The following is a 123,228-nucleotide window of genomic DNA, read 5'->3' on the forward strand; positions in this document are numbered from 1 at the left end:
ACAGTGGAAAAGCACGCTCGTTTGCATAAAGCACACATCCTTCTGAGATGGCGTAAATCCACTCAAGGGACCAGAAGGTTTCCTTGTAAAAAGAATGAAACCAGAGGGTACTAGTCAACTTCACGGGGCATCACCTATTGCTCCATCACAATTGCATGGTGATTGCCTCCCACACCCTTCTCATCCAGTCTCCTTCTCTCTGGGTGTCTGGGAACCCTGAGTCCTCATTTGGGTGGGAACAGTCACTCTCCTTTTTCTGTCCTCCATGACCCATTCTGCAAGAAAACACACAGCAAGGTAGAGCGCAGTTCACCTGGTGGTGTTCCCACATTGGACACCGGGTCTCCTTACTAAGATTTACTGTGAGCCAAACCTCCAAGAACTACCCCACCCTGTCCCCAGGCTTCCAGCCCCAGGGAACAGCAGTTCAGATATAGATATAGATATAGATATAGATATAGATATAGATATAGATATAGATATAGATATAGATATAAATATAGATATAGATATACCAGTAGATAGATATAGATATAGATATAGATATAGATATAGATATAATTAGTGATTTCAGTGAGGAAGGGAGAGGATAAGAGAGATAGAAACATCAATGATGAGAGAGGATCACTAATCGGCTGCCCGCCCCCACTGGGGATCAAGCCCATAACCTGGGCATGTGCCCTGACCTGAATCAAACCGTGACCTCCTGGTTCATAGGTCGACACTCAACCACTGAGCCATGCCAGCCGGGTCCTTTCTGTGATTGGCCACGCTGTGGTCACTGTCCCAAGGACCAACTCTATCCTTCAGGGGAGATTCCATTCTCCCAAACAAAGGAACTTACCAGCGAACAGTTTCTTAGGCTCTGGTTCTCTGATTTGAACACTCACAGCCCACCCACAGAGTCAGTCAAGCTTTTCTACTGCCTGTGGTCTGATGAAAACAAAAAAAGCTAGATTCTTATTATTATTTTCATTTTAAACTATATTCGGATATTGGATGTATTTTCAAACTCAGTTCTACCCAATCCACCTGCTGACACCCTACTTCCTCCCAAAAGAATGTTCCCTTCCATTCCCACTTGGCCGTGAATCACTGTTTGAGGGTCATCTCTTCAAATGGACCTTCTCACGTGCACTACAGTGAATCAACTGCCTCAAGCACTGGGGTTGCCAGTCTCGGTGCTAATACTGCCCACCTTTTTAAAGGTGCAGGAGGGTAGGGAGAAGCACAAAACTCAATAGTGACAGGTGTTTTTTTTCTTATTCTGTTTTCAAATTCTGAGGGTGGGTCTGGGGTGAGGGGTGGCACCTCACTGAATATAGGAAGATCTATTCTGCTACGGAAGGAGAGGTAAGGACCCTCCACAGGGAGCTGAGGGGTTCCTGGGGAAGGGGCTGGTGTGCCCTGGCTAGACCACCAGGTGCCTCCTCGAGAGAGATAGGGAAGCGAGGGCTGGGGGCCTCTCCCGAGCTGCACCTTTACCGTCTGCACAGAGAGCCCAGCCCCTTCGCTGCATTTCCCCGCACAAGGCAGGTGAGAGCCTGGAGTCTCACACTAACGGTGTCCCTCTCCTGCGGCGTTGGGAGGACTGGTGGGGCATTTGAGGGAGATTTCTCATTATTAATTATCCTGTGATGCTCCCAAGGTTTTGGCCCCAATCAACCCAGCTGCGGTGGCAGAGCGACTGCCAGCCCAAACCCAAACCCACACTCCCTCCCCTCAGAGTGAGACCGACCCACCGAGCTGGGCTTTGTCACTCTTCAGCTCTTAGCCAGAGAGGACTCGCCTACAAGCAAGTATCATTCAAAACATTCCAGCTTACTCTTTTCCTTAAGACCCGCCCATCGGCTGTTGCCATGACAACCACTGCTGACCCCGCCTTCAGGAAGCGGCTGGAGCCTAGGGAAAATGTGGTCCTGCGGTGTTGCTGCTCCTCAGCATTGCTCACCCCTGAGAAGCAGAGAGGGAGCCACAGCCCACTGGCAGGGGGTTGCATGTGCATGCGTTTCTCTCTCTCTCTCTCTCTCTCCTGCCTCCATCCTCTGCACATATTCTTCCCACCTTCCTCTATACTTATAGATTGCCTGGGCAATTATAGATCTCCCCGCCCACAGCAGTGATTCAGCCAAGTGGTGGGCATATAACCTGAGCTGCAGGACCAATTTATTCCCTGTGATGAATACAGGGAATGTCAAGAAAGAAGCTCTCTCCTTGGCCAGCATGCTCAGTGGTTAGAGCGCTGGCCCATGCACCAAAGGGCCTTGGGTTGGATTCCCTGTCAAAGACACATACCTGGGTTGCAGGTTTCATCCCTGGCCCAGGTTAGGGTGCATATGGGAAGCAACCAATCCATGTGTCTCTCTCACATCAATGTTTCTCTCTTCTGTCTCTCTCCTCCTCCCTCCCTTCCTTCCACTCTCTCTGAAAAGCAATAGAAAAAATATCCTTGGGTGAGGATTAACAAAACAAAAAAAAGACAAAGAAAGGAGCTCTCTCCCCTCTGGGGTGCCAAGCTGGAGCTGCCTGTGGTCATAGCCTCTCCTTATCCTCTGCAGAGGGAGAGAGCAAGGCCAACACACAAGGAGAAGTGAGGAGAAGCAGAGAGGGAGCCACGGCCCCCTGGCAGAGTGCCCAGTCCGAGGCCCCGAGGTGCTGGTTCCTGTGGCTATAACACTTGGATTCAGAGTCCTTCTCAGCCTCGTAAGCCTTGTGTTCTGCCATCACAGCTGGACGTGTCCAGATGGGTCCTTCTTTCCAAGTGACTTCAATGCAGTTACCACCATCCCCTCTTTGGCTGAAGAAAGCCCGTCCCCTCTCTGTGCCATGCTTTGCACAGCTCTCACATAGTTGGGGGGGGGGGGGGGGTGTGCATCTGGTTCCCAGTCTCTCTTCACTCTAGTAGCTGTTAAAGGAGCCAGAGGAGACAGGAAGGCTTAAAAGACCTAGAACTCAGGAATATGTCACAGGATTCAGGGAACGACAGAAATGGTTCATGTGAAGAGAGGAGGAGGGACAGAATGGAACCAACCCACAAAGCTGAGGAGGGGAGACAACGCTGTGTGCCGTGGCACTTGGCATGGGGACTCCCCCTGCCACTGCCAGCCACTGCCAGCCACTGCCAGCCACTGCTAACAGAAAATGCATTCTCTGATCACACAGGGTGAGAGGGCAGCCACAGCCCCCAGCTCTCCTCCCTTTCCCGAGATTTCCCCACTAATAATAGGCCTCAGCCTCGACTTATAGGCTTTGCCCTGAACACCAAATGGAGCAAGCTGCAGTGCGTGCGTGTGTGTGTGCATGGGGGGGGGGGGGGGGGGAGGCTTTCAAACAAGTGCTTAGAAATGATAACTGAGATGTAGTGAGCATGAGCATAAGCAAGACCACCGTGATTCACTTAGGAGGGTTAATGTGGCCCGTCCTAAGGGCAGACGCTATGTTCTCGTCAGCAGCACAAGATAGTGTTAGTATAAAGCTTTACAATCCACAAAGGTCTCCCCTAGCTTCAGCTCTCTGGATCCTCTCAACCACCTGTGAGGTAGGGAGGGCAGGTATTATGGCTGCATTTACTTTTGAGCAATGTACTTTTACAACTGAGGAATCCAAAGGCCAGAAACCTTAAGCAATTTACCCAGGTCACACAGCTGTAGTTGGTGAAACCTGAACTCCTCCCCAGGATGTCTGACTGCCTCTGTGCGGCCACCTGGTCTGTATCCTGGTGGCTGGAGCCCCACATTCCCAGCCTGGCACACACACTACTGAGCAAGCAAACTGTCCCCTCCAGCCCCCAGCGCAGGCGGAGTGGCGGAATCGGCGGTGCTAAGTGCTGGGCCTTACAGGCACTCCTGAAAAATCTCTTCTGCCCTAAAATATCTCAAGTAGAGATTCCTGGTTTAGGATAAGCACCACAGGTTCCATGAACTGTTCTAGAACCTGGTTACCCACGGGGTTAATATTCTGTCATAAACATCTTCCTATTCAACAATGTGTCTGACATTTGGGACAGCTTCCCCAGAGACAGTGGAATGGCTCCAGACTGCTGGGACTCCCCCCACCTCCACAGTGTTGCCTACACTGTGTGGCACAGACTGCTGCAGCCCATCAGCACCAATATTTACCTTTTTTCCTGGGCACTCAGCCAGACTACATTTCCCAGAATCCCCTGCAGGGGAATGTGGCCATGTGACTGAGTTTCAGCCAATTAAATGAGAACAGAGGTGCTCTGGGCCATTTCCAGGCACAATGAAGAGGAGAAAGAAATCCTTATGGGTGGCTGAAGACTGACCCCAGGGCTAAGCCTCGGCTGATAACAGAAAAGTAGCTGCCAGGTAGGCCCCCGAATGACGTGTAAAGGGCTTTCTCCACAGCCAACCCTGGCACAACCAGGGTTTTGACTCTTGTTCACTGTCGTATCCCTGGCACCAGAACAGTGCTTGGCATACACTACGTATCACCCAAATGAAGACATCACTGAGTAGAAGGCACACCATTACTTTATGTAGCACTAAGAAACCAAAAATGCTGCCAATTAAACCATGACACGATGCTTTCGCTCAGCATTTTTATTTTGCAGTTACTGAAGGAGCCTTTGTAGACGTGGTTAGTACAGATTTTCATCATAAATCACTCTCGTGCATAATACAATGGGAAACAGAAGTGAAGTAACTGGGCTAAGGTATTTCTAGACGTTCTCATTCCAAATCTGAGTCCTGTCTCTATGAGAGCGGCCAGGACCATCTGTTCTCACACGCTGCTGTCCGCAGGCCTCAGAGTGATGCAGCATTTCTCAAAAGAATCCGTAGAAGAGGGAAGTGTCCTATGTGCTGGGCTCTGAAGCCAGCCTTACAACGCTGTGGGTCTGGCTATAGCACAAGTGCTGCCAAACATATCGGATTCCCCACCTTCCCCACAACCATCGGTTCTGATTTATTGTGCGCATGCTCTGTGAGCATTGGGGGATTTATTATTTTATTTTTGCTAAACTATTGACATGCACTCTGCATGTTTTGATGCTGGAACTTTTTTGATGTCTGCAAAGGCAATGACAGTCTCACCAAGAGAGTCGCATGGCCAGCAGCAACCACAAGATGCCATCAAGTAAAGATACATCTCAATTTCAGGCATTTTGAGTTATGGGAAGGAGATGTGTCAAATAATTTTTAAAAACATGATTGGAGGTTCCCCATAAATATTTGTTGAATGAATGAATAGATTAAGTCTAGTGAGTGAAAAATGCTTTGACCTCCTTTAAAAAAAGGCCTTAAACCCTGGGGATCACAACAATTCTGAAAAAGCTAAAGTGACTACCAATTAGGCAGCTCTTATTTGGAAATAACAGAAAACGAATCAAAGGGGCCTAAACAATAAGGAAAGATAAGTTAGCTCACATAACAAGAAGTCCTGAAATAGGGCAGATCGAGTGTTGGTTGACTCACTGACAACTCAGAAAGAAGGGCCAATGCCTCTCACCATCTTTCTGCTCGGTTACCCTTGGCACTCCGGCTTGGTCCTCAGACCAGCTGCCCTCATGGTTTCAAGTTGGCTTAGTTCTAGGTGTCATATCCGGACATGAAATGTCCAGTGGAAGTAAAGGGATTGTATCTTCCCTATGACCTTTTAAACATGAGAAAACCTGTCCCAAGAACCCCCAGCAGACTTCTCATCTCATTGGCTAGCCTGGGTCCCATGCCCACACCTAAAGCAATGTCCAGCGGAGAGGAGCAACCCAGAATTGGAGAAGAGCTGTGAGAGCATCTCTCCTCACAACATCCTTTTACAAAGGGAGGTTAGATAGCTTGCTCCTCTCTCAGTTTAATCACTGGCACTACAGGACCACCAGGACTCTAGATTCCCAGCCCAGGACATTCCCATTGGCTGCTCTCTCCTCACTCCCCCAGAGGATTCCTCTGTTCCAGAGGACACTGGCCTGAGAACGCCCGCTGGGCAGGGCAAAGGATTATGAAGGTCAAGAGGCTGCAGCCTAAATGTGGTTGGAGGCAGCAAGAAAATGCCTGGTTGTTCTGCAAAGTCCTTAGGACGGGAGGCTCCGATCTTCAGGCCCTGCTATGTTGGACTAACCAGACCTCCAGACAGGAAGAATTCTCTGGAAACTGTCAGTTACCAAGCAGCTGAGTCATCCCTCCTTCCCTTGCTCCCTTCCTTTCTTCCACAAGAATATTGAGTTCCTCTATGTTATAGTCTCCACCGAGATCTTTTCTGTTATGAGTTCTTAAGTTTTACTGTAGCTTTGGCCTGGCAGCTCCCTAATTCCCTGTTTCTGGGAATTTCTCCTGGGCTCCATGCTGTGTAGCCCCAGGCAAGATAAACCATATGTGCACATCTCTCGGGTAGGGGTGTGTGTGTGTGGAGAGAGAGAGAGAGAGAGAGAGAGAGAGAGAAAGGAGGAAGAGGAGGAGGAGGAGGAGAAGAGAGGAAGGAAAGAGAGGAGAGAAGAGTACATTGGTCTTGAATTCAAATACCTGAACCTCCACTTAGAAGCTGTGTGACATTAGGCAAACCCCTTAACCTCTGTGGGTTTCATTTATCTATAAATCATGGAGAGGGATGTTGTGAGAACAAAAAAGATAAGTCAATGTGAAAGTGCTGGTATACAAGACTCTTCATAAATGATGGTTGAAGTGAAGGTTTTTGTTTCACATCTTAAAGGAGAAAATAACTGGGAGATTCAACACAGATAATGCAGAGCCTCAGCAGCGTCACAATGCCCTCCCCCTCCCCCCTTTCTCCAGCAGCTACAGCTCTTTCCCACTGGAATTTGCTGGCCCAGCTCAGAGCATGCTGCCATCTGCTGGGAGGAAGGGAGAGTGACACCAAAGCATTAACACCGGCCATGGTGAGGAACAACCTGGGAAAGGGGAAGCAGGGGACCCAACTCCCCCGCGCTGTGATTCTTACCCTTTAAGACAGGTGCCCCTCTCACCCTGGCCAGCAGTTCCTCAGAAAAATAAGATTTCAATCAATTTTTCTTTTGAAAAGTGACAAGATATGATTTAGCCTTAAAAAGGAAGGAAATTTGCCCGCTTTCTCCAGCTGCCGGTAAGGTGCTGGGTTCTTCCGAGGAAGCTGCGGCCGCGTTGGGGTGAGGCCCTCCGGAGACTAGCACCGCTCCCAGCAGCGCTCGCCCAGCACTCACCCTCACCATGGCCTGTCTGGAAGCTCGCCTGCATCTACTCGGCCCTGATCCTGCAGGACGATGAAGGGACTGTGACGGAGGATAAGATCAACGCCCTCATTAAAGCCGCTGGTGTAAATGCTGAACCTTTCTGGCCAGGCTTGTTTGCAAAGGCTCTGGCCAATGTCAACATTGGGAGCTTCATCTGCAATGAGGGCTGGGGGACCCTGGTCCTGCCCCCTCCACCGCTGCTGCCCCAGCTGAGGAGAAGAAAGTGGAAGCAAAGAAAGAATTTGAGGAGTCTGATGATGACATGGACTTTGGTCTTTTTGACTAAACTAGCTCTTTTGTAACACATTCAATAAAAGCTGATCTCTGTTGCAAAAATAAAACAAACAAACAACAAAAACCAAAAAAAAAAAGGAAGGAAATTCTACCGTGGCCCAAGCGGCTCAGTTAGTTGAGCATCGTCCCATGCACTGAAAGGCTGCCGGTTGGATTCCAAGTCAGGGCACATGCCAGGGTTGCTGGGCTCAATTCCAGGGAGGGGGCATGCAGGAGGCAGCTGACAGCTGCTCAGCTCTCCCATCAATGTTTCTTTCTCGCTCTCCCTCTCCCATTCTCTCTAAAAACCAATAAAATTTTTGTAATAAAAGTAAATTACAACATGAATGAACCTCAAGGACATTGTGTTAAGTGAAATAAGCAGCTAGTCACACACACACACACACACACACACACACACACACACAACACAAATAATGACAATTCCACTTTCATGAGGCAACTGAAGTAGTCAAAGTCACAGAAACAGAAAGTAGAATGGAGGTGGCAAGGGGGTGGGGGTAGGGAGAAACAGGGAGTAGTTTAATGGATGTAGAATTCCAGGTTAGCAAGATGAGACGTTCTGGAGTTGGTTGCACAATAATGTAAATATGCCTTACATTGTTAAACTGTACGGTTAAAATGGTAACTTTTATATTATGTATATTTCACCACAATAAAAAAAACACATCAATAAGCAATAGGGATGAGCACATGGTCGGTGCTTGACTTCATGACAGAATCCTGGTAAATATTTACTGAATGAAGAAGAAAGGAAGTGATGCTGACAGATGGCCACAGACAACAGGGTGAACATGAGAATGGACACCTTTCCTTTCCCAGGAAAGCCTTCCAAGCAAAAGCCATTAGTCACAACGACCTTGTGGTGATAAACCAGCCTCTTTCCTATTCTCACCTTGAAACTAAAAAAAAATTATTTTTTTAATTTCATCTGATAACAGCATGGCACCAAATCCAGCCTGAGCCAGATTGTTCTATTGATTCCAGGGTTGCAAGTTCCCAGATCACAGAACTTCAGAACTGTAGGGGCTCTGAGCAACTGGTGAGATCTGAGGTGTATATCCTACTTAATAAGAATTTTATGAATATGTAAGACATTTAATTTTTTAAATATATATTTTTATTGATTTCAGAGAAGAAGGGAGAGGGAGAGATAGAAACATCAATGATGAGAGAATCATTGATCGGCTGCCTCCTGCACGCCCCCCAGAGGATCAAGCCTGCAACTGGTTCATAGGTCAATGCTCAACCACTAAGCCATGCCAGGTGGGCTGTATATATAAGACATTTTAAATAATCACCGCAAAAGCCACAGCTGGAAAGAGGTGAATCCAAGGCCTGAACTTTTACCTTCAGAACCCTCCCCCCCCCCACCCCCCACCCCCCACCCCCGCCCCGCGCCACACACACCTCCCATTCTTCCACTCCCACAGCAGCAGGCAGAGCGTGGCAGCTTCCTCCCCTCAGCTGCTAGTGGACAAGGTCACTGCTCTGCAAGAGGAGTTTCTCCTTGTGGTCAGTGACCCTTGAAGCCCAGCAGCCATAAGATAAGAGGGCAGTTGAGTCTGTTCACAGTAGGGCTCAGCCCTGAGGCAGGTGTCAGATCCTCCAGGGGAAGTAAGGCGGAGTACAAAGAGAGGAGCCCCAAAGGCACCCCAGCTGGCTCTGCTACTGCCTGGGTATCTCCTGGAGGCCCTGAGGGGGCCCTGAATTCCAGCCTTTGAGCAGCCCTGTCTCCCTCCAACTTCCCCACCTGATTGCCTGACTGTCCAGTCCCACCCAGAGGTGGAGCCAGAGGGACACAGGATGCCAGACTGTAGCAGACACGTAGTGACAGTGCAGGGAGAATTCACCACAAGGGGATCTAGTTTATTGACCCACAACCCCTAGGATTCCTGGGCTTGGAGTGCTTCCTGATCTGCCCCTGAGCACGTCTAACCCAGCAGGATGGAGAGGGGAGCTCATGAGTGGAAGCCCAAGTCTAGGGGAGGGAAGGGGAGAAGGGATGTGCAGAGCCAGGAACTGAATCTGAAACATTACATCACACCTATCCACACCTGCTAGGCAGTTTGAATAACCAGTTGCTTTAGATGTCTGGGAGTGGGTCTGTTTCCACGTGTCAAGAACACCATATCCTCTCCCAACGCCTCACAAAGGACATTCCTTCCCCCTCATCCCCAGGGGTGGGGCGAGATAAGAGAAGTCAGCAGCTTCCCCCACTCACCCTGCCAAACCTGCAGGGTTTCTCACTTTGGGGAACCCTTGCAGTGGCTCAGGGGTCTGAACAGCACCATCCTGGCTCATCACAGAAGCATAAGGTTCCCCAGGGGCCGCTGGCCTTTATCTGAGGGCTCCAGAGCAGCCCCCTCATCTGGTGGGTTTGAAGAACTACTTTCTAGTTACACCAAATCCGACACACCCAGAGACTTGAGCAAGCTTCTGTTCCTCCTCTTTGAGGAGGGGCTCCAAATTTCATGGGGATGGTATCTGAGCACCCACAGGCTGCCCAGGTCCTGTGGAGGTGGGTGGGATAGGATGGTGGGGGGCAAGAATTACATCCTCCAGAGACAAGTACAGACAGTGGACCCTTCCCAGGGGCAGAACCCCGTATTTTACAGGTCTCATGCTTCACCCACTAACATATCATCGGGGGAAAGCGGATGACCACGGAACTCTCATCCAAACTGGAACACTTAGGATAGCAAACGGGGGAGCCGTTCTTAATTTTCTGAGACACAGCACAAACCAAGACAGTCCCGGCACGATGACAGATCATCTATTGCATCCGGAAATAAACCACACAGGAGAAACCAGTCATTACTATTTCTTGCTCTTCCTTACATGATTACAACACCAAAGCGTGGTCTGTGCTCAAATCAGAACACCCAGCTGATAGCCCTTGTTACATGGGGACATCCAGGACCTCAGGCGGAAACATATTTTTCAGTTAATTAGTTAGAAGCCACTCCTAGGAGGTGCAGCAGCAGGGAGTACTTCCTCATATGCCCAGAAACTTGGGTGCATGTCCGAGTACAAGCCAGCATTTCTGTAATTCAACACTTGGCCTGCAGGTGGCAACATCTCTTCAGCAATGACCAACCACAAGGAATACTGCAGGAAACATTTAATAGGCCAAGGAATAAAGGGTTTTGTTTAAAAAAAAAAAAAATCAAATCAATATATTTCCAGTAAGCAATTTCCACCTTTGCATATTTTCATATAGTATTTTGCTCTTTTTCTATTTACAGTGCTAGGTACATAGTGACTTTTTAACAAATACATACTTATGAATTGACCAGTTGGTTGAAGAGAACCAAGATTTGCCTGAGGCACGGTTAAGTACAGGATGAAACAGAAGGAAAGAAACTAGGGATTGCTGAATGTGCATGGAAAAACATTTTCCTTTCTGGTTAATAATTTGCCTGGAAGGACAGGGGGAATGCATTTGAAAGTTTCCAAAAGATCTTTCTCCAAGAGCAAATCATTATTAATCTAATTCTTTAAAAACAAAGAAACAAAAAAATAAAACAGTAATCTTGCTTTTATCAACCTTCCCCCTCATTTCAAAGTCCATCCTACATACATATTAGATAAGTTATTTGCAGGTTTATGCAGCTTTCTACATGTTTAAAGATTTTACATTTAGACTCCGATTTATTTAGATGCATTGATTCTGAAGCCTCCCCCTCCGTCCCCCTCTAAACTCCGAAGAGACTGGCTGAAGCCATCAAAGTCCACCCGCCCCTGAGGCAGGACCACCGAGGTTAGTTTCACCAGGCAGGTCTGAGCACAGAGCAGTGGACACGAGCCAGCAACACTCCTCTTCCCCAGGGACCTGCGCCTCACGGGACTTCCCCTGCAGCCTCCTGACTCTCTCTCAGACTGGGCTCCTCACTTGGTTTTCCAAGCAGCAGAGAATCAGCACCTTTCATACCACCAGTGTCCCTGAGCACCCCGATCCTACAGACACCCCTTTCTGGGGAGACCAACAGACTCAGGAAGCTTTGGAGGGTGTTCTAGAGGGAGAAGAGCTGGGTAGACTGTCCATGGGTGAGACACACACAGCCCCAGCCTCATGGAGGGTGGTGGTTTTCCACAAAAAAGCGATGGATGTTTCAGCTTCACCCCTGATGACTCGGGGCCAACCAATGGCTACTGGCCATGTCACAGGCCCAGGCCCCCATCTTGCAGGGTTCATGGTCACACTGCTTCACCGGGTAAAGCCTCTGCAGGGAGAGGTGGAGTAAGGCCACCAAAGCAGGGTCAGCTGGAGAGAGTGGTCTGTGACCCCACGGACCAGCAGGGCCGCCGTAGCCAGAGGGAGCTGCCTCCCTGTTCAATCAAGAGAAGATAGTGAAGGAGCCAGGGCCGCCTTCATCCACTCCCTGACTTGCCCTGCATCCTCTGGGAGAGCTCTCCGTGTCCCTGCTGCCCCAGCTCCCAGCCAGGGCCCAGAGCCCTACTACCTAAGCAGGCAGGATGCAGGGGGAAGGTGAGGGTTGCATCACCCTCATAGGTCTGAGGCTGTAGATGGGTGAGCTCGCCTGAGGAGGGGAGTGAGCGGGTGATCCCACAGCCAGCGCCCAACCTCAGGGAAGGTGATACTGTGGGGTGGAGTGTGTCATGTACCCAGAGCTTCTGCCCTAGGTCTTTCTTCCTGCCTCACAATGTGGTCAACGCGAGGGCCCTCGATTGAGGGATGTCTGTGGGTCGCTGAAGCAAAGAGAGGGTGAGGAAGCCCCCCGGAAGCAAGGGTCAAGGTGGGGAGGAGAGGCCTTCACACACCAGGACCGGCAGGTGGCGAGTCACAGAGAGGTAGAGTGGGCACGACAGAGAGCTGTGGGCCTGCCCACCTCACTCCCTAACCGAGAAAACAAGCCTCCACATGCAACCAGGCCTCTTCCTGGCCTCATCCTGACAACCGGGCAGCACCCAGCTGGGGCCTGCACGGGCCTGGCATAGACCCAAGGGCAGGGTCTGGGGTAGGGGTGGTAAGGGAGGTGGCATCCCTGTCCTCTGAGGGTGAGGCGCAGGCCCCGAGGAGAGCTGAGAGAAGCCAGGTAGTCAGCCTCCCCCTGCAGGTCTTCCCAGCCCCGCCCAGGAAAGACCCGGGAGGCCGGGAGGACAGCCATCACTTTCCTCCCCGAGGAAGAGGAAGCGCTGAGGATGGTCCGGGCTGGGTCACCATGATGTGGTAGATGGATTCCCGGAAGCGCTGGTCTCGGCTCAGCCGCTTGGCCACCTCCTTCAGCTCCTCTATGTTGTTGGCTTCCAGCTGGGAGGTCATGAAGGACTGGGACGGCTTCACTGGGGAGACGATGGCCCCACCGCTGGTGAAGTCCTTCCTCCACAAGGCGTGGCTCTGCCCCCAATCCCAGCCCACAGCCCCTTCCCACCCACGGGCTCCCCTAACGCTGGGAAAAGCCCAAGGCTGGTGGGGCAGGGTCAAGGCCACACTGTCCGGCCTCAGAGCTGGGCCAGGCCTCCCACCCTGCCCTCTTCCCTTGTGTCACTGCGGCCTGTGACCATCCCCACCCCACGGGGCACACAGACGCCCACACTCACTGTCGTTCCAGGAGGTGGTGGACCGGCGCCGGTGGAAACGGCAGCTCTTGATGCGGCGCGTGGCCGCCTTGTGGATGTACACGGAGTTCTTCATGATGACCGGCATCTTGGCCTCCAGCTCGGCATTCCGGATGCACTCCTCGAAGAACCCTGCGCCCAAGTTCACTGCGTTTCCCCTCCCGCCGGCCTGCCCCGCCCCGCCCCGCCCCGCCCCGCCCAGGATCCAGGTGCCAGGAATAGAGAAACACTTAGAGCCCATCCTTTGGGAGACCAGAGCCACCTACTGGAGGGGGCAGAACTGCAGGCTTTCTCCCCTGCCCCCTCCCCAGGTCCTACAGCTGAAAGGAAGCAGCATCAAGAAGATGCTGGCAGGCAGGAACCTGGAGACACTCCATGAATATCTAGACCCGTGGTCGGCAAACTGCGGCTCTCGAGCCACATGCGGCTCTTTGGCCCCTTGAGTGTGGCTCTTCCTAAGCCTTAGGAGTACCGTAATTAAGTTAATAACAATGTACCTACCTGTATAGTTTAAGTTTAAAAAATTTGGCTCTCAAATGAAATTTCAATCGTCGTACTGTTGATATTTGGCTCTGTTGACTAATGAGTTTGCCGACCACTGATAGACCATCTAATGCACACCAGGCCCTGTGTGGGGGCACTAGCCCTTGTCCAGGCTCCACAGGCTGAGGGGCCGGGCACCGAGGGCAGAGCTTACTTTTCAGATGGCTCACGTCAGCCCGCATCCTCTCCTCCTTCTCCTTGTTCCGCACCTTGGAGTTGAGGCCTTGTTCCAGGCTCCTCAAGGCCGCCTCGGCCTCCCGCAGACGTCTCTCCAGGTCCATACGGACCTTCACCTCGGCCTGAAGGGAGAGAGAAGGAGAGATGTGGGGTTCTGGGGGGCAGTTGCCATCTCCCCTGGAAGCCTTGCCTGATCCCCCCTGACTCGAGTGGGCTTTCTCGCCTTTGGACGTGGGTGGAAGTTACTACCTCCTGCCTCCTGTCTTACACCCTTGCCCAGATGGCCTGGACTTGACCCCACACATAGCAATGGTGCCCCACAGAAGTGGCAGGCCCACTGCTTCCCCTCGTGGCTCCATCGCCTGCCCCTGGCTGGTCAGGTGGGCAGAGATGATTCAGGTGGTTGCTGGTGAAGTGCAGGGACGTGAGGGGAGTCCCCAGGTGAGGGGAGGCACCTTGAGCTCCTGCTCGGCCTGCTGCTTCTGTGCTGTCAGCTCCTGCAGCGAGTTCTGCAGCGCCTGGGACTGGCTGGAGTAGAACTCACGCTCCTCCTCCAGGGCCCGTGAGCGCTCCTCGTTCTCCTTCATCCTGCCCGGGAAAGGCACTCAGTCAGGGCTCACTCACCAAAGGGGGTTTCCACTGGGAGGACAGCCCCTCAGAGAGAACTGGCTGAAGAAATCTGAGGCCCAGGCTGCAGGAGCCCCCAAACATTCTGGGTGCTGTCACCCAGGTGATGAGGGGAGCAGTGTGGTCAGGTGAGGGGAGCCCGTCTTACAGTCAGAAAACCTGAGTCCTGGGTCCAGGTCTTGCTGGTTCTGTGACCTCAGGAAAGTCCTAGAACTCTCAAGGCTCAGTGTCCTCGTCTGTAAAAGGGATCTAAGAGGACCTTCGCAGCAGGCCACAAAGCACTGTTATACGGACCTAGTGAGTGTCTGTATAGCTCACACCTTTGGAAGAGATAATGATCCAGTCAGTTCTGGGTAGTGAAGGTTCTCTTCCCATTTGCCTGGTGGGAAAACTGAGTCCTGGGCAGAAGGGAGTGAGTGACCTATCTGGGCAATGGCAACTAGAACCCGAAAGTCCAGGTGTCCAGTTCAAGGAAATTACCGATCCCCAAAGCCCATCATGGACCCATGGGTCCAGGGCTCCTCACCGCTTCTCTGCCAGGAGCTTCTCTTCCAAGAGCTGCTGCATCTTCCCCTCGATCTGCCTCAGGTTGCTATGGAGACCCCCACTGGGAGAGGGCTGCTCGCTCTGATTGGCCAGTGTCTCCAGTTGGTTCTCATTCTCCTCCAGCATTTCCAGGGTTTTCTTCTTCTCTATGGAGAGCTCCTGGCATGGAGGGATGGGAAGAAGGGAGAGACGGAAGAGAAAGAGCCTAATTTAGGTTCCCCACCATGGTTTCCCTCACCTGCCTTCCAATTCCAGGGAGTGGTGCCCTCCACTCTCAGTCCTGTATGAGGGACACCTGGAATGTCTCCGTTCTTCCCTTGAGGTAAAAGGCCAACCAAGATCTTCCTCACAATAAGGCAAGGTTACCCCTCCATCGAGGGAGTCAGAGAGGAGCCCAATGAGGCTTCCAGGGGAAGTGACCCAACTATAACCAGGGGGCACCAAGACCCAAGGGCACCATGACCCTCTGGGGTTCTTGTTCCTCTAGCAGCAAGTGAAGGAATGTGTTGGGGACACGTGAAAAACACCCAACAGGACCAGACTAAGAGCTGGTTTATGTTCTCCCCATATATCAGACTGGGATCTTGCCCATCCCGGAAATTCTGGAGTTGAAACCATTCAAGGGAACCACCTCCTATGATATGAAATGGAGAAAGATAAACAAATAAAGGCACCACAAACAAAGCCCCAGTCAGCGGAGAGAGACGAGAAACCCTTGCAGTCTGCCAGGCAGTTCATTAATTCAGTAAACGTTGAGATCCCCCTGACATGCCAAGCTCACTTTAAAGTGCTGGGCTTGCAAAGACCTTAAGACACTGCCTAGTGAAGCTCACAGTTTAGAAAACACAGCCTCCCGTGTTCAGTGCCATAACAAAGTGCTGTGGGAGCCCAGAGCTCAGAGCAAATTCCTGCTACGCAGAGGCAGGGAAGCTTGACCAGCATGATGTCCACGCCTGTCTGCACCTGAGAAGGATGAAAGAGTTCTCCAGGCAAAAAAGAGGTGAAAGGACATTGTGTAGAAGGGACCGTATGGGCAAAGGTGTGGAGGATGAGAGCACTTGGTTTCCGGGGGGCATGTGGAATAGGGGGCGGTGTCTCCTCTGGGTGTGGAAGGGCAGCAGAGGGCAACAGTGGAGGAGAGGCTGGGGCCAGAGTCTGCACTTGCATGCCATCCTGGAGAGTTGGCTCTTTGTCCTTGACACATGCCACCTTCCCCCCGAGTTTCTGTGGGTATCAAATGGAGGTGACCTGGCAGCCGATTTCCCTTCCTGCTCAATTTCACCCGGATCAGCTCAATGAATGAGCCACAAGAAGGAAGTGGTGGGCGGCCCGCCTCCCATCCTGATCAATCCTCCATCTGTAAAAGAACGTAAGCACTGAAGAAGGTGGATTTCCTGAGGCCATGGTCATAGCAAGGGCAAACTTGAGTCGGCTAGAGTTCCCAAACGTCCACAGAGAAGAGTCCCTTAGGTCAGTGACCTTTGGCGCCCTGTTACCCTTGCAGATGGCTCAGTAACTAGGCAAGCAGTTAGAAAAAAAACAGTATCCCGCAGCCTCACCAACCAGCCCGCCAGCGGCCCCTCACCTCCAGCGTCTGCTGCAAGGACTCCGTGAAGTGCCTCAGCTCCTTTTTCTCTTGCTCCACACCCTTGAGGCATCTTGCAGTCAGTTCTAGCTCCCTGTGGGGACACAGGGTATGAGTATGGCGGCGCTCACCCCTCCTAGTCCCCTCTGTACCTAGAATAGCTTGTTTCACCTCCCAATAAGGCTCAGTGGGGTCCTGGGAAGGCCAGCCCCTCCGCATGGCTGGGTCCTGCCAGCAGATGTAGGGACCCCGGGCTGAAAGGAGATCCCCGCCAAGTGGGGTTGAAGTCACTTGCTCTCGATACTCATGCATTTGTCAGTGGGGTAAACCCAGGGGCACCCACAGGCAGAGAAGCACTGGGGTTCTAGCACCCTGTCGTCCCTGCTAGAACCCACATACTGACGTGGTACGTGGCAGAGGCCTTTCTCTGGGGTGACAAACTCTTGCTGCTTTCTTAAGGAACCTAGGCCACCTCAGGCCTTTACACCTGGTCTCCCCTCCTCCTGCTTGGAATGTCTTTCCCTTTCTCCTGCCCAATTTTCCAAATCCATCTTCAAGGCCCAGCTCAGTCCAATCTCCGTTCAAGCCCATAAGGATTATGCATATATCTTAGTTCCTGGAACACAGGGCTGCCCCGTGCCTCCGAGCACTTGGTTATATATTATTGTGCTGATGTTTCCCGGGTATCAGTCTGGTTTTCCCCACCACATCTTCAGGGAGAGGACTAGTCTTCTACTCCAGGGTCTGGCACGATTCTGAAAGTGAGCAGGTGTTTGGCTATTGACTTGGTAAGATTCTCTGAGCTTCTCCCTCTCTCAGTTTTATGTCAAATGACTTCCTTTGTAAGACTGTTGCAAGGAAAGTCTGTCTGGGCTATCACTAATGATTGATAATGATGAGGATAATCATACCACCATCACCGTCCAAGAGCAGAGGTCCCCACATTCCTGAATAGGCTGCATCAGAATGACCTGGGGGCTTCTTAAAAATATAGATACCTGGGCTCTACCTTTAACTCTAATTCTGTTAAATGATCATAATGTGCAACTGGTTTGTACACCATGCACAGGACTAAAGATCCCAAGGGATATCACTAGCCAGAAGGTGAAGGGGTTGCGCAAGAGAGACAGGGAATGTTGGGGATCTTGGCTAATGGCACCTCCAGACCAGCTTGTCCTGTCTGCCCCGGGAAAGGAAGGGTTGACAGCGGCAGGAGGGCTTGTTGCTTGGGGGAGGCCTGTCTGCACCTGCCCAGGCCTCATGCCTCAGTGGGCAGAAGTGGCCCATTTGTGTGGGAACTACAGCTTTTTCTGGGCACACCCCGAGGCCTGGAGCATTGGGGAGATAGACCAAACCAAGTCATCAAGTAGAGAGGACCTCCTGGGCGGGGGCCTCCCCAGGGCTGACTAGGAGCGCGGTTCCTGATGCCATACTAGCCCAGATGCACCGCCCTCCCGCGGCACCACCACCACCTCTTGATCTGCTCCTGCTCCATTCTCAGCTCCTGCACCACCTCCTCAAACTGCTGCTTCTCAGCCTCCAGCACCTGGTTAAGGCGCTCGAGCTCCTGAAGAGAATAGAGAGAAGCAAGAGTCACGGGCAGCAAAGGGAACCCCCACTCTAACCCAGGGGACCCTCTGGGATTCAGCACAGCCTGGGGCATGCGCTGGACCAAACGTGAAATTGAGTCCTGCTGAGCCCTGGTCCCCTCAATGACACAGTCTCCAAACCAAAACCTGTGATGACCTGGGCTCACTCAGCAAGCTGAAGGCAGGGTTTAGAAATGATCCCAGCATTATTTCCTGTGACTGGACGCGATGATAATTCTAGATGGCACTCACACCCTAAGGCACATGGTCTGGCCCTCAAGTCCCGGAGGATAGAGTGGGGAGTATGCATTTCCTTTAAAGATCTTTGAAGTGACATCTATTAGAAGTGGCAAAGAGAAGCCATTCCCACCCCAAAAGTCATTATTTTTTTCTCACAGCATCTTCGAAGCAATGAGCACAGGTGGCTGCAGCCTCCCCTCTACTCAGCTCCAAGGGAACAGAAGAGCCAGAAGCCCAGGACACTCTGGCCCCAGGGGCCCAACCAGTCCCTCCAGGAATGCTGGCGCAAGGGTGTTCCCATCAAGCATGTGGCCTCAGGGCTCCTGTTTTCTGACTTCCGATGGCAGGGGGTGTTGGGGGTACACTTCAAGTGAAGCTTGACTAGAAAGAAGCCTATTTGTGATGACTGCTTTGCTCCTCCACACTTCACACTGTGGAAGGATATTACTTCCAGATCCACTTCCTTTCTCATCTTCTAGCTCCAAATGATACTCTCATTTTTCGCCCAGGGGCTTTGTTCTCAAGGATCATGGAAACCCCACCTAGGAGTGGGGCTAGCTGGTGGGAGAAGTTGCCATTGGCTTTGAGAGATACAGAGAAAGAATAAAACCTAAAGGAAAGGGAAGATCTGATTCCAAACCCCAAGCCCTCCTTTCCTAAGCTTCTTACCCAAAGAAGTTTTTCTTTCTGATCATTGTCTCTCTTGATGTGGCTCACTGATGGTCACCATGAGGGCTGCTCACTGGCATTCTGATGCCCCTCTGGGCACACCGCACAGCCACAGTGTACCTGCAAAAGCTGGGCGGGCCCATGGGACTGGCTAAGGCCAATGGAATGTGAGCAGAAGTATGTCCCTTCCAGGCAGATGCCTTTAAGAGACGGGGCCTGACACGCTATGTTCCCTTTCCCCTTCCATGGTAGTCACTGTTGCTGCAAACGATGGAGGCTTGATTAGCCTGGATCCCTGAGAGGAGATGTGGAGCAGAGTCCCCAGCTGACCCAGGTAGCTGAGTGAGAAATAGATGGTCACTGTTCAAAGCCACTAATATTTTGGAGATTTGTGTCATTGCAGTAGACATAGCCATATATAGACATAATATAAATATAATTAAATTTTTATGCTTGTAAATGCCCCCCCTTTTTAAAAATATATTTTATTTATTTTTTACAGAGAGGAAGGGAGAGGGATAGAGAGTTAGAAACATCGATGAGAAAGAAACATCGATCAGCTGCCTCCTGCACACCCCCTACTGGGGATGTGCCCGCAACCAAGGTACATGCCCTTGACCAGAATCTAACCTGGGACCCTTCAGTCCGCAGGCCGACGCTCTATCCACTGAGCCAAACAGGTTAGGGCACCCCCTTTTTAATGAAAGAAAAGTTCAGAGTTTCAGAGTTTGAAAAACCTCTATTTTTGATACATTCTCAGTAGCTGACACTTGGTATTACTAGTGATGATAAACCTGTATGTGGCCTCTGCCTGCTGTGGGAGGGCTGTTCAGGGGGCCAGGGAAGTTATAGGCTGCAAGCATCCCTGATTTTAGACCTGAAAAAACACCAGGGAAGCTAGCTGGCCTTTATAGGCACCCGGCTCTTGTAGGTACCTGGTTTTTGATGGTACAGAAGAGGTCACCCAGGACCCAGCTGGAGGATGCCACCCACACCCTTGGTTTCTTCTCCCTGGAGAGCCCCTTTTCCCTGTACTTACCATGACACTGGGATATCTTTTTATATATAGATATATTTTTATTGATTTCAGAGAGGACAGGAGAATGATAGAGATATGAGAGAGAATCATTGGCCAGCTGCTCCTGCACGGCCCCTACTAGAGATCAAGACCAAAACCCGGGCATGTGCCCTTGACAGGAATTAAACCTGGGATGCTTCAGTCCACAGGCCAATGCCCTATCTACTGAGCCAAATCAGCCAGGGCGGGGATATCTTTTGTAATTAAAAATGGGAGAAAGTAAATTATTACAATGCCATGAAAATGTCCATACACTGCTAATAAGAGTGTACTGGTAAATAGGTACAAAGTTTCTGAAAAGCAATTTGGCAATAGGCATCAGGAGTCTTTTTTCCCCTAAGGAAATGTGTTTCCAGGAAACTAGCTCATCTAATCAGGAGTCTTAAAGGTTTTTGCCCTTTGCATCAGTAATTCTACCTACAGGAGTCTATGCTAAAGATATTAGCCCAGCCTGTGTGGCTCAGTGGTTGAGCACTGACATATGAACTAGGAGGTCACGGTTCGATTCCTGGTCAGGGCACATGCCCGGGTTGCAGGCTCAATCCCCAGAGTGGGGCATGCAGGAGGCAGCTGATCAATGATAATCGCTTATCATAGATGTTTCTACTTCTCTCTCCCTCTCCTTTCCTCTCTGAAGTCAATAAAAATATATATATTTTTTAAAAAGAAATAATTAGAGGCCCTGGCTGGGTAGCTCAGTTGGTGAGAGAGTTGTCCCAATACAACAAGGTTGCAGGTTTGATCCTCAGTCAGGGCACATGCAAAAATCAACCAATGGAGACAGGCGAAGATGGCGGCATAGGTAAACACCAGAGACTGCTGCCGCAAACAACCACTTCAAAAATACAACTAAAAGACGGAACGGACATCACCCAGAACCACAGGAAGGCTGGCTGAGGAGAGACTCTTCAACTAGAAGGAAAGACAGCAGCGTGCCGAGGCTCAGAAGAGGCGCAGTGTGGAAAATTTAAAGGTGCGGAGGTGCGCGCGCAGGGCGGGCTGGTGGCTGAGGACGCCGTTGTCGTTTTCGGTCGGGAGTGAGTCTCAGACTCTGGGCTCCAGATCCGGGCGAGTCTCTAGGGACTCAGACTCAGACGGGAGAAGCAGGATTGTCCGGCATCAGTTGGAACGTGAGGGCAGCTTTCTCTCCGAGGTTTGCAGCGGTTGCCGGGGTTCTGAGAAGCAGAGCCTCTGGGAACGGGACTGAGAGCAGCCATAACTGCTCCCTCCGCCCACCCTGTTGAGCCCGCCCTGCCCAAGCCCTGCGCAGAGCCATTTGCTGGATCGCCTCAGGCAAAGGCTAGATTAGCACCTCCCCAGAGGACAGAAGTTTTCCCACAGCTGATTCTCACAGCCAGTCAGCCTGGTGGTCAAATCCCTCTAGTATTAACTACAACAATCAAGGCTTAACTAGAACAAGACTGCGCACAAAGACCACAAGGGGGTGCACCAAGAAAGCATAAAAAATGCGGAGACAAAAAAACATGACAGAAATGGAGGATATAGAGCTAAAAAACGCAATTTTGAGGGCTTGCAATAATGTGCTAGAAGCTGCCAATAAACTTGATGAGAGCCTCACGAAAACTAATGAGACCCTCGATGCTATGATAAAGAAACAACTAGAAATTAAGCATACACTGACTGAAATAAAGACTATTATACCCAATAGCAGACCAGAGGAGCGCAAGAATCAAGCCAAAGATTTGAAATGTGAAGAAGCTAAAAACACCCAACCGGAAAAGCAAAATGAAAAAAGAATCCGAAAATATGAAGATAGTGTAAGGAGCCTCTGGGACAGCTTCAAGCGCACTAATATCAGAATTATTGGGGTGCCAAAAGATGAGAGACAGCAAGATATTGAAAACCTATTTGAAGAAATAATGGCAGAAAACTTCCCCCACCTGGTGAAAGAAATGGACTTACAGGTCCAAGAAGTGAAGAGAACCCCAAACAAAAGGAATCCAAAGAGGACCACACCAAGACACATCATAATTAAAATGCCAAGAGCAAAAGACAAAGAGAGAATCTTAAAAGCAGCAAGAGAAAGAGACTCAATTACCTACAAGGGAATACCCATACGACTGTCAGCTGATTTCTCAACAGAAACTTTGCAGGCCAGAAGGGAATGGCAAGAAATATTCAAAGTACTGAATACCAAGAACCTACAACCAAGAGTACTTTATCCAGCAAAGCTATCATTCAGAATTGAAGGTCAGATAAAGAGCTTCACAGATAAGGAAAAGCCTAAGGAGTTCATCACCACTAAACCAGTATTATATGAAATGCTGAAAGGTATCCTTTAAGAAGAGGAAGAAGAAAAAGGTAAAGTTACAAATTGTGAACAACAAACATGCATCTATCAACAAGTGAATCTAAGAATCAAGTGAATAAATAACCTGATGTACAGAATGAACTGGTGATTATAAGGAATCAGGGACATAGAAAGGGAATGGACTGACTATTCTTCGGGGGGAAAGGGGAATGGGAGATGCGGGAAGAGACTGGACAAAAATCGTGCACCTATGGATGAGGACAGTGGGTGGGGAGTGAGGGTGGAGGGTGGGGCGGGAACGGGGAGGAGGGGAGTTATGGGGGGGGAAAAAAAAGAGGAACAAATGTAATCTGAACAATAAAGATTTAATAAAAAAAAATCAACCAATGAATTTATAAATAAGTGAAACACCAAATCACTATTTCTTTCTCTCTCTCATCAATAAATAAAAATAATTTTAAAAGAAATAATTATAAAAGTAGATCAGGATTGATGTATAAGGATGTTCACTGTGGTGTGATTTATAATAGTGACAACAGCTGAGATATCCAAAATTAGAAGATTAATTAAATGAAACATTACATATTAACGAATCAGTACATGGTCACTACAACAGATGTTTTCAAAGAATGCTGAACGACATGAAAAATTGCTGGATGTACAATGTCAATAAAGGTATAATGAAAAAGCAGGCCATAAAACGAAATATCTGATATGATCCTATTAAGCTTAAGATAGAGATATATATTTTATTAGTGTAGATATATATATCTCTACACTAATAAAAGACAAAGATGCTAATTGACCGTACCTTCGCTACACCCAAGCCACGTCCACCAGCCGATCAGAGCGACTATATGCAAATTAACCCAACCAAGATGGCAGCCGGCAGCCACAGAGCTGGAGCAAGCAGGAGGCTTCATTGCCCCGGCGATGGAGGAAGCCAAGCTTCCCGCCTGCTCTGGCCAGCTGTGGCCTCCACAAAAGGCAACAAAGTTTCAATTATAGAAGCTAAATAAATCTCAGATACCTGCTTCCAGCCAGTCTCCACTGGGAGCTTGGGTGGCCGGGGGCCGTGGCCAGCCTGCAAACAGCCATCAACCCCTCACCCAGGCTGGCCAGGCACCTCAGTGGGGACCCCTACCCTGAAGGGGTCCCCTACCCTGGCCACACCCCCTTCAGGGTGGAGGTCCCCCCTGGGGGCCGTGGCCAGCCTGCAAACAGTCATCAACCCCTCACCCAGGATGGCCACACTCTCATGGGGTAAGGGTCCCCGCTGGGGGGCTTGGCCAGCCTGCAAACAGCCCTCAGCCCCTCACCCAGGCTGGCCAGGCACCCCAGCGGGGACCTCCACCCTGAAGGGGGTGTGGCCAGTCTGAAAATGGCCCTCAGCCCCTCACCCAGGCTGGCCAGGTACCCCAGCAGGACCCCCACCCTGATCCAGGACACCCTTCAGGGCAAACCAGCTGGCCCCCACCCATGCACCAGGTCTCTATCCTATATAATAAAAGGGTAATATGCAAATTGACCCTAACAGCAGAGCAACTGGGAATCACTGGTTACTATGACACACACTGACCACCAGGGGGCAGACACTCAATGCAGGAGCTGTCCCCTGGTGGTCAGTGTGCTCCCACAGGGGGAGCTCTGCTCAGCCACAAGCCAGGCTGACGACTGCCAGTACAGCGGTGGTGGTGGGAGCCTGCTCCCCGCTGACAAGTGGACATCCCCCAAGGGCTCCCAGGCTGCCAGAGGGATGTCTGACTGCCAGCTTAGGCCTAATCCCCTGGGGACCGGGCCTAAGCCAGCAGGTGGTCATTCCCCGAGGGGTCCCAGACTGCGAGAGGGCACAGGCCGGGCTGAGGGACCCTCCCAAGTGCACAAATTTTTGTGCACCGGGCCTCTAGTGTATATGTATGTACAGAGAAGTTGACAGTAGCTGTCTGTCAATGGTGAGATTAAGGATAAGTTTGTTTTCCACAAAGAGCATGATTTCTACCATTAGTAAAAGGTTATGTATTAAAGAGGAAAAAGAACGACACTCTCCGTCCCGGCTGCTCACTTCTTTTCCACCTTTCATCTCACCTGTATGGCTCCTAAATGAAGCTGATGCCCAGGTGCAGCCCGAGAATGCTGATTAGAGTGAAACCCCCAACCTATAAACTCGGAGTATCCAGAACCTTCTGTTCCTGCAGCCCAGGATGGCATGAGTGTTTGTAGCAACCTTGCCACAGCTGAGGTCAGCCAAGACCTGCTTCAGCGAAAACCTTTCTCCATCATACAGTGTTTGTTCTGACTCTTGGGCCTGACTTAAGTTGCAGGAGTATAAGGTTAGAAAGAAGTCACTGGATGGCAAATCCCAGCTCAATGAAAGAAAGAACTTTCAAATAATGGAGCCATAATGCAAAGGTAACGGTCACAGGATCAGGATCAATATCCATCAGGAAGGTCAGCAAAGAGCCTCTCCTTGAAGTGGGAGGTATTTTCCGACTCCCAGAGACTGTGTTCTGACTGGAGCACCCCAGGTAGTGAGAACCGTGCCTGTTTGCCCCTCGGCACTTCTGATTTCCCATGAGCCTGCTCATGTGCAAGGCTGAGCACTCACAGTTCGGCCAAAAAAGAAAAAATAGGCAGGCTGCCCTCCTCTGGGGAGTGAGAGAGATAAGGACACAGGGAGCCAGTGACACCAGAGGGACCTGGGACTCAGAAAGAACATGGTCTTCTGGCCCCGGGCAGATGAGCCCAGGTTGGCTGCCCCTGCACTCTCTGCTCATGCCCTTTCTGCTACATGGAAGGTGTCAGGGCTGCACCATCTCACAGTACACATCTGCATGGGCCTTGCCAGTTCACCAAGCACTCCCTGCTTTCTATTTCATTGAGCCTCACGGCGACCCAGGAACTAGGTAGGCACAGCCATTACTGTTATCAGAGCATCACAGATGGAGACACTGAAGGTCCGAGAGACTAACTTGTCCCAGGCCATACAGTCAGTGGTAGAGTTGAAACTCGATGTCCGACTGGCATGGCTCAGTGGTTGAGTGTTGACCTATGAACCAGGAGGTCATGGTTCGATTCCTGGTCAGGGCACATGCCCGGGTTGCGGGCTCGATTCCCAATGGGGGGCGTGCAGGAGGCAGCCGATTAATGAATCTCTCTCATCATCGATGTTTCTATCTCTCTATTCCTCTCCCTTCCTCTCTGAAATCAATAAAAATATATTTTAAAAAAACACAAAACAGCCCTAACCGGTTTGGCTCAGTGGATTGAGCATCAGCCTGCGGACTCAAGGGTCCCAGGTTCAATTCTGGCCAAGAGCATGTACCTTGGATGTGGGCACATACCCAGTAGGGAGTATGCAGGAAGCAGCTGATCGATGTTTCTCTCTCATCGATGTTTCTAACTCTCTATCCCTCTCCCTTCCTCTCTGTAAAAAATCAATAAAATATATTTTAAAAAAACACAAAACAAACAAACAAACAAACAAAAACACCTCGAATCTGGGTCTCCTGATCCCACACCTTTAGACCAACCAGCCTCTCAGAGCCCAGAGAATCTCCATCTCATCACTGGGCCATTGTCCCAAATGCCTTTCTAAGTGGCACAAGGCACACCCAGACAATCTCCGTGACCTGGAGTGGACAGGGGACAGGCAGATCCATTATATGGATGATTAAGTGAAGGAAGGAAAAACCTTGACAGAAGGACTCAGTGAGTTCTGTTCCTGATCTGGAGCAGGCAGCTGACCCGGACTACGAGCCGGGGCACAGTGCTCTCCCTCCGGCCTGCCCAGAGCAGCCTTCACCTCGGGAACCAGCTGGGCCCCGAGTGAGGCTCACTCACATTCTGTACCCAAAACCCAGGGAGTTCACAGCTGATAGGCTTATAGGCTTCCCTCCTTCAGCTGCTATGGCTTTAAGTGAGGCCTGTGTGCAGTGGGTCCCCACTGTCCTCATTTCCTGGCTAAAGACCTAGATAGAGTGTCTAAATTTTCCTGCGGCTGACTGCTGCCCCAGATTTAGCCTCTCTGATGGATAAGTCTGTCTCTCTCCCTGCCAGTGGCTGTGCCTGTCACTCCATCCCATCCCCTGGCTTCCTGAGTTACCTGTCTTTAAATCGCTGATAATCCACCAGAAGGCTCACTTCTCAAAATGTACAGAATGGCATGGAAAAACTCTGCGGCGGAACCTAGAATGAGAACCTGGAGACACGGAGGCCCGACCGCTGCTGTCACCATGCCAGTCCTCAAACCCATGCGATCCAAACACAAAGCCTCAACAGGTTTTGATTTGGGAGTTTTGTTTGTTTGGATTTGGATTTTTTTTAAATCCTTACCCGAGGATATTTTTCCATTGATTTTTTAGAGAGAGTGGAAGGGAGGGATGGGGAGAGAGAGAGAGAAAGAGAGAAAGAAATCTCAGTGGAAGAGAGGCACATTAATTTGGTTGCCTCCTGCACCTGCCCCGAGCAGGGCAGGGGATCGAACCTGCAACCCAGGTATGCACCCTTGACTGGGAATCGAACCTGTGACCCTTCAGAGCACAGGCTATGCTCTACCACTGAGCCACATTGGCCAGGGTGAATTTAGATTTTTTTACTGTTGTTAATTGACAACATGATTCTGAAGTCCAGCTGAAAGAATAAATGGGCAAGAATAGCGGATAAAATTTTGGAAGAAAAATGAGGGTGAATTGTCCTACTGGATTAGTCAAGATGGAATGTAAAATAAAAAAAATTAAAAATGCTCATTCATTGTTAAAGGGTATTCTTTAGGAAGAAAAAGGCCCTAACCAGTTTGGCTAGGTGGATAGAGTGTCAGCCTACAGACTGAAGGGTCCCAGGTTCGATTCCGGTCAAGGGCATGTACCTTGGTTGTGGGCACATCCCCAGTAGGGGGTGTGCTGGAGGCAACTGATCCATGTTTCTGACTCTCTATCCCTTTCCCTTCCTCTCTGTAAAAAATCAATAAAATATATTAAAAAAATAAAAAGAAAAAAGATAAAAAGATGAATAATAAAATGGCAATAAATACATATCTATCAACAATTACTCTAAATGCAAATGGATTAAATGTTCCAACCAAAAGATGTACACTAGTAGAGGCTGAATGGATAATAAAACAAGGCCCTTACATATGCTGTCTACAAGAGACTCACTTAAGATTGAAAAATATACACAGACTGAAAGTAAAGGGATGGAAAAGTATATTACATGAAAATAGAAACAAACAAACAAACAGCTGGGGTAGCAATACTTCCACCAGACAAAATAGACTTTAAGACAAAGAGACAAAGGAGGACCCAGCAATTCCACTTCTGAGTATTTATCCAAAGAAACCCAAAACACTAAATCAAAAAGATATACATCCATATGTTCATTGCAGCATTACTTACAATAGCCAAGCTATGGAAGCAACCTAAGTGTCCATCAATAGATGACTGGGTAAAGAGGAAGTAGTGTACATATACAGTGGAATATGATTCAGCCATAAAAAAAGAATAAACCCTTGCCATCTGCAACAACATGGATGGACCTAGAGGTTACTGTGCTGAAATAAGTCAGACAGAGGAAGACAAATGCCATATAATTTCACTTATATGTAGAATCTAAAAAAAAAATAAATCAATAAATGAAAAAGCAGAATAGAAACAAACTCATAGAGGCAGAGAACATTTTGTCAGTTGCCAGATGGGAGCATGTTGTGGGGATGGGTAAGAAGGTGAAGGGATTAAGAAGTACAAATTGGTAGTTACAGAATGGTCACAGGGATGTAAAGTACAGCACAGAGAATATAGTTAATAATATTGTAATAAGTATGTACGGTGTCAGACGAGTACTAGATTGATTGGGGTGAGCACTTCGTTATATAATGTCTAATCACTGGGTTGTACACCTGAAACTAGTATAATATTGTATGTCAACTATAATTGAAAAATAAAAAATTATTTAAAGTTAAAAACATGTTCATTCACTGAGTCACTCCACAAACATTTATGAAGCACTCAGCCTGGGCCAGGGACTGGGAATGTCTGGGTTATTATGGGGACATGACTGTACGACCTGTTTCAGAGACCAGTAAGGGGAGGCTGGGAAGGTTGAGGAGTAAGCAAGATAAAAATATGAATAATAAAATGGCAATAAATACATATCTATCAACAATTACTGTCTGTCTGGGGTATTATGGGGACTTGGCTGTTTCAGAGACCAGTAAGGGGAGGCTGGGAAGGGTGAGGAGTAAGCAAGAGTCAGGTTGAGAGACAGGCACTGAGCCAAGGCTGATGGCCCAGCCCTGTGACTGGCCTGGGAGAGGACAAGGAGAAGCAACTGGGCAAAGAGCAGTGGCCTCCCTCTGTGGGGTTCTCTGGGCAAGCCACCCTGCAGCTTTGGGCCTCAGGCAATTCACATGCAAGGTGGGCCCATAATTAATAACAACTGATTGTAACACTAACAAACACAGATATTCATTAAGCACACATTATGTGCCAAACATTTTATTTTATTACTTATTTATTATTATTGTTTTTAAATCCTCACCGAGGACATGCTTAGAGAGAGGAAGGGAAAGAGAGAGAGAGAGAGAGGAGGAGAGAGAGGAAAATTGATGTGAGAAACATTGATTGGTTGCCTTTGTACATGTCCTGCCTGGGACCTGAACAACCTTTCAGTGCACAGGATGATGCTCAATCAGCTGAGCTGCTCTGGCCAGGCAATGTACCAAGCATTTTATATTTAACATCTCACTTAATCCTCACAACATCCCTAATAAGATCAGTTCTATTATTATCCCCATTGTTTTGCTTTGTTTTTTAATATATTTTTATTGATTTCAGAGAGGAAGGGAGAGGAAGAGAGAGATAGAAACATTAATGATGAGAGAGAATCATTGATCGGCTGCCTCCTGTACGCCCTACACTGGGGATCAAGCTCAAAACCTGGGCATGTTTCCTGACCGGGAATCGAACTGTGACCTCCTGGTTCATAGGTTGATGCTCAACCACAGAGCCACGCCAGCCGGGCTATTATCCCCATTGTTCGTGAGAGAATATTGATGTTCAGAGAGGTTAGGTAACTTGCCCAAGGTCACACAGCTAGAGGTGGTGAAGGTCCAATACACAGCCAACCTGGCTCCAGAGCCCCCACTGCTAACCACCACCCTACTCTGCCTTCTGGGGGGAAGTAATAATTCCTCAGAACAAGCAAGACCCAATGATGCACAGAGATCCCAAATGAAGTGGACTTTTACCGGCTCCCCACCCTGAAATGAAGCAAGGGCCTCCTTCACCCCATAAGGCTGCCTCAAGCCAATGCTTGGTCCCCTCAGGACTTGCATTATCGACACTTTGAGAATGAAGGAATCCCTGAGATCATCCAACCCAATCACTCTTAAGGTGCCAGAACCCCCCCATGACTCATAGAGGCCACCCAGCCTCCTGTGACTATCATCAACGGCAAGCAGCTCATTACCTACCGACGCAGCTAATAACATTCGGGGTGGCTCTTTCTCTAGCAGGTGGTCACCTCCCCCTTTACTTTCCTCTCCAGGACGTCACCAGAAGACATACACTCCCTGCCAAGAAGCTACGGCCAGTTTCAAGCACTGTCATCTCACTGGCCTCCCTGCTCTGCCGTCAGATTTTCCAGCCAGTTCTCTGGGTGCACAGCTCCCCCCATCACCCCCGAATGCCAGGAACATGAGCCAGGACACCTTGGCTGTGCAGGGATCCACGGACAGGGCAGGGGTGGAAAAGGGAAGCAATTCTGAGTGGCCTCCGTGGGCGCCTACCTCTCTCTGCTCCCTCTGCAGGCAGAGTTCCTCCGTCTCTTCCATCAGTTTGTCTGCCAAAGAGAACACACACACCCTCAGGAAAAGCCCACTCCAGACCCGGTCCTGAGGGGCGGATGGTTCGGTCACCTCTGTCACCCCCCGCATCTCCCACGGAAGAGGTCAGCACAGCCGAACCGGCCCAGCCGAAGGGTGGGGCCAGCTCCTGGGGTGGGAGCTGCATCCCTCCCTCCTGTCACTGTCCCTGCATTGCGCATTCACAAGTCAAGGACAGCCTTGTCCTTGGAAGCTCAAGGGAGTCTCTGCACTCGTGTCTGCCTCGTGGGGAAGGGCAGTCCTGGGGGTTGATAGGTTTGGAGCAGGCAAAGGGGAACCAGTGTTGGGGCCCCAAGTGTCTAAGGAGGAGGCAGGGAAGAGGGTCCCAGGACAAGGACCGAACCTCAGACTCAACTTCTTCTTTCCCAAACAGCATGCTAACCAGCCAGTCAGGGCACAAGGGCCTGGAACCTTGTGGTCAGGTTTAAAGTGCGCTGGGGTGTGAGAGCTGGAGGCAAGCCTGGGATCTGGGGTCCAGGGCAAGGCAACCACATCGACTCCGTTTATGGAGCCCTTACTGCGTGCCTGACAGTGCTTACAGGCATTTTTTCACGTAACCCATCCCCACACCAACTCCAACAGCCAGGGAACTGTTTCTGTCCCCATTTCAGGGAAGAGGAAATTGAGGCTTAGAGAGGCTGTGCTGCCTGAAGACATACACAGCTGGTCGATAAGTGACAAAGCTGGGCCCAGAGCCCAGGCCCCAAACCACCAGGCTCTCCTGCCTCCTGTCATGCTCGCCAAGAGGACATTGATTATCAAGCTCTCTAGGCTCCAAGCTGGTGTCTGGCTCCTCGGAGCCCGCCAAGCCCCACTCAAGACACCTCCCTGGGTCCTCCAACAGCCCCTGGCCCTGAAGTGCTACCATCAGGGAGCGTCAGCCCAGCCCGTCCCTCCAGCCAACCTAAATACTCCTGCTTCTCCTTGGCCAACTGCAGCCCCTGGGCCTCCAGGCTCTTGATCATGGCCTCTCCCAGCTGGGCGTTCTTCCAAGTCCTGGGGAGGGAGGGCAGATGGGACAGAGGAGAGAAGAGGAAGAAACACAAAATCGTGAAAACAGAAGGGTAGAGGAGAAAGAGAATGTGCATGTTCTGTATTTGCCCATCCCTTCTCTCCAGGGTCCCAGCTCTCATCCACCCTGGCACCCCTGGCTCTGGGCATGCCACCAGCAGGGATCAGTTTCAGTCCCCGGAGGCTGGCCCAGGCTGCAAAGTGGGCCACCGTGGGCTGGGCCAGCAGCACTTTTGGAGCAAAGAAGAGATTGCTTCCTGGCTGCCTTCTACAGCACTGAATGCCCACCATCCGGCGCAGGGCCTGGCCCGGGGCACGCACTCAGTGTTATTTGTTGAACTAAAAGCATGACCCAGCTTGAACAGGCAGGCGCCAGGACCGGGGTTTGCGTGTGAATGAACTGTGTTGGGCTGGAGGTTTCTGTGACGTGGACCCTGATAGCAAAGCTCTGGTGTGTGCTAGGATTCATGGTGGGCCCGGGGAGCTGAGATGGGGGTTGGGAGGCAGCCAAGTCCTACTGGTGATGCTGGATTCACTCTGAGAATGGGAGACAAATGGAGTCCACATCTGCCACCTGTGGCCCTAGGCAAGCAAAGCTCACTTTGCTCAAAGCTCACTTAGGAAACCCCTCACAGATGCTCTTGTCCACCCTACCCAACTCCCACAGCCCTGTCCTCAAGGAGGCCCAGACATTTTCCTCCCCACCCTGCCCTCTCCTGGGGCCCTCAATGCCCACCGGGACCCCAGCAGAGAGAGCGAGCGGGGTCAGTCTATCCCACACCCCTTCCCCTTCTGCACCTCAGGCTGCCCTCCTGCTGGGAGCACTTACACCTTCCCAGACTCCTGCAGCATCTCCAGCCACTGCGTCTGTTCAAACTCAGACTCTGCTGCCAGCAAGATGTTCCCCTGCCAGGAAGAGGGGCCACGGTGCACCTGAGAGAAGGCCGCTCTGAGGACACGGAGGCCGCCCCAGGCCTCTGCAAGCCCAGTGCTGCTCCCCCCATCCCGCAATCCTATGGCACTGACACCCCTTCCAGGCCAGGCCAATGGAGGGGTTGCCCCCAGGCACCCGGAGGATCCCAGAGAAGCTGCTCTGTCCCGGCTGAGCCCGGGCTGAGATGAGAGCTTTACTCACATGGAAGTCCTGGTGGGAGATTTTCATGGCATAGGGCATGCTGGGCTCTTCCTTGGCCTCCACCAGGCAGCCCCCCAGAGGGATGACGCCCTGAGAAAGAACCAGAACAGGCAGCTCTCACCCCGCCCAGCCCAGGTCACTCAAGGCCTGTGGGAGGCCTTAGCCAAAGCCAGGTCCTGCTGAGGGCCCCAGGCTGGGAGCCAGACGAGAACTCTCCCAGAAAGGAGAGGCAGGGCGGGGCAGGCTCCTGGGCACAGGAGGTTGGGGGCCCAGCCCAGGACGGGCAGGGGGTCTTGTGTCCCACGAAGGATTAGTCCTTCAGACTCTGTTAGACCACAGACTACAGTCCTCCACCCTAACACCCTCCCTCGGTGTCCCACTGGGCCCTTCCCACTGTGTCCCTGGGGAGAGGCCCCCTCACCTTAGGATGTATATTGAAGTGTTTATTGGTTTCAAAGCTCTTTTTTTCACTTTCAGAGTAGTAAAGAAGAAAGCTCTCTTTGATGATGAAAAACCTATATAGCAGGTGGTGAAGAAAGAGGGACAACCAGGAGAGAAGGGTGAGGATTCTTGGGACAACAAGAGCATCCTTGGGGGCCCTGCACTCACATGGGGAGTCCAGGGGGCTACCAAGGCTCAACCTCACCAACCCAGTTCCACATCTGGGCAAAGGCCTCAGCTGGCCAGCTGCCTGCTGCCCTAGGCAGCCCGATCCTCGCACTAGTGGGCAGCTGAAGTGGGAAGCCCTCAGGGCTGGCTCCTCCATCCCTCTTGAGCCACCACCCTCAGCACAGGAGGGCACTTGTGGTACTTCCTCGTGGGTACCCTCAGCCCCCAAGCCATTGTCTCAAGTCCCTTAGGGTCCATCCCAGGAGGGGCAGAAGGGGAGGTGGGGGGGGAGGCGGGGGGGGGGGGGGGAGTAGACACAAGATTCCATGCTGGGTCTTTTGACAAGTGATCATGAAGGCTGGCAATCAAATGACTGTGGGAACCAAGCTCTGGGGCCAGGCCTGCAGCCTGTACGTCACATCTGCACTCCTTTCTCTCCATAACCTCCTTCTGGGAACCAGGTCTAACTTAGGATCTCTGGGCCCCTGGTGCTTTCTGACTGTTGGGAAGACGACAGCCTTGATGCCCATATCTGGAGCACTTGGACCCACCTGGGGACCCTCGCAGGACTAATGACTGGAGTTGACTAAGCCCCGGGGCTCAGGGACACCCAGGGTGGCTGGCCCCTTCCCCCCAGGGTCCCTGCTAGTGCCACTGGTGAAGTGATGGGCCCGGGAGAGCTGGGAGCAGTGGTCAGCTGGAGCATGCTCAGATGGGCTCACAACAGCCAACAGTGTGACTCTCCTCTGCTCTGAGTTCAGTGACTTTGTGTTGGTAGCTTGATATCAGTCAGAGTGGGAGTATTTACACCAGGAAAACCACCAGGTGCTACAAAGCACTGTCCCACCCCACAGCACCCCACTCGAGCCCGCTGTTAACCACTGACCAGCACACCTCTTGTGAGGAGCTTGGAAAGTTGCCGGTGGGCATGATGAGGTCAGTGACTCTCTGAAGATTCCCCGGCCCTGTAATCTTTCCTGAGGCCACAGCTCCTGCGGGGAGGGTCCCGGGACTGCCAACAGCCGCCATCTCGCCTCCCCCAGGAAAGTGAAGCACACTTTGTCCTCTGGTGTGTCTCACGCCCACCCATGTTCTCTATCTGCATTCACCCACCTGGCCCAGCCAGATGCCAAATGGAGCTGCGGACCTCAGAGGTGACCTTTTTACCCCTAGTGGGGAAAGAGCACATGAATACCACCCTCTGCAGGATGGCGAGAACATTCAGGGCCCTCCAGTACCTGACCCTTGTCCATTCTCAGCTCCCCCCTCCCCCCCACTTATGCCTTTCAGCCTCTGCTCAGCCAGACACTGAGCTCACTGCTTCCCACCTCACTACGTCCTGCATGATCCTGCAAAGACCATGCACTTCTCCCTGGAATGCCCTCCCTCTCGCTCTTCATCTGGCTGAGCCCCTCACCCTTGGTGACCAGCCCAGCCCGCACTGCCGTCTGAGCTCCTTCTGCACTTGCTGATTGGGCTGCGCACTGGCACTTAGAGCCCCTGCCACACCCCGTGTGCCCATCTTGTCCCAAGGACCATGGTGGGCTCCTGGAGGGCAGGCTATGCCCCTCAGTCCTGTGAGCTGATAGACGTTTCTGGGGAACGTCACAGTCATTAAGAACACAGGTTTGGCATCACACAGACCTGCCATTTCCCAGCTGGGGGGCCCTGGGCAAGTAAGCTCACTCTCTGAGCTTCAGTTTATTTGCCTGTAGAATGGGGGCGACGATACCGACCTCATCTGATCATTGTGTGGATCAAATGAGATTGTGCTTATCATTCTACCAACTTGTAGAGGCTCTAGGACAGGACTGAGTGATGCATCCCTGTGGTCTGAACACATATCACCCACAGTGAAGTGTGAACCCAGCAGCACAAGTAGCCTCCTGGGGGTCCTTCTCCTCCCCTTCAATACTGTTATGGACTGAACTATATCCCCTCCCCCAATCCATATGTTGAAGCTCTAACTTCCAATGTATGTCTGGAGATGGAGTCTTTAGGAGGTACAGTAAGTCATCACTTACTGTCATTGATAGGTTTTGCAACTTTAAGCAAAATGACATGTAACAAGTCAATTTCACCTACTATAATAAGGTTAAATGAGGTCAAAAGAGTGGGGCCACAATCTGACAGAATCGTAGCCTTATAAGAAGAGGAAGCAGCCTTAGTCGATTTGGCTCAGTGGACAGAGCATAGGCCCGTGACTGAAGGGTCCCGGGTTTGATTCTGGTCAAGGGCACGTACCTGGGTTGTAGGCTCGATCCCCAGCCCTGGTCTGGGGCACATGCCAGAGGCAACCAATCAATGTTTCTCTCTCTCTGCCTCTCCCTCTTCCTTCCACTCTCTCTAAAAATCAATGGAAAAGTATCGGGTGAGGATTAACAACAAAAAAATTAAATAAAGAAGAGGAAGCATTCTGTCTTTCTCAGTCACAAGAAGACACAGTGAGAAGGCAGATGTCTGCAAGCCAGGAAGCAGATCCTTACCAGAGCCTGACTTTGCTGGCACCTGACCTTGGACTTCCAGCCTCCAGAAGAGCGAGGAAATGAATTTCTGTGGTTTCACTGAACAGTTTAACAGATGTTGACGTCTATGGTATTTTGCTATGGGAGCCTGAGCTGACGAAGACAAATACCTTCTTGCTTTCCCGACTTCTGGAAGCTCCTCCCCACTCAGGGCAAAGCACCGTGCCAGGGACTTGGGTTGGGGGTGGCAGGCAGATGATCACTAGACACATGTGCAGAGAGAGAACAAGGGCTCTGGAGTCCAGTGATCTCCCCCCCTCAGCCACAGCCTCAGGCAAGCTCCCAGGCTGGCTGAGTCATCCTTTCCAAGCTCCTCTATAAAATAGGGGTGCAAATCTCTCTCATGGGGCTGCTGGGAAGATTCATTCATTGATTTAACGAACGAGCCCTGCAGAGTTGGGCTGGCTGTGCAAGGGCTGGAGATAGTCACCGTTAGTTTAGGTGTTCTCCTGTACCGGCTGCCATGCTAAATGCTCTGTAAGTATCAGAGTATTTGATCTATGTAACTCTCTTGGAAGGGAGGGCTTCTTGTTCCCATTTTACAGAGGAGAAAACTGAGGCTTAGAGGTTAAGGAATGTGTGCAAGGTCACACAGCTAGGGCAGAGATGGAGCTGAGATTGGTACCCATGGCAAGAGTCCCTGCTCCTACTCCGCACATCACAGTCTGCTTCCTCCCTCATGTTGGCACCTGGGCAAGAAACAGATGGACCAGAGGCGGTAGGTATCAAAGCTGGGGTAGTCAGGGTCAGAGCTCTGCCACTTACCAGCAGTGTGACCGGGGCAAGTCACCTAATCTCCCTAGGCCTCAGGCCCCTCAGTGTAATTTGAGGATAATAATAGTACCTATTGCTCCTAGGATTGTCCAAATAATTAAATGAGCTTGTTCACATAAAGTCTCAGAACACTGCGTGACATATGGTAAATATCCAATACCTTTGACTTTTATTAGTACTATTATTATCCATTATTACTAGGTCCAGTGTCTGCTGCAGCCTCCCCTGACCTTTCTCATTTGTGCACACACAGTTCCTACCGGCGGGAGCTCCTGGCTCCAGCCCAGCTGGCCAGCTTCCTGTCCCCCAAACACACAGCACTTTCCCTGCCCAACGCCAGTCCTGAGCAAGGTTCTGTCTTAGAATTCTCTTTGTCTGATCCACGGGGCTGTGGTAAAGGCTGGAGAGTGTGTGTGAGGTAAGGGATCCGAGTCAACCTTGGCTGCCTCCTCTCTCTAGTCTTAAAAAATGGTATTTTCACCTCTAGATTAAGGAGCATTTACAGGTGCCAAGACACACACTTTGCTAATTGTTTTATTGACATTATCTTATGTAAATCTCTCACAATAACTCTAAAGATGGAGATATTTATTTTCAAGTTTTACTGATGAGGAAACTGAGAGGCACAGAGAGATTAAGCAACCAGTAAGCGGCAAGCTGGGAACTCGGTCTGCTGACAAGCCCACGTTCTCTGTGCTGTCCTCGGTGATGCCTGGTCCTCCTCGTCCCCTGGCCCTGCTGTGACTGCAAGCTTCTGGTCAGCTCTGGTCAGAGAGCATGAAGGAATCACATGGTACAGCCAGGTGCTCAGCTAGGCCCTAGGCTTGAGGATTCCCTGCCCTCAAGGAGCTCATAGTCAAATGAGGGAGAGAGAGAGAGTGAATAGAAATCAATAATCTAAAAAGTAACTAATGTTTACTGAGCTCTTTCTTTGTGCCAGGCCCTGTTCTGGTAGCATCATGATGCATGTTAACTCATTCATCCCTCACATGACCTGGGTGAGGTAATGAGCACACAGCTGGTAAGTGGGGAGCTGGGGCAATTATAAATGTTTACTGCAAGACTGTAAAGAGCCAGGATACCCACAGGCACCGTAAAGCACCAGGACACACTGTGACATTGTAAAACACCCAGTACCTGGTGACATTATAAAAGTACCCAGACAGGGGCACTCATACCCTGAGACACTGTAAGTTTGGATGAGATACAGGAAGAGTGCAGACCAGGAGGAATGAGTGGTTTAGGTGTCTGGCCAAGGGAATTCTGAGAGGAGGGTTTTGAAGAATGAATAGGAGTATCTTAGGAGTAAGTGGAAGGGGAAGATGCATTCCAGACAGAAGGAACAGATGGGGGTCTGGGGGCTCCATGGTTCCCCTGGCACTTAGGGGACACTGTGAATCAGCTCCCTGAGGCAGGGACCTACCAACGCCCCACAAGAGTGAGCAGTTGCTGGGCTGCACGCAGGACCCACGGGCCACCTTACACCGGGGGGAAGGAGGGACAGGAGTGCAGATGAGTTCACCTACGTGCTGGACCAGCCCTCCATGGGGCTGACACTGGCCGAGGCTGGGAGGCTCAGTCCTTTCCTCCTTGCCTCTGAGCTGCCCAGGTTTTTGCCAACAGCACCTGTGTCTCGGCTGCTCACAGAGTAAGCGGAGGTCAGCATCAACCTTACCCTCTAAACACCTCTCCCCGATTGTCTATCTCTGAAAAGCAATGTTTTTTATTCCTTTCTCCTCTGTTGCTCATGGGGAAAAAGCTGGCCCTTTAGCTCAAGGGCATCTTCCCAGCCCAGAAAGGGAAGAGCTGCTTCAGTGGCAAGGACTGGAAGCCCTGAGACAGACCTGAGCAGCGGAAGAGGTTTTATGAAACCCAGCTGGTCACAGCTGGCTCCATCCTGCCCATCCCTTATTTATGCAGCCCAGGAGCCTTTCCAGGCCCCCTCCCCTCAGCTGCCCAGCGAGGGCATCGATCGCCCTAATGGCCCAGCTCTGCGGTTAGGGCCTGAGCTGCCCCCTCCCCAAGCCTTCCTGTGGCCGCTAATTAGCGGAGGTCTAGAGACTCCATTTCACAAATGGGGAACTGGGGCCCAGGGGGCTCTGCTGGGAAGTGAGGGGTCTAAGTGTAGCACCATGCTTCTCCCGCCCCCAGACTCTCTCTGGTTGGCTCTGTTGCTGACCCAAGGCTACTAAACCGTGTGTGTCTGCATTTCCACAACTGGGAACATGGACAGAGGCCAGAGTGGGCAGAAGAGATGCTAGTTCTTTCCTGAGCCCCAGAGGAAGGGGAGTCTGCACAGTGGCAGCTCTAGAATTCTTAGACCAGATGGTTTTTGAGTGGCTGTTGGGATACCGAAGGAAATTCTTGGGGTGGGGGGTGCTACAGCTCTCCAAGCCCTCCCTGGCTTCACTGCTGTGCTTTTAGTCAGGAGCCTTGTCCCTGACACCGCCCAGCCCTGGAATCAACTCTGGGTGCAGGAGCCAGGTCCTCACACCATGGGTGAAGAGGGGTCAGGGACATACCCTGGAGGGTCTCAGGCTCCTAACATTCACTAAGGATGAAATCAGGTGAAAATGCCTGGCAGGAGAAGTCTTGGATGACAAGACCAAGAAGCAATACCAAGGACAACAGCCAGACCCAATGGAGGAGCGTTGGCCGCCTGGAGCAACAGAGGCTGAGGAGAGAGGGTAGGGAGCGTGCTGCTGATGGTATCTGAACCTACAAGCATCTTTCTGCCCCCACTGAAGTGCCCTGGTAGAGACAAGGCTGCTCCGGACCCGACCCCATGGGGCCTACAGCTCAATGCTGGAAGCCCCTCCCAAGATGCTCCCCAGGCTGCCCCAGGCCTCCATTTAGAGGATCAAAGAGAAGCTTAACTTTGCAGGAACTCAAGGAGCCTATATCCCACTAAATCCCAGAGAGAAGCCTGGCAGGGCTAATAAAAGTGTGTATATGAAAGCAGCCACGTAAACTGTGAAACACCACCCACAGCTCCATTTGTTCTGTGGTCTTGTAGAAATATTAAATTATTCATCAAAATAGGACATCAGAACCACCACGACCACATCCCCGTTATCTGCGGTCCTGGGGACATTAGCGGCCCCCGCGCAGGGGCTGACTCATGCTGTGGGATGGGAAAGAGCATTTGGCAGGGAGCTGGGTCAGGGTCGAGTTCTATAGGCCACTGCAGTATCAATCTCAGGTCTGAGATTGCCTTGAAGGGGGAAACTGTCCAGAAGATGGTCCATTGCTCCCAACCAACATACCTTTCAGGCCCATTCCTAAGTGGAAAGTGGCTACGTCTGGGGCATGGCCTCTGAGTTGGGGACCAGGAAGCTAGTGCCCAAAGACTAAGGCTGCTCTGACCCCCACCACACCTTCCAAGGGATCAGTCCTTCTGATGGGACCATCCATCGCTCCCTCACGCCCCTGCCTCGGCTTAGTCCCTCCTTCAGTTCCAGCTTCTCTCTCTCTCTCTCTCTCTCTCTCTCTCTCTCTCTCTCTTGTTAATCCTCATCCGAGGATATCCCCCCACTCCCCAATGATTTTTAGAGAGAGTGGAAGGGGGGAGGGGAGGCTACAAAAGAGAGAGAGAAACATGAACTGAGAGAGACGCATGGATTGGTTGCCTCCCACAGGGGCCCTAACCAGGCCGGGGGATGAACCTGCAACCCAGGTACCTGCCCTTGACTGGAATCAAACCCCCGACGCTCTAACCACCGAGAAACACCTGCCAGGGCTGGATCTCTTTTCCCACGGCCCAGGTTTTATATATAAAAAAAATTATTTCAATGTCTAGTTGTGGGGGTTGCCAACATCACCTCGTCCAGGCTGGGCACAGATCCTTCCTGGCCCTTCCGCCCTCCCTGAGTGTCAGAAGCGCCCTCAGTGTGCCCGGGTAGGGGGCAGGCAGAGGTGGGAGGTAGGGCACCCCGAGGCACCTCCGAGCCCGCTCTGCGGCCGGGGGGGAGGGGTGCTGTGAAGACGGCGGAATTGGCCGAGGGGCCCCAGGAGGCTACCCCTGGCTGGAGCCGGAGCTTCTCCTTCCGCAGCGGAGTCTGCTCGGCTCTTACCCCGGCCGCGAACTCTTTCCGCCCACACCAGCCTCCCCCGCAGACTGAATCCCTTCCACGGAGAACCCCCACCGCCCCAGGCCAGCGGTCCCCCCAGCTCCACCAGCCCCGGGGAACGGGACGGATCCAGCCTGGGACCCACAACTCCCAGGGCAGCCGGCTTAGAGGGAAATGGGGCGAGGCCAAGGTCACAAAGGGAGGCGAGGCAGCACGGTGATGAAGGGAGTGGTAGGGGGTCCCAAGGCCCTGAGTTCTGGGATCCCTCCCCGGCGGTCCTCGCGCGGCGCGGGAGGCGCACTCACCGCCGGGACCACTTGGCGGACGGCCGCCCGAAGGGCCGCTTCCACAGCACGCCGTACAGCTGCACTTTGGTGCTGATGTCCAGCGCGTCCGAGTCAGCCTGCTCCAGGGACGGCGAGGGCGACACCGAGTTGGACTTGGAAGTGAACATCCTGCCTCAGCGGGGCTGCCCCCGGCCCGGCCCGGCCCACACACTCCCCGGGCCGGCAGGGACGCTGGGCTCCAGACCAGGGCGGGCGCGCGCGCGGCGGACGGCTGGGGGAGGCGGCGTCGGCAGGCCGCTCCGGGCGCCGTCGGGGCGCGTCCCAGGCAGCGGACACGGGGAGCCGCCGGGTCGGAGCTGCATGAAAGCGCGCGGGCCGGGAGCGCAGCGCCGAGGGGGCCCGGGGTGCGGGGCGCGCAGCCGGCGACTTGCGCTCCGGTTGGGGCGGTCCCGACGGGAGCTCGGCGGGAAGAGCGCTCAGCCTCCCGCAGGCAGCATCAGCTCCCTCCCCGCACACACACCTCCCGAGGACAGCCCCGATTTCGGTGGCCCCGATTGGCTGGGCGGGGCAGGTGAGCGAGCGGAGGCCGGCCGCGAGCGCCAATCAGTGCGGGCGCCGGCTAGAAGGCCGAGCTCCGCGCGTCCGGAAGATCCCGGCGGGTCGCTCGGCCGGGAAGCGGTCACTGCGCTTCCCCACCCCCACCTCGCGCGCGGATCTCTCCCCCGGGGTCCTTCTGCCGTGCACCGCCTCCCTCGGAACTGGGGACACGTCTGCTTTGTGATGGGCGTGGAGTCACAGGTCCCCTCCTCGCCGCTGGGTGAGGGAGAGTAAGCAGCAAGGATTGGGGTCAGACAGCCGGGCTCAGTCCCAACTCAGTCCTTACGTAGCTCCGTGAAGCTGCGATGAGCCTGGGTTTTCTCACTGGAAAGCGTAGGTGCCTGCACCTCCTCGGGCAGAGCGGTGGCCAAGTGAGACTAAGGCAACTGTCCAAGCGCCCGCTCAAGAGCAGGCTCCGTCCCGGCCGGCGGCCGCTCCCTGCCCTCCCCGCCCCTTCAGGTGGGTTTCACTTTGCATCGCCGCGGCCTCGCCACGGTCAGATTTCTTTCCCCCGAGCTAGGTAGGCGTCGGCGTCTGGCACTAGGGCCAAGCCCGAAGTGCCAGCGCAGTGGGTGTCCGTGATTTAACTGCGCACCAGACCGGCGCTCCCTGGGGCCCCGCGCGGCACCCACTTCCGCTCCTCTCCGCGGCTTCAGGTGACCGTCTCACTTTCAGGCTGGGGCGGAGACCTCAGTCCCATCCCTGGGGACCGCCCGCCGGAAGGCTGTGCTCTCACCGCTGCCTGCGGGCACCGCTCCAAGGCAAAGGACTGAGCTTGCGCAGGAACAGGCTAGGCTGCAGGCTAGACCTCGCTGTAGTCATCCTGCTCAGGCTGACCGGCTGCAGGCCATCCCAGGGCCGCCAGGAGTCAGTCACCCGCGCCCTTGAGAAAGCCACTTTCCCCGCGGCTTGGCTCTGTGATTCCTCGTATTTTAAAGAAGTCCGAAGAGAAGAAAAGTAGTCCGAGAGCCAAGTCACTTTCTAGAATCTAGATAGACTTAAACTTGCCCAACTTTAAAAATGAGGTATAATTACTATATGATAAAATGCACAGATCTGAAGTATTTATTTGATGAAGTTTATCTGATGAATGTATGCACTGAGGAACAACCACCCAAAGCAAGATGCAAAACATTTCTATCACTCTAGAAAATTCCCTCATGCTGCCCCCGTCTAGTCAACTCCATTATCCCTCATTCCCTCCCAGGCAAGCACTTTCTGATTCTTAACATTTGCACACCTTTTTTTTCAATTAAAAATGTTAATGTCTAAAATGGCATCTTCTGCAGAGCCACCATCGGTTGCTCAGCCTGCTTCTCGCATTTATTGCCTGCCTGGCTCCTTGTAGGCATCTGACTGTGTAGCCTCACTAGATGCGTTCCCAGGCCTTCCCAGGTGTTACATTTTATGAGTCTAGTTAGGAAGGGGCCTCCCAAAGGGCTCTTCACCCTGACACCTCCCTTGGGCTTCCCAAGTCTAGGCAGCATCCCCTTGCTGCTCACTGTCCGAAGGGCCCCACCTGAACTCACTGTGTCCCTGCAGAAAATTACAGGCCAAGCCTTAACACAGGGCCCAGGGTCTGGGCTCAATGATCGGAGACAAGACTAGGAACATGGCCGAAACCGGTTTGGCTCAGTGGATAGAGCGTCGGCCTGCGGACTGGAAGGTCCCAGGTTCGATTCCGGTCAAGGGCATGTACCTGGGTTGCTGCGGGCACATCCCCACTGGGAGATGTGCAGGAGGCAGCTGATCGATGTTTCTCTCCCATCGATGTTTCTGACTATCTATCTCTCTCCCTTCCTCTCTGTGAAAAATCAATAAAATATATATATAAAAAAAAAAAAAAAAAAAAAAAAAAAGACTAGGAACATGATGAGAGCCTATGGGTAGAGCACAAAGTAGACGTTTCACATGTCTTTGGCTATTTTTGACATGTTCTAATGCTTGGAAAAGTTTCCACTCTAGGAGTCCTGCTTTTTCCAGATGGAAGCTAGAAAACTTGTGTGGAGATCAGGAGTTCCAGGACAGGATTCTGAACTCAAAGTTTAAAGTTGCAGGTGACAAACATGAGGAAAAACCATGCCCAGGCAACAGTTTTCTCAGGGGAAGGCGGTACTAAAGGCACCTGACTTGCTTTGGGGGCTAGCTGTGGCTGCAAGGTTGTGTTCCCAAAGCAGCAAGCAGCACTTGGATTGACTGCGGTAGCAGCCACCAGTAGTGGGCTCCTAGCTGTACACAAAAGGCAGTTCTAGTGCTCTGTGATGGCAGCACCATGGTTTTGGGTAGCGTTCCTGGAAGCTTCACCTCTAGTCAGGCGCCTGGTTCTCTAGCCCTGCCAGTATCCTGTTAATAAATTAATTCCTTTTCTGCTTAATCAGGTCAGTACCAGCTTTGGCTGCTTGGGATGTAGGACTAGGGATGAGCTCGTGAGCCACAGATGGGAGAAAGGCAGGATACCTGGAAAAATCATTCTTAAGGGAATCCTTTCCAAGCAGAAGGGCAAGGTGAGCCCAGATGGTTCCTGTGAGATTCAGTGTCTTCAATCGAAGAAATAGAGCACAAGTTTCTTCAGTGGCAAAGAGAAACCAACCTTGCCCATCCCCACTGCATACAGGACATCTGAACAGACCTTAACTAATGGCAGGTAAGGCTGGTGGGAAGACTGCTCTGAGGCAAACAGCATGGGTCTGAAGGAACACTAGATACTTAAGTGGCTTCTGCTTTGCTCAACTAATCAGCCCAGGTGATGCCAAGGCAGGCCTGGGAGAAGCTGCCTCTGCTTCCATTGTGCTCTCTGGCCCAGCTGGTGGGAGCGCCAATTGCCTGGCATAGTTCTGCAAAGACAAAACAAGCTGGGTGCCAATCCAGTGCCTCGGACCAAGTGTGGGTCAGGGCTGCCTTATCTTATCGGGAATTAGATGAGACCAGTCAGGGATGGAAACTCAGGGTCCTGAGAGCCCTAAAGGCTCAGACACAGAGCTGATGTTGTAAATTTATTATTTACATCTTACTTATTGAGGTACATATTACTTTACTTTTTCCAGATGAGAAAAATGCAGTGCAAAAAAGTTGTCAGGTCACTCAGCTCGTCATTTCCTGGAACATAACAGGCCCTCAAATGTGTTGAATGCGGGCAAGTGGCAGGATCAAGATACAGTTACTCAATTTGGTCTGAATCCTAAGCCCATGGCCATCAAGCTGCATCATAGTGCCATGTGAAGTGCAGTCTAGGAAAATACTAGACCTCTCTCTCAGTCTTTGCCTTTTTTTCTAGTAATTTCTCTCACCTAAGACTCAAAGTTTCTGCAGAACTGAAGATGCAATTCTATGTGCACTATGAAATTCCAGCCTCTCAGCTGTTTATGGATAGACGCCTAATAATGAACACACATTTTCTTTTTCTTATAGTCTTTATTTCCCCCAGCTTTACTAAGGTATGATTGAAAATAAAAATTGTATATATTTAGGTTGTACAACATGACTTTTTAAAGGTATCAGATGTGATGATTTAATATACATATACACTGGGAAATGCTTACCACAATCAACTTAGTTAAACATCCTCATTACTTAGTTTTTTGGTGTGTGTTGAGGACACTTAAGATGTACTCTCTTATTGTATTTCAAGTATACAATACAGTATTAACTGTACATTAGATCTCCAAAACACATTCTTATAACTGGAAGTTTGTACCCTTTGACCAACATTCCCTCATCTCTCCACCCCAGCCCCTTGCAACCACCTTTCTACTCTCTGGTTCTGAGTTTGACTTTCTTAGATTCCACGTGTAAGTGACATCATATAGTATTTGTCTTTCTGTGTCTGGCTTACTTCACTTAACTTATGTGTTTATGTCAGTGGTTCTCAACCTTGGCTGCACATTAGAATCACCTGGGAATCTTTTTAAAATCCTGATTTCTGGGCCTCATCCTCCAGAAATTCTGTTTCTTTGTTATGGGGTGGGGCCACATTAGTAACAAAGAAACAGAATTTCCGGGGGATGAGGCCCAGAAATCAGGATTTTAAAAAGATTCCCAGGTGATTCTAATGTGCAGCCAAGGTTGAGAACCACTGGTTTATGTCCTTTCCAGATCGAGCTCCTTGAGGACAGAGTCCAGGGCATGTAGTAGACACTCAACAAATGCTTAACCAAACCGTCTTTACTTGGCCCCTGTTCAGGTGCTGCAGTGTCTTGTTTGTTTGCCAACCAATGGAGACTGCCCTCTCAGGCTCTCAGCTTCCCCCGTCTATAAAACAGAATCTGCGAGGTGGCTGAGAACTTACGTGAAAGCAATCTTTAGAGGGCTGACTTGTCGCCTGCTTTTCATGCTAAGATGAGTTTAAGTCCAGGCTCTGCCATTAACTGTGTGAACTCAAGACAATCACTGGACTTGTCTGAGCCTTCCAGCTTGCTTCACGTCATCTTCTTCTGCTTTCCAAATGCCTCTCCCATCTATCTACAGCAGGATCCACCAAGAAATCCTCGCTCCCCACCATCACTCATGTGATCTTTTCAAGATCCAAAGATGATGTGAGCTTCCGACTTAAAACCTTTTGCTGGTCCTCCATTCCTTGACTCCAGCGCCCAACTACTGACGTTTGCCACACCCTCTACAATCTGGTCCTGACCTATTGCTGGGGCTCTCCCCTGTTGCTCCCCACCTGCTCCATCCATGCTGGATCTAATATTCTGAGGAGCCACCATGTTCAAATGGCTGCATTTCCCAAGGCCAGGGGTAGGTCTTAGGCTCCTTTAACTGTTGCAGAGCCTGGCTGTACCCAGGGGACCCTGAGAGGGAGAGGAGGTGAGGTAGAGGACGTCACATGCAGATTTGAAGCCAGTAGGCCAAAGGATTAAGGGGGTGGAGGGTCAAAGGAGAGCATGTCCCCTAAATAAAGGAGACCAGAGGATACAGGGAGAAGCCAAGGATAGAAGGGGAAAGTGGGCATCCCGCCCAGGTCAAGACTGAGCCTCTGTATAACAACTGCAACACAGATGTTCAGAAGTAGAATCAAGGGAGTCCTTGGGCCCCAGCCATGAAGTGGGGGAGATAAGCAGGGATAAGGATAAAGTCACTCATCTCCACCTTGAGGTGCCAGAGGAGCCACTGGTACAAGGATCTGGAAACTGACCTACCATATCCATGCATCATCCATGTGGTAACAGGACCTCAGAGGTCAGCCAAGACTACACTTGAGAAGGGGATCCAGTTGGGGTTGAGTCAGGAATTACAAAGACCCTTGTTAGGTACAATTCTCTGTCCATCTGCAATTTTAAATCTGGAAACTTAGCATCCAGGGAACCGACAAATCTTGCACACCACTGTTGCCTCCCCTCTCCCTCAGCCTTAGGCATTTTTACGCAGAATCCACATTCTTGTGCCACCAGGCCTCGGACCACATGAGTCCTCTTGGTCAGAGAACCCTTCCTATCTTCTTCATTCTACTCAGCCTTTGAATTTAGCTCTGGTCTCATCTCCCTCTGGATGATCTCCCTGAAGACCCACTCTGGGTTTCTTGCCCCCACATGTTCTCTGAGCACCCTATGCTTCCTTGTCTCCAGTGCTTACTTATTGGCAACTGTGTTCTCTTGTTTGAATCCCTCAAGAATCACAAGCTCTTTAAGGACTGGCACTAATCCCCACTCCTTGTAGGAGTGCCTGGTCCATAGGAAGGGCTCAATTAACTAAGAGGTGAACAATAATAAGTGGAGGAGAGATGGGGCTCAGTATACTTCACATTCTATTCTCTGGCAAATATAGGATCCATGCTCTCCTGTACCTGACAGCCATTGAGTATCTGATGAGGGCTATCAAATTCTGCCCCCCAAGAGCCTTCCAGTTCCTTCCAGGCCTCCTCAGGGTCCTGGTTTCCATCCACTCCCACTGGGCTTCCTTCCCTGGTGATTCCTGAATGTCAGAATCCCTTTATAAATGAGGCAACCAGAGTGGGACATATGCTTCCACTCACATTCCTATGCAATATTTATAAAACTGAGCAATGGCTAACACTGCAACGGAAATCAGTAGCTGAGCCAAGAATGGGATCCAGATTTCCTGGACCCTAAATCGGCCACACAGTACTTTACTAAAGTTAGTTAGAACTGGATTAGTAACCGGAACCCACCTGTACACTCAGTCCGATTTGTTTTCTGACTCCCAACCTCCTTGCTAATACCCAAGCAGCCCTGACTGTGTGAGACAAAGGTGGAGCTACCACTGATGCCAGCAGCTGGAGGAGTGTGGGAGCATAGATTAGAAAAAAAGTGCCCCCTCAGGGCAGACCAATTCAGTTAACATACTTTTTTTAATATATTTTTTTTATTGATTTCAGAGAGGAAAGGAGAGGGAGAGATAGAAACATCAATGATGAGAATCAATGATTGGCTGCCTCCTGCATGCCCCACACTGGAGGGGCTGAAATCGAACCTGGGATGCTCTATCTACGGAGCCAAACCAGCTAGGGCAACATACATTTTTGAGAATAGCTTCCAGGAGCTCATATTTTATCAAGATAGAGGGACAAAGACTTACTATAAAGCAGATTAAAAGGCCATTAGTGCTATAGAAACACAAATAGAACAGGGTGAGGCGCATTGGGGTGGGGGTGGAGCAGATGACAATTTATAAAAAGGCAGTCACAGGGGGCCTAATGGAAGACTTTGGATCCAGACCTAAAGGAGCAGAGGGATCTAGGGGAAGGGCATTCTAGACACAGGGACAAGACACAAGGTTGCTTATTACTTACATTATAGAAACCACACTGTTAAGTCAGCTCTAGCTTAGAAGGATTAGAAATGAAACCAAACAGAGTAAGGATTGCTGGCTGTTTGGGCTAAACTTATATACTGTATATACATTTTTAAAAAATATTTTTATTTATTTCAGAGAGGAAGGGAAAGGAAGAGTGAGATAGAAATATCAATGATGAGAATCATTGATTGGCTGCCTCCTGCACACCCCTACTGGGGATTGAACCCAGGACCCTTCAGTCCACAGGCCAATGCTCTATCCACTGAGCCAAACCAGCTAGGGCCTATATTTACATTTTGACCTCAAGGCAGCAGGACAAAAGGGCCATTGCTTAGTAATGCTGGCTCTCTAAGATTTCAAAGGCACAGGAGGTATGTAGGCACTTTCCCCAAAGGCTTCTGTAAGAGGTGGCAGCAATCATAGTGCATGTCCTTTTCGCCTATTCATGAGGAAAGGTTTCAGAAAACATGTACCTTTGGGCACAATCTTTGTAACTTACTGTAGCACACATGATATATAAAGAAAACCAGCACAAAGTGGACCAGTAATAAATAATGGAATCTAATGACTAAACATACAAACTGCATATTTAAGAGAGACATTGCTGTAAAAAATGCTTATCTGTATATGAGTTAAAAAATAAGTTTCAGTACTAAAGTCCACAGAGAAAGAAAATATCAAGTTTACAGATTGCACTTCTAAATAAACCTCTGTTCCCAGGGTCAATTGTCCACAGCCCCCAGGTCCTCAGAGAGCATGGCTTTACCCTTTGAAATGAATCCCTGTGAATGGGACCTGTTGCCTGCTTCTCCTTTCTGGGAGTAGATAACTAACTTCATAAATAATATTTGCTAACAATAATAGCAAAGCCAAAAAAAAAAAAAAAGAAAAAAAAGAAACTGCCAATGAATTGGTATGTTTGGGGGGAGATGGTGTATGGAATCCTTAGTGTCCCCTCCCCATTTCCTTCCCTCCTTCTCTAAAGGACGTGCACTCAGTGGGTACATCTTTCCTCTGCCCTTCAAAGCTCTTCATTACCTTTTCTGCTGTTCAAATGTGGGTCAAGTCTGGTCATCAAACAGAAAAAACAAACTGGATAATTAATGAGCTACTCACATAAGGTATGCACTAATAAAATTTTAATATCAGAAAACAGCAAAAAAATTTTTTAACCATTCACAATTAAAGTGGAAAGAGACAAAATTATAAGGCAGCCATACATGGAATGATTTCATGTTTACAAAGGACCCAGAAAATGGGACATTTAAAATCACTGTTCAGGCCACTGCACCAGGGGAACTGCAGTGTATCTCATGAGTCTCCCAACTTGCTAGAAGATGCTATCAGAAAAAAAGATCAAAGCTGAGCTCCTTAAGTTAGGCTGAGTGTATCTGAGCATATCCCTAATGGCTGTTTTGTCCTTTCCTACAAGTCACAAATTTCCCTCGGGTCTCTGGAGGTGAATCTAGATGTCTCAGGTACGAAGGGGCCACATCAGTGGTTTTATTCCATGGCATCTCCAACAGTGCTCTCTGGGTGATTCGAACCATTCTGTATTGAGCAGAAATTCCCCTGCAGGACACCCACAGAGGGTTCAGCAGTTTTGGATGAATCTGGTCAAGGGGTCCTGGGGCCCGATATGCAAGAACATTCTTTGGGGTCTTGTGCTGTTGACATACAGTTCCCATGCTTAGTACTAGCTACCATGTGTCTAAGGAGCTTAATACACTCAATGCTGGTGTGTCCTCCTAGTTCTAATCCTTGAAAAGGAGAAAAAACCAGGCAGTGACACTTGGTAGTAGGCCGGTAAAAAAACGCAATTACATTTTCTCCTTTTTACAAAGAACTGAACACTCAAAATGGCCACCTCTTTTTTCTAAAGATGATTCAAAATATAGGAACAGGGCTGACTCAGATGATTTGAACAGGGGAAAAAAAAGGTGATTTGGGGTGGGGTGGGAAGAGAGAACACAGCCTCTGTAAGACGGTACCATTTCTAACACTACACTCCAGTGAAGAACCTTTGCCTAAAGAAAAGAAATCGGCCCTAGTATGCACAGGAAGCCACCAGACCTGGAACATTTCTGCTCTGGAGAATGAGGGCCTGAGAAGCAATTCACTGGAGAACAAGTGACGGGAATGGATCAGTAGTATTTTTTCAACTTAATTTGCCACTTATGTGGAATCTGAAGAAAGTCTATTCCTACCAAGGAAAGGGAGTCAAATTGCAACTAAGATTAACTTTGGTTATGGGGAAGGAAGGACTATACTTTTCATCATCAATTGCATCTTTGGTAGCCAATATTTCCATCTGTGATCATGGCAGCCACTTAGGTATTGCAAATGTTTTCAAATGTGTGAGAGCATTAAGGCATCCACATCTAAGGAGGCAGTTTAAACAAGACAGAAATGGAACTGAAATGTGTCAGTTAGTGATCATCGATGTGGCCTCTCCTGGGACACTGCCCACCATGGGCAAGTTCCTCCCCCAGGGAAGGGAGGCCTCTGCCGCGCTGCTCGGTTCCGTGCTGCCTGAAGATGCATTTGAGCCCTATAAGGTTAGTATGGCTATTTCTGTCTGCTGACCAGGAGAGAAATGAGTAGTTCCTGAGGCAGCAGCTTTAAAATCTGGGAAAGCCCACAGCCTCGGAGAGCTGATAGGCCTTGGAAGGTTTGCCTGTTAATGTGAGGTCCAGAGAGGAAGGCAAATTTGGAAGGTACATGGTTCAATCCTTGCCAGAGTTCAAGGCCTTAACCAGCAAGATATTCTAGCCAAACTTTTAAGTGTGATGGCAAGGCACTGCTGAAAGGAGCTTTGGCCAGCAGAACACATTTCTCATCACTGCACACAACAATATGACAGAAAGTGCTACCATCCAAACCAGACACTAAAATACCCTACTCATTTAACAAAGTAAATATCCAGGGAGAATCAAGGCAACCATGTCATTCTGAAGGACCAGGGGAAACTCCATGACTCTCATAAGTCAGTGTTATTGGGAAAGTCACTTAGACTTTCCGTATTATACCTTCCATTGGTTTTAAGATTGTATGCAATGGTTGCCAGCCACTATACAAAACTTAATCCTATTTATACTACTTTGGTCTACAGCCAGCAGAGGGCTCACAAGTTCTATAGCTGCTGACCCAGTGACAAATCTAGGAAGGAAAAAAATCATAGGCATGCTGGCATATGCGTCATAAAAAATTTTTTTTACAAACTCCTAAATCCATTGCCCTTAAGAAAATATTATGGTTCCCTTTTTATGCAATGTGTTTTGAAATGGTATAGAAAATCAAAATAAATAATATAATAATATTATACACTTGTTTGATAACATAAGGTTTACAGGGATATTGGCAAAGACAAAAAAATCATCCTAGTTTGTTAAACATTTTTTACTATCTCAATTGTTTAAGTTACCAGAATATTAATGATTGTGTCATCTCATCTGAGAGAAAGTGCTATTTTAAGGGTTTAGCAAAACTGCATTTGACACAAAGGAACTTCATTGAAGGGAATAAGAAAAAGGAATAGAGACAGTATTATCTTCATCATCACAGCTCGAGAAGTGGTTGTCCTGATGAGAACTGAACTCACACAAATACTAACCTCACCACCAGCAGTAAGCAGCAAATTGTAGTGAGGAGGGACTGGAGGGGAAAGTTAGAGGAGAAAAATATGGAAAAGATGAAGAGACAAAAGACATTATTTCAATAAGCTTTAAATGAACAGGCCAACATTTCCCATTTGCGATACATCTTGACTTTCTTCACTGCTGCAGGTGCTGAGGTGACGCTGACTGAGCACTCCCCAAGAGAAACCCAGTATTTTGTCAGAGGGACTGCTGGTCTGCTAAGATAAATACTTAAAAAAAAAAAAAAGGACAACTTAGGTTTTGATAATCTTACTTTTAAAAAGGCTGTTACAAAGATGTCAGTAACTATCCAAATTCACTTAAAATTTAACACCACTTAATTTCCAAAGATACTTTGGGATCTGACTGTTCTTGAAGGAAAGCCTAGGCCTGAACCTACTAGAACTTGGCTCCTCATAAGAATGTGTTGGAGGCAGGTGTTCTGCAAAGGAGAACTTGAAAAGAAATGCTACTAAGTACTAGTCACCTCTTTAGAAGCCAGTCCACTGCTGTTGCTCTATGGCAGGCTCTCTTCAAGGAGGAACCTGCAGAAGGAAGTTAAAGTCCTCCAGACAGCCCCTTTGCAGGGGATAGCTCTTGAGTATAAAGTCAACTTTCAATGTGTCTTGCCATCATTTTTTTGACTCGAGCCCCAAATTAACTACAGTTATCTTTAGCATCTAAGACAGCAGGCATTATGACCTTCTATCAAGGCATGTGGCATAGATGCTAAAGCACCAGTTTTCCACGGTGAGACCCATCTTAAAAATCAATGCATAAAGTGGCAGAGCCTCTGAATTAAGAGATTTTGCTTAATTATCGAACACTGGACTGTCATAATTACTATTTCATTGTGGAGACTTTTCCTTAGAACTGCATTCCATCTTCCCTGAGAATAGGGTTAAGAGAAACATCAAAACTCAAAATGCCCAGGGCCTTTTAAAAGACAACACAATGGAATGTCTATATCCACTTGCAATGTGTTGTTTCTATTCTAAAAGCTTTCCATTACTCCAGGTTTTAATCTCACCTCCCTCCAGACTCTAGGAATACAGGTGGAGATGGGCAAGGTGAGACAAGAGACTGAGAAAGTGAGCAGCTGTTCTGTCGGCTGTTCTCACTGGATGGCAAACGGCCGTGGACTGAGGCTGGAACCTGAACATTTAATGCTGGTGTCCTACTGACAGGATGAGTGGGATGATGCAACCCAGAACCAGGGCTGCCACCTCCAGGCGGCTGAGGCCTTTCCCTCCAGTGGCATCGGATTTGTGACTGTGCCCCATTCCGCCCACCTCAGGGAGGACATGTACTGTGGCAACATAAAGAAATGTCCCGGCAGAGAAAAGCATGGCCACTCCAGTGGCATTGACCTCTGAAAGGGCTTCTTTACTGCTCTGTGAATTCAGAAAGAGAGAGAAGAAAAATTAAGTCAAGTCTAGTTCAGGGTCAGGAAGAAGTCCCAATGAAAAACCACTCAATATTCATGACTAGTGCTATCTGGGGACATCTTGAGATGAGAGCAATTTTACGTTATTTATGGGAAGCTTCCAAATAAGGTTTTAAGGCTATTGGTAATGTACAAACTCCAAGCCTGGTTGAACATGGTTAGCCTGTATTATTCATAAGATGGAATCAACAGCATTATTAATACAGATATTAAATTTCATACACTCTATTTCATTTACTAATATTTAACAAATACTGCCTATGTACCAGGCAGTAGGCCAGGTGCTTGAGATACAGTGGCAATCAAAATGTATACCTGCCCTCACAGAGCCTAGAAACATCTCATAAGCTAATTTTAGCTTTTCTATTTAAAAAGTGGACCTATGGACTGAGACAATTAAAATTTTAAGAAAAGCCCTAACTGGTTTGGCTCAGTGGATAGAGCGTCGGCCTGCAGACTGAAAGGTCCCAGGTTCGATTCCAGTCAAGGGCATGTACCTTGGTTGCGGGCACATCCCCAGTGGGAGGTGTGCAGGAGGCAGCTGATCGGTGTTTCTCTCTTATTGATGTTTCTAACTTTCTATCCCTCTCCTTTCCTCTCTGTAAAAAATCAGTAAAATATGTTTTAAAAAAAATAAATAAAATTTTAAGAAAAGATCATGCCATAAATATAACTCCATGCCTCCAGAATTATCCGACATTCCTGTCAAAAGTTCTAAAAACTTACACTCATCAATGAAGTGATAAATAGGGTACTACAGTATTTTAAAAGGAACTATATATTGTTCATGGACTGAAAAAAGGCTCTTCAGGTGAACTAAAAGGGGCTTTATAGCACCTCATTTGATGGCACTCCATCCAGACCAACAAATTCTTGATTAACAGGAGCTTAACCACTCTTTAACCATCTCATTTCTCATGTTCCTTTTAATACAAGTTTTACTATATCAAGTATGAATTGAATGATACTCAGAAGACTCAATGACCTTCAGAGAGTGTAGGGGGGAAAGCAGTTCCCATGAACCAGCCCTGAGTAGTTTGGTTCTAAAATTTTCTCCTATTGCCTGACAGTTGACATTTCAGTAAAATGGGAAGGGTTGCCGCTAAGAACTACAGCCCTAATAGGCAGGATTATAAGGCATGGGAAGGTCCATCTTGAACAACAGGGTCTGAGCTGACAAATGACTCATGCCACTTCAGGTGATAAAGAACTGGATATTTATTTACTAGGGGCCCAGTGCACAAATTTATGCACAGGTGGGTTCTGGCCAGCCTGCTCCGATCAGGGCTGGGCGAGGGCGGGGAGGGGTTAGGGACGCAGGAGGTTGGCTGGCAGGCCCTGCCCCTGATTGGGAAGTGGGGGGCAGATCAGGGGCGGCGGCGGGGCCAGCCAGGGGGAGGGGCCCCAGGCGGTTGGGCTGGCCCCACCCCGCCGCCCGCTTGTTAAACTTGGGTTGAACTCCCAGTCAAGGGGACAATTTGCATATTACCCTTTTATTATATAGGAGGATTATGTATCATTGGTATATAATATTGTATTAGTTTCAGGTGTATAATATAGTGATTCAACATTTATATACCTTACAAATGTAATTGCCTCACCAAGTCTAGTAATCATCTGTCACCATGCAAACGGATCACATTATTATTGACTTCATATTCTCCGTCACCTTTTTCAACCATCCCCCCCCACTCCCCTCTCCTCTGGCATCCATCAGTTTGAGCTGTTTCTATGAGTCTGTTTTTGTCTTATTTGTTCATTGGTTTCTTAGAACCCAAGGAACTGGATATTTGATATTCAGTGGTATGAGAGCTGGGAGTAGAAGAATCTGAGTCTTAGCTGAATGTAGACATCTCTGCTCATCCTCTACTCTTCTCAAAGATGCTGCATGCTTGTCACTCACACTTCATGTGCCTACTTAAACATTAAGTATGCATTGTGATTTATTATGTATCTGTCAAATAAAATTAGCATGTCTGGTTAAGTTTAAGTTATATTATTTTATAGGTCATATAGGTCATATATTTGTGCAAATATTTTTGGAACTTATGGGAAAAATGTTTTCAAATTAAATGAATTAAGGAAATGCTCTAAATTTATGAAGAGATTTGGAATTAAGACATTTACCTTGTACAGGTTTTTACTCCTAATTTTATCTTTCTTTCTTTCCCTTTTTCTTTTATTGATTTTGTAGAGAGAGGTAGGGAGAGAGAGAGGGAAACATCGATGTGAGAGAGAAAAATCGATCGGTTGCTTCCCATATGCCCCTGGAATGGGATATATGCAACCTGCGATATGTGCCCTGATCGGGAATCAAACTCACAACCTTTGGTGTACAGGACAACACTCCAACCAACTGAGCCACACCGGCCAGGGCCTAATTGTGTCTTTAGTTTGAGGGACTAATTTAACTAAAAATTCAATGTAAGAGACCGTAAGTTCTAGTACATAACGAAAGAATAGGAATGAGTTAGACTTACCTTACTTAGTCCTAAGAATGTCACCATGGACATAACTGGTGCTGCCAGTGCAAAGACCAGTAAGTGCTTTCTGATTCGATTCCGCTCTAGGCCAGCATGCATTAAGAACGAAACCAGCCCAAAAGCAGCTGGTGCCTGGAAAAGAAAATTTGCTCCTTATTACTCCCGAAGTATGGACTGCTTCTACATGAAGTACATGTCATTTGACTCAATTTTCATACAAAAAAAAAAATAATGCCTTTTAGAAATTAATGTTCTAACCTAAGAAAATATCATATTTGTGTGTGTGCATGTGTGCTTGTGTGTATGTGGGTGTGTGTGTGTGTATGCATGTTTTTGGGTAGCAGAAAAAGAGAAATAGTCAAGAAGAAAGTACAAGAAAAAATATTTATAAACCAAAATTACTATAAAATATAGAAATCTAGAGAGAATTTAACAGTTTGTGTAAAACCACAATAAATAAAACCCTTTTGCCCAGCTGGTATGGCTCAGCAGGTTGAGTGTCTTCCCATGCCCCAGTTCAATTCCCAGTCAGTGCACATGCCTGGATTGCAAGCTTGATCCCCAGCAGGGGGTGTGCATGAGGCAACCAATTGATGTTTCTCTCTCATCGATGTTTCTATCTCTCTCTCCCTCTCTTGTCCTTTACTCTCTATCTAAAAATCAATTAAAAATATTTAAAAAATACAAATAAATAAATACAAATAAAACCCCTTCAAGCGAAAATTTAAGAAAATAATAGCAAAAAAACAGATAGGACAGATTTATTCAATTCTCTAGAATGAACTGCAATCATGAAAATAACTAAAAAAATTTCCCATTCCAGAAAAACATTATGACCAAAGAGAAATTTTAATTACGAATATATTCAATAGTAAATCTTACACCAAAATTTTGCTTACCTTATGTAGCATTATTGCCACAAACACAATTAACTGGACACTAGTCTGTGAAGTAGAAGCTGCTGCTCCCAATGCAACACCATCAGCTAAATTTGAAAAAAAGCAAAACATAAAGCACTATATGTAACAACAACTATAAATATCAACAACAACTATACAGTGTAGTGATTGACTGTGTGGGCTGCAGAGTCAAGTAGAGCTGGATTTAGCTCTAAAGTTTATTTAACTTTTCTAAACCTTAGCCTTCTCATCTCTAAAATGGGTTCAATAAAGTATATATTCTTAGGGTTTTCATGAGGGTTAAATGAGATAACATATGTAAAGAGCTTAGCACTGCACCGCCCTAACTGGTTTGGCTCAGTGGATAGAGCGTCGGCCTGCGGACTGAAGGGTCCCGGGTTCGATTCTGGCCAAAGGCATGTACCTTGCTTGCGGGCACATCCCCAGTAGGGGCTGTGCAGGAGGCAGCTGATTAATGTTTCTCTCTCATCGATATTCTAACTCTCTATCCCTCTCCCTTCCTCTCTGTAAAAATCAATAAAATATATTTTTAAAAAAATAAAAATAAAAAATAAATAAAGAGCTTAGCACCTGGCCCACAATATTTGATATGTCAGCTATTACTGTTGATGTTATTGGAAAAAGTATGATACTCAAAAAATCCACTGATAAGCCCTGGCCAGGTAGTTCAGTTGATTAGAGTGTCATCCTGACACACCAAGGTTGCAGGTTCAATCCCCAGTCAAGGCACATACAAGAATTAATTAATAAATGCATGATATGAGTGGAACAACAAATCAGTGTTTCTTTCTCTCTCAAATCAATTTTAAAAAATGCAATGATAATCAAATTGTAATAACATAAATATCAAAGAATTTCAAAGGAAGCATCTCTGCATCTTGCAGATACAAAAACAAAATAAAGACACAAGACTCTGCATAGTTGGTATATACATAATGAGTAAATGTTGGTTGAATGGATAGATTTTTTGTTAAAAAAGCATGTGGTACTAGAAAAGTCCAGATAATAGTGTGCCACCTTCCAGTCTCTGTTTGTCACTGACAGAATGCTACCATGGGATCGGTTTTGGGTTATGATTCTAAGGCATGCCCAGTCAGCAATGCTGAGACTTCTGCACTCTACAGCCCACTGCTGACAAACTGACACTTTGGGTATATACTGGGCAGCAGCGCTGTTCAGTATAAAAGTGCTGGGGCTCTTTCAAGATGACATTCTTGAGCAAAGATCAGCAAACTTTTCGTAAAGGGCGAGATAGGAAATATCTTAGGCTTTGTGGGCCATTTGGTCTCTTGCAACTACTTCACTCCACCATTATTGTACAAAAGCAGCCATAGATAGATAATATGGCTTTGTTCCAATAAAACTTATGTATGGACACTGAAATTTGAATTGTATGTAATTTTCATGTGCCATGAAATAATATTTTTCTTAACTATTAAAAAATTAGAAAAAACACTTTTAAGTTATAGACCTGACACTGAGTACACCAGGGCTTGTGCTTGTGGTGGTGGGGGCTTCATTAGGTAACCCTTTCCCTGAAGGCCAGTCCAAGAGTGGTTCATGTGGATGGTCCCTGTGATATAAACACTAAGTCTCCCACTATGCAACAGAAAAGAAAAGGGTTCCCTACCTGCAGCATGGACGACCAGACCCAGCGTGGTGGTGATTTTGGAATTGCTAGGCCTTGCTGCTTCTGGATCTGAGGTAAAAATAAGCAAGGCAGCCATTAAGCAATGTGAAACAAAAACCATTAGATGCCCCCTAACCCGGAGGTAGATGAATCCTTTGAAAGCTCTTAAAGTAGATTATTTTTCTCACTACTCTCTTTTGTCTTCTGCTTCAAACACTTAGAAGTTTCGCCTGTCCTGAAGAGGTGGATAAGAGGGAAATCTTCATTTGACCCTCCCAGCAGTTGATGACTGCTAAATGCAGTAAAAACAGGAACTCACCTAGTTTCAAGTGTTGACTAGGGAGTCAGAATTTGCCTGCTTTAGGTCATTCTGCTGTGTCTTTGGATAGTTGTTTTTTAAATTTAGTCCAGAGTTTAGTTATCTGTAGGAAGGTTGGTCTGATAGGAGCTTACTTGCCTACACCAAGAGCAGAACACCAATGCCATTAATTTTGATCATCTAGTCAAGGAATTGTCTAATTTCCTCATTTAGTTACTTCTTTCCCCCTTGCAACTAAAAAGCAAATCAAAATTTACCCTCCGTGCCCTAGCCAGTTTGGCTCAGTAGATAGAGCATGAGCCTGCAAACTGGAGGGTCAAGGGCACATGCCTGTGTTGTGGGCTCGATCTCCAGAAGGGGACATGCAGGAGGCAACTGATTGATGATTCTCTCTCATCATTGATGTTTCTATCTCTCTCTCCCTCTCCCTTCCTCTCTGAAATCAATAAAAATATATGTAAAAAATAAATTTACCGCCCCCCCTAGATTTAACATTCATTGATGATACTTGCTTGAGACAATTTTTACTATGAAGGCTGCAAAAATGATAATTTTCCAACGCCAGCATTCTTTCTACATTTACCAGTTGGCATTCAGCATTCCACTGTGAGTAAGTACTCTCCCTTCTCCTTTTATTTCCTTTCTCCTACCTGCCCCATCCCCTACCTGACCTACTAACCTACCCCCTCCACCCCTCAGATGGGCTCATCGATCCCCATTTTTTCAATGCTTTACATTTCATTACTATTCTTAATCATTTTGGTGCTCTGATTGTCTTATATCTGGCCAGTGAGAGCCCCTTCAAGCTGGTTCATAATACATCCTGTGACATGTTTCCAACTTCTTTCTTCCTGCTTTTTTTGACCCTTAGATGTCCCAAGCTCATTTTGTAGCTACCTTGCCCCTGTCCTGGAATTAGCCATTTCTCTGAAAAGCCCTAATATGCTCATTGCTATTGGGGTATCTTTCTTTCTAGGCCCTCCTGCAGACAGAGCTAGGAGACACATACATACATGTATATAAACATCTACACTAATAAAAGAGAAACATGCAAATTGGTGTCACTCCCCTACACCCACCAGACAATCAGTGACTATGCAAATTAACCCAACAAAGATGGTGGTTAATTTGCATACGCAGGCATGGAGTGAAGACTGAAGACTGAAGAGGCTTGGCTTCTCCGCTGCGACCGGACCAAAGGCCTGGGTCCTGGGTGCCGGAGGAAAACCGGTGCCAGCAGCCAGGGGAAGGAAAGCTTATTGCGTGAATCTTCGTGTAATGGGCATATATATATATATATATATATATATATTCCCCAAAAATGTATACACACTTTAAAGCTGATAACTCAATTTTCACTCCGTTTCAGGTTTAACTGATTTGAAATAATGGGTGAAGCCAGATTTAGCTCTGAACAAAGAAAATTTATCCTAATGTGCCACTAGGATAAATGAAAGATAAAGTTTACAGTATAAAACCAACAATAGTTGACGAATTGAGGGCACACAAATACCAAATGAAATGATTCTTGATGTTTGTAATTTCACTGCTTCGAGTTATCAGCAGTTCCTGGACCAGTGCCTGAAAACAGGCATTGACTAAAATATTTTTCATTTCTGTAGATTCTTTTAAATTTCAAAAACGAACTGTATGTTAACAAACACTGACATAATCATTCAAAGTGTGTATACCTTTTGGGGGGACACTGTGTGTGTGTGTATGATTTCATTTTATTTTTCTAATATGGAGAATATTAACATGTTCCCAAAAGTCAAAAAGGCATGCCCAGGAAGTGTCACACCTTCCTGAAACCATTCTGTCCCATCATGCCCTCCCATCCTACTCGATCCCTTACAGGGAACCAACTATGTTTTCTAGCTGATCCTACGTTTCCTTTTTTAAAAAAAATAAATACATATATTCTTGTTTTCCCTTCTTTCTTACACAAAATATAGTATATGATAGAAGGGAATTTACATTTTTGCTTTTTTATTTACTTAATAATATCTCCTAGAAATCTCTCCCTATCAGTTCAGAGATCTGATTCCTCATTCTTTTTCATAGTTACACAGAACTCCATTATATGTACACACCACACTTCATTCAACCAATCTCCATTATTAGACATTTATGTGGTTTTACAATAATAAATAGTCCTGCATGGAATAACCTTGTACATAAATATTTTCATATTGGAGCCATATTATTGGAATAAATTACTAAAGTGGGATTTTTGAGTAACTACATATGTAGTTTTCTTAAATATTGCCAAATTCCCCCTCACAAGGACTGTGCCATTTTGCATTCCCACAGCAATAGATGAGAGCCTCTGTTTCACCATAGCTTTGCCAATAAAGTGTATTGTCAAGCTTTTAAGTTCTTGCCTGACAGGTGAAAAATGGTATCTCAGCAGAGTTTTGATTTGCATTGTTCTTATTTTAAGTGAAAGTGAAGAATATCTCTTCATATGCTTAAGGACCATTTTTATGAACTATCTGTTTGCCTGATTTTCTACAGTTCTTTTTAGGCCAAGGATTCTTAACCTAGGGTCCACAGAGGAGAACACAGGTAGAACGCAGGGGTGACTGTGACCTTACCTTGAAAAAAAATGCATTTTTATTTTTACTAACCTTTATTAAAAATCAGCATTTCCTTTAATTATGAATGTAGACAATAAACCACAAATAATATTTGCACTATTTATATTTTGCCAGAACCAGAATTTCATATTACTTTACAGTTGTAGATATCTTGATATTATTGCTCTCACTCATCACTACTTTAAATTAAGCATGATTAGTCTTCCTGTCTGTAGATGCTCATGTGACAGAGCTGGGCAACTATCAGGCATCTCTGCACCTAACAGTCATTCAGCCGCCAAATGGTAAAAGTCATGGGATCGCTGCCCACTAGGGACCAAAATATCTATGCTGCTTTCCAGCAGTTCCTATCTGCAAAATTCTCTGTCAATGTATTTGAAAAGAGATATCTGTAAACTCCTATGTCTATTACAACTCTTTCAAGTTTATTTCTATTATGATACTTTCAAGGTTGTATCACCGATCAAAGATGTTGTTGACTTCACCAAAGATGAATTCAGTGATCTTAAGACAAAAAAGTTACTATGACTGGAGTTACATTTTAAAAGTCTTAGAGAATTCTAGTTGTTCTTGAAAGAAGCTTATCTTTCCTTGATAAGCAAGCTACCAATGTGCCTACATATATTTGTAAGAAAATATCTTTGTGAATCAGGACTTTTTAAACTAGTGACCATAAAAACAAACACCCAAATAACTGGATGTTCAACTTAACACTCATATTGCCTTGATAAAGCCCATCTCACAATTTAATGTTTTTAGTCAACCTAAGTAACAGTAGTAGCTGTCATACAGATATCCTAAAAAATAAAACTTAACCCTGCTTCTGATTTAAATGAATTATCTCATTATTTAATGCATTGATAAGGAAGACCTATATTACTAGATCACAAATTTGTTTTAATGTTTTGGTAACCATAATTCAATATCATTGGTTTTTTCTGTAACCCTACGCCAGTGATGGCGAACCTTTTGAGCTCGGCGTGTCAGCATTTTGAAAAACCCTAACTTAACTCTGGTGCCGTGTCACATATAGAAACTTTTTGATATTTGCAACCATAATAAAACAAAGACTTATATTTTTGATATTTATTTTATATATTTAAATGCCATTTAACAAAGAAAAATCAACCAAAAAAACGAGTTCGCGTGTCACCTCTGACACGTGTGTTATAGGTTCGCCATCACTGCCCTACGCACTATGCTTTACATAATAAAACCCAAATATGCAAATTGACCGAACGGCAGAAAAACCATTCGCTATGATGCACACTGACCACCAGGGGGCAGACAATCAACGCAGGAGGTCTGTGGTCAGTGTGCTCCTATGGGGGGAGCGCCACTCAACCAGAAGCCGGGCTGGCAAGTGCAGCAGCAGTGGCAGGAGCCAAGGAGCCCCGGAATTCGAGATGGATGTCTGATTGCCTAAGCCAGCAGGCGGACATCCCCTGAGGGGTCCTGGACTGCGAGAGGGCGGGCTGAGAGACACCCCCGCCCCCCGTCTCAGTGCACGAATGTCACGCACCAGGGCTCTAGTGCTTTGCATAATTAAAAACATTATTCCAAAAAAAGGTCCACAGGCTTTTTTGAGCTCCATGGCACAAAAAGGTTTAAGAACTTCTGCCCCAGTATGCATATATGCATAACCCATGCACACAGACAATAGGGTGATAAAGGCCTGGGATAAGGGGGTGAGGGTAGGGAGAGTGTCAGCAGGCTGGAACTAGAAGGGATCAATGGGGGTGGGTGGGGAAGAGGGGCATATGTAATCCTTTCAACAATAAAGATTTTAAAAATAATTAAAAAAAGAAAATTGATGAACCACTGTTACATGTAACTAAATGGATGAATATTACCAACATATGTTGAGTGAAATATGCCAAATAAAAAAATACAGTATTTTTTTTTTTAAAAAAGACTCTGCCCCAGACTTTTAACTAAACTTGAAAGTTTTAAGATAACCAGGGCAATACTCAATAAACACTCTTTGTGTCACATGTCACAACTCACTAGCTCCCCCAACTGATTAAAATGCTCACACAACTCATTAAGTTGCCCCAAACAAATAAAATGCTCACAGGAACCTGAAGACAAATTTTAGCACTAAATCAGGCCAGTGACATTAAATTATTCAAGCATTTGTGCTTTTCTAAACTGCAAATTTAATGCACTGCCCAGAAAGCCTTGGAATCACTTACCATCAGTAGCATACACGTGGGAGCTGCCAATCTGGTCCACCAGCAACATGAAAACAAAGCCCAGTACCAAGGAAACACCAATATAGGCATGCAGCTGTGTGTGGTGGTCATGGCTGTGCTCATGTTCATGGGCAACTGGTATTACTGCTGCTTTGTCTGATGCAATCACATCCTGTGTTTCACTCCCTTGGTGGTGTTTTCCTAGAGCACAATGAACCATAAAGAGAAAAAATGTTTTCCTCTTAAAATGTTTTCACATAGAAGCTTTCATTCTTCTGTATTTCAAGCTCTACTTACTTTACTGCAAAATCATCCATTTCCTATATTGTAATCCAGCCAAATTCCTTCAATTTAAAAGTTCATGATGAAAAAATTCCCAAGTGTCTTCTGCTTTTGGCATGCAGACTTTTTACCTGCCCTTTATCTCAAAACCTAGGAAGTGGAAGCAAATCACCAAGCAAGAAAGCAATCATAATCCCAAGAATATTATCTCCAAATCTTACTTTTAAGCTGAGAAATTCATGCCAATCTCATTATAAACCACAGTAAGTTTTATTCTGATGAAAACAGGTGAATGAAGAGCGGTAACAAAAAATAATCACAAATTTATCTAGTTTTATATCTTGGTCATTATAAAAGTTGCAAACGAAGAGCAAATTGAAAATAAAATTTAGCTTTAAAAAATATCAGGGGGCAATCACTAACTAGAAACCAAAAGGGGAAGAGCAGTTTAAAAGAGGCACATCCTGCCCTGAACAGTGTGGCTCAACTGGTTGAGCGTCATACCATGCACCAAAAGGTAACCTGTTGAATTCCTGCAGGACACATGTATGGGTTGGGGCTCCATCCCCAGTAGGGGGTGGGCAGAAGGCAGCATCTCTCACATGGATATTTCTCTCTCACATGGATATTTTTTCACTCCCTTTCTCTCTAAATTCAATAAAAACATATTTTTAAAAAAATAGAGGCACATCCTGCAGTCTAAATTCAGTTCTAGAATTATCGTGAGATTCGGAATTACAGTAAATAACACCTGGCTAAGTAATACTATTAGTTTATATTCACATATATGACACGGGAAACAGAAATGTGTCACGGCAAGAATCCTTATCTTTGTTGTGTTTCATGAATAGAGGCTATACTAGACATCTATCATTTATAATCAGATTAAGCATTTTTACCTTTAATTAAAGAAACTGAACTAGCAGCCTGTTGTAATATTTTAATTCTTTAAAAGTCATTTTTGAGGGGCACAAAGCACATGTCATCTGAAGATGATAAAAACCTATATGTTTTTCTAATTACTGAAAGATTTTCTTGTTTGTTTTTATAGCTTTTTTTAAAAGCTTCTTTTGATGTGGTAAATATACATAACCAAATTTACCATTTTAACTTTTCTTTTGTTGTTAATCCTCACCCAAGAATATTTTTCCATTGATCTTTTAGAGAGAATGGGAGAGGGAAAGACAGAGAGAAATATCAATGTGAGAGAAACACATTGATTGATTGCCTCCTGCAAGCGCCCCAACCAGGGCCCAGGCCGGGGAGAAGCCTGCAACCAAGGTGCGTGCCCTTGACAGGAATTGAATCGGGACCCTTTGGTCAGTAGGCGGACGCTCTATCCACTGAGCCAAACCAGCTAGGACTTGCCATTTTAGCATTTTTAAGTGTATAGTTCCCTAGCATTACGTACATTCAGATTGTTTTGCAACCATGAGCACCATCTATCTCCAGTATGGTATGTATTAAGTGTTAAGTGCTCACTAAATGTTCAGGAACGTAGTTATATATTACATGGAATTCATTTGGGAGAATCTTTTGTTTTGTTTTGTTTTGTTTTTAAATATATTTTATTGATTTTTTACAGAGAGGAAGGGAGAGAGATAGATAGTCAGAAACATCGATCAGCTGCCTCCTGCACACCTCCCACTGGGGATGTGCCCGCAACCCAGGTACATGCTCTTGACCGGAATCGAACCTGGGACCCTTCAGTCCGCAGGCCGACGCTCTATCCATTGAGCCAAACCGGTTTCGGCTTTTTTTGGTTTTTGTAATATATTTTTACTGATTTCCGAGAGGAAGAGAGAGGGAGAGATAGAAACATCAATGATGAGAGATAATCATCGATGGGCTGCCTCCTGCACCCCCTCCCCTCGCCCCCACTAGGGATTGAGCCAGCAACCAGGGCATGTGCCCTTGACTGGAATCGAACCTGGGACCCTTCAGTCTACAGGCCGACGCTTTATCCGCACTGAGCCAAGCCAGCTAAGGCTTGGGAGAATCATTTTTAAACATTTTATGTTAAATATTTCACCTGAATATCTGGTCACATACAATACTTAGCAATAAAATAATGCTGGGGGAAAGGAAGAGGAGTGGGCAGGGAAAAAGCAGACACCAGGCATTTTAGCAGACAAAATAAAAAGGAGAGGAGATAGACCTTATTAGCCCATGATCATCCATGTTTTAGAAATCCCGAGAGTAGAGCAGTGAAAATCGCCTGGTGTGCCACAAAATTTTTAAAACATGCAATACCTGACCTCTTTCCCCTTAGATTGTCAAATTAAAAAACGACAACAGCCAACATAACAATAGTCGTCTGGTGTGAATGAATCAAAATTATAACTTTTTTTTGTCAGATTGGCAAAAAAAGTAATATATTTTTTGGTGTGCCTCAGAATTTCAGTAATTAATTTACATGTGCCATGAGTTGAAAAAGGTTGAAAATCGCTGGAGTATCCCTGGCAGGATGGTCCAGTTGGCTGGAGCACTGTCGTGTTCACCAAAAGGTTGCAGGTTTGATTCCCTGTTAGGGCATATTCCTAGGTTGCAGGTTCAACCCCTGGTCGGGGTGTATACCAGAGTCAACCAATTGATCTCTTTCTCTCTTTCTCTCTCTCTCTCTCTCCTCTCTCTTTCTTCTAGTCCCTTCCTCTCTCTCGCAAATCAATAAAAACATATCCTCAGGTGAAGACTGAATACTAGTAAAAAAGAAAATTGCTGGAGTAGAATATAACAAGACTTTCAAAGAGTTCCATTCTTATTAATGAACTAGAAGCCCAGTGCACGAATTTGTGCATGGGTGTGGTCCGGCTGGCCCAGCCCCAATTGGGCAGATCAGGGCCAGGCCTGTCGGAAGGAGCCGGTGGCAGGAGGTTGGCCAGCTCACCCCGATCAGATTGGGGCCCGATCAGGGCCAGGCCCGCTGTGGGGAGGAGGCCAAGGGCAATTGGCCAGCTGGCCACGCCCCCAAATAGGGTTGAGGGGCTGATTGGGGGTCAGCGGCTAGGGGAGCCGTGGGAGGTTGGCCGGCCAGCCCCACCCCCGGTTGGTGTGGGGGGGCCTGACCAAGGGTGGAGTTAGCTGGGGGAGGGCTGCGGGCCGATTGGGGTGGTGGGGGCCCATTGGAGGCGGGGTTGGGTGGGAGGAGGGGCTCTGGGCCAATGGGGTGGTGGGGGCCCATCGGGGCAGGGCTGGCCGGGGGGAGGGGCTGCAGGAGGTTGGCTGTATGGCCCCGCCCCCTATTGGGGTGTGGGGTGATCATGGGTGGGGCTGGCTGGGGGAAGGGCGTGGGGGTGGGGGCGGATTGGCCGGCCACCCCACCCTCGATTGGGGTGGGAAAGGCCGATCAGGGGTGGGGCCGGCTGTGGGGAGGAGCTGAGGGAGGTTGGCCACCGGCCCCACCCCCCAATTGGACGGGTTTGCTGGCCACAGTGGGCATCATAGCGACTGGTCATTCTGGTCGTTATGGCGTTATGGTTGCTGGCTTTATATATATATATATATACATATATATATATATATATATATATATATATATACACATACACACACACACATACATATATGATAGGATAAGAGTTAATTAAACATACTTGCAAATATAACCCAATCCTTTTATTTAAGTGTAGAACAAAATGACAGAGAAAAGCCATAAGATGATAAGTGTACCTCTCTAAAGAATCTAATATGTGGCATTCTTGGAACAATTCATGGGAAATCTATCTTGAACCATTCCTCATGACAAGTTTTGATGATTATCTATTTACTAGAGGCCCGTTGCATGAAGAGATTCGTGCAATAGGCCTTCCCTTCCCCTGGCTGCCAGCACCGGTTTTCCTCTGGCACCCGGGACCCAGGCCTTCGCTCTGGCCGGAGCCTTCAATCTTCACAGCTCCGGACAGAGCCTTCAGTCTTCGCAGCTCCAAATGGAGCCCTCAGTCTTCGCTCCGCCCCCACGTATGCAAATTAACCGCCATCTTTGGTGGGTTAATTTGCATACTCTTCTGATTGGCTGGTGAGTGTAGCGGAGGGATGGTTAATTTACATGTTTATCTATTATTAGGTAAGATGGATACATCACATTTATATTTGGGACTTTGACCCAATAGCCTGCTTTCCTAAACATGTTGCAAAGAATTATGATGGTTTCAAATTTTAGCTGCACAGTAAACAAGCACTGCAGTACTCAAGAAACCATGTTCTTAAAACTTGTGTCTATAAAAAGACAGTTTTCTCACATGAATGCTGATAATCATCTCATTCCAGTGATTTTAGAGCTATAATTATAGAACATGTGAGATTCTTTTTTACATTAACTAGTATTCAATAGTGCTTATTAAAGTGTCAGAGCACTCAGTTAATTAACATGGTATACTGAGCTCTGAAAAAATATCTGTTAATTATCATAATTGCAGGGTCCACAAAAGAACTGAACCATAGGCTGTTGTAACATGTAAATAAACTTCTTTCTTGAAGTTTAGAGAAAAGTTGGCTTGATCTACAAATAAAGAGAGGGAAAAGGTGGGGGGGGGGGGATAAAGTAGTAGAAACAAATTATTATGACTAAACTCATCAGTATGAAGAGAGATGTGGAAAATTTGGATAATTTAATTTAAATAAGCTAACATCATGGTTGAGCTACCACAAAACATTTTCATAGAGTGGAGTATTTGTATTTAGTATTTACTTTTTATAAAGAATGATGGGACTTGTGGTGCTAGCCAAAAGGTAGTGAAGTTACTATAAAGAGATCAACCAATGAACTTGTATGTGTTTATGCATAATCTGGGACACAGACAATGGGGTGGTGAGGGTGGGGGGCGGGGAGGGTGAAGGCTCGGGGGACGAGAGCAGGATAAATGAGGTTAAGGGGGGGGGAGGACCTATGTAATGATTTCAATAATATAAAGTCACTAGAGCCTTAGTCATGTACTGATAAAAATAAATATTCTGTTCAAAAAACATCTAACTACCTGAAGACTACATAAAGTAAACAATATCAACAGGAGAGAGGGCAGCAAAAACTTCAAAAGAAACCCTGTCCTTCTGGCCAAAGAACCAGAAAAAGGGGCTGCTGAGAGGTATTGGTGGGGAGGGGAATCCCCTTTCCCCTTTTTAAAAAAAATATATTTTATTGATTTTTTACAGAGAGGAAGGGAGAGGGATAGTTAGAAACATCGATGAGAGAGAAACATCGATCAGCTGCCTCTTGCACATTCCCTACTAGGGATGTACCCACAACCAAGGTACGTGCCCTTGACCAGAATCAAACCTGGGACCCTTCAGTCCGAAGGCCGACGCTCTATCCACTGAGCCAAACTGGTTAGGGCCCCTTTCCCTTTTTTTCTCTGGCCCCTTCTCTTTTCTTTGCCAGCCCTGACTTGAAGGCAGCCCCAGTTGCAGAACTACATGGCAATCATGTAGTAGTTAAAACTCCAGTAAAAAACAAAACAAAAAAAACACCATCTTTCTGGCACAGTAACTGGAAAAAATGGCCCCAGTAGTCTGAAAAGTATGAGGGAAATTCAGTTATTCTGTTTGTTCTCTTTTCTCCTGTCACTTTGCCCTGAGGGCAGCCCAAGTTACATGAACTATGCAGTGACAGTACAGGCAGCTAAAATTCCTACAAAAACTTCTTTCTGGCCAGAGAACTGAGTGGTAGTCCCCTGGGAACCAGAGAATATGAGAGAAATACTGGAAAGAGCTGGGGGCGGGGGGGGGGGGGGGGCGGGCAGTGTTCCCCCTAATCCCGTGTATAAACGATACAAGTTCAAGATGCACCCCACCCCTGAACTGAGTAGGGACATGACAGACCCAAAGCAGTATTGCAAAGGCTTTAAAAACTAAACTAAGTCCGGTGGCTTGGCTCAGTGGTTGAGCGTTGACTTATAAACTAGGAGGTCACGATTCCATTCTGGGTCGGGGCATACACCTGGGTTGCATCTCTCATCATTGATGTTTCTATCTCTCTCTCCCTCTCCCTTCCTCTCTGAAATCAATAAAAATATATTTTTAAAAAACTGAATTAAAATTAGAACCATCACCCAAAAAAGGCAACAGAGAACTGGCAGTCCGAGAACTGGCAGTCTGACCAAACCAGGTTAATTGCCTGCTAAAACGAAAAACACACACAACAATAACAAAAAAACCCAACAAACAAACAAACAAACAAAACATTCTTCAGAGGATTTTGAGAGGACCCAGAGTCTCAAATTATAATATTAAAAATGTCCAGGATACAATAGAAAATTACTTGACATATAAAGAAAAAGGAAAATATGGCCAATTACCAATGAAAAAGATAACCAACCCAACCCCAATATAGCTCAGATACAAGAATACTCAAAAGACTTTAAAGCAGCTATAACTATGCTCTCTGAGGTAAACACCCTTCAAATGAATGGATGTTCTTGGTAGAGAATTAGAAGCTATAAAAAGGAATGAATTAGCAATTTTAGAACTGAAAAATATAATCTGAAACAGTAAGTTCACTGGATAGGTTCAATAGCAGAATGGAGATGACAGAGGAAAGAATCAGTGAACTTAACCACAAGGGCAGAGTTGAACAATACCAATAGAGAGCACATGGCTCACAAAATCTAAAATGTTCACTATCTGACTCTTTACAGAAAAGGTTTGCCAACATCTAGTTTAAACACACAAATTAGGCCCTGGTCAGGTAGCGCAGTTGGTTAGAGCATCGTCCCGCAGGTTCAATCCCATCAGGGCACATACAAGAATCAACCAATGAATGCATAACTAAGTGGAACAGCAAATCGACCCCCCTCTCTCTCCCACCCCCTTGTCCTTTCTCTCTCTCAAATCAATCAGTAAGTACAATTTTTAATAAAAATAAATAAACACACCAGTTAGAAGACAGAGATTGTCAAATTAAATTTAAAAAACATGATACAACTATATATTTATAAGAAACCCACTTTAAATATAATGAATGACAGATTAACAGTGAAAGGATCAAAGAAGATATACCATGTAAACACTCATCGAAAGAAAGTTAGAGCCTAGCTGGTTTGGCTCAGTGGATAGAATGTCGGCCTATGGGACTGAAGGGTCCTGGGTTCGATTCTGGTCAAGGGCATGTGCCTCAGTTGCAGGCTTGATCTCTGGCCTTCGTCAGGGTATGGGAGGCAACCAATCAATGTGTGTCTCTTATATCAATGTTTCTCTCTCTCTCTCTCTCTCTCTCTCTCTCTCTCTCTCTCTCTCTCTCCCTACCTTCCACTCTCTAAAATTCAATGGAAAAATATCCTTGAGTGAGGATTAACGAAAAAAAAAAGAAAGAAAGGAAGGAAGGAAGGAAGGAAGGAAGGAAGGAAGGAAGGAAGGAAGAAAAGAAAGCTGAAGTGGCTATATTAATATTATATAAAGTAGACTTGAGAACAAGGAATATTACCAGGGATAAAGGGGGACATTACATAATGATGAAAAGGTCAATTCATCAATAAGACACAGCAATTCTAAATGCGTAGACACCTAACCAAAGAGCTTCAATATGCATAAAGCAAAAACTAATATAATTGAACAGAGAAATGTACAAATCCACAACTGTACTTGGAGACTTCAATACTCCTATCGCAGTAATCAATAGAACAAGTAGAAAATCAGCAAGGATATAAAAGACCAATATTATCAAACAGCTTAATCTAATGACATTTATAGAACACTCTACCAAATAACAACAGAATACACACTCTTTTTAAGTGTATAAGGAACATTCAGCAAGATAAACCATATTCAAGACCATTAACAAAGTATTTAAAAATTTGTAAGCATTCAAATCATACTAGATATGTTCTTTGACCATAATGAAGTTAAACTAAAAATCAGTAACAGAAAAAACCTGGGGAAAGAATTGGAAATTTAATAACACACTTCTAAATAACACATAGGTCAAAGGAGAATTTGGAAGGGAAATTAGAAAATATTTTGAACTGAATAAAGATAAAAATATATCAAATTCCTGGGATGCAACTAAAATAGTGCTTAAAAGGAATTATAGCAATAACTGCTTATACTAGAAAAGAAGAAAGATCTCAAATCAATAAGCTTTTACCTAGAAAAACTTGAAAAAGAAAAGCAAATAGGTGGAAGAGGGTATGAGGGGGGGGATAAACAATGATGGAAAAAATATTAAATTTAAATTTTAAAAAGGAAGAGCAAATAAAGCCTAAAGCAAGCAAAAGGAATAAAGAGCAGAAATCAATAAAATGGAAAGCAGAAAAATCAACAGAAAAAAAAATCAATGAAGTCAAATGTAGTTCTTTGAAAAAAAGTAAAATCGATGAACCTCTAGCCAGAATGACCACATTAAAAAGAGAGAAGACAAATGATCAATATCAGGAATGAAAGAGAAGAAATTACTACAAATATTAAAAGGATAATAAAAGATTACTATAAACAACTTTATGCCCTAAATTCTTCACCTTAGAAGAAATGAATCAATTCCTTGAAAGCACAAACTTCCAAAGCTACTCAAGAAGGAATAGAGAACTTAAATAGTCTCATATCTATTAAAGAGATGGAATTTATAGCTAAAAGCCTTCCAACATAGAAAACTCCAGGCCCAGATGGTTTCATTGGTAAATTCTAGCAAACATTTTAGGAATATATATATTATTGATTTCAGAGAGGAAGGGAGAGAGAAGAGATAGAAACATCCAGGATGAGAGAGAATCATAGATCAGCTGCCTCCTGCAAGTCCCCCACTAGGGATCAAGCCCACAACCTGGGCATGTGCCCTTGACTGGAATTGAACCTGGGACCTTTCAGTTCACAGGCTGACATTCTATCCACTGAGCCAAACCAGCTAGGGCTAGGACTAAATATTTTTAACTCTATGCAGTCTCTTTCAGAATACAGAAGAGAGAACACTTCCCAATCCCAAGGGCCCAGCGTTATTCTAATAACAAAAACCATACAAAGATATGGTAAGGAAAACCATAAGCCAATATTCCTCATGAACTGAGACACAACAATCCTCAACAAGATGATAAAAAATTCTCAGCAAAGTAGGAATATGAAAAAATTTCCTTAACCTGAAAAGGGAATCTATAAACAACCTACATCTAACATCATAGATAATGATGAAAAACTGGCTGAGAACAAGCGACACTGTCCACTTTGATTCCTAATCAACCTCATAATGGGTGGTATAGTCCATGCAATAAGGAAAGAACAAAAGCATATTGGAAAGGAAAACACAAAATTGTCTTTATTTATAAATGACATGCTTATTTATGTAGCAAATCCCAAAGAATCTATAAAAAACTTCTATAAAGAATAAGTGAGGTTAGCAAATTCTAAATACTAGAATACTGAAAAGAGAAAAATTTTAAAGTATCATTTACAACTGTACTAAAAACTTGAAATATTTAGGTATAAATCTAACAAAATATTTATAGATCTGTCTATTAAAAATGATAACACTCACTATAGAAATCAAAGAAGACCTAAATAAATGGAGATATATATATTATGTTCATGGATTGGAAAACACAAAATTCTTAAGATGTCAATTCTCCCCAAAGTAATCTACAGATTCAATTCAATCTCAATCAGAATCCCAGCATGATTTTTTTGGCAGATATTCACAAACTCATTCCAAAAAACTTCTATAGAAAGGCAAAGGAACTAGTTTAACCAAAACAATTTTGAAAAATAAGAACAAAGTTAAAAAACTCCATTGTCTGATTTCAAGATTTGCTATAATGCTACAGTCTTCAAGACAAGGTAGTATTAGCAAAGCACAGACAACATAGATAATGGGGAAAATAGAGAGTCTAGAAATAGACCAAACACAAATATGGTCAATTGATTTTTGACAAAGGTGTAAAGACAATTTAATAGAGGAAAGAGTCTTCAACAAAGACTATTGGACACCTATTCATATGTAAAAAACTAACCTTCATTTTGTATTCAAAATTAACTCAAAATGGATCATAGACCTAAATGCAAAACCTAAAATTATAAAACTTCTAGGAAAAAAAATAAGTCCAGCAAAGGTTTTTACATATGACACCAAAAGCACAATTCATTTAAGAAAGAACTGATAATTTAGACTTCATCAAAATTTAAAACTACTTTGTGAAAGAAGCTATTAAGAGGATGGAAAGATAAGTCACAGACTAGGAGAAAATACTGGCAGATCACACATCTGATAAAGGTCTTGTATCCAGAATACATAAATAACTCTCCAAACTCAATAATAATAAAATTCAATTTTTTATTTTTTAAATATATTTTATTGATTTTTTACAGAGAGGAAGGGAGTGGGATAGAGAGCTAGAAACATCTATGAGAGAGAAACATCAATCAGCTGCCTCCTGCACGCCCCCCACTGGGGATGTGCCCGTAACCAAGGTACATGCCCTTGACCGGAATAGAACCTGGGACCCCCAAGTCCGCAGGCAGACGCTCTATCCACTGAGTGAAACCAGTCAGGGCTAAAATTCAATTTTTAAAAAATGAGCAAAAGATTTGATATCACCAAAAAAATATATAACAATGGCAAAGAAGCACAGGAAAAGATTTTCAACATCATTCTTAATTAGGAAATTGCAAATTAAAACCACATTGAGATACCACTACCCTTCTAATAGAATGACTAGAATAAAGAACTAAAACAAAACAGACAATACCAAGAGCTGGCAAGGAAGAGAACCAACTGGAACTCATACATTAATGATGGCAATGCAAAATGGTACATCCACTTTGGAAAAATTTTGGCAATTTCTTATGATGTTAAACACACGTACCCAGCAATTTCACTTATAACTATTTACACAAGAGAAATAAAAACTCATGCTTACACAAAGGCCTGTACAAAAATGTTTATGGTGACTTTATTCATAATCACCCAAACTGGAAATAACTCATATGTCTTTTGACTGGTGAAGGAATAAACAGATTAAGGTTCATCCAAACTATGGAATCTACTCAGAAATAAAAATGTACAAACCATCCTATATAATAAAAGCCTAATATGCTAGTGTCCGGTTGTCTGTTCAACCAATCAAAATGTAATATGCTAGCCGAAACCGGTTTGGCTCAGTGGATAGAGCGTCGGCCTGCGGACTGAAAGGTACCAGGTTCGATTCTGGTCAAGGGCATGTACCTGGGTTTCGGGCATATCCCCAGTGGGAGATGTGCAGGAGGCGGCTGATCGATGTTTCTCTCTCATCGATGTTTCTAACTCTCTATCTCTCTCCCTTCCTCTCTGTGAAAAATCAATAAAATATATTTTTTAAAAAATGTAATATGCTAATGATATGCTAAGGCCACTCAACTGCTTGCTATGACATGCATTGATCACCAGGGGGGCAAACAGACAACTGGTCGGCCAGTTGCTATGATGTATACTGACCACCATGGGGCAGACGCTCTGACCAGTAGGTTAGCTTGCTGCTGGTGTCCGGCTGATCGAGACTGAGCCAGATGGGCCAGACACTCCCTGGAGAACCTCCCACAGTCCCTCCCCGGCTGGCCAACCTCCCACGTCCCTCCCCGGCCCTGATCGTGCACTGGTGGGGTCACTTGGCCTGGCTTGCACCCTCTTGCAATCCGGACCCCTCAGGGGATGTCAGAGAGCTGGTTTCGGCCCGATCCCACAGGCCAGGCCAAGGGACCACACTGGTGCACAAATTCATGCACTGGGCCTCTAGTTAATACATAGAACAATATGACAACTCTCAAATGCACTATGCCAAGTGAAAGAAGCCAGACTCAAAGGCTACAAGATTCCATATATATGACATTGGAAAAGGCAAAACTATAGGGACAAAGAAGAAATAAGGTTTGACTACAAAAGGGCAGCATGAGAGAATGTTTTTTGTGTGTGATGGAACTGTTTTGTATTTTGATTGCAGTGGCAATAACACAACTCTATGCATTTGCCAAGTCATAGAGGTGTCAAAAAATGGGCAAAGGATCTAAATAGGCACCTTTCAAAAGAGGACATAAAGAAAGCCAAGAGACATATGAAAACATGCTCAAAGTCACTAATCATCCGAGAGATGCAAATCAAAACAACAATGAGGTACCATCTCACACCTGTCAGATTGGCTATCATCAACAAATCAACAAACGACAAGTGCTGGAGAGGATGTAGAGAAAAAGGAACACTCGTGCACTGCTGGTGGGAATGCAGACTGGTGCAGCCACTATGGAAGACAGTATGGAGTTTCCTCAAAAAACTAAAAATGGAACTCCCATTTGACCCTGTGATCCCACTTCTAGGAATATATCCCAAGAAACCGGAAACACCAATCAGAAAGGATATGTGCACCCCTATGTTCATAGCAGCACAATTCACCATAGCTAAGATCTGGAAACAGCCTAAGTGCCCATCAGTATATGAATGGATTAGAAAACTGTGGTACATCTACACGATGGAATACTATGCTGCTGTAAAAAAGAAGGAACTCTTACCATTTGCAATGGCATGGATGGAACTGGAGAGCATTATGCTAAGTGAAATAAGCCAGTCAATGAAGGAAAAATACCACATGATCTCACTCATTCATGGATAATAAAGACCATTATAAACTTACAAACAATAATAGATACAGAGGCAGAGCTGCCTCAAACTGATTGTCAAACTGCAGCGGGAAGGCCAGGGAGGGTTGGGGGGCAGGAGGAAGAGGGGTAAGAGATCAACCAAAGGTCTTGTATGCATGCATATAAGCATAACCAATGGACATAAGACACTGGGGGATTGTCAAGGGCGGGGGGGTCGGGGGGGGGGGAAGGACACATATGTAATACCCTTTGTAATACTTTAAGCAATAAAACAATTTTTAAAAAAGTCATAGAGGTGTACACCAAAAAGAGTGAATGTAAATATCCTATCTAATAATAGACAAACATGGTAATTGACCATACCTTCGCTACGCCTCCCATTGGCTAATCAGCACGATATGCAAATTAACCGCCAACAAAGATGGCTGCTAATTTGCATACTGCAGGCAGGGCAGGACAGTGCCATTCTGCCTGCCCCGCCACTATCCGGGCCTGCTATCTGCGACCCAGGGCGGCAGGTGTCCCATGTGCGACCCGACCCGGGGCGGCCGGGCGGAGCAGCAGTGATCGGCCTGCCCGCCCGGGCGTCCCGTGTGCGACCCGACCCAGGGCAGAAGGGGGGGGGGGGGCAGCAGCAATCAGCCGGCCCACCCGGGCGTCCCGTGTGCGACCTGCCTGGGGCGGCACCCCAACCCCTGGGTCGGCACTGCCGTGTGTACGACCCGAGGAGGCGGGGCAGGCACCAAGGGATCGTGCCTGCCATCTGCCACCTGGGCAGTGGGCCTAAGCCAGCAGGTGGTTATCTCCCAAGGGGTCCCAGACTGTGAGAGGGCACAAGTGGGGCTGAGGGACACCCCCACCCCTCCTCACCAACCAGTGCACAAATTTTTGTGCACCGGGCCTCTAGTATGTAAATAAAAATAATAAAATAAATTTTAAATGATGGCTTAGAGCTGGAGACTAATCCATGATGAAAGGTTAAAGAGACAGGAACGCTTATTTTTTAAAAAGTAGGTTTATAAAATATCTATTTTCAGATGAATCCACAAAAATATTCTGAGTCAAAATCAGAAAAACTGAAAATAAAGGGATATAACCCAACACATAATAAAGATTAAAACTATATCTGAAATATGGTATGTGAATTATATCTCAATAAAACTATTATTAAAAACAACAACTTATACCTTAAGCACTTCTTTCCTTTACCCCAGTGTTTCCCAAACTTGTCTACTAAGAATTATTTGGCAATTTGTTAAAAATAGATATACCCAGGCCTTTTCTTTGGGGAGGCCAAGAAACTATATTTTTAAAAGACACACCACCACCCCCAAGGAAATTTTATTATCAGACAAGTTTAGAAAACAACCCATAATTCTTTCTTAGCTACAAAGCCAAGAAAAAAATTTTAATTGTCTATTTAGTCATGGTCTGAATGTTTCCTAGTATACCAGGATATTGATCACTACAGTGGAATAATTATACTTAGAAAAATTCAAGCTGATCCACTGGGATATGAAAGAAAACTTTGACACATATTTACTTTAATCTTAGTTTAAACTTTTCTATAATTTTAGGTATGAGTTTTATAATGAACACAATATATTAATAGAATAATACATATATATCTTTTTCCCCAATAGGATGTGTGATCAAAAGAGTAGGACCACTGCTCTAAGGTTCCTTATTATTTTTCTCCCCCTAAAGCTGACAAATCCTCAGCCTGTTCCTAATCCTTACAGGTATCTGTGATGTTTCATGACAAGTAGCAGTCTGACTTTGCTGAATCACAAATTTGAATCAAGTTATGTTTTCAAACTGGTGTGAACAACCAAATTATTTAGCAGGTGAGTGAACCAAGAGGACTGTCCAGCATTTGTTCTCACACAGGTATACTGTTCTCTGATTGTTATTAGTGTCAGGAAGAGTCCTCTTTAGATATTTAGTTTTTCTTTATTCTTTACTGCAGGGGTCCTCACCGATTACCTACAACAAGCATGTCAAACTCGCAGCCCACGGGCTACATGGAGCCCACAATGAATATTTTTGTGGCCTAGCCAATATGACGGTATGTAAGAAACATTTTAATAAACATTTCATAACTTAATTTTTACAATATCCTGTTCTACATATTAATAATGAACTACAATGTTCACTAATGACTGATTACTATAATCATGTTGCATTCATTTCCCTTATGCTCCTTACGCACAGGCGCACCATTTCTCTCTACTAATATTAGCAGCGAATATTTTAGCAGCTGATTGCCACGTAATGCAAATTGATTTATTTGCATCACCCTTATTAATTTGTGCAGTTATTCAGTGTCTGGTAAGTTAATGTTCAAGAAAAAATATTAATTTTTATTAAAATGTTCTACTCTTTTATGTTAACGATTACTCATTTATTTCAGCCCTTTGTGTTCAGCATGTCTCTATTGAAATAAACCTACGTTTCTATGAAAATTGAAGTTTTTGTTTTTTTTTGCAGCCCACAGAAACTTAAACCTTGTTTATCTGGCCCATGTTAGCCTTTGAGTTTGACATGCTTGATCTACAAAGTTTATTATAAAGAGTCCTTAAATCCAAATGTGTACTAGTATATCTACATAGTTTTTCAATTAAAGAATACTAAAAATACCCATCATGTAGGATTTGGGAAGTTTTTAAGTGGGCATTAAAAAAGGTCAGTCAGACTTTGAAAGACTGAAATTCATGCGTTATTGAAAATAAATCTTAAGTGGTACTCATGAATTGGGGCACTCAAATCACATACTGCTAAGGATGTGTTCAATGTAAAAAATGTCAAAACATATATTTTAAGAACTCCTTTTAGGGTAGACTTCTATGGCAAATGTCAATTGAGTTCAGAAGAAATACCATTAAGCTCCTTTCAACTCTCCATGTCAATAACATATTTCAAAGAAGGCCTTTCTCTCTCTCACCCTCAAGAATATCTTCATAAAGTGCATGTACTCCTTCAGGCACGATGACTGCCAGTGCAGTTCCACAGAGAAGGCCGGCACCCAAAACAGTCACCAGCTTTAGGCGCTCCTGGAAAGAAAAAAAGAAAAAGAAAACTGTTGAAAAGATTGATGAATGAATGGAAAAAAATTTCTGAAGTATCTAATCAAGATTGTGAGCTCTGCTCATTTGTGAGACCAAAATCTATAATGGCTAGTGAAAATAAAATAGGGTCAGCTTCATGAATAATTAATGCCAGTTGAAACATAGAGATGCCATTTTAAAATTTACCAGATTTGCAATGATGTAGGAAAATTTTTCTACTATCCATGATAGGGAGAAATGATCATACTTGTCTAACACTGGCGGTAATGTGAATTGCCACAACCTATCTGAACCAGAATTTGGCAATTTAGATTTAAAGTCTCAAAACTGTGAATTCTTTGATCCAGCAATTTCACTTCTAGAAATTCACCCTAATGTGGCTCAATGACTGAGTGTGGACTTATGAACCAGGTCAGTTTGATTCCGATCAGGGCACATGCCCCCAGCTCAATCCCCAGTGGGGGGTGTGCAGGAGGCAGCTTATCAGTGATTCTCTCTTATCATTGATGTTTCTCTCTCTCTCTCTCCCTCTCCTTTCCTCTTTGAAATAAATAAAAATATATATTTTTTAAAAAACATCATTGCCATGGGTTGTCATTTCAGTTTTTATTTTTTCTTAATTTCTTAACTACCTACATCATTTTAGTTGCAATCAGACTTATTTTAAGCACTACATATGTGGCTCCATGTTATTTATATAGATTATTTGTTCACATAATTTCACAGCTTGGGATTCAATCTCAAAACTGTATGTTAGAATTAAAATGCTGACAGGGTCTCTCTTTTGCTTATGGTAAATCACCAAAAAGGTGTATTTGAAGGAAGAACTACATATTCCAAGTGCAGTTCAAGATGAAAAGTGAGTTCCCAAAGTGATAGTTTCTGTCAGAGAAATAAAATATTTGCTCAAGAGAGGCATGAACACTGCAATACATTGGTTTTATGCATCTCATTTTACAATTTCACAGCTGTAGCCTGACTGAGCCAAAGTACTGACCAGACGTATTATTTAAAACAACAGCTTGTACTCATTGCAATTAACTATCAGCTCAAAGCTTTGAAGTCAGTTTAATTTTCTTGGCAGACACCAAGACAGTTAAGTGGTTTTTCTTTCCTTGTTCACCAAAACAGTCAACAAATTGTTTGGTCACACTACATATAAGTCAATAATTTTTAAAGCTCCTAATATTGAAAATAGTTTATTTCAACCCCCCTTGTACCATGCTCATTTCAGTACTGAACTCATCAACTGTAGTTTCCAAAAAAATTAAAGATTCATCCTTTGTTATAAAATTAATCCTTTCAAAAGCTCTATGCACTGAAGAGATGAAACATTTAGGGTACAGACTCCAGTGATGGCGAACCTATTACACGCGTGAACTGATTTTTTTGGTTGATTTTTCTTTGTTAAATGGCATTTAAATATATAAAATAAATATCAAAAATATAAATCTTTGTTTTACTATGGTTGCAAATATCAAAAAATTTCTATATGTGACACGGCACCAGGGTTAAGTTAGATTTTTCAAAATGCTGACACGCCGAGCTCAAAAGGTTCGCCATCACTGGACTAAACTCTGTTCAAGCAACAAAAGCTTTCTCCATATTCTTACAAACAAACCTGCTTCAAGGAGATACTTCCTAATGTCAACTTAACTACTACTCTATCGGCTAATGAAGGAAATGAAGGAAGCTCAAATACAAACTTAGTTCTTCAAGTCCTCACAACTGAGACAAGATGCCAAAAAGTTCCCTGCCTCTCAGTAGCAGCTATGTGACCCTGAGCAAATTTAGTGTCTTCTATAAGAAGGAGCTGAGCCCTGGCCAGTGCTCAGTGGTTAGAGCATCGGCTTGATGACCAAAGGGTCTCAGGTTCAATTCCGAAGCAAGGGCACATACCCTCAGTTGCAGGTTCAATCCCTGGCCCTGGTTGGGTATGTGTGGGAGGCAACCAATTGATGTGTCTCTCTCAGTTAGATGTCTCTCTCTCCCTCTTCCCTCCCTTCCACTCTCTCTAAAAATCAATGGGGAAAAAAAAATATCCTTGGGAGAGGATTAAAAAAAAAAAAAAGGAGCAGAGATGATGACTACTATTACTATTATCATCATGTAGGAATAGTATATTAACACACAGCACAGAGTGACTGCCATTATTGCTTATCTTTAACAGCCTCAGTAGCATGCAGAGGAAAGCTTCTAAGCCATAAGAACAACAAAGTAAAACCCAGACACTTGGCTAAAAGTTCAAGTGAGCAATGCTATATTTGCCATTTTGCCAGCATCATATAGGCTTTCCATGTCCTAATGCATTTGACACAGAGGTAATAACAAACAATACTTTATTAATGCCACTTCCTCCAATCTTGGAAAACAAGACTAATTCCTTTTCTTTTTGTATAAGAGTCCTTTCTAAATATAAAAGAACTAAACACAAGTGGAAATCCTATAAGACTGTTCAGTGTGACTACAAAAACAAAAACAAACAAAAGCCCATTGGGAAAGAACCTGGGAAAACTTTGGCAATAAATATTGTTATTACTATGTAAGATGTTCAACTGAACTGAGAAAATTAAAATAACAAAAATGTGTTTTTATCTATCAAATTAGTAAACAAAGCTTTAAAATTAACGATAGTACTCAGTTTATGAGACTACAGTGTCATTTGCATTTGGGGACACAGGTGAGGGCGGAATGCATTTTTAAAAAACTGATTGTCCAGCCTTAGCTGCTTTGGCTCAGTGTATAGAGCATCGGCCTGCGGACTAAAGGGTCCTGGGTTCAGTTCCGGTGAAGGGCACATACCTGGGCTGTGGGCTCGATCCCCAGTGAGGGGCATGCAGGAGGCAGCCAATCCATGATTCTCTCCTATCACTGATGTTCTTCTCTCTCTCCCTCTCCCTTCCTCTCTGAAATCAATAAAAATATATTAAAAAAAAACAAAACTGATTACCAAGCCAGCATGGCTCAGTGGTTGAGCACGACCTATGAACCAGGAGGTCATAGCACCCTTGGTCAGGGCACATGCCCGGGTTGCGGGTTGGATCCTGCACACCCCGGTGTGGGGTGTGCAGGAGGCAGCTGATCAATGATTCTCATCATTGATGTTTTTATCTCTCTCTCCCTCTCCCTTCCTCTCTGAAATCAATCCTCCTATATAATAAAACCCTAATATGCAAATAGACCAAATGGTGAACCAGTCACTATGACACACATTGACCACCAGGGGGCAGATGCTCAACACAGGAGCTGCCCCCTGGTGGTCAGTGCACTCCCACATGGGGAGTGCCATTCAGCCAGAAGCCAGGCTCACGGCTGGCGAGTGCAGTGGCGGTGGCAGGTGCCTCTCCCGCCTCTGGGGCAGCACTAAGGACCCCTCAGGGGATGTCCGACTGCCGGCTTAGGCCCGCTCCCCATGCAGGCCGGGCTGAGGAACTCCCCCCGCCCCCTGGGGAATGAATGTCATGCACCAGGCCTCTAGTGAAAATATACTAAAAAAGTTTCAAAATCAGTACTGAGAATAATCTTAACATTTAAAAAAAAAAATCTTTATGTTCTAAATACAGTGTTAAGGCCTATGCTTATATTATTTCACTAGAGGCCCAGTGCATGAAAATTCATGCACTGGAGGGGGGTCGCTCAGCCCAGGCTGCTCCCTCTCACAGTCCGGGAGCCCTCAGGGGCAGGAGGTGACCCGGAGATCAGGGGAAGGCGACGCCCCATCACACCTCTGCTGCTGCCACTGCAGGCAGTGCAAGCCTTGGGCGGCCCTAGTTTCCTGAGCCTCGGGCGGCCCTGGACAGCTGGGCAGCCACCATCCGAGGCTTGCCTGCACCTAGGGCCAGCCCTGGGCAGCTGGGGGACTGAGGGGACTGGGGGACTCCGGAGGCAGACGCGTCAGCAGGGCTGAGGGAACTGGGCACCGCCATCTTTGAGAGTGGGGCAGTCAATTAGCATATTCCCTCTTTATTAGATAGGATTATTAGATAAGATTATATTCTCAAAACAATCCTATAAGGCTGTTTAACAGAACAGCGTTGGATGGTAAATAACTTGTTCAAGTAGTGACACTGATTCTGAACTATAGTACCTGTCTCAGATAGTTCCTTTTGAAATTAGTGGCCATTATTAATCATCTTAAGTTCTTTATTGAAGTTATCTACATACATATGGATTTATACTTTAACAAAAAAAATGTGTCATTATAATCCAAACTAGTCTGCAATGAGAAAAGTACGAAACTGAGAGAAAGCCTTCAAAAAATTTTATAGCAATACGATCATTATAATTACTAAAGGAGTCATTGTATGTCTCTTCAATTTAATAGTACTGCATTTGGGCCTGTATTTTACATGTTTTCCCCCCACTTCATTTTCTAAGTATTTCATTTTTACAAATATATTGGGTTTTCAATGAAATGGAAATTAAAAACAAAAGCTGGTCATTTACCAGAGAGCTTGAATATTGCCCTAGAGGTCTGATGCAAACATAGCTTGTTCTCCCTTAACAGCTCTGTGACAAAAAGAAGACATGCTCAGGTAAATAACAATCCTCAGATAACTGATCTAAAATCCCACTTAGCCATTGTTAATATCTGAACTTCATCATCAATCAGAGCACCTGCTAAGCTGTGTTTATACTAGGCCAGTGATGGCAAACCTTTTGAGCTTGGCGTGTCAGCATTTTGAAAAACCCTAACTTAACTCTGGTGCCGAGTCACATATAGAAATATATTTTTTATATTTGCAACCATAGTAAAACAAAGACTTATATTTTTGATATTTATTTTATATATTTAAATGCCATTTAACAAAGAAAAATCAACCAAAAAAATGAGTTCACGTGTCGCCTCTGACACGCGTGTCATAGGTTCGCCATCACTGTACTAGGCAATGTTAAGTTGTAAGCTCTCAACACACACATGTAGTATTTCCATTTAGAGCCAAAGAAAACTGCTCATTAACAATTGAATCTAAAAAACATAAGCTAGTACTAAACTAGTGTGTCCAACTCCTTTATCAGACAGGAGTAAAGCAGGGGTGGGGAACATCTGGCTCAAGGGCTGTATACGGCCCTTGAAATCATTTGGTCTGGCCCTGCAGGTTTGATTTCGGTCAAGGGAACGTACCTTGGTTGTAGGCTCAATCCCCAGCAACCAATGTGTCTCTCTCACATCAATGATTCTCTTTCTCTTTCTCTCTCTCTCTTTCCCCTTCCCTTCCACTCTGTCTAAAAATCAATGGAAAAAATATCCTCGGGTAAGGATTAACAAAAAATAAATAAAAGAAAAGCTAGGAATCTAGGAAGCTATTTTCTAAGGGTAGAAATTGTGCTTCCCAGTCCCCATGAATGAAGTTTATTTTTACATACTAGTATTTATCATCTCACTAATTTCACAATACTTTGGTCAATAATAATAGTATAATTTACTGAGGAAAAAATGCTCAATTCCTAGGAGATAGAAAACACCAGTTAAATTCTAAAATGTCTCTAACATATATAACTTTCATTTTATTCTAACAGCTCAAAATGCATTGTTCTTGATGTAATTAACAGATATTATAAATGCCGATTTATAGCATTTTAAGACCTACAGTTGAAAAAGACCACAAGGCCATCAATTTAGAATGACATAACATACTAATTACCTTTATTAATGGCCTGGTTAATTACACCACTCATGTACACATTTCCTTTCAGTGAAAAACAAAATAGCATATATCTGCATACTGCAAAAATCACCCAAGAATAGTTTGAGAAAATACTGAAATTGGAAAAGTACTAAGCATTTTATAGGAATAAATTTTATCAGTTTCTTATGTGAATTATAATTCTTGATAAATGTCACCTCAATCTGTTTTTAAATATATGAACCATTGCCTGACCCATGTAGCTCAGTGGTTGAGCATCAACCTATGAACCAGGAGGTCACGGTTAGATTTCCGGGTCAGGGCACATGCCTGGGTTTCAGGCTCCATTCCCAGTAGGGGGCATGCAGGAGGCAACTGATGTTTCTATCTCTCCCTCTCCCTTCCTCTCTGAAATTAATTTAAAAAATCTTTAAATATATATATGAACCAACTTAAGCTTATAAATGTCAGCCCTATTAATATCAATTCAATTCTAATGTAGTTTTAAGAAAATATAGTTTAGCCTGGCTGGCACATGGCTCAGTGGTTGAGCATCGACCTATGAACCGGGATTCCTAGTCAGGGCACATGCCTGGGTTTTGGGCTCCATCCCCTGTGTGGGGCATGCAGGAGGGCTGATCAATGATTCTCTCTCATCATTGATGTTTCTAGATTTCTCTCCCTCTCCCTTCCTCTCTGAAATAAATATATATCTACACTAATAAAAGAGAAACATGGAAATTGGTGTCACTCCACTATGCCCACCAGCCAATCAGGATGAGTATGCTAATGAACCCAACAAAGATGTCAGTTATTTTGCATATGCAGGCATGGAGCAAATACTGAAGGCTCCGGCCGGGCGAAGACTGAAGACTGAAGACTGAAGACTGAAGAGGCTTGGCTTCTCTGCTGTGGCCGGAGCGAAGGCCTGGGTCCTGGGTGCTGGAGGAAAACTGGTGCCGGCAGCCAGGGGAAGGAAGGCCTATTGCACGAATCTCTTCATGCAATGGGCCTCTAGTGTGTGTGTGTGTGTGTGTATGTATATGTATATATATATGTATGTGTGTGTGTGTGTGTGTATATATATATATATATATATACACAGAGAGAGAGAGAGAGAGAGAGAGAGAGAGAGAGACAGCAGGCTCACAAAGTACTGGGCAGGCAGGTAGTCAAAATGAGTTTGGTAGGCCTTGCAGCCAAGAAGGACAGCGACAATCTACTGCTACTCAGCTCTAGCCAACTGTTGCCTTAAGAGAATATAGACAAAAACAACAATAATAAAATCAAACACTGCTAATCTAACAAAATAAGTCTACCAGCTAAGTTTGGTATGTGGGCTACCAGTCGGCTACATTGGCCACAATGGACAGTAGCTACAAACTCCTCTGAGTCTGAAAAACCTAGATTTAAAAAACAGCTCCAGAAGGAAACTTGACTTGGGGTGATGAACATAATATACAATACGATATACAGATGATGTATTATAGAATTGTATACCTGAAACCTATATAATTTTATTAACCAATGTCACCCAATACAATAAAAAAGAAAAAAAAAGAAACAGCTCTGATTCTAGCATACTTCATTAATTTATCCAAGTTACATAATCTGAGTCCCCATCTGTATCTCACTGAGTTTTTAAAACAAAGCTAGGTAATGTATGCATTAAAAAAAATCAGCTCAATGTTGGTATTAGATACCAAAAGGAAACTGAAAAGCAGCAGCAGCAACTCAAGCCTCCCTTCCACCTGGCTGTGGCTTTAACTATGTCGCAAACTCACAAGGCCTAGTCCCACCTTCTTTCCCATCCACAGGCTATCTTCAAGGCCTACCTCACACCTCAGCTGTAACTTTTCCTTTCTACTTCAGGCCCTTCTCCTTTTCCCTATCCTGGGAAAGCACTTCCAGGACCCGCAGTAAAACGGCCTCTTTTACTCAACTCCAGGTCATACTTATGAAATCCTGTTGCCCCCAATGTAGCAGTTTTTCTCCCTAAATCTTTGAGCTCTGTGCACCTTGTGCACTCTTTTTGGCAACCTGAAGAACCCATCTCCATTTTCATTGAACAACGCTTTCATCAGTCTTCCTTTCCCCAGTTAGTTAACGTTTTGTTCAGGTAATGACAATTAACCAAAATTTAAAAACATATTAACAAAAATTTCATTTCTAAGCTAACAGATCTGAAAACAACTTCAAATATCCATTCCAATGCTCTTCTTTAAAAGGAAGTGTGAGTAAAAAGAAATAAAAATAAATAAAAATAAAAATAAAAGGAAGTGTGAGTTACAAACAACCTAATTAAAGTTTTTTGTTTTTTTTTTAAATATATTTTATTGATTTTTTACAGAGAGGAAGGGAGAGAGATAGAGTTAGAAACATCGATGAGAGAGAAACATCGACCAGCTGCCTCCTGCACATCTCCCACTGGGGATGTGCCCGCAACCCAGGTACATGCCCTTGACCGGAATCGAACCCGGGACCCTTCAGTCCGCAGGCCGACGCTCCATTCACTGAGCCAAACCGGTCTCGGCGTAATTAAAGTTTTTTAAAAAATATTTTCTTTCTCCATTCTAACACGGGTATCCAAAACACTACCTCTCTTTAAAAAAAAAACCCCACAAAACTATGCTTGATATTCTCCAAAAAAGAAGTTATATTGATATTAATTCCTATGAACAAACAACATTCGCCATTTGCATTTCTTCATAGCAATCCGGAACCTTCATTCCTTGAAACTTCTGAGAAACCAAAAGAATGTTAGTTAGTGCCTCTCTCCAGGAAAATGCACAGAGCTCCAGATTTCTGGCTGCGGTTCCAGGGAGCTGGGAGTGCTCCAGGATCTGCAGTGGATCCACCCACCCAGGTCCAGAACTCGGATGCTGACTATAAGGCTTGTTCCCATTGTTAAATGTTATGCACCTTTTAAAAAGATGGTCTTCCTTAATAAGACCTTTAGCCCTGGGATTAACTGAGGAAGCGGCTTTCCTTTACTACTCCCACTACTTCCCAGCGGCCAGCCGGACAGCCGACGAACAACTGCGAATTGCTTACCTCCGAGAAATTAACAGCCAAAGGAATGATTCCAGCCACGTAACATCCCGCCAGCATAGCCAGAGACAGCAGGCTGATGGAGATGAAATCATCCATTCTGCCCTCCTGTACGCGCCCACCACCACCGGACTACAGATTTTCAGCGGCTTCCACGGGTTCTTACACGCGCGCCGTGATTCCAAGAGAACGAGAGGGACTTTCCAGTTCTTCCGTCCTCCCTGCCGGCGGAGGTGTTCACGGAGCGCCTTTCTCGAGAGCGTACCTGGACACAGCCCCTGTGGGCTGACAGTAGCATCAGAGAGAACTTTCAGCAATCTTAGGTCCCCAGCCCGAGTTTTCTGACTCCAGTCCCTGGATTCCGGTGCGTTAACAGAGATGAGAAAAGTCAATGGGGAAAAAATACGCCAAGAAGCGATTCCTTCAATGGTCGGAATGAGAAGGGCACAATGGGCCCACTCTCTCCACAGACAACGTTGCAGGCGGCAGCAGGAAAAGGAGGAAACCCCAAGCGAACTTGTTCGTCCTCACGGCACCCCTAGCTCTTTGGGGCACCCTGCTGGAACCGATGATCCCCCCAGCTGGAACCAGCCCACCAGTCCCGGCAAACTCTCCTTCGAGTTTCGAATGAGGAAAGGAGTCCTGTACGTCTCTAACGAAGAGACTGGAGTTCAGCAGCGAATTCGATACAAAGCTCCCTCCGCCCTATAGCCGGTGCGCCCCTTATCACTCCTCTCCGCTGGGCTTTGACCCGGAGCCACAGATACTACCGCAGCCATGGCCGCCAAGTGGCACCTCTTCATTATATCCACTTCCGGATTGCCTCATCGCCCCCTCCTTTATATGGGTTCTTCCGGGTAACAACTGACCTATGGCCCGGCATTCTTACACTGCCGCCATTTTTGAGTAACTATTTCCGCCCCCCCTTTTTTATTCTGTGCTCTGCCTTTTAAATAGTGACTTGTGTCACTATTTACATCTGTGATCACGTTAGCCGTATGTCTAACAATGAGAGTAAGGAAGACAAGCGTTTTGAGGGGAAAAAAATATTTTTCACGTTCCAGAAGATTCCCTGTGTAGCTCATCGCCCTTATCCAAGATGGCTGAAACAGGGCCGGAATCCGCTCTAGTTTCCGGAAGTTGTGAGACTCTATGGTCCCATTGGCTCTTTTGCGCTGCGCCTCTGACGACTTCCGGCGGCTCCTCTCGCGGGGGTTGGCTGTTGGCGGCGTTGTGGTTAAGCTCGTGTGTGGCGGTGTGTCGGCGGCGGCTGCAGCGAAAGAGTTTGGCGCGATGGTAAGAAAAGTCTGAGCGGCTCCCCGAGCCCCCAGCCTCCGGGTAACTCCAGCCCCGTCCATCTTTGACCCAGCCCGTCTAGCGCGAGCGTGCTGCTCCCCGCCCTCCGCCTGGTGGGTCGACCCTTTCCCTTTCCCTTCCCGCCGCGGAAACGCTGGGCCTGGCCCTAGGCCCCAGGCCCCGAGCTCGGGTCCGCCCTGCGGTTGCGCGCCCTCCTGCTGGCTCCGGCGGGGCGTGCGGGGCCAAGGATGCGCTTTCTCCGGGCGGCTGCTCGGTAGAGTCACACGTAGGGATGCTGCTCTTTCCCTTCTGACGCCTCAGCCTTCGGTGGGAACAATGGCGAGGGAATGTCCGGAAACCTGTTCCCAGAGCTAACAGTTTGAATTGATTGCAGCCAGGGTTTGGGCCAGGAAGGGTCGTCTTTGCTTAGTAATGCGCTTTCGCAACGATTCTCCCCCCCCTCCCCCCCGCTTTTTTTATTCTGTGCTCTACCTTTTAAAACATATATGTAACTCTTTCTCTTTCCCAGGACCCTTGGTGCCTGGTCTGGCGTTACTCTCAGCCCTCAAGCCTGTTCTTACCCGCTTTTACGTTCTGTTGGAAATGGAGGCTGAAAAGATAGGCTCAGGGGAGTCCAGGTTCCCTAGAATCTGGCCCGGTAGTAGAGGAGTGGGTGGGCGGGCGGGCTTTTTTTTTTTCTTTTTTTTAATCCCCAAAAAGGAGATGCTCACAGGGATTAAGGGGCTACTTCAACTTTCCTTTTCTGGTTGCTGCAGTTACTGTTAACAGGCTATGCCGCTATTGTTAAGAAGGCACTTTTCCAGGTTGTACTTTTATGAATTAAGATATTTCAATATTTGACCCAACATAGCCTCCCAAGGAGGACTACTCATTCGAAAATTGGGTTTCCAGCTCCTGTTTTGTCATAACTAGCTATGTGACCGTGGGCGAGTCATTTTATCTCTGAGTTTCCTTCTTTCTCTGCCTTTTATGTCACTGTTTGGTATTGTGTTACAGTGCTTAGGTCAAAATCTGTGAAAGTGGCAGCAGTTAATACTGACCCATTCTCGTTGGATAAATATCAGTGATGATTCCTTATAAAATTGGAAATTGGAATTCATATTTAAAATGAATGATTACTGCTTCAAAAGCCTTAAACACCTTTGCTTTTTAGTTTCTTTCAAAGCTAATGAGCAAATTGTATGTAATGTAGTATTTCTTCCTCCGTAGAATTACTGAGAATCTAGGGTTCATGTCTGTTAGAGTTGAAAAAAAGTAACACAGCCAGATTAACATTCAGTAGAGTGAATCATAGCTGCTTGGTAATCAGAGACAAGGGATTTTATTAAAGGTAATTCTGCATAACTTTTTTTTTTCTGATTAGGTTTCACAATCTTATTTTTATGTTGTGGCAGATAATATTTATATAAATACGTATTTCTATTTGCCTACATGTAATGTTAACGTAAAAAAAAAAAAATTTAAACCTGTAAAGAATTTTTGTGAGTTTACTTGAGCCAAACTGTTGACAATTGCCAGGAAGCAGAATCTCAACGTAATGGGATTATGCTCCGGAGCAGGGCAGTTTTTTTATCTTGTTATATACATTACAATCAAAAGAGGGGATGTAAGTGAGTGACATGAACTCCATTGGTGATAGGTTAGGGAGGCGGCAGAAAGCAAAGCGGGAGACCTCTGGGATGGGATTCTTTTACTGAGGTGGGTGCGGGATAGTTAAGTCAACAGTTAACAACAATGAGGGGTTTGTAGTCTCTGCAGAGCGGTGCCTGTGCTTTGAGGGGTCCAGAAAAAGGGAAATTACTTTGACACTCCATTGATACGTTATTGTAGATGCAAAAAGCAATAGGCTCAGTTTAGGTAAAGATTGACCTTTGTCGGGGAAGATAACCAGCCCAGGACTCGACTACCTACCATAACTGCTTTTAGTTAAAGTTTTAATTTCAGGCCGTCCTTTATGGTTACTTCAGGTCTTTGAGTTTGGGAGAATGCCATGCAGGCCTTCGCTGAGCTTGTTAGGTTAGCATGTGGCCCCTTTTTTGTCCACAGTACTTAGAGTGTGTGTGTGTGTGTATATAATTTCTTTTAAATGTATATTTTGCAGTGGTGGTTCTCCTGAGAGAGAGAGAACCATAAGGAAGCCAGGGAAAAACTGTAAGATAAATATATTGGGATTTTTAATAAAACCAAAAGGTTCCGAAAATAGCTCTAATAAGAAGAAAGTGACCAAAACTGGTTTGGAAAGTATTATGATTTTAAACTGGTTAACAGGAAAGCACTACCACTTAAAAAATAATCATTTTGGCCCTGGCTGGTTTGCTCAGTGGATAGAGCGTCAGCCTGCGGACTGAAGGGTCCTGGGTTCAATTCTGGTCAAGGGCACATGCCTAGGTTGTGGGCTTGATCCCCAGTGGGATTGTGCAGGAGGCAGCCAATCAATGATTCTCTCTCTCTCCCTCTCTCTTCCTCTCTGAAATCAATTAAGATATATTAAAAACAATAATGATCATTTTGACTACAGTTGTAAATTTGGTCATTTCTTAGTAATTTTTAACCCTTACTTTTGAGCAGTAAGTATTGAAAATAGATTTGCCATGAAGGAGTTTATATCATACTCTGAATTTCTCAAATATGAATTAGAACCTTATATTGAAATCACATTTTTCCCTTGCAGTCTCACACCATTTTGCTGGTACAGCCTACCAAGAGACCAGAAGGCAGAACTTATGCTGATTATGAATCGGTGAATGAGTGCATGGAAGGTGAGTTTAAACTCTAATCAAGGTGTAGAAATCGTTTTCCCCTGACATTCACTATTAGAATGTCTCATTTAGGAATTGGGTTTGTTTTGTCCTCCAGATTTCTTGGATTCTTCATTTGAGCAGCAGAAATAGATATTTAGGGATGTTGTTAGAAATAAAAATTACCTCAGAGAATAAAGGCAAGTGGAACCAAATTAGTGCAATTTGTTGTGTATTTGATAAGCTTATACTACTGCAGTGATGGCGAACCTATGACACGTGTGTCAGAGGTGACACGCGAACTCATTTTTTTGGTTGATTTTTCTTCGTTAAATGGCATTTAAATATATAAAATATCAAAAATATAAATTTTTGTTTTACTATGGTTGCAAATATCAAAAAATGTCTATATGTGACACGGCACCAGTGTTAAGTTAGGGTTTTTCAAAATGCTGACACGCCAAGCTCAAAAGGTTCGCCATCACTGTACTACTGTGAAGAGAACTATTGCCCTTAGTGTTTCTTTACTTGGTAAACCATTAGAGAGAGCCTGTAGACTACAGTCACGAATTTTCATCCTTATATTTAATCATATATATGACTGACGGGGAGTTCTATCACTCGCTATGATGTGCGCTGACCACCAGGGGGCGGCATGGAATGAAGGAAGGCCCCAGCTAGCAGCCGCTAGGGACCCTACCCATACACGAATTTCATGCACTGGGCCTCTAGTTACATCATAGAAACCAGTTGTACATGCCCTGTACCCTTTCTAGTAAATAGTCCATTGTTTTCCTATATAGATTTTATAGTCACTCTTTTAGCTGCTGCTAGGCATGCCTCTGGATTTGTTGCTATCTAATGCTAACTGGATTCTAATTAAAATGTTCGTTGGGAGTCAACAATGGGAAGACCTATGAAAAAAGGCTACTTAAAATAATTAGAGACAGATTCTAGGTAGCTGGTACCATGCCTTTTGCCAATTTTTTAATTGAGTTGTTTTCTTATTGAGTCTTAGGAGTCCTTTGCATATTTTGGATAACAGGTTCTTTATCAGATATAAGTACTGCAAAGATTTTCTTTTTCAGTTTGTGACTTGTCACTTTTTTTATTTTTATTGATTTTAGAGAGGAAGGGAGAGAGATTGAAACATCAGTGATGAGAGAGAATCATTAATCAGTTGTGTCATGCACGCCTCACACTGGGGATCGTGCCCACAACCCCAGCATGTGCCCTGACCCGGAATTGAACCATGACCTCCTGGTTCATAGGTCAACGCTCAACCACTGAGCCATGCTGCCCAAGCCTTTTCACTTTCTTGATAGTGTCTTTAAAGCACAAAAGGTTTAAATTTTTATGAACTCTGGCCAGCAACTCCAGTACAATGTTGAATACAAGTGGCAAGAACAGATAGATATTGTAATGTTCTTCCTAATCTGAGTGGGAAAGCATCTATTCCAGGGGTCCTCAAACTACGGCCCGCAGGCCACATGCAAATACAAATATTGTATTTGTTCCCGTTTTGTTTTTTTACTTCAAAATAAGATATGTGCAGTGTGCATAGGAATTTGTTCATAGTTTTTTTTAAAACTATAGTCCGGCCCTCCAACGGTCTGAGGGACAGTGAACTGGCCCCCTGTTTAAAAAGTTTGAGGACCCCTGATTTAGTCTTTCATTGTTAATTATGATGGTAGCTGTGGGTCAATGCAAGTATTTGAAGTGGAAATGGACCAAAAAGGTTATGCTTGCATTTTGTAGGAACAAGAGAAGAGTGTCACTGAATAAAAAATAATGTGCCTTTTAGATATTTCTGTTAATGTAGGCTTGCTGTCAGTGATTTTGCTTGTTTTATTGTATTTTTATTACTTATATTTGAGTACTTATGTGCTTATTATATGTGCTAGTGCTTTTTATGCGTTATTTCATATACTGTTCACAAGAGCTCTATGAAGATACTATTATCTCCATTTGACAGAGTTCAGGAGATGGAGTCAAGTCTGAATCCACAGTCAAGAATGTTAAATACTGTTATGATAATCTCTTCCTCGTTGCCTATTTTGTTTTGTTTGGGGGGGGGGGGGTGTTTTGTTGTCTGTGGTGTCTTTTTTGCATTGTATCAGATTTTGAAAGCAAAATAGAAAAGCATCTGTTTGTCATTTATCATTCCTAAGTGGTGATTTTCTTTACTCTGAGACTTTAGGAATGTTTATTGAAAAGCCCAATAAGACCCATTATTTAGTCCTCACTTGTTGGAACCATCATATGATAAGTCTTTAAAGTCCTTTTAGATCCAATGGCTTGTAGTTATCATTTTATTATTAAGGCACAAAACCAACATTTTGGTGAATTTATAAATTTTTTTAATATGGAACATTTCACAAATTTGTGTGTCATCCTTGTGCAGGGGCCATGCTAATCTTTGTATTGTTCCAATTTTAGTATATGTGCTGCCAAAGCGAGCACTGAACATTTTTTTTTTTTTTTTTTATGAAATAGCTAGTGGTAACAGTTAAAACAAATGTAGCCAACTTATTTTCCCAGCCCAAGTTTATGAAAATAAGTATTGTAATATCATATAACACTATTCATATTTAAAGTTTAAGCAATTGTAAAATCTTGGTTTCCTCCCTCCCCCATTCCCTTAGGCGTTTGTAAAATGTATGAAGAACATCTGAAGAGAATGAATCCCAACAGCCCCTCTATCACATATGATATCAGCCAGTTGTTTGATTTTATTGATGATCTGGCGGACCTCAGCTGTCTTGTGTAAGTATTTACCACCATGTATCTTAAGTTGTATTTTTCTGTTGTTTACTCATCGGATTTTTCTATTGTTTATTCATCTATTTAAGGTGGTTTATGGTGTTGGGAGCTCACTCTGTGCCTGACACTGATCTTCGCATTTTGACTGCTAGGTAGTAACTAATATTTCCTCTCCATATGGCTCATAAGTTATGTTGGCAACGTAAAAACAGGAAAATGTAAGAACTTTGCTAATTTGATGCAGTTAGTATGCAGAGAGGATGCTAACTAAGAAGTTCAAAGTTGTGATTCTTTGTTCCTTAAACTAAACAATCTTTTTTCTTAGTTTTTTTCCCCCTTGTGGTCTTTGTCCTTAAAACAAAGGCTTTGGATTAAAACTAAGGTTATTTTGTCTTCATAGCATTATTTTTAAAATGTAAATATATGCAAGGCTGAAATGGAATTTAATTTTAATCCTACCCAGTGTTAACCATGTATATTTTGGTAGGTTAGAATGAGATTTTTTAGACCCACATTTTCTATTCTCAGATTTTTTTCATGCTAGAAGTAACTGGTTTTTGGAGGTGAAAAATATGTAGGCCCTAATTCTAAAATAAAAAGCTTGGAAAGCTATAAGAGGCCAACAAAGCTGCAGGTATGCTAACGAGAAAAGAGGAATTGTAGGCAGCCAACAAGGAGAGCTGAGAACTGGTGACATGATCTAGAGTGAGAAATTGATGACTTTAGTTAGGTTCATGTACAGTTCAGTAACAGTAAAGTAGGGAGTGCATGCAGATGTAGAAGTTGGAGAAAATTGTTTTCGTTTTCCCAGGAAAATAGGAAGCGTGGATACCATTTAGAGTTGAGGGTGAGGGAGAAGGTAGTGAAGGTTTATGGAAGGTAGGAAATAATCCAGGAGGGAGAAGGGGTTAGGGAAATGTGTGACTTATGAGCTATCTGATAATACATTTAAAATGAAATAAATCATTGTGATAATGGGGTTTTTCCTAGTCTTTTTTTAAAAAACAATTTATATTGACTTTAGGGAGAGAGAAGGAAACATCAATTTGTTGTTCCACTTATTCATTCATTGATTGGTATGTGCCTTGACAGGGGATCAAACCCAAAACCTTGGCATTTCGGGATGACGCTCTAACCAACTGAGCACACCTGGCTAGAGCCTAGTCACTTTTAACCTGATGGTTACAGGTAGATAATTAGTAAATACATTGTTAAAAGTTGAGGATATATGCAAGTGAGTATTGTGCAGGGGACTGAATGAGTATGAAATAAATGTAAGTGGGGTTTGGGGTGGGGTGGAGACAGAAATAGGATCAATTAATTATAGGTCACAGTGGGGTCAAAGGGTTGTTAAATGAGATGCTTGAAATTGGGTTATTGATGTTGATAGTAATAAGGTAAAGTAAAGCCAAAACCGGTTTGGCTCAGTGGATAGAGCGTCGGCCTGCGGACTGAAGGGTCCCAGGTTCGATTCCGGTCAAGGGCATGTACCTGGGTTGCGGGCACATTCCCAGTGGGAGATGTGCGGGAGGCAGCTGATCGATGTTTCTCTCTCATCGATGTTTCTAACTGTCTATCTCTCTCCCTTCCTCTCTGTAAAAAATCAATAAAATATATTTAAAAAAAAAAAAACTGTTGTATGTTAAAAGTGAAATTATGGCTCTAACCAGTTTGGCTCAGGGGATAGAGCATCGGCCTGTGGACTGAAAGGCCCCAGGTTTGATTCCGGTCAAAGGCATGTACCTTGGTTGCGGGCACATCCCCAGTAGGGAGTGTGCAGGAGGCAGCTGAATCGATGTTTCTCTCTCATCTATGTTTCTAACTCTCTCTCCCTCTCCCTCTCCCTTCCTCTCTGTAAAAAAAATCAATAAAAATATATATTTAAAAAAAAAAAAATAAGGTAAAGTAAAACCTCTTCAACATCTACCATCTGGAACAATTTGGTTCTCAACCAAATTGTTCACAAGACAGAAAAAAATGTAAAAATGTCTCCTTTGGGGTTGACAACCCTTTTAGGCTGATACATCAGCATGACAAAAAGCATCTCTCAGGACATTGTGTTGTGAATATTTTCATGATTTTTTTTTTTGCTTTTGTTGCTGGCAAAATGGACGATTAGCACAATTTTAAAACATAAGGAGGCCATTAAGAGTGCTGATGTCGCTAAGGGTGTGAAAGTGCTCTGAAACAACTATCACAGACAATTGAATAAGTAGATAAATTGTTAATTCGATAAATCAACCTGTGACAGCATTTAGAAGGAAAAAGCGAAGATGCTGCATATTGACTTCTTGTAAGACAACCCTACATTGAGTGCTAAAAGTGATTCATTTAAGGCTAGTAGGGGGTGGGGTTCGATAAATTTAAGAAAAGTGTTTGTTTATAGATTACAAGCAGTACATTAGACATGTACTATATATAAGAAAGGTTAAAACGGAATCATTTGGAGGTCTTACATTATTTCTAATGGGGGAAAATGATTCTGTTTTCAAACAAATCCTTTTTTGAACAGCCTTCTGGAATTTAAGTTGGAGAACCCAGGTTCAACGGTAAAGGGATCTGGTCAAAGAAAGGGAAGGGACAGGATCATTGGAGGAGAAAAGTTCAAGGAACTGAGAGGCCCAGATGTTGGCATTTCATCTACTGAATATGAAATCACCAATACCATATATTTACTTTCTAGAATTTAATGTGAGAACAGGGAGTAGGATGCTGAATTACTTAAATTTAAGGTTCATGCTTTAGTCACCATGAGAGGTTTTGGTTAAGAGCTAGCTGGAGTTTCAGAATTAGCCATAGCTGTGCTTGAATGCTGGCTCTGTCTTTGGCTGGTTACCTGGGGCAAGTTAGTTTAATATTGCTAATCCTCAATTTGCTAATTTGGAAAATTTAGATAAATTTACCTCACAGGACTACCTGTGAGGATCCAGTGCTTGCTTAGCACAACAGTATTGGCTAAATAACAGGAACTCCATTTTTAATCCTCACCCGAGGATATTTTTCTATTGATTTTTAAAGAGAGGAAAAGATAGAAATATCTATGTGAGAGAAACACATAGATTGTTTTGCCTCCTGCATGCACCCTGACCAGGACCCAGGCCAGAGAGGAACCTTGTTGATTTCAGAGAGGAAGGGAGAGGGAGAGACAGAAACATCAATGATGAGAGAGAATCATGGATCGGCTGCCTCCTACATGCCCCTTAGTGGGGATCAAACCGCAACCGGGCATATGCCCTTCACTAGAATCGAACCCAGGACCCTTCAGTCCGTAGGCCAATGCTCAACCAGCTAAGGCTAGGGCAGGTTTTTAAATTACAAATTGATTTATTATTTAAAATTTGCCACAAATAGGATGATAATTTTGAAATGCCACAGTTGAGTTAAATTGTACTGTTAACTAATAAAAAGGTGTTGGGGTTTTTTGACAGTGAAAATTACACAAAGTAAAAATGGTTTTAAGAGATATACTGCAGCCCTAGCAGGTGTTCTCAGTGGTTGTAGCATCAGCCCACAGACGGAAGGGTCTCAGGTTCAATTCCTGGCCAAGGGCATGTACCTGAGTGTAGTGCTGGTTTGATCCCCTTGGTTGGGGTGCATGCAAGAGGCAGCCAATTGGTGTGTCTCTCCCACATCACTGTTTCTCTTTCCCACTTCCCCCTCCCTCCCTTCCACTTTCTCTAAAACTCAGTGAGGAGAAATCCTCGGATGCGGATTAATAACAAATAGACACAGTGCAAGTATGTCGTTATGACAATTAGTACATCCTGCCCCTCCCCTTTTTCTGGGATTCTGACTTGGGCTGTTTACTCCATAGGCCAGGATTTGAGTTCAATTTTGGTTTGTTGTTTTTTTGTTTTGTTTTTTAATATTTTTTTGATTTTTATAGAAAGGAAGGGAGGGAGAGAGAAACGTCAACGTGAAAAAAAACATGGATTGGCTGCCTTCTGCCCACCCCCTACTGGGGATAGAGCCTGAAACCCAGGCATGTGCCCTGACGGAATCATACATACTTTGAACCTTTCAGTGCACAGGAGGACACCGAACCAACTGAGCCACAACAGCCAGGGCAAGCCCAATTTTGGTTTGTAAATTACTGTGTACTCATTAAGTTTATTTGGCAATGACAGGACTTTTTATAAGATGAAAGTAACAGCTTTTTAAATATGTAGGCTGTTTTTGTTTAAAGACAAAAGGGACATTTTTATTCTTAGTTATTGTAATGAGGAGGTACTCATCAGGAAGACAACCTGAAAGCAGTGAAGACATTGGCTGATTTCAACTCTCAGCCCCTAGCTTCTATTCTATAAACCTGCAGTCTGAGCATAACACTAGGCTAAATGATTCATCTGTGCCAACAACTTGGGATTTTATAAATGTACCTAACATTTAATTGTCTCATTTTCAAGCACCAGTTAGCAGCCATCAACACACAGCTTTCCATAAAGAAAGCGTTATTACTTTTTCTTGTGTTGAAAATAGTGTGCAAGTTGATGAATTCCTAAATGTTCACTACTAAAGTGATCTTGTTGGGGTGAGGGTGTAGTCTAAATAAATAAGGCTGTTCCACCCAGATATTAGAGTTCTGAAAATTCCTATTCCTTTTTTAGTTCTTTTCCAATGTTAATATAAATATTTTAGTCTATTCTGCCATACCATGAAGTAGACTAGATTAGTACTTATTAGGAAGGGGGGCAGGGTTTATTCAGCCCGGCCAGCAGGACTCAGTGGTTGAGCATCAACCTATGAATCAGGAGGTCACGGCACATTTTTAGAGAGAGGAAGTGACAGGGACAGGAAGGGTCAGGGCACATGCCCAGATTGCAGGCTCTATTTCCAGTGTGGGGCTTGCAGGAGGCAGCGGATCAATGATTTTATCATTGATGCTCTCCCCTTCCTCTCTAAAATCAATAAAAATAAATATTTTTTTAAAAAGAATATTCAAATAAAATTGTTTTACTTTTTAGAATTTTCTTATTGTAACATACGGACATTAATAAAAAGCCAAGTGTTTATTTTTATTTGGTTAAGCATTTTGTAAAAGAAAGCTTGTTCATTTTTAATAAACCACTCAAGGGAAGACTATGACAATTCCTTTTGAGTTTCTCTAGCCAAAAACTGGAGCGCAGTGGTACCAGTGAGGACTCTACTCTCACAGGGTTGTAAAAAGGATTGAATTTAATTTTTTGCTGACCTGACCAAAAAAAAAGGTATAATTTTGATTCATTCAAAATTGGTGTGTTGGCTGTTATTTTTTTATTTGACAACTAGTGGCCTGGTGCAGGAAATTCGTGCACATTAAAAGGGAATTAATTAGAGCAGCGGTTCTCAACCTGTGGGTCGCGACCCCTTTGGCGGTTGAACGACCCTTTCATAGGGGTCGCCTAAGACCATCCTGCATATCAGATATTTACATTACGATTCATAACAGTAGCAACATTACAGTTATGAAGTAGCAACGAAAATAATTTTATGGTTGGGTCACAACATGAGGAACTGTATTTTTTTTTTTAATATTTTTTATTGATTTTTTACAGAGAGGAAGGGAGAGAGATAGTTAGAAACATCAATGAGAGAGAAACATCGATCAGCCGCCTCCTGCACATCTCCCACTGGGGATGTGTCCGCAACCAAGGTACATGCCCTTGACCGGAATTGAACCTGGAACCTTTCAGTCCGCAGGCCGACGCTCTATCCACTGAGCCAAACCGGTTTCGGCGAGGAACTGTATTTAAAGGGCCAGAAGGTTGAGGACCACTGAATTAGAGGAAATATTTTAATATTGCTATTTGCCTTTTCTCTATAAGTGTCAGAGATGAAAGAAAATTAGTAAAATGTATATGAAAACCTTCCTCCTGTCAGAGTCTAGGGCGTGCTGCAGGACCCAGAGTCAAGTCCCCACCCAACTGCGCATGCCTCGAAATAGCGGGAGACCCAGACCTGGCTGGCCCCACCCCCATTGGGAAAGATCCAGACCCGTCAAGTCCCACTCAGCGGGAGGCGCAGCCTCAGGTCCCCCATTCAAGACCCACTGGGTTGGGGGTGCAGCCTCAGGTCTGCTGTCAAGCCCTGCTGGGCAGGGGCGCATCCGCAGGTCTCCAGGCACACCCTGAGGTCCTCCAGCCCAGCACTGGGATGGGGGGGCCCATCTTGAGGTCCCCCGTCAAGCCCTGCTGGGCAAGGGGCGCAGCCTCAGGTTCCCTGCCAGAGCCCAGCACCATGCAGCCTCAGGTCCCTGCTGATTGCTCGTTAAGGCTCCTTATGGGAACTTGGCCTCCACTGTGAGCTCAGCCATCTTGTGTTACGGAATCCCTGCTTCCGCTGTGGGTGCAGCCGTCTTGACTGTTATGGTGTGACAGTCAATTTGCATATTCCCGCTTTATTAGATAAGATATAAGGGGAAAGAGGCCAATCAGGTATTGCATGTTCTAAAAATTGTTGGGGCATACAATTGAAAATTGCTGTCCTAGGGTGTCCCCCCCCCCTTTTTTTTTTAGGCAAACTGCACCTTTGCATCTCTTAGATGCCATGCAGTGTTTCTACCAGATGGTACACATAGCTTAAAAATTCAACGTGTAATCAGCTCTTTTACATTTTTTAAAAATATATTATTGATTTCAGAGAGGAAGGTAGAGGGAAAGAGAAAGAAACATTAATGAGAGAGAATCATTGATTGGCTGCCTCCCTCATGCCCCCTACTGGGAATCGAGCCCGTAACCCAGGCGTGTGCCCTTGACTGGAATCAAACCTGGGACCTTTCAGTCCACAGGCTGATGCTCTATCCACTGAGCCACACCAGTGCCCTTTCACATTTTCATTAAGTTCATGTATGACCATGTGTGTATCTGTGCCAGCATTGGGTAGTTATAATTTGAAGTTTAAAAAAAAACCCACAAAAACACATGACAATAATTGTTTATTACTTTTCTGTTCCTCAGTTACCGAGCTGATACCCAGACATACCAGCCTTATAACAAAGATTGGATTAAAGAGAAGATCTACGTGCTCCTTCGTCGACAGGCCCAACAGGCCGGGAAATAGTTGTGTTGGAAGCATTTGGGGGTTGGGGGTGGGCTTGGAACACAGGTGTGTACAGCTGTCTGTAGTGAAGTTTTGTATTATAGTAATCCTGTTTCCATTTTGGTACACTCTAGCCAGGATTGAATGTGTTAGATGATATGTGAGGATCTTGTTCAATCTGAACTCCCATCACACCCCCCTTTTTTCTCTTTTTTTACTTAAACATTGTTATGATGACTTAACTAAGAAGTTTTTCTTTGTCAGTTAATGTTGATTCCAATCCTTCATATCTGCTTTATAACATTCACTGTACTAACCCTTCTTCAAGTTGGGGTGGGGGTAGTAACAGTTTAATTATGTGCTAAGATAAAGTCTTAGTGAAAAACAAATAAATGTTCTTTAGTTATATTTTTCCCCTGGTTGCTTTTTATTTTATTTATTTTTTATTTTTCTACATTTTTTGGTCTCTAAACATGAACATTGAATTTTCTTACAAAGCATTAGTGTCAAAACCAATAGACTGCTACAGAATTTGAAGTTGAACTTCGATGTGATTTATGTAACGCTAACAAGCTTTTTCTGGCCTTGTGAGTCTCATTTGTAGATTCAAGGTTTGCACTTACTGTGGATGCAAACATTATGAAAGACTTTCTGGTGACATGGCTTATCTGTAGCAGCAGGCCGGTTAGTTCCTTAGCTTTGGCTATGTACTCTCAGTGGGAAGTCTTTGTGCCCTTCTCACAGCCTTCAGCATTGGAATGGCACTCTTGTATGGCAGTGTAAGGGTAAGGGAAAGACCACAGGAAAATACAAGATAATCTTGCTTTTAATGTAGAATGTGGTATGTGGTCAGATTTGACTTGAACATACAGTATATTGTACCTCATCAAGTAGTTGGACATTTCCTGATTCTGCTATTATGACTGATAGCCAATAATATCTTTATGCACTATGAGTTTGGCAGGATTTTTGGAGGCTTCATGAGTGCCCCTATATTCTCCTTGTCCCCAAACCCATTTCTACATTAGGGCCAAATTCTAATTAGTATTTATATGTGCTCACTTTTTCTACAGAGTCATTGTTCTATCAATGTCATCACTGTATCAAAGGATTATTAAAATTAGGGTGCCTTACCAAAATTATAGCTGTAGTTATTTCATGTGGACCAGCCAATATTTTTAAATATATGTGTTTTTAATTAATTTCAGAGAGGAAGGGAGAGGGAGAGAGACAGAAACATCAATGATGAGAGAGAATCATTGATCATCTGCCTCCTGCATACCTCACAGGGGTTCGAGCTCACAACCCAGGCATGTGTTCTAACTGGGAATCAAACTGGCCTCCTGGTTCATGGGTTGACACTGAACCACACCAGCTGGGCTGAACCAGCGAAATTTTAAAGCTAAGGTATTTTCACAGGAAAAGAAAATCCAAAAGTAAATCAGATTGTCCTACTTCTCACTTGGCCTATCCTATTAATACAGTTTTATTTCTACTGTTAGAGAAATAAAACTATATTAATAGGATAGGCCAAGTGAGTTTTTTTTATAAAGTGATATTTTGTACTGCTACATAAAGGTGAAACCTACCAGACAAATTAAAAAGTTCCTGGTTCTCTATTTCACCTGGTTTTACATACCTGGAAATTTCTATAATATTTACTGGCAATCCTATTAGCATTTGATCTAAGAGGTTTCTGGAGTATAAAAGAGAAATTTTAACTATCTCACTTCACTTGCAGTTCTGTGGCTTAAAATATTTCAGCAATTCACTAAATGCCTTAGGCACTGTTTGGATAAGCTATATATCTTACTCCTGTGTTTGGGTGGAAATGGTGGTGAACTGTTTACTGTCACCAAGGGATGAGCAGACAATTTTTTGTCGTCCTAAAAGCAGACCAGACTTTGGGTTGGAGGAAAAAGAGCAGGGCAGTTGTTAGTATGACACCAGCTTCATATGAGTGTGGCACATCCTTTATTATAGGTGGAGAATGTCCAGCCTGTGGGCCATGTAAGGCCCTCAAAATAATTTGGTCTGGCCCTACCAAGGCATTAAGGGTGGGTTAATTAAATGTTTGACCAAATATAGCAGGCTAATTTTTAAGTTGATAACTTTGTGTAGCTCTCAAATGATGTTATAAATATCCAAATGGCTCTTGGTAGAAAAAAGGTTCCTCATCCCCGCTTATCAGATTGCTAATTTTTGAAGATTGGAATGAGAATTGGGATTAACATATGAACTGTTTAAAAATAAATATTACTATATTTGTAGAGGTACTTTAGAAGAAGAAATATTAATTTATATATTAGCATAATGATAATGGCATTACCACTTAGGCATGGCATTTAGTAGTTAGGAAACATTTTTACATATTTAATCACAGCAACCCTTTGAGGTAGGAAAAATTATTCCTCTATTAATGGTGAAAAAATAGGTTCAGATTCTTCAAGTTGTTCACCCAGCTTATACAGCAATACCAGAAAAACTTTACTAAATGAAAAAGACATGGTCTTAACCTCAAAGATCTTGAGCGTTGGGAGCCTCACAAAATGAATAGTTGTGAGGTAAGTGATGGATCTCTGATGCCTATCAAAGGAAACTTTAGACTCATTTGGATTCATAAATACATGAATAGGTCATATTTGTCACCTATTTACTCAAAAGTAAACAGCAGACAGCTCACCAACCCAGCATCATCATTAAAAGTTTCTCTTCCGCCAAAGCCGGTTTGGCTCAGTGGATAGAGCATCGGCCTGCGGAATGAAGGGTCCCAGGTTCGATTCCGGTCAAGGGCATGTACCTTGGTTGCGGGCACATCCCCATTGGGGGATGTGCAGGAGGCAGCTGGTCGATGTTTCTCTCTCATCGATGTTTCTGGCTCTCTGTCCCTCTCCCTTCCTCTGTAAAAAACCAATAAAATATATTTTTAAAAAAAGTTTCTCTTCCATGGGAGTGAGTAGTCTTCATGGCAGTTTACACAGCCATCCAAGAATTATTCTCTGGACACACCACAAATGATAGCTCAAGTGCAAGAAATAAGACCGGTAAGTTTAAGAGTTAGCTTGGCTTAGAAACCTCGGTTAAAACAGGTGCCACAATCTATAAAATAGAAGCCTAAGTGACTGTTAACAATGGAAGGACCAGAACGATTGGTCACTATGACGTGCACTGACCACCAGGGGGCAGACACTCAATGCAGGAGCTGCCCCCTGGTGGACAGTGCACTCCCACAGGGGGAGCACCGCTCTGCCAGAAGCCAGGCTTACCGCTGGCGAGTGCAGTGGCAGTGGTGGGAGCCTCTTGCGCCTCTGGCAGCGCTAAGGCACGATGAGTCAAGCAGTAAGGAGCAAGCAGCTGGGCGGTTAGGGGCGAATGGTCCCAGATTGCCAGAGGGCGCAGGCCCGGCTGAGGGACCTCTTCCCCTCACGAATTTTGTGCATCAGGCCTCTAGTCTGTAACTCCGTAGACATAGCTTCTATGTTGCTGCAAAAAACATACTCCAGTTAAGAGTCACTGCATTAGAGAAGCACAAAGCTATTTCTTTCCACCAGGTGTTTACAGTTTTCACTCAATCTAGGTATAAATTACCCATTAGAGGTCATTTGTACCATATACAATCTTTTTTAAAAATTTTTAATACATTTATTATTTTGCAGCACCAGTTTTCCACTGATGAAAACAACAAAGACATAATATAAAAACAAGTAGCCCTGACCGGTTTGGCTCAGTGGATAGAGCATCGGCCTGCGGACTGAAGGTCCCAGGTTCGATTCCGGTCAAGGGCATGTACCTTGGTTGCGGGCACATCCCCAATAGGAGATGTGCAGGAGGCAGCTGATCGATGTTTCTCTCTCATCGATGTTTCTAACTCTCTATCTCTCTCCCTTCCTCTCTGTAAAAAAAAATCAATAAAATATTAAAAAAACAAGTAATGAGTCATAGTGAAATAGAATATATTAAAATCAATAAATTTTACCAATGGAAAATGCAAATGTGACAAAGTTTGTAACACGTTCATTGCCGAGACAGAAGCAATTCAAATATGTTAAGAAAAATTAATAAAAATATACTTTATGAGTTGACTATTCCTGGTGTCCAATGATGCCGCGAGAAGGGGGTCAATTCTCCGAGTCCAGGGAATGCGATAGGAAGAGCACAGGAAGCCGCGAGTCACAGATGTGCACACTCGAAAAGCTCGCCCAGTCCTACCGGTGCCAGAGCACGCCGCCAGGAGGAGCGTGGAGGCTGGGCTGGGTCCTTGGGAAAGTTCTGGGCAGCAGCTCTCCAGTGGATGCCGCACCAGCACTGAGAATCAGCAGCGAGGTCACGTGCGCCCTAATGGGCTCAGCCTGGACCCTGGAGAGAACAGCCGGACGCCACGCGCATGCGCAGTGGGCATGAAGGGGGCAGAGCCCAGGCCACCTCCCCAAGGTGGATGCTTAGAGGTGCGCCGACTCTGCGCAAGAGCAACTGGTGGCCGAGAAGCACTGACCGGCGCTTCTCGAACCCGCGTGGGCGCACACCCGGGTCCCCTCTGGTCCCGCGGCATCTGCAGGACTTGGCGGGGACAGAATCCCTTAGAGATCCAGGAGCTTGTAGGGATCCTCCTCATTCTCAGCCCAAGGCTGGCAGGAGGAAAAGTGCCCCTCCCAGGAACCTTTGGGTGAGCGCAGCTCTGTGACTCTCGGGGTCACAACAAGGTTGGTAGAGCAACTCAAGTCGTAGGGGCCCTGAGGCCAGACTCTGGCCTGGGCTGGAGCTGGAGCTGGAGCTGGAGCTGGAGCTGGAGCTGGAGCAAGTGCAGCGGGGACCGCGCCCTGGACGCCCTGCGCAGGGCTCCAGCAGGCCTGGCTGTAGCTGAAGGCGCAGTGCTCTGCTTCAGGGAAGACTTCGAAGGGGCTGTGCGGAGGGAGGCTGCAGAAAGCTGGGCCCCCGTGGTGCAGGGGGGCGGCGGGGAGCACAGGGCCGGCTGAGAACACTGGCACCTCAGGGAACACAGGTGTGGCAGGCAGCACAGGGCTGGTAGGGAGCACAGGGTCCCCCTGGAATGCAGGGCCTGCAGGCGCAGGCTGAGGGGCGCAGACTCCTGGTTTTGGGGGCGCAGCGTGGGGTTCCTGGACTTGCTGCCCGCGCAGTCGCTGCAGCCTGTAGTCTTTGGCCCTGCGGTTCTTGAGCCACACCTGCACTTGGTGCTCCTGCACGTTCACCTGCTTCGCCAGAGTCTTGCGTTCCTCGTAGGTCCCGTAGCGTTTCTTCTTGTAGAATTCCTCCAGCTGCAGCCGCTGTTCTATGCTGTACACCGTGCGCTTCGGCTGCTTCTTCCTCCGATGGGCTGGGGAAAGTGGAGAGCCCGGGGGCGACTCAGGTTCCTGCATCCTCGATGCTGCTGGGTCCTCTGCCCTTGAAGCTCTCCGTACCATATGCGATCTTGCCTAGTAATACATTCCATCATTTCTCCTTAGAAACACAGCCAGAGCTAGAAAATTAACCCAAGGTCAATTTTGTCCCTACAGCAGGAATTTTGTTAATCTTTTATCCACAGGATTTAAGAAAGATGTCACATCTAGCTGGTTTAATGAAAGAGGAAACATTTGAGCTGGGCCTTGAAGAATGGCTAAAATTTGCAAAGAGGAATAATAAGGGGGTAGTAAAGAACTGGGGATGTTTGAGGAATAGCAAGTTAAGTCCCATGGCTGGAATAAGGTATTTAGGAGAGTGATGGTATAAAAGCCAGGACAGCTAATATTGGAGTGCCTTGAATGTGAAGCTACAGAGTTAGTTTCATAGGCTGTGGATAGTGTAAAGATTTTTAAGGCATTGTCAAATCTTTGCATTTAAGAGGATTAAACTCACTGCTCTGTGTAGACTAGATTGGAAAAAGAACATAATGTCCCAGAAGTCAAGAGATTTTTCCAGTGAGACAGGTAAGATGAGGGATTATAAAAACGCTTTAGATTTGAAATTTAGGGAGTCTTCAGTAGTATAATATGAAGACAAAAACCAAAGAGTAGGGGAAATGGAGTAAGTAAGTATAGGCAAGGAAGGCAAAGTTCACTGGAAACTAAAAAGAGATTGGTAATATGGATGGAATTAAGTTGGAAGGACATTTTTTTAAAATACAATTTGTTCATATATAAAAACTAGATGCCTGGTGCATGAAATTCGTGCAAGAAGGGGGGGTGTCCCTCAGCCTGGCCTGCATCCTCTTGCAATCTGGGACCCCTTGGGGGATGTCCAACTGCCAGTTCGGACCTGCGGGATTGGGCCTAAACCGGCAGTCAGACATCCCTCTCACAATCTGGGACTGCTGGCTCCTAACCTCTCGCCCGTCTGCCTGATTGCACCTAACCACCTCTGCCTCGGCCCCCGCCGCCGTGGCTTCATCCAGAATGACATCCGGAAGGTCGTTCAGCTATCGGTCTAATTGGCATATAATATATTATTATAGATATCACATTCTTTCCACCACAGTAATAGATCCCAAATGTTGGTCTACCAACTGATACTCCACAATCACTTTGGAAGCTTTTAAAAATCAGATTCCCAGACCCTTCCTCTGGATTAGGGGGCAGCAAACATTTTGTGTAATGGGTAAATAGTAAATATTTTAGACTACATGCCATATGTAGTCTCTGTCACACATTCTTTGTATTATAACCCTTCAAAGACGTAAAAACCATTCTTAGCCTGTCATCCATACAAAAACAGACTAGGCTGGATTTGGACAGTGGGCTGCAGTTTGCCAACCCCTGCTCTTGAGAATCTGATTCAGTCCGTCTGGATTAGGACCTGGGAGTAGGAATTCTTAAAAAGCTCCCTAGGACTTCCACTTCTATCCATATAGAGTAAGGACCAGACTTAAGTGGCAAATGACAAACTAAGTGAAGGGACTTTTTCAGACATTGAAGAGGTAGCAAAGATATAGAGCTCCTGAGAGACTAAAATCAGGAGGACATTTAGGAAATGGAGAAGTTGGAAGAAGCTAGATGATGGTCTAAAGCAGTGGTCGCCAATCTTTTGGACCTCACGGACCACCGTTTGGAGACGGAATTTCAGCAAGAGAAACCTGAGAAGGGGGATTTCTTAGTGATTCACTTTGTCTCCTCCATTACACTGACTTGTAAGCCTGATCTAAGAAACATATTTTACCTTCAAAGGCAATAGTTATCCCTTCAGCTACATTTAGAGATCCTGTGTCAACTTATCTAGCACACTCCTTTCTAGTTGGTAATTATGTGTTTCAACTGGATGTTCAATTTGAGACATTGGGAAGAGCTTGGTTTAAAAGCCTCTTCTGTGCCAAAAGTAATTTTCTTTATGCTTTTCAAGAGAGTAGGGAGAAGGCTAATGAGGACAGATTACATCACTTACCTGAGACAGGCCCTGTATCCTTGTCAAGAGATGTTTGAATTTAAGGTTTGAAGACTGTAATTTAAGAGAAATGGGATAGATCATGGTTTCTTCCTTGGAAATCTGAGGCCGGGGGGGCCGGGGGGGGGGGGGAGGTTGCCATGGTAATGCTAACTCCTACCTTCACCTACAGAGTAGGGGAGTACCTACTATGTTCCAGGACCCCCCCAAGCTTGACCAACTATATTGCCCCTCTAGTCTTAGGGGAAAATAGTATGGTTGAGTCTTTTAGTACCTGCTCCAGGGTAAACAGTTTGAGGAGCACCCAATAATGCTGGGCCTCTTCTTTCCAATGGCCCTGGCCCTTCCAGAGATACCTTTGTCCTTTACACTCTGAGCTCAGATGCCTGTTAGAGGCATGGTTACCCCACTTCCTTCCACATATGAAGCAATTCCAGAAAGGATCATCATAATGCTCTCCCCAGTTATTAAGCAAATCCCAAAAAGAGGTTACAGTTGTGAGAGAGGGGGATTGCTTCACTCCCTTCAGAGGAGTGTTATGAAAGGATTTGAAGGCACAGGTACTAAAAGACTGTTGAGGACAAATGTTCATTAGCATGAAGTTGCTTTTTGTTAATCCTCACCGAGGATATTCTCTCTCTCTCTCTCTCTCTCTCTCACACACACACACACACACACACACACACACACACACGTTGATTTCTAAAGAGAGGGAGGGAGGGAGGGAGGTGGGGAAAGAGAAACATTGATTGGCTGCCTTCCACCAAGCCCTGACCAGGCTGGGAATCAATCGAACCTGCAACCCTTTGTTGTGCAGCCTGACATTCCAACCACTGAGCAACACTGGCCAGGGCTAGCATGAAGTTTTGATGCAGCTATAATGAATTTAAGGTGGAAAGCCTTGATACCCCCTTTGATGGCTTCTCTGAGCCAGCAGACTCTCAGTTATCTATTAAAATAGTTGGATTGAGAAATCACATCTTTCCTGCATGTAAAAGGCTAATGATCACACTTAAAACAACAGAGTATTTGAGGCCTATGTGACCTGTTTGTGAAGTGACCATCTCTGTAATATTGACCTGGCTTATATACTGGGATTATAGTTTTTATAAAAGATTCAATATCACCACTTTAACACACCACCCAACAGTGAGTCAGTGTTGGTGCTCAACATGGAACATGCTGTCCTGAGAGCCCGTGGATAGTAGGATCATTGGGTCCCCCACATGGACAGCCTCCTCACCCCACCTGGGCTCTGATGCCCTCCACCCAGCCACGCTCTGCATAGATATCTCCCCCTACTTGGTCCTCTGACTCCCCACTCCAGGCCACTCCTCATGGGGGCGCCCTTTCAATCCTGCTCATCCACAGAGATGATTTCACATGGTAAACATTCATATGATTGGCTACCCTAGTAGCAGTTGTTTACATATCATTTTCAGTGGTTAATTTAGTCCTCAGGACAAACATAGAGCTCAGTCAGTGAAAATTATTATAAAGTAAGTGAACTTGAGAGTTTTTGTGCACTCTTCTACATATATTATACTTTAATAAAATTTATTTCCCAGAAACATCTTATACTGACATGTTAAAACAACTCTACCAGAAGGAAGTCTAAAATATTTATGTTACCACGAAGTTACCCCTGCACCTTGGTAGAGGCCTCGGACCCTACAGCAGTCTGGCAACCAGCTGATCAGAGAAGGAACACTTTTCTGTTCTCTAACGGCTTGTCCTTGCCACACTGGGAAGTGACAAAAGGTTATTAAAAACACAAGGGTTGCCCTAACTGGTTTGGCTCAGTGGATAGAGTGTCGGCCTGTGGACTGAATGGTCCCAGGTTCGATTCCGGTCAAGGGCATGTACCTTGGTTGCAGGCACATCCCCAGTAGGGGGTGTGCAGGAGGCAGCTGATAGATGCTTCTCTCTCATCGATGTTTCTAACTCTCTATCCCTCTCCCTTCCTCTCTGTAAAAAAAAAAAATCAATAAAATATATTTTTAAAAAAACAACATGAGGTTTCCTTTTACCTTCTCTGTTAGGCTACTTCAAGAAGTGTTTTAAACATATGCTGCCAGAGCGATCCAAATATGGGCAAATCTTGCCTTGATCCTTAGTCTTTTTCAAGGCTTTCATTTGACACATTGTTCCTCTTAGAGATCAAGAAGGGTAGAGAAGTTAGTACAGGTAAGATTCCACCAGTACAGTATTAAGGAATTATTGTGAAGTGTTTTAGGTTTGATAATGAATTTGTTATTTTTAAAGAGCCATGTAATGAAATATTTACAGATAAAGTGACATATCTGTGATTTGTTTCAAAGGAATCAAGTGGAAGTATTAGATGAAACAAGATTAGCCACATGTTGATAGTGGTTGTACCTGGGTGGTGGGTATTAATCTGTCCTTTTTGATATGCTTGAAGTTTTCATAATGGTAATGCAGGTATAACCTGTCTGGACTGCTGCACAGCTGTTGTGCTGAAGCCAACATGATCGTTTGGGAGGCTGGCGACGAGCGCTTGTCCCTTACTCCTCTTAGTGCTTTGCCGTTATTTACAGCATCTCAGGTTCACCACTCCATTCCGCCCGGAGACTCTGCCCAGCTCCCGCCCCACAACCTAAGCTCAGAAGAGAGAATGAAGCATTCTCAAAGCAGCGCATATTCTGGTCACAAAAATCTTTGCTCTGGACTATCTGGCTTCTCAGGCAGGAGGCACTTAAGGAAGCTGAGCTAGTTGCAGTGAGGCTGGGATTCTGCGAGCCTGGAGCAGCAGGGCAGTGTGGAGCCGCTGAGGCTGCATTTCTGACACATGCTAATGAGCGTCGCCCAGGGATGTAAACACAGCACTTCAAGCTAAATTCTGGTGGAATTTAAACCTCTGCTTAACCATCTCCCTAGACGGCTTCTGACTGGACACGGAATGCCGAAATAAAAGCGGGCATTCCCCACTTCTAACAGCTTCATAACACCAGTTTTTAAAAAGCTGCCATCTATACCCAGCCTCCGTGTGGGCATCCCCAAAGGAGAAAAGCAAATGTGTTTTCTGAATACCCAATTTCAAGCTTCTCAATTCATCTCCATAATCTTCCCCAGTCTGGTTGGGAGGTAAGCTGTCATATAGAGACCCTCGAGAGCTGTGCTGGGTGTCAGGAGGATTCATTAGGCTGACACTGACAGCTGATCTTGTCAGACTAACTTCAGGCCGTTCCTAATCAAGGACCGCCAGTCCCCGAGGCGGTTGTGATCATTGCCTACTTGCAAAATTAGGTCTTTAGCGGGTAAAGAGGCTTTGAATGTGCACAGTTAGTTATGTGGTCAGAGCCAAGGAGGTCAAGGAGGCCAAGGACAGGGATGAGCTAACGCCTCTGTTCCCTGAGACCAGCCACTAAACTTGAAAACACATTCCAGTCATTCAAAACAGAGCTCATTACCCCAAATGATGGACTCTTGCCCAATGACTCCATGCAAAGCAGCTCTTCCTGTCTCAAATAGGGCTGCCAGCCAGCCAGTAAGGTTGTATTTCTCCCTCTTTTGGTCAGCAAGTCTTGCTTTTACTTTTGTCTTCCTGCCTTCATTCATTCATTTCATCATTCATTTCCACAGATACCTACTGATCACTTTGTTATGTGCCAGGCACAATTTTAACCTCTGCGGCTGCAACGGTGAATAAGACAGTCCCACATGATCCCTGCCTTCAGTTCCTATATGCTCTCCTGTTGGGCCCTCATCGCCATTCCCAGTGCCTGAGCTCAGGCCCTGACCAGTTAATTCTCACCTGAATTACTGCAATAGTTTCCTAATTGACTTGGCTGCCTCAGGGCGAGACTCTGGATCCATTAGCTGGTTGTCATTCTCTTGTTAAAAATGACAGAAACCCATCTTGAATTAGCTAAGGCGATAATAGAGGTGATATAGTTTATTGACTCCTGTAACCAAACTATAGGAATGCCCAGAGCACAGGTTAAACCAGGGACAAATGGAATCCCAAAGTGTGGGCAGTCAGGAAAGCCTACCATTTCTGGTCTCTGCTTCCCTTTAAGCCAGTGGTTCTCAACCTTGGCTGCACATTAGAATCACCTGGGAATCTTTTTAAAATCCTGATTTCTGGGCCTCATCCTCCGGAAATTCTGTTTCTTTGTTATGGGGTGAGACCACAACATTAGTAACAAAGAAACAGAATTTCTGGAGGATGAGGCCCAGAAATCAGGATTTTATTATTTTTTTTAAAATATATATTTTATTATTGATTTTTTACAGAGAGGAAGGGAGAGAGATAGAGAGTTAGAAACATCGATGAGAGAGAAACATCGATCAGCTGCCTCCTGCACATCTCCCACTGGGGTTGTGCCCGCAACCCAGGTACATGCCCTTGACCGGAATCGAACCTGGGACCCTTCAGTCTGCAGGCCGACGCTCTATCCACTGAGCCAAACCGGTTTCGGTGAAATCAAGATTTTAAAAAGATTCCCAGGTGATTCTAATGTGCAGCCAAGGTTGAGAACCACTGCTTTAAGGGTTGGCTTCATTCTTCCCAGGGACCAGCTTCTTCCACTTAGTGAGAAACAAGCTTCCCCATTTTAGAGAGATGCCTTCCCTCTAGCAGAGCTCACAAATCCTGGTAGAAGTGCCCTTGTGTTTTCCCATCCCTTCAGAACACATGCTCCTCAGGGCCAGGGACCTTGTATGTATTGCCTACTGCTATATCCCCTGTGCCTAGAGCACTGCTTGGTACGTAGTAGGAGATGAATATTTATTGCATTGGTTCATTCAGTCAGTTAGCAGTTTTTTAATGTCTTCATGTGGCAGACCCAATGCCAGGTACCCAGATAAAATGGACACTGAGAATCCCAATGCAGGCAGCTTCACGGGCCTGCAATCCATGCAGTTGTACAGGGCCCTGTACTAGCATAATTTTTTAAATTCTTAATAGTTTATGAATTAGGTGACCCATAATTTCATTTTGTACCAAACCCCACAAAGTACATAGCCAACCCTATCCTGACAATAACTCCAGAAACCTCCTTAGCACATTCAGATTTGAAAACAGTTTATGGACAAGTCAGTAGACCTTGTTCATCATTGTTAATAATTTAATGCACTGCCTTATATATATGAAAGCTGTGTAAAGAGTAAGTGGTTTACAGAGATAGTATAGTTTAGAAATATAATTCTGGGACAGGCCCTCCGCAGTCCCCAGATCTGTCTCTTCAGCGTTTGGACAGAACAGATCCTGGGACACTCCTTCTAGCCTCCTACCACCCTCCAACCTCTTTTCCAGTCACCATCGTCAGAACCAGCTCAGCCATCCTTGGCCTCCAATATCAGCCAACACCATTTTTTGAGTTCAACTCCTTATTGCTGACCAACCACGAGCTCCCAAATTCATCAGAATTATTCCACTGTCGTGGAGGCTGCCATCAACCGCCTGGTCAACCTGCACCTGTGGGCCTCCTACACCTACCTCTCTCTGGGCCGAGGGTCCCGAGCCTCTTCTTGAAGATGCAAAACCAGTGCGGCCACCACAGCCTCTTCTAGGACGTGCTGAAGCATTCCCAAGGTGAGCAGGGTAAAGCCCAGGACACCAGGGAAGCCGCCATGGTCACGGAGAGGAACCTGAACCAGGCCCTTTTGGAGCTGCAGGCCCTGGTTTCTACCCGTGCAGACTCTCCTCTCAGTGACTTCCTGGAGAACCACTTCCTGGGTGAGGAGGTGAAACTCATCAAGAAGATGGGCGACACCTGACTCACCTCCACAGGCTGGCCGGCCCCAGGCTGGGCTGGGCCAGTATCTCTTGGAAAGGATGATTAGCAGCCTTTGGAGCCCAGAGGCCTTGGAGGGGCTCCTCTGCATCCCCCTGGTGTCTGCCTGAGTGCCTCCCCAAAACCACTAGGCAGCCTTTTAATCACCCTGGAGAGCTCTCCCATGCCTTGGACCAAATGGAAACAATATAGCTTTTTGCAGGAAAAAAAAAATAAAAAGAATGTAATTCCAGGAGCCACAGAGTTAGCTTCAGAATTAAACAAAGTAATACTTGAAACACTTAGGTCAGCCCTGACCGGTTTGGCTCAGTGGGTAGAGCGTCAGCCTTTGGACTCAAGGGTCCCAGGTTCGATTCTGGTCAAGGGCATGTACCTTGGCTGTGGGCACATCCCCGGTGCAGCTGATTGATGTTTCTAACTCTCTATCCCTCTCCCTTCCTCTCTGTAAAAAATCAATAAAATACATTTTTTTAAAAAACACACAAAACCACTTGGGTCAGGTTCTGGGTGTGCCCAGCTACTTCCTTCTCTGCTCTCCCTTCTTTGGCTCCTTCCACTCTCCTGTAGACACTCCGGGGGTGGAAAATCTGCGTCAACGTTAGTGGCTGCTGAGAAGAATATTGAGAAAAACCAAGGAAGTATAGCCTTCAGGGAAGCAATAATATTTTACTTAAAAATTGCTTCTGCTGAAGACTTTGTAGATGATTGCAATTTGTATGCAAATAAACTATATCCTGAGCAGAGACATGGCCCTGGGCGAAAACTTCAGGAAGACCAGGGCTTGGACCTCAGAAAAGCCTTCATCAGCTTCTCTTTGCTGCCAGTTCAAACTAAAACCATAGACAATCCCAGTGCTGCAGTTTTCACTGCCTTAGCCTAAATTCAACGAATTCATTAGTATGTAAGTAGTTTTCTCACATGGTAGATGCATCCCCGCCTGTATTTGCTGCATCATCTCTGCTGTGATGTTTTTGTTTTCACATTTGTTGTCTAATTAGGCACTGATTTGGCATTAACTTGCAAATGCTGGGTCTCCTGCGCCTGAGGAAAAAGAATATTCACTGGTCAAACCTCACCTGATTCCTGGAAAACCCCAGTCAGCAGCCAGGTTTGAAGAGAAGCTGAGAACAAACTGCCATGCATCCCTGCGTCCCAAGACCAGACTCTCAGAACTGAGGGAGAACAGCAATTTTAATTTACACATCCACTCACTCACCACTCATTACTGAGTACCTACCACGCACTGGGCACTGTACTGGCTGATGTGGACCATGCAGTGAGCAATCTAAGGGGAGTATAGAAAAGTGCAGGCCAGTCCAGTCCAGCCTTGATTCGAGGTAAAGGGGGGGAGTATGGATACCCAGGGAACCCCTAGGCAGGCCCCTCACCCAGTGGCTAGAGATGAAGACAGGGAATCTCAGGGAAGCTTGAGATTGTTGCTCTTGCCCATGAATTACATCCATTTGTCCAACTCTCAACTTCATGCCCAACAGGACTCCTCTGTCTGCAAAGTTAACAAGCCTGATGTGCACCTATCTTGAACACATGCCCACTTGGGGAGTCCTGGGGCCCTGGGCTGGGGTGGGGGTTGGAGTCATGGCCTCCCCAGAGAGGCTCTTTTTCCTTACACAGAGCTACACTCTTCATTCATTCATTCATTCATTCACAAATACTTGTTGATCACATCCTCTGTGCCAAGCTCTGGGGCACCATCTGCAAACAAGACAAATACCTACTCAGAGTCTGGACATTCCTTTGAGCACCACGTCCCCTTTTCTTTATTCCAGCCCATTCACAAATGTCGCCTCCTCCAAATCTCACAACATCCCCAAGGAGTAGGTAGTATTATCCCTGTTTTACCGGCGAGGGGCCTGAGGTCCAGAGAGGTAAAGTAACTTGACACACGTCGCCCAGCTGGTAAGAGAAACAGCCAGGCTTCCGCTCCAGGTTTGGCTCCACTAAGCACCTCAGGTCCCTCAGGCTGACAAAGCCACAGGGGCAGGCAGGCCTGCCAACGGGGAGTCCACCCGCACAAGCACAAAACTAGCATCTGAGGAGAAATGATGCAGAACAGAGACCCTGAATGCCAGGGAGACGTTTGGGAGAGCAGGTTCCTGGCTGGGATGTGGGAGAGAGCAAGCATGGGAGCACAGCAGCCTCGGCCTGTGGGCCGGATCGTGCAGGGGTGTCACCCTCCCGAGCTCCGGAGGAGACACCTGGCGCCAGGCAGTCATCGGCAGCTCATCTGTCACTGTGTCCTGTTCGCATCCTGAGTTCTGGCTCTGGGAATTCGGCGTATTTCTCAGCCTATTTCTCCTTTGGCAGAGCCAACCCTGGTCCACTCTACCTCAGGTTTCTGAGAATCGCTTGTAGGCAGTTAGACAGACATGAGCAGAGCAAGAACAAGGACGGGCCAGGCACAGAAGGTCACCAGGGTGGGAAGCCCCAGGTGCCTGGCAAGGGACAATCAATTGTAGGTGGGGCCTCGCCCCAGGGTGACTTTTCCTCCCTAGCATATCACTGGTCCTCCTGACCTTTCTCTCCTAGAGATAACATCTAGGCCTCAGTTGTATTTTGGCTCCAGACCCAGATTAGCAGCAAAACCTGCCAGCTGCATTGAATAATGACCGTGCAAGCCCATCAGTGGAGACCACAACCCTGAATGGGCACACCTGGAAAACTGCTGAATATTTTATGGAGATCTTTCCCTGGGACCTCCCCTAAAATCTCCGTCTTTAAAACCCTTAGGACTGGGCCCCTGGTTGCTCTCTCTCCAGGGAGTAAGCCAGTGTCTTATCCTCCCCCCATCCTCGTCCCCCTCCCTCTCCTCTTCTCCCTCCCTCTCCTCTTCCCCCCGCCCCAGGCACTTTACCATTACCTTCCTCACTCTAAACTCCAAAGGCCCTTCTTTTACCTCCATAATTTGTTTCCTAAGCCCATTTCTTCTAGGAATTACTTTTTCTACCTCTGTGATTTACCAAATAAATGATTCTTACAGTTTAGGTCTTGGCTCTGAATTCTTCCCTAGACAGAAACCTAGTACTGAGGCTTGTGAACCCAGGTTTGGTCTGACTCCCACCGGTCAGGTCAGACACTTGGTGCTGTTCCTACAACAAAAGGAAGTGTAGGGGTGGAGGGGGACGAGCCTTGGGCTCCCGAGTGAGAAGGAGGGCTTTGCCTGGTGCCCCATTTCCTTAAGTGCAAGATGGGGAAATAATACAAGTGTCAGAGTTGGAATGAGGATCCTGGGCCAGAATTCATGATTTTACATCCAGTTTCTACCCCTTACTAGCCTGGTAATCTTGGGCAGGTGTGTTTACCTCGCTGGGTTTTTTTTTTTTTTTTTAAATACATTTTATTGACCTTCCACAGAGAAGGGAGAGGGACAGAGAGTCAGAAACATCGATGAGAGAGATAGTCCAGCTGCCTCCTGCACGCCCCCCAGTGGGGATGTGCCCGCAACCAAGGCACATGCCCTTGACCGGAATTGAACCCAGGACCCCCCGAGTCCGCAGGCCGACGCTCCATCCACTGAGCCAAACCGGCTCGGCCCTCTCTGGGTTTTAATTCCCTAGTTTGTAAATGGGGTGACAATGAAAATACCTACCTGATAGAGTTGTTATAAGGATTGAAGAAGCTAGAATGTGTGCACCTCAGTCACTGGCGGGGGAGTGATAGGGCTGGCTGTGAGTGTCCTCGGTTGGATGACCTATAGAAGAGGCTTAGCCACATAACCCCCGGGAATGTGTGCCCATCCCGAGGGCTGCGAGGCGCAGCACTGATCCCTTGAGTAATGACTCTTCTGGGGCGGAAGCTTTTCTATAATGAAGTCAGCCGTATGTGGCTGGTGCTGGGAAGAAACTCATCAATCACACAAAGCAAGGTTGGCATGTGGCATCTGGCCCAGCCTCATGCGCACTGTCCTCCTCCCTGGAAATCCACCACAGCCCAGAGCATGGAGGCAGCCTGCCTAGTGGAGGCATGGCGTGCAGCACACGGCGTCAGCTCTGAGCCTTCAGTGCCAGGGGTGACCCATGCCCTCCTGTCAGGGGACCAGGACTCATCTCAGTCACCAAGCCTGTGGTTCTCAAACCAGTGTGTGCCAGAATCCCCCGGGGGGCTCTTCAAACTCGGATGGCTGAGCCCCACTCCCCGAGTTTCTGATTCAATTGGTCTGGGTGGGGCCCAAGAGTTTGCATTTCTACTAAGTTCCCAGGTAATACTGCTGGTCTGTGGGACCACAGTTCGAGAACCACTGAGTTATACTTCCATGGGACTGAGCATAAACCTTGCTGTTTGTCCTTGGGCAAGTTTCTTCTCCTTCATAAAGTGGGCATACCAGACCCTACCTCAGGGGAGGTGCTGGAGACTGAATGAGAGAATGCACATGGTACCAAGTTCTGGGTGCCCAGGAAATGCTCAATCCATGTCAGCCCTTAGCATCCCCAATGCATGGTTGTCGAAGGCTTAGAGAAAAGTGGAATTGTGAAGATACCAAGCTTTTAAGAAGTGAGAGGAGCCCAGCCAGTGTGGCCCAGTGGTTGAGCATCAACCTAGAAATCAGGAGGTGACGGTTGGATTCCCAGTCAGGACACATGCCCAGGTTGCAGGCTTGATCCCCAGTAGGGGGCGTGCAGGAGGCAGCCGATCAATGATTCTCTCTCATCATTGATATTTCTCTCTCTCTCTCCCTCTCCCTTTCCCCCCTCCCTTCCTCTCTAAAATCATTTTTTTTAAATTTAAAAAAAAAAGAAGTGAGAGAAAAAAATGAACAAATATAAACTGAGTGCTTTCTGAATGCAATGCACTAATTACTAAATGCTTTGTCACACACACACACACACACACACACAAAAACACATACATACACCAAATCCCAGCTAGAATCTTTTATTTCGTTCATTCGGCAAGCCAACAATTACTGGAAGTTTGAGAACCAAGCTCTGTGCTGTGGCTGTGGAAAGTATAGGGTGTCCCAAAATTCACGCAAGATTTGAATTTTGCGTGAGCATTAACAACAACAAAAAATAAAAGCCTAATTTTACTTGGTTTATTGAATCAGATTCTAATATCTGTTGCCCTTTGATTTCAATCCTTTCAATTTGATAAGCATTACCAAGTACCAATTATGGCCCAGGAGCAGGGACAATGAAGACCAATGAAGACCACGGCTTTGTGTATGTTCCAGCAAAGCCGTGGAGGCCATTTATCTGATGTGCTATTCCATACATAACCCTATACTGTATACTTTATGAATCAATAAAAAATTTACAATTTTTAATTACAAACCTGTGTTTTCTATCAAAATTACTTCTTGCGTGGATTTTGGGACACCCTATATAAAGCTGGAGCAAACATAGATCATGTTATTAAGGAGCCACAGTCCAACAGAAAACAAGATGAAAAATAAAGACTAGATGTAGGAAGTGGGCCTCTGTGATCCATCTCCAGCAGAGTCAACTTTTAATGGAAATGGTGACTGAATTTCCCCAAGGCAAACAGAATGTAGGGAGGAGGATATAAGAACAAAGAACTGTGTACTTGAGCCAGCATCATGGTGGAAAAGCCCAAGGTGCCCACCTCAGCTAGAGAGGGGGAGGGGGAGGCAACTAGAAAAGGCCTCAACCCATTTTTTTAAATGGCCCAATAGGAGACAATAAGACCTAGGCAAAGTATGAGGAAACTATTAACCCATAGTACTCAGCCAATGAGGAGCCGGAGGAGGGACTCTCGCACCCTAAGGGGATAAACAGACTGTGATCGCACTTCTGGACACCGCTCTCGAGAACATATTAAGAGTCTCGTTTTTCACCATCCTTCTGTCTCCTAGTCCGTTATTTGAATTCGGACAAGTGAGCATTTCCGTCACACTAGAGATGGCAAGTCCAGTTCACTGCATAAGGAGGAAGGTGTTCACTGTGGCTGGAGAGGAACAGTAATGACATTGAAGAAATAATCTGAGAGATGCTTCCAAACAGGTGGGAGGTCAGAGAAGATTCCCTTATGCAGCATTTGTCTGAAAAAATGGGTAGCATTTGACCCACGGAGATGACACGGTAGAGGGCAGGAAAAAGAGCAAACGCACAAACACGAGAAGGCAGAAAACTCCCAGAAACAGGACACATGGCAGTTTGACAGGACCGCAGGGTGAAGAACAGGCTGGCCTGGCTGTCTGGTGCCCGGTGATGGGCGGCCCTGCCCACTGGTGGTTAACTGGGCTTCTCTGAGCCCACCCACGTCCTCTGTGTGGTTGGTGCTCAGCTCATCCTTGTGGGCTTGCTGATGTTCATGGTGATGAGGTGAGAGCCTGCGTGATGCGTGCAGGCATCCCAGAGGACCTGCAACGTTCCAGAGCCCGCTCACCTTCCCAGCATCCGTCGGAAGGAAAGGGAAGGTCTGCAGGATGTGAGCAAAGAGTGGAGGTCGCACACACTCCCAGGAGAAAGCCCCTGTGCCACTCTGCTGCCCCCACCACTCACTGTGACCTGATTTAACCTTAACATGCCCCCTCTCCCTCTGTCACGGAGAAGGGGCTCGGGAGATCAGTGTCACCCTGCAGCTAGGGCAGCCCTCTTGCCATCGTTAACAGAGAAACCTGAAGCGCTGCCGCTGCCCCAGAGGTCTGTGGGGCCCGCGGGACACCCCACTTCAGCAAGCCACCTGCCAGGCGGGGAGCTGCCTCTAACCCAGAGGCCCTGTTAGGGAGGCTCTAAGCAACCACCTCTGGGTTCTCCGCTGCCAGCCCTGGTTTCCTGTTCAACTACTCTCTTGGGGTGCTGGTTCTGGCTCAGAGCTCTGGCTCCTACATCTGGTCCCCACATTCATTGGTTCCCAGGGGAAGTGTAACAAGGAGCACGGGGGTGGCCTTCCTTCCCCTGGGCTGCTCCTCACAGGAAGGTCGAATGCCCTCGTGCTCTATGGGAGCCTGGCCCGTCCTGACTCTTCCCTGCGTGGCTCCTCTTCCTCCTGCTTCAGAGGGAGGCGGACTCACCAGGATCACCCCGGCCACTCACCACACACATGGAAGCATGTGGAGAGCGACTACAGTGTTTGGACAGGATCAAGTCTCGGACTAATGAGAGGGCACAGTCCTCTCGTGACCACGTGCAAGTCCCAGCTTAGAGGGCAGAGCCCTCCCAGCACAATTACAGTGGGGCCTTGACTTATGAGTTTAATTCGTTCCGAGACCGAGCTCGTTAAGGAGTTTGTTAAGGAGCTCGTTAACTCAAATTACTCTATCAACTCAATGCAAAAAAACAGCTGAGAGACAGCTGGTATCTCAAAAAACTCGTTAGTTGGGAAGGCCCCACTGTATAGTCAACAGCTATAGTGTAAGCTTGAACCTGTGGTCCGAACACATGGCCCATGTGTCTGAGTGATGTGGGCTTGATAGAGTTCAGGTGCATGTAGTTGAGTGGGATTGAAACCCACGAGAATGTTGTAAACATCTTGACCACACCCTTACTTTGCCTCGTGGAATCTGGCTATAAAATAAAGACACGGCTTGTAGTCCTTGGCGCTGGCGCTGTCCACCAGAGAGGACAGCGTCTCACCCAGACACAGCTTTTTTCTCTTGTCCGTCTTTTCTCCATCCTTCACCGCCCCCTCTCAGGGTCACTGAACCTGAGCTGGCGTGGCACATAAGGCGCCCTGGAGCTGAGTATGCCATGGCCGTGCTCCTCTTCTCCCGCCGGCCACGGGTTTGACATGCTTGAGCTAGAGGGTCTAGGCCAGTGATGGCGAACCTTTTGAGCTCAGCGTGTCAGCATTTTGAAAAACCCTAACTTAACTCTGGTGCCGTGTCACATATAGAAATTTTTTGATATTTTCAACCATAGTAAAACAAAGACTTATATTTTTGATATTTATTTTATATATTTAAATGCCATTTAACAAAGAAAAATCAACCAAAAAAAAAAAAATGAGTTCGCGTGTCACCTCTGACACGTGTGTCATAGGTTCATCATCACTGCCCTAGACCCTCCCGGTTCTGCCTCAAGGTCTTTGCTAAGAGCCTGGCAGTGAAGATCTCTTAAGATGAGAGAAGCTGCCTGGGTCCCCTCCCTCCTGGAGGAAACTGACTCAGAGCATCTTAGGGGACACAGAAATACCAGATGCTGAGAATATAGTCGGGAATGAAGCTGTGGACGTTATGAAGTCCAGCTTTTCCCTTCCAGGTTTCCTGTCCTGTTCACCTGGTGGGAGAGGACCACACCCCATTCAGTGCTGGAAGACAATCCGCAGGCCTGCCAGTGGGGAGCCTGAGGGGGCCAGAGAAGAGTCCTTGTGAAAACAGCAGCCAAGTCTCAGAGGCCCAGGGATGGAGGGAGCACTCCCCGCTGGACAAACCGGAGGCTGGCCTCAGAGTGTCCCTCCCGCCCTCCCCACCCCAGGTGCTCTGGGAGGCTTGCTCTTCTATCCTGTTGTTACTGGCCAGCCAGAG

At 45.8% G+C, this 123,228-nt stretch overlaps 4 protein-coding genes and 1 non-coding gene across 8 annotated transcripts; 1 reads left to right on the forward strand and 4 right to left on the reverse strand.

Moving 5' to 3' along the window:
* Positions 1 to 10,586: 10,586 nt before the first annotated feature.
* Positions 10,587 to 41,136, reverse strand: PLEKHD1 (pleckstrin homology and coiled-coil domain containing D1). 3 transcript variants are annotated; one of them, XM_070417572.1, is made up of 13 exons: positions 40,692 to 41,136; positions 32,830 to 32,923; positions 32,409 to 32,498; positions 32,103 to 32,179; positions 31,167 to 31,258; positions 30,167 to 30,219; positions 18,011 to 18,105; positions 16,539 to 16,632; positions 14,934 to 15,112; positions 14,236 to 14,368; positions 13,758 to 13,902; positions 13,043 to 13,192; positions 10,587 to 12,784 (listed from the first exon to the last, which is right to left on the reverse strand). In XM_070417572.1, the coding sequence occupies exons 1-13, from the start codon at positions 40,838 to 40,840 to the stop codon at positions 12,609 to 12,611; spliced, it is 1,527 nt and encodes a 508-aa protein (XP_070273673.1). In that variant the 5' UTR covers positions 40,841 to 41,136; the 3' UTR covers positions 10,587 to 12,608. The 3 variants fall into 3 exon arrangements, with proteins under 3 accessions (XP_070273673.1, XP_070273663.1, XP_070273683.1); XM_070417562.1 differs by having other exon boundaries at positions 32,103 to 32,206; XM_070417582.1 differs by lacking the exons at positions 32,103 to 32,179; positions 32,409 to 32,498; positions 32,830 to 32,923.
* Positions 41,137 to 49,145: 8,009 nt separating this feature from the next.
* SLC39A9 (solute carrier family 39 member 9) lies at positions 49,146 to 88,616 on the reverse strand. 2 transcript variants are annotated; one of them, XM_070417676.1, is made up of 7 exons: positions 87,824 to 88,616; positions 79,019 to 79,127; positions 63,256 to 63,456; positions 58,142 to 58,210; positions 56,491 to 56,576; positions 55,589 to 55,723; positions 49,146 to 53,055 (listed from the first exon to the last, which is right to left on the reverse strand). In XM_070417676.1, exons 1-7 carry the CDS (start codon positions 87,917 to 87,919, stop codon positions 52,825 to 52,827), a joined length of 927 nt encoding a protein of 308 aa, XP_070273777.1. In that variant the 5' UTR covers positions 87,920 to 88,616; the 3' UTR covers positions 49,146 to 52,824. The 2 variants fall into 2 exon arrangements, with proteins under 2 accessions (XP_070273777.1, XP_070273788.1); XM_070417687.1 differs by lacking the exon at positions 58,142 to 58,210.
* A 393-nt stretch (positions 88,617 to 89,009) lies between these two features.
* On the forward strand, positions 89,010 to 102,068 carry ERH (ERH mRNA splicing and mitosis factor). Its single transcript, XM_070417595.1, has 4 exons — positions 89,010 to 89,116; positions 91,809 to 91,896; positions 94,521 to 94,641; positions 101,574 to 102,068. The coding sequence occupies exons 1-4, from the start codon at positions 89,114 to 89,116 to the stop codon at positions 101,674 to 101,676; spliced, it is 315 nt and encodes a 104-aa protein (XP_070273696.1). The 5' UTR covers positions 89,010 to 89,113; the 3' UTR covers positions 101,677 to 102,068.
* On the reverse strand, positions 94,235 to 94,338 carry LOC138999977 (U6 spliceosomal RNA). Its single transcript, XR_011469491.1, has one exon. It is a non-coding gene; the product is annotated as a U6 spliceosomal RNA (small nuclear RNA).
* Positions 102,069 to 106,232: 4,164 nt separating the features above from the next.
* Positions 106,233 to 107,075, reverse strand: LOC139015255 (tetrapeptide repeat homeobox protein 2-like). Its single transcript, XM_070423236.1, has one exon. The coding sequence runs from the start codon at positions 107,073 to 107,075 to the stop codon at positions 106,233 to 106,235; it is 843 nt and encodes a 280-aa protein (XP_070279337.1).
* Positions 107,076 to 123,228: the final 16,153 nt, after the last annotated feature.

Source organism: Myotis yumanensis, unplaced genomic scaffold (genome assembly GCF_028538775.1).
Source record: "Myotis yumanensis isolate MYYU_CA2020_CCGP unplaced genomic scaffold, mMyoYum1.0.hap1 SCAF_1, whole genome shotgun sequence".
NCBI lineage: Eukaryota > Metazoa > Chordata > Mammalia > Chiroptera > Vespertilionidae > Myotis > Myotis yumanensis.

What these genes read in the sequence shown, in the direction of transcription:
- ERH (XM_070417595.1), top strand. An exon ending in GGTGAATGAGTGCATGGAAG is followed by an intron (nt 91,897 to 94,520) that starts GTGAGTTTAAAC and finishes CCATTCCCTTAG; the next exon opens with GCGTTTGTAAAATGTATGAA. An exon ending in GCGGACCTCAGCTGTCTTGT is followed by an intron (nt 94,642 to 101,573) that starts GTAAGTATTTAC and finishes TCTGTTCCTCAG; the next exon opens with TTACCGAGCTGATACCCAGA.
- LOC139015255 (XM_070423236.1), bottom strand. Translation starts at nt 107,075, where the DNA reads ATGGTACGGAGAGCTTCAAGGGCAGAGGACCCAGCAGCATCGAGGATG.
- PLEKHD1 (XM_070417562.1), bottom strand. Translation starts at nt 40,840, where the DNA reads ATGTTCACTTCCAAGTCCAACTCGGTGTCGCCCTCGCCGTCCCTGGAG. An exon ending in TCTCCCACCAGGACTTCCAT is followed by an intron (nt 32,207 to 32,408) that starts GTGAGTAAAGCT and finishes GCCTTCTCTCAG; the next exon opens with GTGCACCGTGGCCCCTCTTC. An exon ending in CACCACCTCCTGGAACGACA is followed by an intron (nt 12,785 to 13,042) that starts GTGAGTGTGGGC and finishes TCGTCTCCCCAG; the next exon opens with TGAAGCCGTCCCAGTCCTTC.
- SLC39A9 (XM_070417676.1), bottom strand. Translation starts at nt 87,919, where the DNA reads ATGGATGATTTCATCTCCATCAGCCTGCTGTCTCTGGCTATGCTGGCG. An exon ending in CCACGTGTATGCTACTGATG is followed by an intron (nt 58,211 to 63,255) that starts GTAAGTGATTCC and finishes TTTTTACCTCAG; the next exon opens with ATCCAGAAGCAGCAAGGCCT. An exon ending in TCTGGTCGTCCATGCTGCAG is followed by an intron (nt 56,577 to 58,141) that starts GTAGGGAACCCT and finishes TTTCAAATTTAG; the next exon opens with CTGATGGTGTTGCATTGGGA.